This window comes from Psammomys obesus, unplaced genomic scaffold, assembly GCF_907164565.1.
Source record: "Psammomys obesus unplaced genomic scaffold, mPsaObe1.curated_primary_1811, whole genome shotgun sequence".
NCBI lineage: Eukaryota > Metazoa > Chordata > Mammalia > Rodentia > Muridae > Psammomys > Psammomys obesus.
The window spans coordinates 5,234,884-5,375,104 of record NW_026590699.1 but is presented as its reverse complement, the minus strand read 5'-3'; the positions used below and the strand labels follow the sequence as shown (position 1 = coordinate 5,375,104).

The 140,221-nt window shown below is 50.2% G+C and overlaps 5 protein-coding genes across 9 annotated transcripts in view; 3 read left to right on the top strand and 2 right to left on the bottom strand.

Annotated features, from left to right (window-relative positions):
• The window catches only part of Tfdp1 (transcription factor Dp-1), a 39,231-nt gene extending 24,761 nt beyond the window's left edge, over positions 1-14,470 (top strand). For all 5 annotated transcript variants that reach the window (XM_055608452.1, XM_055608454.1, XM_055608451.1 and 2 more), the window contains 8 exons: positions 881-987; positions 6,624-6,745; positions 7,765-8,074; positions 8,276-8,344; positions 9,394-9,545; positions 9,960-10,126; positions 11,108-11,186; positions 13,166-14,470. In XM_055608452.1, coding sequence (XP_055464427.1) covers positions 881-987; positions 6,624-6,745; positions 7,765-8,074; positions 8,276-8,344; positions 9,394-9,545; positions 9,960-10,126; positions 11,108-11,186; positions 13,166-13,313 — 1,154 coding nt within the window. In that variant the 3' untranslated portion in view covers positions 13,314-14,470. The remainder of the gene's footprint in view (positions 1-880; positions 988-6,623; positions 6,746-7,764; positions 8,075-8,275; positions 8,345-9,393; positions 9,546-9,959; positions 10,127-11,107; positions 11,187-13,165) is intronic.
• Positions 14,471-22,739: 8,269 nt separating this feature from the next.
• Atp4b (ATPase H+/K+ transporting subunit beta) lies at positions 22,740-30,269 on the bottom strand. The gene is made up of 7 exons (XM_055608505.1): positions 30,158-30,269; positions 26,944-27,072; positions 26,324-26,437; positions 26,010-26,209; positions 25,212-25,268; positions 23,943-24,038; positions 22,740-23,336 (listed from the first exon to the last, which is right to left on the bottom strand). Exons 1-7 carry the CDS (start codon positions 30,267-30,269, stop codon positions 23,175-23,177), a joined length of 870 nt encoding a protein of 289 aa, XP_055464480.1. The 3' UTR covers positions 22,740-23,174.
• Positions 30,270-34,523: 4,254 nt separating this feature from the next.
• Grk1 (G protein-coupled receptor kinase 1) lies at positions 34,524-45,513 on the top strand. The gene is made up of 7 exons (XM_055608391.1): positions 34,524-35,222; positions 36,646-36,773; positions 38,285-38,442; positions 38,841-38,924; positions 42,033-42,157; positions 43,451-43,652; positions 45,070-45,513. Exons 1-7 carry the CDS (start codon positions 34,524-34,526, stop codon positions 45,366-45,368), a joined length of 1,695 nt encoding a protein of 564 aa, XP_055464366.1. The 3' UTR covers positions 45,369-45,513.
• Positions 45,514-62,382: 16,869 nt separating this feature from the next.
• On the top strand, positions 62,383-93,136 carry Tmem255b (transmembrane protein 255B). The gene is made up of 9 exons (XM_055608409.1): positions 62,383-62,567; positions 67,706-67,848; positions 70,525-70,587; positions 76,875-76,964; positions 79,953-80,033; positions 80,914-80,999; positions 84,176-84,335; positions 85,001-85,144; positions 89,214-93,136. Exons 1-9 carry the CDS (start codon positions 62,513-62,515, stop codon positions 89,379-89,381), a joined length of 990 nt encoding a protein of 329 aa, XP_055464384.1. The 5' UTR covers positions 62,383-62,512; the 3' UTR covers positions 89,382-93,136.
• A 77-nt stretch (positions 93,137-93,213) lies between these two features.
• Positions 93,214-123,236, bottom strand: Gas6 (growth arrest specific 6). The gene is made up of 15 exons (XM_055608408.1): positions 122,967-123,236; positions 122,555-122,721; positions 112,960-112,984; positions 110,998-111,060; positions 106,435-106,557; positions 105,639-105,761; positions 104,387-104,509; positions 103,453-103,574; positions 102,332-102,450; positions 101,945-102,134; positions 99,040-99,204; positions 97,854-98,022; positions 95,905-96,077; positions 94,419-94,647; positions 93,214-93,715 (listed from the first exon to the last, which is right to left on the bottom strand). The coding sequence occupies exons 1-15, from the start codon at positions 123,043-123,045 to the stop codon at positions 93,561-93,563; spliced, it is 2,025 nt and encodes a 674-aa protein (XP_055464383.1). The 5' UTR covers positions 123,046-123,236; the 3' UTR covers positions 93,214-93,560.
• Between the last annotated feature and the right edge of the window lie 16,985 nt (positions 123,237-140,221).

Below are 140,221 nucleotides of genomic sequence, written 5' to 3'. Positions count from 1 at the left end.
TGTAAAGAATGTTGTTAGTATTTTGATGGGAACTGCATTGAACCCATACACCTCTTTGGTGATGGGGCCACTTGCTTCAAACCGTTCATTCTCCTGTTGGGCTTTAGATAGAATGCCTACTTGGCATGTGTGAGGCTCTGGATGGTCCCTAGCACACACACCAAAAAGAAATCAAGCAAAAAAACCGTGGAAATGTCACACTTGTAGTTCCTTTGGCTAAGGTCAGGAAGGAGAAACAACAGGTCTTACACGTTCATAATTTGCTGCCTTAAATCTGCAAATAGTAAGGGTGTGATTTCCAATACAAAAATGTGAATGTAATGTTTTAGGATCTTTTTCTGTATTGTAGCAATTGATACTGTCCATACAGTTACATTTAAAAGCATTTGGTTCCTTTGAAAAGTCTTTATAATATATTTTACATTTAGACAGTTTCTTTTAATGACAGTTAGCTCTAAGTCATGTTCTGATTATTAATATTATTTTTTTTTTTACATATGTAGCTAAAAATTTAGCCTTCTCGGCATTCTGTGTGTCAGTCTTCATGTTAGAAAAACATGTTAGGTATTCTACTTTATTTTGCCACAGTAAACAAAGAAGTGGCCATGGGGGCAGGGTGAGGGCTTTTAATGACTGGAGCAGCCACTGGGAGGGGAGGGTGCTACGGCAAATCCGATGTCTGCTGTAGGGTGAACCCTGGTAGTCTCGCGGGCTCAGGACCAAGTTTTAGGGTAGGACATTTATGACTGAGCCTTAGGTCTGCAATATCAAAACTAGGAAAGTTGAGTTCTTGCTAGTCACACCATCTTCCTGGAATTGCCCCTCTCAACCTCAGCCTGGAGAAGCACTCTGACTCTTAACCTATGTCCGTGTATTGCAGGTGTGGTGTCTCTTGTGGCTGTACACCCATCCCCAGTGAACACACTTGGAAAGCAGCTTCTGCCAAAAACCTTCGGACAGTCCAATGTCAATATCACACAGCAAGTGGTAAGTGGTAAACCGTCCTGTGGAATGGGCTAGATGTGGCTGTTGTTGGCCACAGTGTTCCTGAATGGTGGAAGTTGCTTGTAGGAGTGACTCTTCTCTTGGGGGGGCGCATTCTGATTCCTATGCATTGTTTTCTGTTGTGTACAGTGCTCGATCTTACTGTCTTCAGTGTGCCCTGTGTCAGGGCGTGTTTGAGGCCCCTGTGCCCATGGTAGTAACCTAGTGGATGTAGGTGGGCATACCAAGGCCTGAGCAACAACCTTCCTGTTCCTTGTGGCCAGAGCTCTGAGCCTAGAGGGTTTCCTCTGTGCTATAGCAAGTTCAGTGGCCTTCCTCTATAGCCACTGTGTCTCCTGGCTATGAAGAGCTGGAGGAAGGGTGTGGCCCTGTGGCTGTGACCACAGGAAGGGGCCAGCACCTTGCTCTTTCTTCATTGAGTAATACATTGAAGATGAGGTGTGCCCCCCCTCCCCGCCTTGCAGCCTCCCTCAGTGTGGTTTGGCCTCAGGGTCAGTGGAGTAGCTGAAGCTCCAGTGGCTGATGTTTTAGCCACAGCTACCCAATAGTAGACAGATTATTGCCTTTCTCCCCGATCTGGGGTTCCGCCTAGCCTCTAGGTGCCTTGGCCTCCCCTGGGAATCCTGGGGCTTACTGACACGCATGCCTCTGCCCTTGCGCATATGCTGCCATTTCCACGGTATCTACACCACCGCCGCCCTGTCATCTGAGGATGGCCTAACGCCCTCCATGTTGGGAGTAGGTGGCTTAGTGCTATCCCTCAAGTAATCATGGGGCCTTAGGACTCTGTAGCTTAACATTTTAAAACATAAATTTATTTTTTTGTTATTCTTTTTATGTGTATTGTGTGAGTGCTTGTGTGGAGGTCAGAGGATAACTTGCAGGAGTTGGTTCTTGTTCTTTACTGTGTGGGTTCTGGAGATTGGTCTTGGGTGGTTAGGCTTGGTGACAGGTTCCTTTATCAAATGAGCTATTCATCCAACCCCTCCAGCATTTCACAGGTGTCCCTAGTTGTCCCTCAAGTCTTCCTGGGATTCACAGGCACCACCAAGTGTTCCCAGATGTATCTTATCCCCAAAGAGAGTTCTGGGCTTTTTACATCTCTTGTTGAGGCAACTCTGCATACAGCGCAGTCAGGTTTTCTACAGAGAAAGCAGCCGAGTCACCGGTGTTCTGATCATCCTGTGCTTCAGCTCTGCTTGCAACTGTGCAGTGTTGACATTCACTGGTGTTCTCTAAGTCTCATCAGTGGATCAGAGCATTGAGTGTTTTGTTTGCTTGTTTTTACTTTTTTTAACATTGAAATTTTTTACTGTGAGTTTTTTTGCCTGCCTGAGTGTACCACAGGTATGCCTGGTGCCCGTGAGTTCAGAGAGGGCATCATATCTCCATGAACTGGAATTGTAGATGCTTGTGAGCCACCACAGTTGCTGAAAATCAACCCTGGGTCCTCAGCAAGCATAACAAGTGCTCTTAACCACTGCACCATCTTTCAAGCCCTTCATTGATGTTTGTGTTATTGTTTGAGATAAGGTCTCATGTTCACTGGCTGGTTTGGAAATCATTTTGTATAACAGGCTGGTCTTGAGTTCCTAGAGTCACGATGCCTTGTCCACCTGGTTTTAAGTATCATGGCTGTAGAGAGCTCTGGGCTCCTAAGGACCCTGCCACCCTGCACCGTGGAGCTGGGCTCTCCTGGACCACTGATAAAATATTGGTGCCATGAGCCCTGTATCAAGAGTTTGAACAAATTGCCTTTGCAAAATTTGTGTCCCAGTTGAGTGGGAAGAAAATTGACATGAAATGATTTAAACTTTATTGACCTGAAAGTCAACATTTGATTTGTTAGTGTCACTTTTAAAAATGTGCAAGTTTTGCAGTTTTTCTTTTAACCTGGCTAGCACCCAAATAATTGAGACTGGACTATCGTACTTGTTTAATAAGCTTTATGCCACAAGAACTAAGCAGTATTGATCTATTCTTAACCCTCTACGTCTGGCTTCCTCCCAGTGTAAATCCCTGAGATACTTGCATTTTATAGCTTCTCAGTTCAGTTGCTCTGTCCTGATGTCTCCTGGACCTCTGCCCATGTCTGAATCCCCTACTTCCTCCCTTTTCTTTCTCCTCCCCTGGCTGACAGGAAGTCCAGCCCTATTCTTTCCTCTGCTCAGTGATTGGCTGTTAACTGTTTTATTGGCATATCAGGGGACAGTTGGAGCAAAGTTTAGACATCATTGAGACAGGAGGTTCTCAGAACAATGATTGCAACTAGACATGGGAGCCCAGAAATCCTCATTTGACTCTTTACACAGTGCACAATAACATTATGCCTACACTGATTTGAATTGAACTTTGTTGGAGGAGTGTAGTGATTGCTGTGTTATGCTTTGCAGTATAGTATAGTCAGGGCTTACATGCTGCAAGAATTTATTTTGATTCCTTTGGTTTGTTTTTGGTGGTGCTGGGATTGAGCATAGGACCTCCTGCGTTTTAGTCAAGGAGCTTATTGCTAAGCTGTATCCTCAGCCTGGCACATCCCGAGTGACCCTTGTCAAGTTTAGGGAGATGTTGGGGTTGACTCTAACATAGGAGATGTGCATGTGAAGTGTGACCAGGGCAGGTGCTGTCTCTCTGGTGCTTGTTCACCAGGGGCTAGAAGCTCTGGGACCAGGATATTAGGAGGGGCTAGGTGTGCTGTTGGAAGGTTTGACACAGAGATAAGCAGAGGTGTCTGGCTTGCTGGTTTGCAGTGTGTGGTAAATCCTACCTAACATTTCTTTTAGTGTTTTCTCTTTCATGAACCTTTCTAAATTTGTAGTTTGCTTTTTGTCTTTTAAATTTTTGTTTTGTATGTACACTACAGTCATGCAGTGCACAGGATTGAACAGCTTTTATCATATTTGAAATTAAGGTGCAAAATGAGTCCTTAGGGTGTCTTGGGAGACCTGTTGGTCTTGGTATTGTGTGTTGCTTGGTGGTAGAATGCTTGCCTAGCATGTGGGAGGCCTTGTGTTCTATCCTTAGCAAGGCAGAGTGTTTGCTTGAAAGCTAGGGAGCGCTGTGGGTGCGGTGGGTCCCAGTCCTCTGAGATCCAGTGCCCGTTTTTTACTTGCCTTTCCCAGTTGTGTGGTACTGAGTCCTCAGCATCTCTCATCAGCAGAGGCATGTGGCCTGCTGGAGCTTGGGTCCAGAAGCCTGGGTTTAAGTCAGTCTCCGTCCCAGTAATGGTAACCATAGAAGAGACTGCTTGTGACCTGGAGGGGTAACAACCAGAGAGGACTCCTTTGCAGAACAGTAGCTGAAGGGCCAGTGACCTTGGAGCTTGTAAAGCTCCCTCCATGCTGCATATACATGTATGTAGATGGTAGAACATGAGCGTACTAAAGGTAGTCCGCTCCTTGTTCCTAGTGTCAGGGTGCAGATGGAATGGGGCCCGCATCCTGCCCCCACGCTTGTGCTCTCAAGGGCTTTGTCTGCTTTGTCTTTCTATCTGGCCACACCAGCAAGGAGTTGCTGCTTTGTGACCCAGTTTTCCTCTGTCTCCTGGGCATCTGGCTCTCCTGCCTTTTCCTCTTGGCCCTACCTCACTTGCTAACATTCCCTTGGTCTGCTTTCCATTCTCTTTTCTTGCCTCATGGCCTCCCACGGCTGCAGCTGAGCGTTGTTTCTGCGGTCCTGTTCCCAGCAGCGTGTGCACAGAGAACCGGAGCCTGTTCCCAGCAGCGTGTGCACATGGAGGGGGAGCATGTGCAGAGAGCCAGGGGTACGCAGGGCTGAGCATTTGCCAAGCAGCCTGTACATGAAAGTGGAACATAAACGTATGTCGGCTGTAACGTGGGCATGCCAGAGGAGACAGTTCCTCTGTATGTACAGCCTTCCTTGTCAGATCCACAGGGAAGGTGGCATGTCCCTGAGGGTTGCAGCTCCCTGCGTTGTACCTGGATGTGCACAGGGTGTCCCCAGAGGGCAAGCTTGTGTCTGTGTGTCCTGATGGACAGTGGTCTTAGTGGGAAGTGAGGCTGCCTATAGGGGCCACCCATCCTTGGCACAGCAGTTCAAGAAGTGCTGTGCGAAGGAGTTGAAGCTGGGAGTAAGTTCGTTTTCTTCAGACCCAGTCATTTGGCAGCTTCCTTGTGGTCAGTGGGTAAGCCAGCCACAAGTGCCCTTCTGCACACACACGGATGCCAGATGCAGGCAGGTGACTCCAGGCTACTCTTGAGTCTTGCTTTGTATCTTCCCAAGGGTGGTGGTTCTTCATGCTACAGAATAGACTGAGGTCTCCCATGAGTTCCAGAACCTTCTGCACAGCTCTCATGCTGTGGTGGGCTGTGTGGATATGCTGGCAAGCACTTCTGGAGACAGAGCGTGAAGGTCCTGTTGGAACTGCTCTTGTCCTTTGTGAGGGTGCGCCTGAGAGAGCGAGCACAGGTGCACACACCTTCACTGGGCAAAGGAGGGGAACTGGGGAGCCAGGTATCTTGGTTCAGTCCCTGTAAGGATAGCCCCATAAGAATTTGTTCACTGAGACATGTTATAATATGGAATTTACTAGAGGTCTTTTTGACTTAAGAGTTATGTATGTAGCAAGATTTTTGTCGTTGTCTGTTTAGAACAATGTCTGTCTCCAAAAGGACAGGTTTGGTGTTAACTGAGGGAACCAAAACAGCAGCTCTCTCACAAAAGGATATCAGAGACATTGCTGTTAAGACTGGTCTCCACATCAGCCCTGTGTTAGAACTGGTTATCTTGACTCCCAAGAAGGCAACCTTTCCCTTTATTGTTTTGATGTTCTTTGTATCTTGGGTGTCTTAGTCAGAGTTTCTTTTTGCTGTGATTAAACACCATGACCAAAAAGCAATTTGGGGAGGAAAGGGTTTACTTGGCTTACACTTCTACATTGCTGTGCATCACCAAAGACAAGCAGGCTGGAACCTGGAGCTTATACAGAGGCCATGACTCCATGCTGCTTACTGGCTTGCTCCCCTTGGCTTGCTCAGCTTGCTTTCTTATCAACCCCACAACCACTGAGGCTGTAGAGAAGTTCCCAGGCAAGACAGCCAAGCACCAGTTCCACCTGGACAGAAGCAGGTGCCTCTTTGGAGCTAGAGGAGGTACCCGCTGCCTGCTCCAGGTCTACACTTGTTCTTGCAGTTGTTTTGTTTACTTTCAGACTTTAGAAGGGCGGTTTTATCTTTGTCTGTCTCCATAAGAGGAAATAAACCAGAAATGTGGTGATATCCTGTTACTAAACCAAGCTATCAGACAGTTGCCTGCTTGCTGTAGGCACTTCTCGGTCTTCTTGCCATGGGAGACCTGCCTCGTCCCTAGCACCGTGGCCTGCTCTGTCTTCTCAAGCTTGCTCACCTGGCTGAGCCTTCCTGATGCTGTTGTTAGGTATGAAGGCGTCCGAGCTGAGTGGGGCCTGGTGCCGTGTGCAGAGCAGCTGCAGTGACAGCGGCCACTGCTTTGCTGTTGCTCCACGCGGCGTGTGCTTCTCTGCTGTCTTCTCACTGTGGCTTATGAGGTGCTGCAGCGGCTGCAGAAGTAAGCAGATGACACAAATGCCACTACCGTCATCTAGAGATGTCTGATCATTCTGAATTCTTTTTTGACTATAGGTGATTGGCACGCCTCAGAGACCTGCAGCATCAAACACTATTGTGGTAGGAAGCCCACACACTCCTAACACTCACTTTGTGTCCCAGAACCAGCCGTCTGACTGCTCACCTTGGTCTGCTGGGTGAGCACCCCCACCCGAGGGTGGCAACTGTGGAGAATGTCTCCTCTTTTCTTTTGCCATGTGTCACATGGTCTGTAATGGGGGTACCTGAGCACACAGAGTTCAAAGCCCCATCTTACCCCTGTCTGGGTCAGACAGCAAGTGCAAGCCTAGCTCATGTCAGTGACTCTTTGGGGGGGGGGGGATTTGGAGCCCTGAGCCACAAAGAGGAGAACACTGGCCTCCAATATGACATAGCCACTTAGAAACTTTCGCTGCTCAAGCTGAGCATAGTGTGCAGATTTTACCTGCTGTCAGAATTTGACCTCTTCAGTGAACCACTTCCGGACTCCATCCTGTGGATGGTCCCTCCAGGGCTGTACTGCCACTGAGATCGTAGCTGAAGTGATTTTCTTTAAAGGTTACCAGTATGTCTTTTCTTAAAAACACACCGTTGTGGAACCATTTCTGTTGCTTCAATTTAAAATCGTCTGTGCCCAAAATTCTGAGAAGAACTTAATAACTGTTCCTGGTGTGATTTAGTGAGGGCGACACAGTTGGCGTGCTCCCTGACCTGAGGTTCACACCATACTTTCCACTTGTCACATGCCCATCGGTCTAAGCATTTGCCTTATGTCATGGTAGCCTGCTGAAATTAGCCCTGACAATCCCTAAATTTACACTAAAATATGCCGTGATCTGATGCCAGCAGACGTCTTTAGAACAGTGGTGCCTAGTGTGTGGTCCGGATCAGACCCATGCTGATTTCTGCCCTTCGGATGTCTGTCCGTCTTCCCTGACATTTAAAGGCACAGGTGTGTGAACTGGCCTCGTACATGTTCTTTTCTGACCTGAGAAACACTGATCCTTGCCAATGTCCTTGATATATTAGGGCGGAGTCCCTGCTGCCTGTGGTGGGGCTGTGGGGAAAAAATGGGCCTCTGGGGACTCTGCAGCCTTAGGCCTTTTCTCTGAAAGTGTCTTGGTCACATCTGCCTCCCATGACTGCTGACAGTTTCTGTTTTTCTGGTATTTGAAAGGAAACGGAACAGGAAAGGTGAGAAGAATGGCAAGGGCCTGCGGCACTTCTCCATGAAGGTGTGTGAGAAGGTGCAGAGGAAGGGGACCACCTCCTACAACGAGGTGGCTGATGAGCTGGTGGCAGAGTTCAGTGCCGCGGACAACCACATCCTACCAAATGAATCAGCTTACGACCAGAAGAACATCCGGCGGCGTGTGTACGACGCCTTAAACGTGCTGATGGCCATGAACATCATCTCCAAGGAGAAGAAGGAGATCAAGTGGATCGGCCTGCCCACCAACTCTGCTCAGGAGTGCCAGAACCTGGAGGTGCACTGTCTAAAGCGGGCGTCCGTTGTCCTTGGTCACTTGAGAGGGCCGTACCAGGTGGCTGAGTGGATGTGCATTTATTAGCCCCTGTTGCCAGGCAGTTTTTATGTATGGCTAGGTCTGCAGGGTCTTGGTTGTGGGACAGGGAACTTACTTTCCAATCCTTGTGTGCTAACACCCCCACCCCACCCCCGTCTGCAGGTAGAGAGGCAGCGGAGGCTGGAGAGGATCAAGCAGAAGCAGTCCCAGCTCCAGGAACTCATCCTGCAGGTACGGCCCATCTGAGCCTACTCCCAAGCAGGCTGGTGGCCTGTCTGAAAAGCCCCCAACCCCTTCCCCCAAGTAGGCTGACTGTGACAAGTGTGTGTGAGCATATGCACTTCTTGCTGTGACTGCCAAGGGAATTTTAAGTCTGCACTGGGCATGTCGTGAACTCTGTGGATGTTGGTCTTAACAGCTACTGACAGGGAAAAGCATGGTGGCTGAGGCTGTTCATGTGGAGTGGCCCTGGGAGTTGGACTTCTCTTGTAGAGACCTGGGGATTCAGTGACGAGTGCTTGCCAGTAGCCTGGGGTGATCGCAGGTACCTATGGCACCTCGTGGTCAGAGCTGGAGATCCCAGCATGATCCGAGCCCCTTACAAGGCCTTGTCAACCTCCTAAAATGCGATGTGACTGATGGAGGAGTAGTGTCAGGGCCCAGTCATTGGTGGCATGTGCTCTTCCCTGTCTGGTCAGCCTAAGATGGCATGGTAGGGCCAGGCCAGTTCAGGGTACCAAGAAGATTGGGAAAAATCAGGGATCCTGGCTGCAGAGGGAAAAGGAAGCTGACTAGGTAGTGACCCAACCCATTCCCCTTTTCCTGCCCTCACTTGCTTTGGTTGAGTGTTTGCTGTCTGCAGCCTGGTTTGCCATTTGGAGATTAGGGCCTCCTTTGTAGCTGACATGTCTTCATGGCAGCACCTCCACTGTGGGGAGGGAGACATGGGGATGGCAGGTTTAGCTGAGGGTCTTGTGTGCCTGCGGTCCCTTCAGGCACTGGACCACTAACTCTGGGTTCATCTGTGCAGAGGTCACTCCTTTATACTCTACAGGAACGCTTAGCTGAGGCTTGAGTGTCCTGTAGCAGGTCACTCCTCCCTGCAGGTAGGACCAACCTGGTTGTGTTTGTGAGACTGTTCTCCCTATGTTCCTTATCCTCTGTAGCCTGTCAGGACAGCTACAGGTAAATCGCCACCCAGCGTCCCACCATCTGCAGGAAGGACAGGTATCTTGTTACTGGTATTGACATCTTCCGGGGGTCCTGTTGGTCTTTTTCAGCAAATTGCCTTCAAAAACTTGGTGCAGAGAAACCGCCAGGCCGAGCAACAAGCCCGCAGGCCACCTCCTCCTAACTCTGTCATCCACTTGCCCTTCATAATTGTCAACACCAGCAGGAAGACCGTCATTGACTGCAGCATCTCCAATGACAAGTTCGTCCTCAGTGGGCCCTCCAAGTGTAGCCTTTTAGGGGAAGGAACCTAGATACGTTGTTATCAGGATTCTGTCTTGTGGCTGCATAGAAACAGCATTTGTGGTTTCTGCTGGTCCCTTATTAGCCAGCAGCAAGAACATGTGCCCTGTGCAGGCAGCACCGTGTCCATCCCAGTGATGTGCGGGTGGCACTGGGTCTTTGCCCAATGCTATGCCTAGAGCCAGACAGCAGTTTGCAAAATTATGCAGTGGCGTGTCTGGTTTTCTAGTTGGAACTGTTCTGAGGAATTCAGTTACAGGATCTGGGTTGGAGGGTGAGGAAGGGGATGGTGAGGGGCTGCTGCCTGGTTTCCACCCATAGTACTGCCTTTTCCCTTGGAAGCCACATAATTCTCATTACCTTTTCCCAACAGATTTGAGTATCTGTTTAACTTCGACAACACATTTGAAATCCATGATGATATTGAGGTGCTCAAGCGCATGGGCATGGCGTGCGGGCTGGAATCTGGCAACTGCTCTGCAGAAGACCTCAAGGTGGCAAGAAGTCTGGTACCAAAAGCTCTAGAACCATATGTGACAGGTCAGTTGTACCCGTGGCTGGCTATGCAATGGTCTGGTGTGTCCCTAGTGCCTAGGCATCTGCTGAGGTCCGCCTGAATGAATGTCACTGTTGGGTTTTTATGGTGATGGTGTTATGGAGTGAGGATCTGTCTCCTGAGTGGGGATGGAGCTGATGGGTCTGCATTCCTAAGGCTGTTGGTTAGTCCTTATAACCCATCAGCAGGAACGGCCTTGTGAGCCCACTGGCGTTCCATCGGTCAGGGTAGCATGGGGGAGGGTTGCCAATTTGTAGTTGAATGACTTTGCAGAGTCATCAGATCATGATACCATTGTGGTGGCCTTGTGGTGACTTATGAAAGATCTTGTTCAACAGTCATTGCATGGTGTATGCTTGTTTCTGAGGCTGTCAGGGACTTGTGTCCCAAGAACTCTGTCCCAGACAGCATGAGCATCTGTCCTGTGCTGTTTAAGGCATGGGAACATTAGCTCCCCACCCACACTTCAGCCTTCCTGCAGCAGATGCAGGCTTGACACCTGGCCTGGTCTCTGCTTTCTTGCCCTCCTCCTAAAGAGCTCTGTGGGACTCTCAGATGGATGGTGGGATACTGTGCATTCATGCAATTGGTCCCTGTTTCTGCTCTCTGGGGCTGTTGGCACACACAACAGCACTGGTAGCCTCTCCTGAAGGGACACGTGTACTGGGCTTATTCTGCCTGCCTGGAAACCAACCATCCCTGGTTTCCTACCACAGAGGGTAGGAGAGAGCAAGCAAGTCAGTGTGCCCACAGATATCCCCAAAGCTGGGGCAGGTTATGCAGACTTTTGCTTCTTTCTCACATGTTGGGTCTCTCTCTTTGTTTTGTTTGAGACGGGGTCTTACTGTCTCTGGTTGGCCTGGAACTCAGAGATTTGCCTCCAAAATGATGGTCTTAATGGAAGGTGCCACCACACCTGGCATCTTATCTTGGTCTTATTTCTATTTACTCTTATCTTTTTTCAGAAATGGCTCAGGGATCCATTGGCGGAGTATTTGTCACGACAACAGGTTCTACATCCAATGGCACAAGGCTTTCTGCCAGGTGACAACAGCTGGGGGTGGGGCAGCCTACTGTGTTTCAGATGAGCTGGGCTGGGCCTGGCCTAGGCAACTGTCCTCTCAGGCACAGTGCTTACCACCCTGTAAGTGAGCCCACCACTTGACAAATTAAGTAATTCATGATTTTTATTTCTTTAAAAGTATTACATAGTAAGGTGGGAAAAAAATCTACTCATGTCCCACTGTTTTTTGCAGGGAGAGAGACAAAGGTGGGTTTTTGTTTGGTTTGGTTTTTGTTGTTTGGTTTTTTGAGACAAGGTTTCTCTGTGTGTCCCAGGCTGTCCTAGAACTTGCTCTGTAGACCAGGCTGGCCTCAAACTCAGAGATCCACCTGTGAAGCAGACCTACCTATGCTTTCTTGTTTTTAAATAGCTTCTTGCTCTTTTTTTTTTTTTTTTTGAGACAGGATTGCTCTGTGTAACCTTGGCTGTCTTGGGCTTCACTTTGTAGACCAGGCTGGCCTCGAACTCACAGAGATCCAACTGCTACTACATCCAGCATTCTTACTCATTTTCTTAAAATGTATCTAGTGGTATAGTGTATATACAATTTTATTTTCTGCTTCTAAACACTTAGAAAACAAACAGATTTATTTGTTGTTACTATGAGTGTGTTTGTGTAATGTATGTGGGCACCTGTAGAAGTCAGAGGTGTATGTATGTAGTTCCCACCTTTACGTGGTTCCAAGGGTCGAACTTTGTTCTCCAGGCTTGTGTGGCAGGTACTTTGGGTTCCAGTTTTTAACATCTATTGTTACGTGTCTGTGAGTGGGTAGAGGTCGGGGAACAGTGTCAGTCCTTTCATTGTGGGATCCTGGAATCAAACTCGGGTCATCAGATTAGCATAGCAAGTGCTGTTCCATTCCTTTTCTTCCTTCCTTCCTTCCTTCCTTCCTTCCTTCCTTCCTTCCTTCCTTCCTTCCTTCCTTCCTTCCTTTCTTTCTTTCTTTCTTTCTTTCTTTCTTTCTTTCTTTCCTTTCTCTCTCTCTCTCGCTCTCTCTTTCTTTTGTTTTTTTTTTTTTGTTGTTGTTTTTTAAGACAAATTGACTATACACACAGGCTTGGCAGTGACTTCAGTCTCCCCGGTGCTAGAATTACAAGTCTCCATATCTGGGTCAAAACTTACTGTTTTTCCCCCTTTCTTTTTGAAAAATATTTTATTTAATACTCATGTGCTCATGTAATGCGCTCTGGTCAAATCTGCTCCTCCTTTGCTCCCTTTCACTTTTTCCTTTATTCTCCCTCTCCCTCCTCTTTCCTGACTTCATATCCTTGTGCATGCCATCGCTTTCACTTGCTCTGTCACTTGCGCTCTCTCCCTTCCTCCCTCCCGGCTGCTCTCTCACTCATACTCAACTGAGTCTGTTTAGTGTTGCCAGTGTGCATGGTATGTGCTGGAGCACAGTGGAGCTTAGGGCCCATATCCCCAAACACCAGAGCAAAACTGACTTTCCTCCTCTAGCAACTTTCAGTTGCCAGTAGCACCTCAACTGTGGGAGTGTGCCATCAGCTCTGCTGGGCCAAATATTGGGTGATGCTGCCTAGTGATTCTGGGATCTGGCCCCATGGGCTGTGTGTGTTTGGGGAGGGAGGGAGGGAGGGAGGGAGGGAGGGAGGGAGAGAAGAAAGGAGGAGAGAGAAGGGATTGAACCCTGATGCCTTACAAAGGAAATGCTTCTTGTTTTGGTGTTTGATGCTGCAATCCATTCTTTTTCCTGGTCCACTACCATTGTCCGTATCTCAGGATTCTCATGTGAGCCCTGGTGACCAGGCATTATGCAGTTACATGTTTTAAAGGGATTGACTGGGAATAGCCCAAGGAGAGTGAAGCTCTCAGGTTAGGGTTCTAATATTGCAGGCGGTAACAACTGTGTAAAATGAAAACTCCACTCCTTAGGTCATGTCCAGCCTTTCTTGGGTTGGACAGAGCAGCTCTGCCCCACTGACTGGCCTGTCTTTGCAGTGATTTGAGCAATGGTGCGGACGGGATGCTGGCCACAAGCTCCAATGGGTCTCAGTACAGTGGCTCCAGGGTAGAGACCCCTGTTTCCTGTGTTGGGGAGGATGATGACGATGATGATGACTTTAATGAGAATGACGAGGAGGACTGATCAACTGTAGACCCTCTCCCCTCACGTTCAGCTTCAGGAAAAATGCCTAAAGAGAAACTTTAAAGTGGGGCTTTCTGCTCTTTTTGGCCTACTCCAAGAAGACACCCATGAGTTTTGGAGTTAGATGTGCAGCTCCAGGAAAGGATTGTGCCCGCGGTTTGAGCCGCGCTACGGATGTGTTTTGAAGCCAGCGTGCTGATGCAGAGCCTGTATTTACTTTTTAGGATGTGTTTTCTGTCTCTCTTTCTCATGCTTTCTCTTTCTCTCTCTCTCTTTTTTTTTCTTTTAAGTTTGAAGTTGATTTTGCCCCTCAACAGTTGTTGCTGGGTTTGTTGAGGAAACTGCACTGCACCCATATCAGTGACAATAATAAAAAGCTAACTTGCCTTGGGTGTCCAGCACTTAGTTGGTGGATAGCCTGGCTTTAGGATGAATTTTTTCATTTGTTAATCATGCAGTGTCCAAAGAACCAAGCCAGTAGCAAAGCTCTACTTTTTAAATGTTAAGCGCCATACATCTTATTATGACTTTATTTTTCCTTAAATTATATTGACTGTCATAATTCCATCAAACTTGTACACTTTCTCTATTGCAGCAACAAATTGCAAAGCAGTTTTCTTGTTTGTTTGCCTTTGTTTTTGTTTGGAAGAAGTTTACTGCCACGCTGGTGCAGCTATGGAAATTATCTAGAAAGTTTGCTTATGGTAAATTTGCCTGATTTCTTACAGGCTACGTTTGGAAACTTTTTATTATATAGTTGTTTACATACTTATAAGTCTATCATTTAAAGACGTGTACTGAAACAAATGTTGTATTTGTTTCATAAGCATCTTCCTGTAATCTATTATAAAGTTGAAATTAAACATAGAGAATGTTTTAACAGTTTTTTAACTCAAAATTTGTCAATCATTTTTAATAGTTCTTTTTTTATAAAAAGAAAAAGGAATTTAAGGACAGGCAATAGTCTCTTAAAATTTATTCACAAGAACTCATTAACTGCACAGTTGCCCTTAGCTGCCTGTTCTAAAATGATGGTCTTTTTATTGAAACACAAATAAACTTTTCTGTAATATTTTATGGAATATAAAGAGACTTAAATTGTTTGACTTGTTTAACTTGGCACTGTTAGTTTTTATTAATAAAACGCGCATGGGCATTTTAAACAAGCTCTGTGTTTCTGTAACTCGGGAGTGTCCTTCAGAATTACTGTGGATTGCCGTAAGTAGAGAGTTGGGATGCCAGCCCAGGAGCAGTGTTCTCACATGTCTCACACTCCCTCTGTCAGGCATGATAGGCAGGAAGTGAGAGTGGAGTCAGGAGTGCCTTTCATGTGTGCCCCAAAACAAGTTGGCCCTTTGACTTTTCCCTCTATCCTGAAAGTTGAGGTACACTTGTAGGTTTGACTTTCAGAAAAAAAAAAAAAAAAAAACAGAAGACTAAGCATTCTGGAAAGGTGAGGAGTAGGTATACTAGTAGTGTCTTCATGCCTTGACAACTACTCAGGGACTGTTTGAAGTAGGTACAGACGAGAGGTACCTGGCCCTGGAGCTGCAGCATCCTTCAGGCTCTTCCCCTCGGCTGACTAGGTTTCCAGGGATTTAAAGGTTGCCACCTTCTTTCTCACCCTTCCACTCTGGGAATCCAGACAGCAAAGACTGACATTAAAAAGTTTTCCATTCGGCTGTCCTGCCTAGGGAAAGGCACAGAACAGGGAAAAGGCCTTCAGGTGGCATTTCAGGCTGATAAACCCCCAGTGCAGGTCCAACTATCAGAACACAAACAGAGCAACCAACCATGGGAATTAGAATTCTCTTTCTGGTCACTGGGAGCAGATTTAAATGTCCTGTCTTCAATAGAAATAGTACATGAAGCAAACAAAGTATGTTCACATACAGGAAGATGAAAGTCAGCAGACACTCCCTGAGAATGATGACATACTTCCCTCACAACATTGTAAACAGTCATCCTAGAGATGCACAACTGAGGGAAGATGAGAGCTGGGAAAGTGACTCATGAACAGTGGGAGCAGCACTAAAGAGAACACTTAAATCCCAGGGAAATCCAGGGCAGAAATGGACTGAGATTTTATTAGGTGGTATCAGAAAGCACTAGCAAACATAACAAAGCGATTCCTGAATCTGAGGAGCAGAACAAGAACAGATGTGAAAGTTCTAAGACAGCACTGACATGTACATTTGGAGAGGAGAAAGGGCGGAGAAGATGTGAAGACAGCAAAAGACTCACCAAGCTTGGTGAAAGCCCACCTGACTATGCATCCAAGAAATGAATTCTAAGTAGATGAGGATACATACTCACAGGACACATCTTCATTTGGCTTCTAAAAGGTATGTTGAAAACAGCAAGACGGAAATCTTGTGACGTGCATGCATTCCTCAGTCACATCCAAGAGTTGTCTCCTGTGGGGCCACGTGACAATTGGCCAAAACATTCAGAACACTAGAAAGCTATATCCATCAGGAATTCTGTCTGGGGGAGCTATTAAAGAGAGTCCTTAAAAACTGATAAAGATGCTGAAGTATAGGTCTTCAAGTTGCTGGCTTCGGGTGGGGGTGGGGAAAGACTGAGTTTTTACAAAATTCCCAAATAATTAACAACAGTATTGTGTCAGGGAGGCAAGACACTTTACCCGTAATGCTCTTACAGTATAAGCTTGGCAACCTAAGTTCAGCCTCTGGAATCCATGGAGAGAACTGACAACACAGAGTTGTGTGCCCCCGCAACACCTGTCCCTCATCATGAGCACATATGTAATAAACTTTAAGGACTTTAATAGTTGATTTTCAGTCATTTACTAGGCTACCGAATAAGACCCCTGCTTCAACCTGGCCTCTCTCTCCCCTAAAAAGTTTTTTGAAGGAAAGAAATGAAACCATTCCCAAATGAAAGGTGAGGGAATTCCTCCCCGCTGTTCCTGTGCTGTAGTCAGTGCTCATGAGAATCAGTCAGGTAAGTGAACGGTACTGAGCGGTGACCACACATTAGGAGTGAAGGATACAGACCTCTATAAACAGGAACAGCAAAAAGGTTGCTAGTATTGCAACTTTGCTGACTCCACATTTTGTTTCCTTCATAATTTAAGAGACTGATGCATTGAAAAGAATGGAAGAGCTCCTGTGCACACAATGTGGTGATACCAACAACCTAACCCTACAGCACCATCTCCGATAGCAAGAAAGCATAGTGCAAAATTCAGTTCCCTTTCCGACAGTCAGCAACTGAAGAAAAGAAAAACCCACTAAGTTAAAAATGAACAGCCCCTGGCCGTGATGCCTGGGGTAAGGTACTGATGAGAACAGGGTCCACTGATACTTATTCAGCATAGTACTAGTAATTCTGGCCAGTTAAGTTGGGGAATGAAAAATGAAAAGCATCCACGTTTGAAAGGAAGAACTAAAATCTCCATTTGTAGACGATATAATCTTGTGTATTAGAAATCCAAAGGAATCAACTAAGATACTTTTAGGACTAATAGGACGTTAGGTGCCGAGTGCATTACTTTTGTGTAGCTATCCGGGTTCTTGAGAGGAACAGGGCCCACAGGATGAAGATCCTTACAAAAGGATTTACTAGACTAATTTACGCCATGTGGGCTGGGTAGTCAGTTCCCACTAGTTTCTACCTGTGTCCTCGGGGGGGCGGGGGGGGCTACTTAGTTCACAAGGCTAGGCACCTCAGCAGTCCCCCTTTGGTGCTGAGGGATTTCTGGAGCCACTAGTCTTCCATGCACATTTAAAGGCTGAAGAAGTCAGTTAAGGGTGACACAGTAGCGTAGGTGCCCTCACAGCAGGGAGAACACAAACCATGCAGCACCATTTTTTGCTGCCACAGAAGGTGCTGCCTACTCTGGTCTGCCCCATTCGGTTCATCTTCCTTAGAAATAGGCTCACAGAGCTGCCCAGAATTGTCATGTAGTTGATTCCCAGATCCCTTCAAGATGATGAGAAGAACCATCAGAACCTGAGAACAACAAGGGTTGTTTGGGCTTCAGAGATTTCAACCATAGTCCTCCGTTGCATTGCTCCTGGGGTGGTAAGGTAGAGAGCATTGCGGCAGCCGCAGCGTGCAGAGGAGGAGGCTGCTTACTTCATGGAGGACAGGAAGGAGGTGGGATTGGGACCAGGGATGCGCTTCGAAGGTACACTCCCATTGACCTGCTTCCTCAGCTAGACTTTGCCTCCCAAACCTTATCACTCTCCCGAATAGTCTTAGCAGATCAAACAGTACATAACCTGAGGAGGACATTTCACATTCCAACAATAGACAAAGTTACATTATTAAAGAATAAAGTTCTTCATAACTAATTTAGCCAAGGAGATGAAAGTGAAATTTACAAAACATTGCTGAGGGAACTTTTTTTTTTTTTTAAAGACAGCAAGGAGATAATCACATTTCATGTGGTCTAGACAATACCGTTTGGACATAAGTACTCCCCAGAGGGATTTTTACCCAAACCCTAACAATGATTTTGCAGAATAAGTAGACTCATCCCAAATTCAAGTCACTCTGAATTTCCAAAACAATCTTGAAAGTGATCAGTCCTCAGACTTCCTAATTTCCAAGCCACTGCAAGACGACAGTGATCAAACCCTGGTATGGGCAGGAAGCCAATACTGGACTAGCAAATCAGGGGCAAACCACACATTCGATCAAGTGTTTCTAGACAATGATGCCAAGACTGTCCAGTGGCATAGACTTTTCAACAAATGCTTTTGGGAAAACCTCATGCAAGTGAACGAAGTTGGATTGATGGAATGTCATATAAAAAGAAAAACGGGACTAGAGAGGTGGTTCAGCAGTTAAAAGCAGTGGCTGCTCTTGCAGAGGACCCGGATTTGCCTCCCAGCACCCACATGGTAACTCAAAACTGTCTGTAACTACAGTCCCAGGGGATCTTATGCCTTCTAACTTTCACGTGGTTCACAGGCACACATGCAGGCAAAGCACACATAAAGCTAAAAATAAAATAAGGAAATAAGCTAGATGGATCTACGACCTAAATATAAGGCCTAAAAGTTTGAAACAAAACAGGCAAAACCTTATGGTGTTGGATTTAGCAATAATTTCTTTATGACATCAAGTGAAAAACAACACTGTAAACCTCAGGAAAAAATGTAAGTTGTGCATTGAAAGACACTATCAACAGAAAAATGCTAACCCACGTGTATTAGTTACCTTTCTCGTCTCTGTGATAAAATGCCTGACAAAGATTACCTGAAAGAAGTTTTGCTCACAGCTCGTGAGAGGACAGCTCATTGTGGTGGGAAGGCGTGCCGGCAGGAGCATGAGATGGCTGGCCATTGGTCATCTGTGATCAGAAAGCAGAGGCAAGGCTAGTGCCCATCTTGCTTCCTCTTGTTTGAGGTGGAGCCAGTCCGAGGGGTGGAATCACTCACTTCTGGGGTGACTCTTCTCTGCTCAGCTAAACCTTTCTGGAAACATCTTTCTAGAGACCCAAAAGTCTAATCTATCGTGGTCCTAAGTTTAGTCAAGTTGACAATGAGATTAGTCATAACACCTTGACAGAGAATTAACATGTAGAATGAAGAGAACCCTTAAAACTGAACAACAGAAAGCAAAGAGCATGGTGAAAGGAGGGCAAGGCTGTGACTAATTGGCAGTGGTTTGAGAGCAGGAGCAATAAGAATTGAAGAAATGGAAATTAGAACCACAAAGAGACGGCACATCACTGCTAGGATGAAGACTTGTGAAAGCAGAAAATACAGAAAATGTCAAGTCGCCATGGCTTGAATCTGTAATGCTGCCTAAAAGCTTATGTCTGTGTGTTGTGGTTGTGTTTTGGCTCTTTTTGTTTGCTTGCTTGTTTGTTTTTGTTTTAGTTGTTTTAAGATAGGGTCTCTGTATCCCAAGTTAGCCTTGAACTTGTGCTCTTTCTACCTTCGACTCCCAAGTGTACAAGATTCCAAGTGTGTGTCACCACACCTAGTTTATACATGCTGGGTTCTAACCCAGGCCTGGCTGTAAGCTAGGGAGATGCTACCACAGGAGCCCTGTTTCCAGCCCAAGGCCTAGACAGCTGGTTCTTAGTTTGGCGCTTTGGGAAGTTGTGGAGTTTTAAGAGGTGAGGCCTCCTGGAAAGTCTTCAAGCCATTTGGGGAACCTACCCTCAAGAAGGATACTAGATCTGATTTTTTTTTCTCCTTCCTGACCATGATGTGAGCTGAATTTGTTCATCATGCCCAGCCATGGTAAGGTGGCCCTACCAGATACTTACCAGGCCACAGGTCAACCAGCTCAACTGGAAGTCCACAACTGTGAGCCAAAGTGAACCTGTGTTCTTTACCAAATGGTTTATCCCAGACATTTGCTACGGCAACAGAAAGCTGAACAACACACACATACTTGTTAGGATGTGAGAAACTGAATTTCTGCTGGTGAATGGGAGGAAATGAAGTCCCCTCAGTGGAAAATGGGAGGGCTGCCCCTCAAAGAGTTAAGAACAACAATTTGGTACATGTGCAAAGCCTTGGAAGCAGATCTCAAAGACAGTTTCCACTCGTGGTCACAGCACCATTGGTCACCAATAACAAAAAAAGTAAAACAGCTGGAATGTCCGAGGATGAGACGTGGGGTACATACATAGTAAAACTTTGGCCCCGCCCAGCTGAAACGGGGATCCTGACGCACAAGGAAACCTGAGTCTCAACCTCAGCCAGTTGGAAAAAACAGTGTGGTTCCATTCATACGAGGCACCCAAAGTTGGATTCACAGAGACAAAAGGTGCTGGGAGGGCACAGTGTCTGTGTGGGAAGCTGAGCCACTGTAGGTAGATGGGGACATTGGATGTCCAGTTGTGTGAACAAGCAGATGTCCCTGGCTGCCCTAAAAACCTCAAGATGCAATTTTTGTGTTAGGTCAGCAGGAAATACCACCAGGCATGAAAGAGGGTGTACCAGATAGTTTTTGTCAACTTGACACAAGCTAGAGTCCTCGGAGAGGAGGGAGCCCCAATTGAGAAAATGTCTCTATAAGATCAGGCTGTAGGCAAGCCTGTAGGGCATTTTCTTAGTTAGTGACTGATGGGGGAGGGCTCTGCCCACATGTGGTCCTGGGTTCCATAAGAAAGTAGGTTAAGAAAGCCATGAGAAACAATTCCGTAAACAGCACTCCTCCATAGCCTCTGCATTAGCTCCTGCCTCCAGGTTCGTGCCCTGTTTGAGTTCCTGTCCTGACTTCCTTCCGTGATGGACTACAATATGGAAGTGTAAGCCAAATAAGCCCTTTTCTCCACGAGTTACTTTGGTCATGGTGTTTCATCACAGCGATAGTGACTCTTAAGACAAGTTGGTATCAGGAGTGGGGTATGACTGAGACAAACCTGACCATGTTGTTTTGGGAGGATTATGAAAGGACTTTGGAACTTTGGGCTAAAAAGCCATTGAATGTTGAGAGCTCAGTGACCTCTTCTATAGAAGATAGGGGTGTTGAGAGCAGTGCAGATGATAGAGACCTGGCTTATGAAGCTTTGGAGGGAAGCAAAGACCCTCCAGAGACTTTTGGGTTAAGAATCTGTGGTTCTAGTCAGCTGAGCTGAAGAATCAGCTGTGATTAACAAGAAAAACCCATACTTTACTGGGATAATAGATGCTGGTCAGCTGGAGCATCTTTGAGGTGAAATCTGGAAAGCGTTTCCTCAGAGTCCACATAGAAGCTGTGTTCTAAAGATGGCCATCATTGCCTCCCCTTGGCAGCTGAACTTGGTAGTGTAAGAATCACCCAGGTGGTACTGGTTTTGACAGGATGAAGGGGTTATGAAAAGCAGCTGAGCCTTGGCACTGTGGGAAACTAGGATTGGCCATTGGGGAAGGTGTGGTCCCTGTAGTAGGTGAGGCCTCAGAACTGAAGGGGTCAGAGAGAGATGTTGAGGCTAGGAAGCAAACCTAGGAGAAGCAATTGGTGAAAGCCCTGTTGTAGCAGAGGACCCCTGCATTTTGGAGATGCCATTACCCTGGGAGGGCCACCAAGAACAGCAGGGGTGGTGGAGTGGAGCCAGTCAGAACCTAGAAGCGGAGCTGTGTGTGCTGCAGTTGGCAGAGCTGGAGAAGTGATCCAAGCTCTTTGGAGGAGCCCAGAAGATTGTGAGTGAGTCCCAGATGTTAGACATTATATCATTTACACTGTTGGAGTTTGGTTTTGCTTTGATCTGATTGTTCTTTCCTCTTTCCTCTTGAAGTATGAAAGTATTTAACTTAATTTTGATTTTTACAAGTGCCCATAGATAAGTGATTTTGAACTTTTAAAAGAGATTTTAGGTTTTTAAAGAGACTGGATAATTTAAAGGTACTGGACTTTTAATGTGTTGGAATTTGTAAAGATACTTTTTGAATTATTTTCTTTAATGTGGGATGAATGAGAAAGGAAAGGTTGTGACTTAACAACAATGTGTTTGTGTCAAGTTGACAAGGGGTCATTTGTGTTGGCTGGTTTTATATCAACTTGATAGAAACCAGAGTCATCTGAGAGGAGGAAACCTCACTTGAGATAATGCCTCCATAAAACTGAGCTGTAGGCACGCCTGTAGGGCATTTTCTTAATTCGTGATTGATGTGGGAGGGCCCAGTTTATTATGGGGGAATCATCCTTGAATTCATTAAGATGCCAGGTTGGGGAAGCAATGAGGAGCAAGCTAGTAATCAGCACCTCTCCATGACCTCTGCATCAGCTCCTGCCTCCAGGTTCCTGCCCTGTTTGAGTTCCTGTCCTGACATCCTCCAGTGACTAACAGAGATATAGAACTGTAAATAAACCCTTTCCTACCCAATTTGGACACAGTGTTTCATCACAGCAATTAACAACCCTAAGTAAGACAGAGGGCTAGATGTTTTACTTGGCTTGGTCAAATCAGCGGATGTTTCTGAAAACAGGTGGTTTGCTAGTGGGAATGAAAATGACCCATTTCCCCCAACTCTTGCATTACTTTAAAATATTGTACAGGGTATGGAACATGACAAGGGCACACAGAGTGGTTTGTATAGAAACGTTACGGCCCAGGAAGCCCCGTACCTAGTCACACTGTGTGTACGCATGCGCCTCCTGTTCTGTCTCAGCTGGGAAAGGACAAATTCAGGCTTGTTTGCTCTTTGGCTGCATGGGAAGGAGGCAGCGTGAAGTGTGAATACCTTTAAGGAAAGGACCTGAGACAGTGGAGGCTGAGAGACAGGAGGTGGCCACAGGGTAGGTCGGTGGGCAAAGCAGCAGGCTGTGTGTGTGTGGAGGGGGGGTACTGAGCATCCCCGCACCTTACTCCATCTCTGAGATGCTGGACCTCAGTGTCTGAGTGCCAAAACCACTCGTATTGTGTTTGAAACCATAGAAAGATTTTTAAAGAAAAGCGTGTTTGGGTTTAGTAAAAATTTCCCCCTGGGTTACGAAAGACATGGCTTTTCCACACAGAAAAAGAATAACTTTAATATTGTTTGTTTTCATGGCATAGGGGTTGTGGCCTCAGAAGCACAAACTGGGGTGTGTCATGCTGGGGTGGCCAGCGTTACACTGATATGGACCCATAGTTCATACTGAAGCACAGGACAGTAATGCCGACAGATGGGTCAGTCTGGGGTGTCTCCTTAGTGGATAGCGGGACTCTGGTTTCCTGTGTGAACCTCGCAGCTGCAGTTGGATTGCAAATACATACGGATTTAGTGGAGAGCTGGTGGTGCTCAGGAGTGCTGGACGGGAGCACTCCCTGGTGTCAACAGATGGGCGGTGGCATCCGCTCCGAACCATGTTTGAAGCAGTTGTGCACGCTGGCCAGCAGAGGATGTACAGTCAGGAGGGAGCAGCCTGTTGGGCAGCTGTAGGTGTGGGCGAGCACCCCAGTTCTTACTTCTGTATTGTAAGTTTGAAGGTCACTTTCCCTTCATACGGGTCGTGGGGATTGTCGAAGGTCACATGGTCGGCCAGGATCTTGCACACGATGAGGACTTCTGTGTTCTTGGGGACGTTGAGAAGTTTTGCTGCCACCAGCGGGTTGCTGTAATGGGGCTGAGTGGAAGCACAGGGGGATGAGATGCTTGGAAAAACCCCATTGTTAAGAAAAACAAAACTAACTGAAGAAGGGGGAGGATGAAGGACTTCCCTGTGTTCTGTCTTGGGGTCAGGCCTGTTAGGCCTAAAAGAGCCCTCAGATCATAGAGAGGCGGGCTTCTGCCCACAGCAGCTAGGAGCATCTATGGACTACAGATGGCAAACAGGATATGAAGGTAGAACGGGGAGAGGCGCAAGCAGCGCAGAGGAAATGCTTCGGGGGGATTCACAGACGCTGGGAGGAGTGGGGACCCTCAGCCGAAGGGACTCAGGTTGACATCCATGTTTTTCTCGGGGAATTTCTGCATTTCTAGGTGGATGAAAGAAGTGTTCAGGACTGGCTGAGGCACTTCTTTCTTCCATTCATTTTCTTTCTTTGTTTCTTGTTTATTTTTCCAAGATAGACTCTCACACAGCCCAGACTGGCTTTGTGTTTGATATGTAGCCAAAACGACCTTGAGCTCCTGATTCCCCTGCCTCCACCTCCCAAGTGCTGGCATTACGGGTGTGAACCGCTTTGCTCTGCCTTTGTCTTGTGTGCTGGGGCAGAGTGGAGCGACCCACCTGTGCTTTCTTGCCATAGTAGGGGAAGTAGTGGAGACTGAAGGTGCCATTGGGAGGATAGTACTCCACCTGCAGGGGCTCAGTGTCCTTCCGGGGCTTTTGGGGATCATCCTGGGAAGAGAGGCCACAGCTGAGTCGAATAGGCACTAGGGCACATGTTCATTTGTGTACAAGCTCATGTCAGCTGTGTGTGTAATGTGTGGCACACGCTGGTAGCGATGCCAGTGGTCACATCAAAACTTCTTTGCACATTAGTGCAATATAATCAGCTTTGCATCTAGTCAGCTTTCATAGCCAGGGCTGATAGCCTGGCAAGGACACGGTTTCTCAAACTGTCTAACCTCAGCCACTTTCCACCCGACTTAGCCCATTTTACAGTCTTGGTTGAGCGATGGAACTGGGAAAGCTGGTGTTAGCTCGTTAGCATGTGACATGCAAGCTGACATGTCCAAAGCCACATTCAGAGTCTGTGCAGTTTTCTGGATTAAGTGCAAACAAGCTTAATCTATTTCCTTTCATTGTCGGAGTCAGACCTGCCCAATGGGTAGCTTATGATCAATGAACAGTAACCTCTCAGGTCTGCTGTGTGTGGCAAAGCAATTTAAAAAGGGAAGAAGCTGGGCAGCAGTGGCGAACACCTTTAATCCCAGCAATTGGGGAGGCAGAGGCAGGAGAATCTCTGGGAGTTCCAGGTCTACATAGTGAATTCCAGGACAGCCAGGACTACACAGAGAAACCCTGTCTCAGAAAACCAAACCAAACCAAACCAACAAAAAAGTGAAAAACATGCCTGAAGCCCTAGGGACAGAGGTCTGAGGGGACAGATGTTCCTTGGATCACTCATGGACATGCCCCCCTGATGTGTTGATTAGGTAGGGCTCGGCATGGAAAACAAGGCTTGGAAAACGTTTAGTGAAGGCACATTTAGCTTTTGATATATTTGATGTTGCAGTTAGCCATTTCATCAGGAGGTCGCCACCTCAGCTGACATACTAAACCCCATTAAACGACTATGCTGTTGGTGACCTGGGATAGTTTTGTAATTAAAATATAATAGCAGTTTGGAAGTAGAATGCTGGGTCACCCACATCGACGCCAGGCTCTGTGAAACACGAGTAACTGCACAGACCTGATGCGGGGGAGCCATAGCTACAGCATGGTTCCTGTGTTGTCACTCCTGGCAAAGGCTGATGAGGTGACAGTTGGCACGTGCCCAGGGATAACTTGGGTCCCCCCCCCCACTTCCTGCCCCGCTCCAGCTGTGCTTACCTGGAAGGTGCAGTCCACTCGGGGGGCTGTGTTGTTACTGGGGAGGAACTTGACAATCTAGAAGAAAGGTTGCGATGTGCCCAGGGGCGTGCAGGTGGGCACTCACACATGCTTCTGAGCCGTTACCCCGTGGTACCACAGGAGGGCAGCACTGAGACAGAGGGCCCTGGCCACTGGCACCGCACTCAGGCCCACCTTGGTGATGGGTAGCAGCCTCTGTCCAACCTGGCTGCAGAATGGGTCTACCTACTGCTCTCAGTGGGGGTCCCCACATCCCACATTCCCTCCCTAGACTTTGAGCCTCAGTCACGGTCCCCTGGGCTGTGTGCAGGACCTGCCCTTGTCGGGAGTAGCAGCTGCCATGTGGCCCCTTGGAGCCCTGATCACAACCCACTTGCCAGGTAGCTCTGGGGACACTTCCCAGATGCAGGGCTTCGTGGTGGGTTCAGTGGATGACTGTGAGGCTCTCTAAGGCCCTGTGAAATGGAAATAGGCAGTGAGGCCAATTGGGCTTTCGGCTGCCAATTAGTCCCTATAGGACTGACCCTGAAAGTCTTCTGTTCTCCCAGTCTGAATCCAAAACTCAAGGCCCCTGCTGGCTAAGATCTCTTCTTCTTTAGCTCTGTGTCTTATTTATGCAATATTTATAGCTATCGGTCTGGCAAAGCACCGTCTGATTAGATTCTTATTTGAGAGCTGAACATGACGAATGTGCAGGGGTGGGGAGGGGCGGGGAGTGTGTGTAGATAAAGGACTCAGCCATGGGGGCTGTGAGGAAGCGGGGCCCTCCATACTCACCCTGTTCATTTTAATAATGAAGCAGGGCTTTCCCTCCTGGAAGCCGAAGCTGGGGTCCACCAGGCCTGAGCAGTTCTGCAGCATGTCTGCAGTGAACTTGCAGGAGAACTTGGTGTGGTTTGGAGCCGCAAAGCTCTCCTGGAAGAAGTACCTTTCCGACGTGCAGTTGATGCTGTCCTGCTGGGAGGCCGGAGTGTAGCCTGCAGAACACACAGCCCCTCAGCGGACAGCCCCCCACGGGCCGTGCAGGAGGCGCTGAGTCTCCAGTGAATCTCTCAGGAGACAGGCGCACTGCTGAGTTGGTGCTCACTCACCCGCTAAGAAGCTGTGGAGGGTGTGTGTGAGGCCAGCCCAGGAGCCGTTCTCAGAGACGTTGTAGGAAATCTGCAGCCCTCTTTCCCCGTACACATCAGGTCTCAAGGTTACCCCTGCGAGGAAAGGGTGCCTCCTTGGTCAGTTTCTCCAAGTGCTCTCGGCCCTGAGAGCACCAACCATAGGTAACTGACCTGAGGTGGATCCACCCTTCTAGCTGGGAGCTGCAAGACAGGCTCCCTCTAGTCAAGGAAGTTTGGCAGGAACATTAAGAAGGGCCGAAGGCCTCTGAGGACTTGGGTCTGGGGCCCCTGCCCTCTGCAGAATGTAGCACAGTGGGCATACAGGCCTGCTTCCTGGTAGCAGTCCCTTGTGCATCGTCCCAGATGCTCCGTGTGTATGCACAAGCATATAATGTGAGTGCACAGCCTTCTTGTCTCTGTGGCCCTCCCCGCAAACCCCTCCTGTTGCTCAAAACCAAAGCCAAAGTCGGATGTTGCGATTTAGGGTCATTGTCCCTCTCAGGAAGCTGTGGGGACCCTGCCCTGGGTGTGTGTGGGGGATGGGTCTGCCTTCCTGTATGTTTCCCCAAGAGCATTGCTGATGCCTTCCTGATGCTCACCCGGGGACTTTAGCTGGTCCTGGTAGTCTGGGGTGTAGGGGTCGATGGTCTGCATCAGCACGAAGATGCACAGGGCGAAGAGGCCAGTCATGACCACGTAGAAAGCTACGTAGTACAGGCTGATCCACACTGCGGAAAGAGAGCTGAAAGTAGCCACCTCAGCTGTGGCGGTGAACATGGCACAGACCCGCAGCTTTCTCCATCTCCAGCACAGAGCACTGTTGGTGTTGTGCAATGCTCTCCTGGTGCTGTGCTAGCAGCACCTCTACTGAGTTCCAGAACTTTCTCATCCTACTGGAATCCCTGCGCTCTTTGGCACCCCTGTACCCTCACTCCCCAGCCCTGGACCTCACTGTCTCACTCCATCTCTAATCCCCCCCCCCTGAAAAAAAAAGAACTACAGGGCATGTGCATGAACTTGAGCGGGCTCCTATCACTCCCCTTGCACATTCGTGGCAACTTGTGTTTGCTTGGAGCACCGACTACTATTTCCACAGCTAGCGTTCTGGATCCCAGAGCCTGTCCTTCTGCACCCTGTAGTTCCTCACATTACAGAGGGGGAAAGGCAGAAAGAGGCAGCTGCTGGGCAAAGGGGATCCCAGTGCTTGATCTGGCTGGGTAGGGCCATGGCTGTGTATGTATCAGGTTGTGCTCTGGGGGCCTGGCAGGAGCTTGCCCTATGTCCTGCAGAGGAGAGGGACAGCGAGCATGCTGGGCCGACCTAGCTCCTGCAGCTCCCAGCACTGCTGCTTCAAACGTCAGTGAAAGGACCTGCAGAAGGGCCGTGCTTGGTGACAAGTGTTCCAACCCTGCTGGGAGCCAGGCTCTATGGGCTCCTGAAGACCTCCTCAGTGACATTCCTTCCAAGTCTGATCCCTCAATCAGACTTGAGTGTGACCACACTCCTCTGGGACACAGCCTTAGACTTGGCTACTGGGAAGTCTTCACAGCCATGTTTTGAATGCTTCCCAGCCTTCCCAGCCATGGGTGCCGTTACTAAGCAACATGCTGCTGGAAAAGGGGCTTTGGTGCTGCCCTTGAGTTTAGTCTTCCTAGGAAGGTCTTTAAGAACATGGGATGAACATGCATGATGTGGCTGTGACTTTCTCCCAGGAACTCATTCTCCAGGGACCCAAGTAGTGACCAAAAGGGCAGGACGAAGTCAGTGGGGACAAGAGACAGTGGGGAGGTCACAGGCTAGAGGCCTGCTACAGGATTGTGGCTTCGCTGGAGGGCCAGTGCGGCAATGGCTTGGATGTTGTAACGTCCGAAGGCCTGACCCTGTATTTCTAGGATTAACGAGGCTGTACACCGCTTAGCTTTATGCTCTACCAGGGTAGATGCCCAAGCACGTTCAGAAAGGGCCAGCAGAGATCTCCCATTGCAGGGCTGACATACTCAGTACAGTTCCTACCTGTGGCTTTGTCTAACTCACCTACCTTCGTGGCACCTGAGCTCCCACAGGCAGGAATCTCAGTTGGTTTGCTGCTTCTCTATCCTGTCTCATAAGCTCTCTTCCTGACTTATCTGCTCATGGCCTCCACATCTCCCAGGAGCAGACAAAGGATCCCAGCTCTGCCACCATGAGGTTTGATTTCTCATGTGAGCAACGTGTGGAATCTCACAGCCTGAGAGCCACTGTGGGGAGGACTTCCACACCACATAGAGAAAGAATGTGGCCCAGGTGACAGGGTGTGTCCAAGGACTGAGATTGCTGTTCTCAGTCTACAGCCCCAGCATCACTTCCTCTCATCACTGTGCTTGCCTTCTTTTCTGTGAGCACCTTACCACAGTCCTTTGTTTCTGCCCTTTCTGTTGAATTATGCTTTCTCCAGTTCCTGGGGCTGCCAACACCAGAGACTGAGGCCACGCCCTCAAATCAGGCTGTGAAACTATTCCAGAGAGTTCTGAGTGGCATTGCAGTTGTCAAGGAGGCTTATAGGAGGCTTGGCAGCTAAAATGGCCTGCCACATGAGCTTCCCAAGGGGATAGCTGATAGCCCCATTGCCTGCCTAAGGGCCACATCTGCTGTCCCTTCTTCAGGTGGCCTCTTCCCGGGATGGTCACAGTACCAGCTCTGCTTCTGTGTGCTTCCCACTGGTGTACCGTGCTTCCCTGTTTCTTCTCTGTCCTGGAACTGATTGTATTTTCCTGAGTCACCAGAGACTCAGGGGTGCTCTCTGCACCTAGAAGCCTCAGAGCCTTGAGAAGGGTGTACCACATCTCCTTCTACATGAACAGTGTACATTTTCCATGTCCAAGCTGAGCTGGGGCTACCTGAACTGTCCCAGAGGTGAGTCACCAGATACCACCCTCTCTCAGTCTACTGTCATCTCAGTTTTTAATGCTCTTGAGAAGGGTGGGTAGCAGATCAGCCAAAATGGCCTTTAATTGAAGGCTGTTAAAGTGCACAGACCTGGAGGGCCCTGGACTATATCCCATATGGCTGCTGAGGGAACCCAAGAGGACAGGGCCTGGGCCCTGCCTTCTGAGGAGGAAGGTGGCACGCAGCCTGTATTCTCCAGTGATGTGGTTGTGTAAAACCCTCGCCGCGCCCCTCCACACTGTAACTCCCATACCATGGGTCCTGGGGAACCTGAAAGATATTCACTTTGGGGGGTCTCAGGAGTACTTCCTGTTTGTGAAAGACTTACTGTGAGGGGATTTCCTGAGCAGGTGTGTGGCCTCACAGTCAGTAAAGACCCTTCTGCTGCTACAGTGGCCCCAGAAAGGAGTCCCCCAAACCCCCTAGAACACCATAGGGCAGCCATAAGAAAAGAACTCTGTATATTTCTGCCTAGCCCACCTGGTCTAACAGCTACACAGGGGCCTTCAGCTACAACCTGGAAATCGGGGAGGTCTCCAAATTATGCCCCGCGTGTTGGGGTCCTGTCAACTCTCACAGTAGAACAAGTTCACCGAAATAAATCTTTGCCTCCCAAGTGATCTGAACAAGAAGCTACCATCACTTGCTATGACTTAAAAAATATTAGTTTTAGAAAGATCTTTCAAATGCTGTTTCCTAATTCTGGATAAAGTTGAGGTCAGTCTTGGACCTGTGGTGGTGGGTATTCTGGAGTCCGAGCCAGACTCCCAGTTCAGGGCCGTCTGGGACCCTGGCTTCCTGCTGAGAGGTGAGGCATCAGGGCCTGGGTCCCACCAGCTGCCAGCCCTCTGCCTCACCCCACACCCCCTTCACATGGCCCACACCTACCCCACCGGGCTGGGGTGCGGCCCAGCATCTGCCCAGTGTCCGAGTTCCAACAGTAGTGCCGGAATTCGGCCATGCGCTGGCTGCATGACTTCTTCTCCTGCAGGGCTGCCATGTTCTCTCCTGCTTGCCAGGACTGGGCCCGGGAAGCGTCCTCTGGGGCTTATAGCCTCCTCTATATGAGGCCAAAGGTGTCACAGCCAGCTATCAGTTCCCCACTATCGCCTCTACAAACACAAGGGAGGGTTGGGGCTTGCCTGCTATCTGCCCTCTACTGTCCCAGAAGTCACCTGGCCCTTGGGATGCCCTTGGCTGACAATTTACCCTGATGGCAACTGAAGGGAAGCATTTCTGGTATGAACAGCCTTCTAGGTTGTGCCTCACCCCTCCTTCAGGGGAGGGAAAACAAACTGGCAGTTTCCAGGTAAAATGCCAGAGGCCTGATAACCAGCCATCTCCCCATTCAGGTCAGGGACCTTGAACTGCTTCCCTGAGACTCCCCTGCTCATTAGGACTGTGGAGAAGGACTCCCCTGCTCATTAGGACTGTGCCTGAAATGTGCCCACTGCTGCCCTGGAGTGGCCCTGCAGCCCTGTCTTCAGTGTTTTGCTTCTGCTGATGGTGGTGGGGGCAGAGTCACAGAGGGAATGGCTGGAGACAACAGTAAAGGCCCACAGTGAACAGAGACGGAAGTGCTGTCACAGAGGGATCCTGTCTTGTCTCTGCCATGAGGATAATGTTTTCTTGCCCTTTGCTGGATGGTGGGACTAGAGCACCTTTAAGGTTCCTTGTGTCTGCAGAGGGACTCCCACTCACGGGACCTGAAGGTGCCTCTGTCCCAGCTTCTTGCTGATTAGGTTCTGGTATTGGAGCTATTGGGAGGAGCCTCTGTGTGTCTTATACCCAGCTGGGCTGTGCTGACCATTGGAGGCACTGCCAGGGTCCAACTCAAGGGTAGAGTGGATAGATAACACAGGGCTACAAATGCCAGATGCCTGCCCCCACCTGGTACTTTATAAGTGTCCCTCGGCTACTGCCCTGTGCTCCAGCTGGGAAGAGCTCCATAAATTCCATAAATGTGCGACCAACTCAGGTTGAAAGCAGCATCTGCTGGCCAGGTGTCTACTTCTGGAAGGGGAGGAGACACTATGGAGGTGGGGTGTGCTCTGTACTTTTTCAAATGAGCCCAAGACAAAGCCTGGCCCATGTGAATGGTCACCCACCACCAGGAACTCGTTTATGGTCACATCCACGCAGGCTTTCCCTTAGACTTAATACCAAGAAAGTAACCCACGAAAAGAAATGTGTAAATTGGACAGAGAAACTGCAGCCCATGGCAGCCCAGAGATAAATGAAAGACACGCTGCCTCTGGAGAAGACATTTGAGAAGCACCCATTTGACAAAGGGCCAGGCACATGACAAACATGAGAACGAATCTTCAGTTTCAATGATAAAAACCAAACAGTCCCGAAGTTAGAATATGGCAGAAAGATACTCGAAATGTTACCCCAAAGTGGAGGCATGGCTGGCACACTGGCCTATTGGAAAGTGCTCTTGGGGAGAGGCAAGTTAAAACCACAAAGAACAAAGAAATAATTTCACATTCAGGAAAATGGGTGGAGCTGGATATTATGTTAAGTGAAATAAGCCAGATCCAGACAAGTGTCACAAGTTACCTAACATATACAGAAGGTAGATAAAATAGAAGCCAAAACATTCCCAGAGACATGAAAGTAGAAGGGGCAACTATCTAGGAAGGAAGTCAGTGGGAAGAGGAGGGGAGACCAGAGAATGATGGGGGAGTGAATATGTTCAGAACATTACGCATGTATGTGAAACTTGTTGTTTTGTCCAGTTAATGTGTGTTAATGAACATTACCAGCACAGAATGGCCAAGTAAGCAAGCAAGCGTCCAGTCCTGGCAAGGACGTGGTGTCTGGCTCCAAGGGCTGCTGGAGAGAAGGAAGATAGGCATGTCCCTGGAAACCAGTCTGTCAGTGTTTTAGAACAAACACAAAGCTATCCAGAATTATACTCTTGGGCGTTTATCTCAGAGAAGTAGAAATTTACACACACACACACACACACACACACACACACACACACCCCTTTGTATGTAACAACTCGAGCCTGGAAAGGAGCCACATGTCTTCCTGTGGGTGACCAGGTAGAACACGGAGGGAGCACAACATGGAGCAATGTTCAGATACGGAAGGACGGAGCTTTGGGTACTGCCATCCACTTCTAGAGAAAAAAACCTCGTCCCCTACTGGATCGGTGTTCACACAGCCCCCTTTCAGTGGTACAGCGAAACCACAGACAGCAGGCCTGCAGTCTCTGGGGGCTGAGGGTGTGGGAAAGGCTTGTCTGCAAAGGGCAGCTCAAGGGTCCTGGTGTCACTGGAATCCCGAGTCCACTGCTTCCGTGTCAGAGATCTGCTGAGATGCTGTGCTGAAATTTGGGGAGTTATTACTGTTGGGGGATCCTTCTCCCCATTTCCCCCTCGCTCCTCTCACTGTCCCCACATGTATACGCTCTGCTGTTACTCAAAAGTTTAACTGAACAAGGATACCCAAGAGAAGAGCTTGGGAGACACTGTGTACTCTGCCCCTCTGTCTGAATAGTCTGGTCTGAGAAATTAACTCCTCCTACTTTGGTGGCCAGACTCTCCTCAGCCCCTTCCACAAGGGGCCTTCCTGGTGTGAAGGCAGTCTGGATTCTTCAGCCCTAACCCTTTCACAGTCCTGACCTGAGGCTTCCATGTAAGTCACCTGGGGGCCTGTCAGAGAAGGAGGCCTGAGTCCACGAAGCCCTTTGGGGAGGTGGAATATGGATCTCAGTGCTCCGGGTGGCTCTGCTGGCAACATACCCCATGGTTAAAAACAGTGTCCCCCTGATTGGTGCAAGAGTCAGCTACAGGCACTCCAAGGTCACCAGCTGCTTAAGTGACAGGGCTGGAACTAGCACAGGTCACCTGGGGACAGTAAAAGAGTATTTACCTCAAATATTTACTCGCCAATCTTCCTGTCACAAGCCCTTGCTAGGAGGCAGGGGTGTGGGAGAGAGTGGGGGTTGTCATTCACCAGACGTTTTCTCTTTTCACTTCCTCAGTCACAAAAGAAGATCCTGTCCCTACCCGAAGCACACCGCTGCCCTTCAGAGAAGGTGGGTGGCCTGAACACTCTAGCCTCTCAACTTGGGTTTTCATTAATTCTCAACCCTTCCCTTTCTCCTCCCTGGAGGTGCTCACTCCCTGTGGCTCCTACTCAAACTGTCAGGAGTCCCTACAGACATGACAGACATCCCCAGGAGATGGTGACATGCCCACAGATTCTGCCATCCCCCAGGTGCGTCTGAGCTGGGTCCTGAGTGTGCCCCAGATGAGTCCCTGCTATTTCAAGCCTGTCTCCGGTGTGCCCAGCTGAGTCCTAGATACACCCCATGCTCTTGCCCCATGAGCCTTCTGGCTTGACTGGGAACTCAGTGTGATGGTCTGTGGGTCTCCTGCCCCCTATCTTTGTCCTCTAACCATCTTGTGGTAAATCTTCTTCAAGGAGAAGACTTGTTGGTCCCCCAGCAAGTGTCCACGGTGTCACCTACAGATGGGGAAGCTGGTCACTGTGAGCTTTCCCTCTAGATTCCTGTTATTGGGGGGCTTCTCGCCTGATACTTTGTTTTTTATTTTTTGAGACAGAGTTTCTCTGTGTATCCTTGGCTGTCCTGTACTCACTTTGTAGACCAGGCTGGCCTTGAACTCAACAGAGATTCTGCCTGCCTCTGCCTCCCAGAGTGCTGGGATTATAGGTGTGTGCCACCACTCCTGGCTTGCCTGCTACTTTCTTAAGGGTAAAATTGAAATAGTGCAGAAAACAACCATCTTTAGAAATGGAGATGTCCTGGGACTGACCACCCTCTACCCCAGACCCACATCCCAGCAGGACACAGACAGGTCCTGCCCATCGGCCAAGGCCAAGGAAGGATGTAACTACTCCCAAGGAGCCTTCGGTATGCCCTTCCCTCTGGAACATGACGGCAACCCCCGGGTGAAAGAGCTGCACTGAACTCTAATCCGATTTGAAGCAGCTTAGGGGATTGTCTTTTTCTGGCGCTGCTGGTCACCCCTAAGGCGTCCTCAGTGACCCCCGGGGCCGGGATTTAGCTAGATGCTTGTCAGCCCTGGCCTCTCTAGGCCTCTCAGTGGGTGCCCAAGCATCCTAGCCACAGCTGCATGCCTCCGTTGTCCCATAAGGGCAGGAACAGGCCACAGGCCAAGGGCATAGGGTCAGCCCTGCTTTGGCTGCAGGCGTCTTGAGCTTGATTTCAGCTTATGGATCTTAACACTTGAAGTGGATACGGGGCACCATCGGGATGGATTTCGGGTCCTTGGAGACCGTGGTGGCCAACTCTGCCTTCATCGCTGCCCGAGGCAGCTTTGATGGAAGCAGCTCTCCGTCATCCCGAGACAAGAAGTATCTGGCCAAGCTCCGCTTGCCCCCGCTGTCCAAGTGCGAGAGTCTCCGTGACAGCATCGACCTGGAGTTTGAGAGCCTGTGCTCAGAGCAACCCATTGGCAAGAGGCTCTTCCAACAGTTCCTGAAGACAGATAAGAGACATGTGCCAGCCCTGGAGCTCTGGAAGGACATTGAGGACTATGACACGGCTGATGATGACCTGAGGCCGCAGAAGGTACAGGCCATCCTGGCTGAGTACCTGGACCCAAAGGCCACACTCTTCTGCAACTTTCTAGACCAGGGCATGGTGGCAAGGGTGAAGGAAGGGTCAGCTAGCACCCAGGATGGCCTCTTCCAGCCTCTGCTGCAGGCCACCCTGGATCACTTGAGCCAGGCCCCCTTCCAGGAGTACCTGGGAAGCCTGTACTTCCTGCGGTTTCTTCAGTGGAAGTGGTTGGAAGCCCAGCCCATAGGTGAAGACTGGTTCTTGGACTTCAGGGTCCTGGGGAAAGGGGGCTTCGGGGAGGTGTCTGCCTGCCAGATGAAGGCAACTGGCAAGATGTACGCCTGCAAGAAGCTCAACAAGAAGCGGCTGAAGAAGAGGAAGGGGTACCAGGTAGGGAGCCCAGCACATACAAGGATGCTCTCGGGCTGGAGGGAGGGTAGAATGTAGGCCTCCCACCAAATCTCCCACCAGGGCTCTATGGAGGCCTTAGCCACTGTGCATGTGTGCTGCCATTTGGACACCCTTGGTTCAGGCAGCCACTGCCAGGGCCGTAGTCCATCGATGCTCAGGAGCAGCTCAGGGGGAAATCAGTTGCAGGAAGCTGCTGTCTGGAGCGTGTATCTGGCTGTCTAGAAACCTCTCCTCAAAGTGTGGCTCCTGTTGTGACCACAGGCTTTGCCAGCTGAACATCGCTTCGGCAGGTACTGTTCACAAGAGGCAGAACCCATCTGTGATGCTGGGGTGCAGGACCACTTCTCCCGAACATGGGTTTCCAGGGGACAAGAATGAGTGGAGGACATAGGCAGGCTGCCAGTATTTTATTTCCTTCTTTGTTGGCGTCAGTGTCTAGATAAGGCAGGATCAGCGAAAGCGGCTTATTGTCCAAGGGGCACAGCCCCCCACAGCCCTGATGTACAGATAATGCGGTGAAACGCTTAGGGGTCGACACCAGCCCCCAGCAGGTCCCTGAGCCTTTAGTGAAAGGTCAAACATGAGGTGCCAACAGCAAGTGGAGATGTCAGGCGCCTTTACCAGGGGCCTCGGGACGTCACCTCATGGTGGTCTAATGTTAGTCTTCAAAGAAGAGCTTTATGGAGGGGAGGAGGAGAGGAGGGAGGCTGAGAGGAGAGGAGGGAGGAAAAACCTTGTTTGGGATGTAATGTATGAAGAAAGAATAAATAAGAAAAAAAGAAAATGGAGGTCGTGATATGTGAAAGATGCATTTTCTAAAGAGCCTTGGTGATTGATTTTTTTTTTTTAATTTGGAACTGTTTATAAAATTAGAAAATGCTTTAACTTTTCATTTTTATTTAAGACATCTCAATTAAAAGACATAAAACTGCATACTTTAAAAAAAACAACAAACAAACAAGAGCTTTATGCTCACGTATGGTGGCACACACTGTTGGTCCCAGCCCTCATGAGGCCGAGGCAGGTATGGACCTCTGAGTTCATAGATCCGTGTGGAGCGTTCTAAGAGAGCCAGGGCTACATAGTGAGAACATGTACCGGCTTGAATCATTCTCACCCCTTCCACGCCTGCAGATGTTTAGATTAAAGATGAACAAGAAAACAGACGCTGATGGAAGGCTGGGCTGCGCTGCGAGTTAGCTGGACATAAGCAAGGACTGGATGGTGCAACCAGGGCAGGTGGAAGGTGGACAGGGAAGTGATGGAGATGTCCCAGTCGACTCCAAGGCTAGACCCCTGAATGAACACATGCTGTATTTCAGACAGGTCGCAAGCCTGTCCTGGGCTGTGCCCAGCATGCAACATTCCAAAGGACACTGAAAAACCGCAATTCTGCTTCCAGGGTGCCATAGTTGAGAAGAGGATTCTGACCAAAGTCCATAGCAGGTTCATTGTGTCTCTGGCCTATGCATTCGAAACCAAGACTGACCTTTGTCTGGTGATGACCATCATGAATGGAGGCGACATAAGGTAAAGGTGCCAGACCCGGGGCTGTTTTCAGCTGGGCTCCCCAGCTCATGTCTGGTGGCTCCCGGGACTTGGGCTGTGTCTGTCATTGCACATCCTCACGCATCTCCAAGAGTGTTGGGAACAGGTGACAGAGGGCATGTGCTGTGGATGGCTGCGGTAGGGTATTGTGGGTTGGGAGGACTAAAACAATGGAAATTAATGATTCCACTGGTGCCCAATCCTGTAGGGATAGAGAGCTAGCAGACTGGCCACAGCCAGCTCTCCTATTGCTTATAGCAGGAGAGTGCCAGCCCTGACGGTGCCTGAGATGGCCGAGCCTGGCGGTACTCTGAGGATGTTCCTGCATCCTCGGGGAGGTCAGGTCAATGGTTTTCGCAGGCTGGGTGACTTCACCACTCTTTCTTTTTTCTCTAAGATTTTATTCATTTATTATGTATACAATATTCTCTCTGCATGGACACCTGCACCCCAGAAGAGGGCACCGGATCTCATCATAGATGGTTGTGAGCCACCATGTGGTTGCTGGGAATTGAACTCAGGACCTTTGGAAGAACAGACAGTGCTCTTAACCTCTGAGCCATCTCTCCAGCCCCCAGTTTCACCACTCTTTACCTCAGTTTCCTATTCTGTAAAATAGAGACAAACAATAATGACCAAGTCAGTGTAAGGAGGACAGGTGGTGAGGTCCTGGGGTAACTGGCACACAGGGTAGCATGCTGAGACCTCTGGGTGCTTGGTGCACAGTGAGACCCCGGGGTGCCATTGGGAATGTAGGGTGCCACGAACTCTCTGTGCGTCTCAGTTCACCTGCTTTTATTTACATCACTTCTCAAGCAGAGCTGTCTGCCTTTTCTTCAGATGAGTAATAGGAGGTCTAGACTGTCTGTGAGAATCCTGTGGAAAGGGAAGAGGGCTGCAAAGAATGCTGGGTGATTCTGGCTTATACTGCACCCCCCCCCCCCCCCCCCCCCCCCCCCCCGCCCCGGGCCTCCCGCCCCCCCCCCCCCTTCCCCTGCAGCTTAGGTCATTCACAGCTTCTACCTGTGGGCTTTGCTTCCCAGTAAAGTGTTAGGTGGCAAGTGTAAGGGAGAATACAAAAAAAAGACAAACCTCAGACCTGTGGAGAAGGGGCTGGGAAGGAAACACTGCCATCAAATCCACCCAGGGGTCCACGGCCCAGTGGAGCAGACCACACTGTACTTGGGGATTGGAGGTTGCTTGTGTTTTAGAAAACTGGGGGTAAGCTCACCTTCCTTGGCTCTGTCCCAGCACTGCCCTGGGGGCAGAAGGAAGGAGGTGTTAGGGAACAAGCTGTATGCTCCTAACAGTTGCCTCTCTAACAGTCATGGGTGAGGTGGCATCTGAGGCCACCTCTGTATAAGTGTGCCCCAAGACCCTGGCTCTATTTCTGCATTTCACAGCCCTTAAGCCTAGTGTGTGTGTGTGTGTGTGTGCGCGTATGTTGTGCTTGCCCCCATGCATATGTGCCTCGCATGGTGTTCTGCCCCCAGGTACCACATCTACAATATAGATGAGGAGAACCCCGGCTTCCCAGAATCACGAGCAATCTACTACACAGCACAGATCATCAGCGGCCTGGAGCACCTACATCAGAGACGCATCGTCTACCGTGACCTCAAGCCGGAGAACGTGCTGCTGGACAATGATGGTGAGCCCCTGGGGTGGACGGAGGCCACAGCAGCCTTCGGGGCCCGAAGCATGAGTTCTTCAGCCTATTTGAAAGTCGCTGCAGAGGGCCCCAGTGGTGTTAGGGTATAAAAGACAGTGGTGTAAGCTATGGTGTGTGTGTACATACATACATGTATGTATGTACGGATGTACGCATGCATGCATGTGACAGCTGCTGCATATTTTCATGTAAGGTATGTATGATATACTTATGTATATGCTGTCTTTGCAGGGAGTGACTGTGTGGGTAGAGTGTGGTGTGCGCGCATAGAACATATGTGCTATGCTGCTGTGCTGGGGAACACTGCTGAGCCCCGGGCTCGCCTGGCACCTCTCTTCTGTGGAGTATGTGTGACCTCGGCTTGTATTTGCTTTCAGGCAATATCCGAATTTCTGACCTTGGGCTGGCTGTGGAGCTGAAGGAAGGGCATGATAAGACCAAGGGCTATGCAGGGACCCCAGGTAAGATCTGAGCATTGGGGGAGGGGCTAGAGGCTTTGCGCCCATGAAGAGGCCTAGCTCAACCTTTCCCAGAGCTAGAGGCAGCAGGAGCCCCAAGACCCAAAAGTGGCGACTCAGGTTTCAGCAGCTCAAGAACTGTTTGTTCCCTCAGGGGCAGCCCCTGCCCTGCCTTAACAATCTCACTGGCTTGGCAAAGCCGCCCCCTTGGTGCCTTGTTGGGCAGAGAGAGAACTTGCACACCTCTCCTGGGCTTCCTGGGTACTGACAGCAGGAGTTTGTCTGGGGTATCTGATGGAGCCCAGGGGTTACTGTGAGGGTCACGTCACAGAGCACGGGGACAGAGGCCTTCCTCAAGCAGCCCTTGCTAGGCTTCCGTAAAACCCTGGGAGGTAGCCAGCAATACGCAGGCTACACACGTGTGTCTTTCCGTGCACATGCGTACCTGTGCACACACATTGCTACATGCGTGCTTATTCTCATGTGGTGTGTAGAGTTGTGTGTCTTGCAGTTGTGACTGCATGTGCACATGGATGTCTCTGTGCAAGCGCACTGGTGGATGCCCATGAGCCTGTATAGGCATATCTGTACATGTGTGTAGGCACACAGCTCCCTCTGTGTGCATGCAGGCATGTGTAGGAAGGCATCTCTGTATGCATGCAACCGTGATAGTACCTGTGTGCATACATACAAATATGTATGTGTGCATCTTTATGAATGCATCTCTGCATGCACAGCTCTACCTACTCAGCTTTATATATGCATAGTTCATGCGTGCGTTTGTTGACACATAAGTGCGCTCATGTGTGAATGTGAACAGGAACATCGGCGTGTGAGCCTGGTACACACATGTATCTGTGCATGGATGGCATGCATCTCTGTATGTTTTGTGTAGATGCACTGTTGTGTCTATAGAGGTGACTGTAGACGCATCTGTGTCTGAGTGCACACACACGTGTACTCGTGTATTCTCATCCTCCTCAGAGGAAGGGAGAGGGGAAGAACATGGAGAAGAGAGAAGAGACTTGACTCAGGTGGAGGAGGCCCACAGCCCAGGCACATGCTTAGTGCTGTATGGCCTTAATGGCGGCGTATGAAGCTGTGACGTGACCACTACATAGCTGGCCGTAGATACACCCTCCTTTAGGTCCTTCCTTTCTCCAGATTCTGGATTGCCTTGTGTTCAGGCCGATTTCTGACAGGTGTTGTGAGCTGTTTTCCTCCTTCCCTGGCTGTGTGCCTTCTGACAGACTAAAGTTGGAATATAAACAGTGGAGATAGGACCTGCTCTGTGTTGCAGAATGACCAGGCCCCTGTGCCAGGTGCCACTGGAGACTGTCTCTGACGCCATGGTGGGTAAAGGGACAAGAGCTTTCCCCCTCCATTCAGGGTCGGGACAAATCCATACAGACCTTCAGGAGGCATGGTGCTTGTCTAGCCTGGGTCTTGGTAGCTGGCAGGTGCTGAAGGCTCTGTGTAGGCACGGGGTGAAGGAGACCTGAGAAAGGGACTCTGGAAACGGCTTGGCTTGGAGCCATTGCACAGCCTTGTAAGGAAATGGCTGCATCTTCTTGAATGAGCTCGCCCAAACTTCAGTCCACCGCAAATCCCAGGTCCCCTGAAGCAAGATTTAAAGAATTTACTTCAAGCCCAGAAACTGGTCCTGCTCTGGCCTGAGTATGAGACCAGCTGCTCACAAGAGGGCGCCATTGCCTGCCCAATCACCTCCTTGCTGAGCTTGCAATGGGCATCTATCTCTACCAGCCATGTGAATCCTTTGCCTGGAACCCCAGTATAGGCTCTGGAAATGCCGAGTTGGGTGCAAACTGGAAGCTGATATTCCAGGAGCCAATGAGCACTGTTCTAGACAGTTCCTTCCCCTCTGCAGCCTCCCAGCTCAGGCCACAACTGTAGGCTGTGAACTCCACTTGCTCCTTCATCCAGTAACTCATGGGCGCTGCCTTTGCAGCAGCAAGATTATTTGCAAAAACCCAAAACCTGAAGGCAAAGGGCAACATAATTAGGGTTTAGCTCAGCACAGCTGCGTGTGGCTCTGGGTGAACACTGGTGATGTCTTGCAGTGGAGAAGTGGCGAGCATGGCGATAGCCAACAACTCACCTTCCAGAAGAGCCAGTCACCTAGGAGTTCAGAACAGCTCCACTGCCTGTTACGTGGGGCTGAGAATCCAACAAGATGAGCGGGAGGAGACTGTCTACACACCGTGTTGGAGACACTAGGCCTTAACCTGTGGTGGGCAGCAGGAGTTGAGGGTGTCGTGCAAATGCCACGCTGTGAGCACACAACTAGGAAGAGCAGGGTGGGCATGCTGGCCTAGAAGGCCACAGTGTCTGCTGTGGCGTCTGTGCCGTTAGGTGCTGCTCTGTTGAGCTGGCCTCGGGGCACTGTTTCCTCGAGCCTGCACTGTCTTGACACGTTTCCTCTTCATTGTTAGGCTGCTTGCTCGCTCCTTCTCATCTCTGAAGGCTGAATGTAATAGGTGCTCCCTGCATGTGACATGGCCTTGAGGGAGGTCGGCTGTAGCTTCCCTGTAGGTAATGAAAGAAGGTTCATGCCTCCAGGTAACCGAGGAAGACATAGGATTGGGACCTTACCAGTGTCCCTCAGGCTTTGGCCACAGCACCTGGATCATTGGACCTGCTCTGGGTGACAGGGCACAGATCCCACTTCCGGATCCTTGTAAGAGGAGAGTCAGAAAGTCACAGCAGGCTCTGTCTGTATTTGTCTGCCCCACGAGGCACACGCAGAAAGAACACGCAGCACATGCTCCTGCTTTGCATTGTCCTGAGTCTGAGCGGAGGCTTCATTCACACAGGGGTGAGAGTCCTGAGCCTGCCAATTCTGCCCCTAGAAGTCTTTGGCTATGCTGGAAGACATATCCGGTTGTTACGACTGTGGACATCCGGTGGGATGTTTGATGTCCTGCAATGACAACAAAGAGGTTTCTGACCTCAGAGTCCCTGGTAGTGAGACAGTCTCCTTTGCTGGGGGCAGGGTGTTACCAGAGCTCCCATAGTTCTGTGGTTACTGGGTGGGGAGCAAGCGGTGGGAGAGAGCTGCGTCTCTGAACCTCTGTGTGTTCATGATGGCAGGATTCATGGCCCCTGAGCTCCTGCGCGGTGAAGAGTACGACTTCTCTGTGGACTACTTCGCCCTGGGGGTCACGTTGTATGAGATGATCGCAGCCAGAGGACCCTTCCGAGCCCGAGGAGAGAAGGTGGGTGCTGCCTGGCAGGAAGCCCTGAGAGGGTATGTTCTGGGGGTGGGGGTGGGGTGTGCTACCGACTGTATAAGAAGGGCAGGCTCTGGGGTCCTGCTCCTGGGTGAGGTTCTGTCCCAAGGCCTGCCTGTTTGTGAGACCTGTAGGTGGAGCTGCTGAGAAATTCTAAATCTGCCCTTTCACACCAGAGCCGGCAGGTGGCAGAGCATGCTAGCTGAGATTGGGTGGTTCTCCCTGTTAAGACTGAGGCTGGCTTCTATCATCAGGTCCTTCTGGGGCAGCCTTCACAAAGCAGGCCACCGGTGGGTCCCTACCTAACTGTGGGCCACCAGGTCACTGCTCTTGGGGCTTTGGACAACCACACCAGACACTTTGCCTGCTCTTCATTTCTGTTTACACACAGAGGTTGGTCTGGGTCAGAAGCCAGGTGCTATCTCCTATGTCCCATTAGGGACAGTGCCCACCTGCTTGTCACTGCCTTGTCCTCACCTGAGCTTACAACTCTATGCTGTCCCGTGATCCTGCTCCCACCTGGGGAAGAGCCTGCCTCCATAGTGACGGGCATTAGGGCAAGCTGTGTGCCCTAACAGCACTGCTCATTCAGGATCCACATGCTGCCCTTGTCCTGTGCATGCATGCCAGAGAGATGATGGAGGAGTTGGCTTTGCATTGGGGGGATCTCGGGGGGTAAGCCGCACGTGTACCTCATATGCTTGGGGGGAAGCTTTGCTTGGGAGACTCCAACAAAGCTGACCAGAAGTAAGGTAAGCTCTCCACCTCAGGTTTTCTCTCTGATGGCTGAGTAAGAGATCTCTGCCTCGCCAAGCTCCCCAGCAAAAACTTCCACTTGTGTTCATTTTCTATGCAGTGGTGGCCAGGCTGGCTGCCAAACATGTGATTAGGCCAACCAGCACCACCCTACAACTACCTTGGTGCTGGGTGTGGTGGCACACGCCCGTAGTCCCAGCATTTAAGGAGGCAGAAGAAGGTGGATCTCTTTGAGTTCAAGGCCAGCCTAGAAAGTGAGCCCAGGACAGCCAAGGCTACCCAGAGAAACCCTTTCTGGAAAAACCAACCAACCAAACCAAACCAAACCACCAAACCAAACCAAACCAAAACAAAAACAACAGCCTCGGTGGCTGGGGGCTTCACTTTGCCCTGAGATTGGAGCCTTTCAGTGCCAAGCCACCTGGGAGGGGCCCACTGAAGCATCATCAGCTACCTCCACCCCAGTGAGGCTTGAGGCTTAGCCAGGGCTGGAATGAAGTGGAACGTTTGCCCATCATGCAGATAGAAAACAAGGAACTGAAGCAACGGATCATTTCGGAGCCCGTGAAGTACCCAGACAAGTTCAGCCAGGCCAGCAAGGACTTCTGTGAGCAGTTGCTGGAGAAGGACCCGGAAAAGCGCCTGGGCTTCCGGAATGGGACCTGTGACGCACTGAGGGCAAACATCCTCTTCAAAGACATCAGCTGGAGGCAACTTGAAGCCGGTATGGTCGGTACCAGATGCCTTAGAGGGCATAGCGGGTTGGTGCTGGATGGCCCCTGATGGCCTACCTTACCCATGGGGTCAGCTGTGGACTGAGCCTCCGGCTGCTCACCTAGTCCTCTGCTCATCGCTAGCATCCCAAGACTGGGCACCGGGGTCAGGCAGGTTGAAGTCACCCTGGAAACGGCACAGACTCGAGCGAGAGTACATAGAAACATACCTGTGTGCGCATGCATGCGCATAAACCACACCACAGCACAAACAGGCATGAGATGGACATACAGACATGCAGAGGTGAGCACATATGGACACAGGTCCATGAGCATGGGTACAGACTCCTATACACAAGTGCACGCAGTACCCTGCGGCTTCCATGTCCCGACAAACACTGCGGACAAACTCTGCCTCACTTGAGTCCTTGGATCTGTGGAGTACAGGGCGTGGGTTACAGGCTGAGTCAGGAGCCATGGAGAGGAGGAGGAGAAGGTTCTCTAAGAGAGTTACTTTTGGGCAGAAGAGCTAAGCAGCTTATCTGAAGTTGGGCTAATACTTGGCAGAGCTGTCATGAGTCCCGCAGGCAAAAATGGCTCCTGGCTCAGGAGGTCCAAGGTCTATCTTCTGAGGGGCAAGGGAGTGGTGGGACACAGGGGGCTTGAGTCAGGCATGTTGGAGAAAGTGAGGTTACGCTTGGGTGCTTTGGGTACTAGCAGCCAGCTTGGACCAACCCAGGACCACTGGCAAGCTGCACCTAGTGGCTGTTGTTCAGCAGGATTGCAGGGTAGGGTCAAAATGTCCTGAGGAGGCCAGGACCAGAGACTGGAGGAGCAACACCTGAGCTCTTTAAGACCAACAATGCCCTGCATCTTGCAGCTTCTGTCAGGAAGTGAAGCTGGATGGGGAGGAGGGAAGCTGTGGAGTTGAGCTTGCTATCTGCCGCTGTGATGCCTATGTGGGGCCAGGCAAGGTCTCTGAGTTTAGGGTCTACAGAGAAGGTGTGGATGCCACCTGACGGACTGAGGAGCCCTGGTGTAAAGGGTTTCAAGATTCTTGATGCATGAAGAGACCTTAGTTAGAAGAGGGTCTGGGGAAGGCATAGGAGGCAAGCACTGGGGTTTATTTTAAAAGGCTTTCTATCTGGCATAGTGAATCAGACCAGTAACTCCAGTGACAGGGAAGCTGAGGCAGGAGGATTATGATTTCAGGCTAGCCTGGGAAACATCCCTCACTCCCCACCTTTCTAGCAAGATCTGGGTACCCTCCAGTCTGTCATCCAGTCTGTGAGTTCTGAGCATATGGGCTGGGGCCGCTTAGGGATGCTGGCCTCTTCAGCCGGCATTAGGAAGAGCGGCAGTGGGGGCCCTTTTGCTCAGCTGTTTCCTCACTGTGCTATCTCTGCTCTGTTTCCTGTTTCTTCACAGGGATGTTGATTCCTCCATTCATCCCAGACTCTAGGACTGTGTATGCCAAGAACATTCAGGATGTGGGTGCCTTTTCCACAGTCAAAGGTGTGGTTTTTGACAAAACAGACACAGAATTCTTCCAGGAATTTGCCTCTGGCAACTGTCCCATTCCCTGGCAGGAGGAGATGATTGAGACTGGTATCTTTGGGGACCTGAATGTGTGGCGCGAAGATGGTGAAATGCCAGATGACATGAAAGGAATCACCATGGGGGAGGCAGCCCCTACATCCAAGTCAGGAATGTGTCTCATCTCCTAGCCGAGCATCTGAGGAAAGCACGGAACTGGCCGCATAAAGAAAGTGTACAGAGCTTACGGGAAGAGTATGACCTGGTGTCAGCCTGTGTCTACTCCACCCAGGTCACCTTGCAACTGTGTCTCACCGTGCAACTGTGTCTCCACATGGAGCAAGCAAGACAATCTACTTCTTTCATTCTATTTTCTTCAAAAGAGGCGATTGAATAATAAGGTATAAATGCTCAAAGAACCTCTGTGTATAGATGTGTGGCCAGGCCAGGAGCCTGGACGATCAGAGAGTCACGTTCAGCATGGATTTCCTGGTACTGAGTTAATACTTCAGGGCGGACCTGCTTGTTCCCAGTCAGTTCAGGGTTGCAGGCACTTGGGTACCCCAAAGAGGGCTGTACTCAGTATGCCCAGCCCAGCCCAGTCCTTGCATGGTTCCTGCCTCCTAAGCTTGCCTTTACTGCTCACTGCATGCTCTCTCACACCCCAACTTGGGGATATTGAGTCTTCAGGGACTAGGCAGGATGGAAGGGCCTGGTCTCAGCTGAGAGTCACTGCCTCCCCTCAAGAAGCGGAGACAGCTACTCAGATAGCTATGGTCTCTGACCTCAGTCAGCACCACACGTGGTATATTATCCAGGTCGTCACCGCCACATCACATGTGGTGGGGGCCGAATTCTGACATGCTAACGCTATGTGTGGTGGATGCCTGAGCAGGGACATACCACATGTGGTGGGGGCCCGAGTCCTTGCACAGACATTCCACCTGCAGTGGGTGTCTGGGTTCTCGGGTCATCTTTGTGCCACCAACCTCTCCTCTTTGGGAGGGAAGGTGACCTACACATACCCAGTAATTTTGGAAGATTGTTGGATGAAGCCAACACTGGAACACAACATTGGACCAGTGTCCCCCAAGTTGTATGGGGTACAAGCAACTGTCAAGAGCATGTCATCAACGAACCCCAGGCCAGCTGCATTGTGGAAGAGTCCAGATGTTGCTACAGAGGTGCCTTGCACATGTGCTATCCTGGGGACAAATGTTGGATGCTAAAGAAATTCACAGTAGGTTTTTGCTCTTTGCAGAGAATCTGATGCTGTGGAACTTTGGGGTATTCTGGGAGGACCTTGGTGAGGTGATCATACCTCCTGGACCATGGTCTGGGATTCCTGGGATCCCTGTGGCTGATTAGTGCTGAGTGCTGTAGATAAGAAGAATCTTCCATCACCGCTTTCTCCTTCCCTCCATCCTCCAGTCTACAGTATCACATTGGATCAAGTCCTGGGTGCACATTCTATGTCACTATGTTCTGGAGCTCAATTTAATGTGCTCTGGGTTGAAGACCCTGGCAGTTTGGCAGTCTTATCCTGGGCCTCACTGGGGCAGAAGAGCCATCATTTCTGTTTGGCCTGCCCAGAACTCCTGGAGTTGATGGTGGAGCCAGCATGGATGCATAGGATGAGGGCCAGGCCCCATCACCCTGCGCTGAGGAGGAACGGGCAGGACTGTCCAGTTTACATTTCAGGCAAACAGTGAGCACCTTTCCAGGAAGTCTCAGCAGTAATCAGGACAATGATTCATTGTCTGAAACTCAGATTTAACTGAATGCTCTGCAGGTCTGTTAAAAATCGAAGTCTAGCCAGCCTATTACAGACCCATGAGCGAGCAGGGATGAAACTGGGAGCAATGCTGCGTTGCTCTTCCGTGTCTCTTAGAGTCCAATCAGGGGGGGGTCTTCCCTCACTCTGGCCCACTCACATACATAAGCGTGAGTGTCACTCAAAGAGACAAATTCTGGGACATCCAGCTGCCCTGTGCTTGGTCGTACAGGTACGGCACTGCTAGCTTTATCCGTTGAGTGGAGACGGATGAGTTGCTTGCTCTGTGTTCCCTGGGTGGAAATTTTAGCCAACCTCTCATCCTTGAGGTTTCTTTGACCATTTTAGGGGACCTTCACTGGAGGTGTTTTCTCAGGGACAGTCACCTTTGACCTGAAGAGATGTCATAATCCCTGCTGTTCCTCCTCACACCTAGAGCTTATAGATTCCTGGGTCTTAGTGCTCAGATCTTGCCTGGCTGGACACTGAGCCCAGGGAGCTGAACTCACCCACTTTGATCCTGACAGTGGCTGCTCACCTGGGTTATAATCTCTCAAGACAGCAGAGGACCTTCAGCAGTTGAAGGATGGCATGGATGCTGCTTTACAGGGCTGTGCTAGGGGCCCTTCCAAACAGAACCTTTTATCCTCCAGATGAGGAGCCATCCCTAGGACTGGGAGCCCTGGGGGCTACAGTGTGCTGCGGATGGCTTCACTTAAGATCAGAGACACACAGCCGTGGTGAGACCCATTTCGGCGAGGATTCTAATAACTCTTCACCCTCAGGAGGAGCCTGGCAGAGGAGGCACCTTAGGCTAAACAGAGATGACTCTGGGAGTGGGAGGTCGTGTAATGAGAGGCAGGAGCATGCTACGAGCAGCAGGACATGCCAGCTTTTGCAGCACTGTGTTCAAACAGGATGCGGATTTTATTCCTATTACCAAGGCTGATGAAGTTCTCCAGCCGGCCCTGAAACTCTTCCCAAATCCAAAGTCAAGTCATGAGTGGTTTGGGAAGCTAAGTGCCCAAGTCCCTGGCTAGGTTTCAGGAAGATTTGGTGCGAACCCAAAGTTGGTCTGTGTTTTGGAAGCTGTGCTTCTGGCGAGATAATGTGGGTAGTGGTTGGAGGTGAAGAGGTAGAGCCCAAGAGCAGAGCCTTGGTCTTTGGGGAAGTGCTTTGGAAAAGGCTTAGCTGTTTCTGTGGCATCATGTCTGGTCTGTAAGAGAGTGAGTTCCTCTACAGGCCTGAGTCTGACCTACGAGCCCCTTGGCTTTCTGTCTGTCCACATTCTCTTTCACAGCTGCATGTGGGCCCAGCTGAGTCCATTTTGCTGAGGCCATCACCAGAGGCTGAACAAATGGGGAAACTCTTCTTGGCTTTCCAGCCTCTGAACTGTGGGTTAAAGAAGCCTCTTCACAAATCGCCCTCTCTGTGGTATTTTGGTACAGCAATGAAAAACAAACCATCAACTTCAGAATTTTAAATGCATAAGACATAGACGTCTGGTCTCAGACAAGACGGTGTGTACACACTGTGGTGGTGTGACTGGGAATGGCCCCTGTAGGCTCATAGATTTGAATGCTTGGTCATTAGGGGGTGGAGTTACTTGACACAGATTAGGGGGTGTGGCCTTGTGAGAGGAAGTATATCACTAGGGGTGGGCTTTGGGGGTTTCAAATGCTCAAGCTTGGGTTAGATCTCTAAAGCTGTAAACCACCCCTAATTAAATGTTCTCCTTTATAAGAGTTGCTGTGGTCATGGTGTCTCTTCACAGCAATAGAACACTGACTAGGACAGAAGTTGGTACCAGGGAGCAGGGTTTTGCTCTGATAGGCCTAGCCATAAAACTCATTGGCAGAATGTGGACTTTGGATTTGGAAATCAGTTGAATGCTTTTGGGGTTTAGCGGGCCATGCTAGTGGAAGCATGGATGGCAGTCGTGCTGAGAGCACTGTGGATTATGGCAGCCTGGACCAAGAGGTTGCAGAGGAGAAGAACATTAGCACACAAGAGCAGGCCTAGAGACTGCTCTTGTGATATTTTGGCAGAGAATGTGGCTCTTTTTTGCCCTTGTCTGAAAAGTCTGCTAAAAGAAGCTAAATTTAAGAGTTTTGGATTAATGGAGTTGGCAAAGGAGATTTAAAATAGCCTAATATTGATTGTGTTGCATGGTTATTAGTGCCCAGTCAAATGCAGATCTATAATGAAAAGGAGCAAGCTAGGCAGGGAGAATACAAAATGTACAGCTTGAGGAGAAAACGGACACCAGGAAGTGTAATGGAGCTAAATCCTATGTTCAAGAAGATAAAAAGCTCAAATAAAAGCCTGATGCTAAATGGAGGGGTCACCTCAGGACAAGACCTCACCTAAGCTCCCAACTTGTGAAAAAGAATGTAAAGAAAAGCTTAAGTAAAGGATCAACAGAAAATCAATGCAGATGTAATTGAATGAAGGGACCATGTTCCAACCTCAGCAAGCAGCAGAACTTGGCAGCTTCAGCCACGTGGTTCTGGTTTTAGAGTCAAAGATACAAGAAAGGGGTTATGGAATCTCCCTCCACAACTAAGAAAAACTGCTGAGGCTAGGCATGTATCAGGGGTGTGTCTGCTTGGAGACCCTGAGAGGCCATGGCAGGAAGCTGTGAAGGTGAAGCCTGAATCACCTTGGAGACCCCAGGATGTTGGCCATCCCCAGGGTCATGGGGACACCTGCAGAGGAAGATTGCTAACAGGCCAGCCCAAGAGTGAGAAGTGAGTTACAGTCAACAATGACGAAAGGAGTTGGAGGTCTGAAGAGCCCTTTCACATAGACATGGAGGTGCAGAATTTGAAGTTTGCTCTGCTGGTTTTCAGTCTTGCTTTTGTCCAGTATTTCCTCGAGAGGCTCCCTTTCCTTCCTTTTGGAATGTTAATGTATATCCTGTGCCACTGTATGCTGCAAGTATGTGGTCTGCTTTTTCATTTTGATTTTACAGGGGATTACAGTTAAGATATTTCCAAGAGTCTCAGAAGAGACTTGAACTTTGGACTTTAAACAATGTTGAAACTGTGATAGACTTTGGGGACTTTTGAGGTTGGACTGAATGCATTTTTGCACTATAGTATAGCTATAGGCCTATGGGGGCCGGGGAATGGAATGTGGTCGTTTGAACAGAAATGGCCCCTATAGGCTCAAATATTTGAATGCTTGGTCACTAGGGAGTAGCTACTTGAGAAAGATTAGGAGGTATAGCTTTGTTGGAGTGAGTGTGGCCTTGCTGGAGGAAGTGTGTCACTGGGGGTGGGCTTTGGGGTTTCAAATGCTCAAGCCAGGCCCAGTGTCTCTCTTCCTGCTGCCTGTGGATCCGGATGTAGAACTCTCAGCCGCCTCTCCAGCACCGTGTCTACCTGCCCGCTGCCGCGCTTGCCGCCATGCTGACAATGGACTGAACCCCCGAACTGTGGGCCAGCCCCAATTAAATGCTCTCCTTTATAAGCGTTGTCGTGGTCGTGGTGTCCCTCAACAGCACTAGAACACTGACTAAGGCACACACTTTTCATACTTCTTCACGTGAGGTACGGCTGAACCCCTGAGTGGTGTGAATGAGAATGGTTGACAGGACTTCGGAGGTGGGAAGGGGTGGACAAATAGTGAAGTTTCCCAAGAAAGTTGGCACTGCTTCCTGTTCCGTGGCCCTAGCGTGGCCTCTCGAGCCTCGAGATGCGTGTCGGGTTTGTGGATCTGCAGATGTCAGCTATGTTCGAGTGAGTATCTGTGATTCAGCTCCCAGAGTATGGAAATACTTCACAAGGTAGAGAATAGAGAGATGGTGCCAACCCGAGATGGGTAGACCGTGAAGAAGGATGGAGGTATTTCCCTGGAGCCCATGAGGGGGCTTTCAGGGTGGGATCTCCACACAGGCAAGAGACGGGCGGAGAAAGATTTGCTGAACTCATTGCCAGGGTAATAATCCCAGGCTAATATCCGCTGTCCACCAGCAGTACTTGCCAAACAGTGTCACAGAGCCGTGCCTAGCCCAGGCCCTGGCCCTGGCCCAGGATGCATACAGACAAAATCCTGCAAATGTGGCTGATTCTGTGGGAAACGAAAGACAGCAAAGTAACTCATAGTTTCTCCAGAATGTCACTTGGTGCATGAGGAGTGCTGTCGAAGAAAGCAAGCAAGGATGTAAGCATGTGATGGGCGCAGAGGCCGAGACCAAATCTACCAGGTGCTCATGATGAAAAGCCCTCTCTCAGGAAATACCTGAGGGGCCTGTCAGTCTCCAACAACAGCTACAAGGAGGTCATGATCAGGCTCTAGAAACGTCTGTGTTTTCCACAGCTCCATGGCCTCAACACATGGAGTTTTAAAAAGCTCTGCTGTAGTACTTCGAATGAAAATGGCCCCGTAGATTCCTGTGTTTGAATGTTTGGTTTCCAGTTGGTGGAGTGGTTTGGGGAGAATTTGGAGGTGTGGCCTTGTTGGAGGAAGTGTGTCACTGGGATGAACTCCGACATTTCTGAAAGCCAGACTATTCCCAGTTGGCTCCCCCCCCAATGCTTGTGGACCAGATGTAAGTTCTCAGCTACTTCTCTAGTACCATGTATGCCTGCCTGCTGCCATGCTCTGCTCTGTGACGGTCGTGAAACTGTGAGCCCCAAATTAAATGTCTTATAAGTTGCCGTGGTCATAGCATTTTGTTATAGCAATAGAAGAGTCGCCAGGACAGCCATGAAGTGATTCTGAGGTAGATTGTGGCTTGGAAAGCACCAGAAGAGAGCCGGGTCATGTAAGCTGATTGGACACCCATTCCTTAAGGCATACAAGTAATACCGGATCTCCAAAGCCTGCAGGGGATGTTTCTCTATCAGTTTCCACTCTTTAGAAGTCATCCGAGAGGAGAGGGGCTGGCAGCGCCTCATATGGGAACCTGAAGAGATGAGGAACACACGGCGCTTTAGTGACTTTCACTTACTTCTTGGCTGCAGCCCTGCATTCAACGCACCTGTTGTCAGTTTGTTGCAATCTGCATTTGGCCCAGACCGCATACCTAAAATACAAAAGCATCACACAGCTATGGTGGCCCCTCCTCTGTGCTATCTTTTCTAATCATCCCATCTACCCACAACATGTATGTCCCATCTGTGTCACTGTAAGGCCCCCCTCACAGCACAGGCCTTGGCTCATATAACCTGTCATAGTGGAAAGGGGACTACTATACTGTCTTCTGTTTACCCTCATTAACTTTGCAGCATCTTTTATTTGGATTCTAGATGCTACCTGGCGGGAAGGTCATAAGGACAGGTGGATTGCTAAGCGACCCTCTTCAAGGGTCAAAGTGCCAGGTGCCACTGCGCTGGGCTTTGGTCACATGACCTCAGGGGTCCCTTCAGCATTTCTGGTAAGGCATGTCAGCTGGAAATGGCTCTTCCCTAACATCATCTTTGGAACTTCTGTATTTATCTCCATTTGGGCAGGATGGTTTGGTCAGATACATGGCTACTTGATTGACAGAGCTGAAAATGTTCAGCACTGTGAACATGTCATGCTTCTGGAAGTGTCTGACCATGATCTTGTTCCAAAACTGAGAGGCTGTATGACGAGGCTTCATTAGAGGACCAATGGCTGTGCTTGCGTCCACATGGCCTTGGAAACTTGGGGACTTGCCTTCTGTTACCATTATCCCTTCACCTTGAAGAAGCCATCCCCGACTGGGTTGCATCAGGTGTGGAAGGTTATTTACACATCTGCCAGCAGGGGTCTGTTGACACTAGGGTCTACAAAGCTTGCAGCCCATCTTTGTGGTTGGGCTGAGGGAGCCTGGCCTCTGCCAGGGAACGGTGGAGGAGAGCAAGAAAGGGCTCAGTGCTCAGGATGGTATCCAGCCTGGGCAAGGCCAGGTCCCCATCGAAAGGAACTGAGGGTGGGGTTAGATTCCTGTCCCACAAGCCAAATACGGGCCTATTAGCCCTTTAGTGTTCTCCATGGGACTGATACAGTGTGCTACTCTGCTGAGGGTTTCTTTTGTTGACATGTTTTCTGGCTCTGTCAGATACATACTTTCTTTAGCACCCCAGTCTGTCTTGCTTGCTCAGTCCCATGTACCATGCTCCCCCAGGAACCAGACATCACACAGCCACTGGAAGGAGGGCGGGGAGGAAGACATCTCTGAAAACATGATGTTGAAAATAAATGTGGTTATCCGGACATTCAAGATGAAGTTTGATCTGATGATGTTTTAAATCAACTGTAAAAGCCCTAGCCACATAGCGATATCTTTCTAAGGTTACCTGGTCATTGTCTAGGTGAGTGGGCTAGGGGTCCTAACCAGGATCATGGCCCTGGGTGTAAACAGAGCATGTATCCACTGTCCCTCCAATGCCCAAGTCTGTCCTCCTCGGCAGGCAGGTCAGTATCTGATATGCTCTGGGTACCCAGGGCCTGGCGAGTAGCTGGGTCTTGTTTCCCAGCTGGCCCATGGCTGTGTTCTCTCCTTTCAGCAATGGGATAGGGCTGCTGCTCACAGTGCTTCATAGACTTTTTGGCAAACACAGGAGGCGTTGTACAAACTGGTGATTGCCAGGAAAGACCCCATTCAGTGGGATGGGGTAGAAGTGGGGTGCCACTTGTCCCCTGGAAACATGAGCTGTGAGAGACTCACTCGTGACTTTCAGCCAGAGTGTATCACGGCTGCAAAATCCCTCCAGCAGAGCTCTGAAATGTTATTAATTTTAAAAATTCATGTCTCCGAGGACACCTCACTCCTGAGCTCACTTCCCACCTGTCCATGCAGGAGGCTGGCCTCTTCTGTCTCTCGGATGCTGGGTCTGCATTATTCATTTCCAGCTTCATTTCATGGGCTATTTAGTTTCAGGAGGGCTTACGTGTGTGTCGGCACACCACTCAGTTCCTCAGCAAGCTGGCAGTTCATCAAGCTGGCAGATGACATAGGGCTCTGGCTGTTGCCATCCAAACAGCTGCTGGGAGGAGCCAGACTGTGGATATAGCTGGGGGAAGGTGACCACAAGTTCTTGTGGCTGATGCTGAGAGCAGGCAAAGCCTGTATCCTTGATTCAGGGCCTAGTTGTCAGCTATTTCCTCAGATCAGTGGGGGCCTTAGTGGTCAGACCCACATGAGGCTCCAAGTGTCACGCTGGGGCCAGGCCGATGAAGGCTCACTCGGAGTGTTGGCCCCTCAATGTTCTTATCTGACATGTGGCCTGGAGTCTGGAGTCTGGGGGAAGTTTAATGGGTCATCCTCCAGCTACTGAGTATCTTCCGACCCAGATAGCATCTAAGAAGAGAAGCGGAGCAAATGTACCTTCTAGTAGATTATAGGACTGATGGCTGCCATCTTTTGTCAACACTCCACCATCCCTTTTCACTCATGAAAGATAAACCTTGAGTCTCAGCACTCTGGGCTTCCCTCCTGAGGTGGCCAGAACTCACAATAAATCAGGAGAGCCGGCTGCACAGCCAGCCAGACACAGTACAGGGAGGGCACTTCACTGCTGTGCTGCGATGGCTTGTGGCAGAGGGATGGTGGACATTTTCAAACAGTCTTTTCCTTGTTTTCTCCAAAGCCTGAACCTGGAGCAGAAATGAGCAAGAGTGAAAAGAGGGAAGACCAGGCTTCGTAGACATCGACTGCCTCCTTAAAAAGCAGGAGGGACTCTCCTGGGGCTGAGGACCGGGACCAGGGGGGGCTCAGCCACAACAGCAGGAGGGTGGAGGGAGGTCACAGGAAGCAATGTGCAGCTCGAAGCAGATGTGCCCAGCCGCCATAGCCACTGAGACGTAGCTCCGTGTGGACGTGGGGCTGAGAGCCAGCCTTGGAGACTGAGCAGTGTGAGCGTGTACCTTCTGATACACATGTGTGAGCGGTTTATGAGCATGTGTGTTCTGGTACACACGTGAGCCTGCTCATAAACCGCTCACACACATGTGAGCATGCATGCTCTGATACACATTCCAATATGCTCACGAACCTCTGTGGGAGACCCACAAGGTCAGTTGTAGGACTGAAATTTGTGTGCCTGTGTCTACCCCCAAGCTCCCCCCCCCCCCCAGCTGTCTTCACATGCTAGCTGGGTCCCGTCAGGGAGGGAGTTCTCTTTTGCCAGGAAGACCCTTCAGTGGAGAGCGATGCAAGAGGAGACCCATGCAAGAGGAGACCCTGGGGAAGTGTTGGCACAGTCCGGGCCTGAGGCCCGCATGGTACCCTGACGCAGCTCTGCCTTGTGGGCTCTAGAGAGAGTGGGGCTCAGCTCCGCCCTTCAGGCCTAAACCACGCCTGACCTTGTGGGTTTCTGCCTCTGCCCTAGCCCTGTACTCTACCTTGTACTGGGCACCAGCCCCCATGTGGCCAGCCAAAAGGCAAGCTACACGCTCAGCGATTGGTCACCCCAAAGCTGGGTGGCACTATGGAATTTCCTGCATGAGCTGCTTTGCTCACCTCTGCTCCTCTGTGATTGTAGCTAAATCCTGAAAGGGCAGGTCTGTGTGGCTTATCTTTGCCACTCTCCTCCTCCGTTGTGCATAGACAAAATATTCCGTTGGATGAAGGAGTCAATGATGAATGAAAAATCAATATTTAGGTGAGTCCATCTCCCTCTCAAGATGGAGTTAAGTTCTGAAAGCAGACCTACCTGGCTGTTATGTTATTTCTCCCACTGACTAACCTTGCCTTTGGAAAGCTTATTCAATGCCTTAGTTTCCCCATCTGTGATCCTAGGGCATCGACGGGGAGTAAAAGGGCAGTATGTGAAAAGTGTAGTCACAGTGAAAGGCGCCTGGCTTGTCTGTTCCTGACTCTGTGGTTCCTGGGGCCTTCTGAAAGCATGCATCACCCTTAATGGAAGCTGCCGGATGTGGAAGCTGTTAGGAAGCTTGTTCTCGAGGCCATGTTTGAGCCCGTGGTCACAGAAAGGAAGTCAAGGCAGGAAACCCAAGACTGCTAAATGCTTTGCTCCAACAGGAAGAAATCTGGGGCTGGCGAGAAAGTGTGTGCCTCTGCCACAACTGCCTAGTTACGTCGCAAATGTCACAGCAATTTGCAGGTCTCTCTGATTATCTCCAGACCAGCAGAAGACAGATTTCTTCAGCTCTCAGGATTGCATGTTGGGAAATTTAAATCAGATTACATTTTCAAAATACCCAGATTCCAGACTATTGCTCCCTGTGGAGTTAAGCCTGCTGCAGCCAGGACTGGGCCTTGGGCATCAGGAAGGCGTAAGGGAGGTGGACGAGGCTGCTGCCTGCAGCATGTGATGGTCCTCTGTACAGAAAACTTCTTCATGAGGTAGGAGGACATTTTACACAACAGTAAGTTGTATGGCAAACACTAAACAGTAGCACAGCCATTTACCAGCAAGTCTTGTGCACGAGACCCCATGCCCAGCGGTTGAGGTTGTTTCCCTTCTACTCCACTTCTGAGGACACCCTCCCAAGTACACTCATAAATAAGTCCTAGGGCTGTGGTAGTATCTCTCAGCCCAGTCAAACTGACACCTGAAACAACTGTCACCAACCTCCACAAAGTTATGAAAAGGTTTCTAAGATCCTCCTTCATCTGCCAGCTGTGTAGCTGTGTGAGGTTAGATTATCTCGACATATTCCAACCAACCAAGTCCACCACCAGAGATGAGGGAGCATGCCTCCAAGTGACAGGAGCCATTCCCGGAAGCTCTGTGTTGACCAGCCTGACCTTGCTGACTGCCTAAATGTTCCCTGAGTGAATGGATAAACGTCTTGCTGCAGAGTGACACAGTCCAATACGAGGCGGTACCTGTAGGTGTGAATTTCAGCTCATGGCGCTTAGTGGGAGAAACCACGGCAAAGGAGCACATTACATTCCCTTCTAAAGTTCTATGCTGTGCTGGATTACCAGGCATATCAGTGGGCACTGAGGACGGGGCTGAGAAAGAGAGACAGGGAAAACTTGGGAGTGTGGAAAACTGGAGTTTTCAGGGGACAAACCTGGGCTCTGGAAAGTCAAGAAGTGCAGTCTGGCTTCGGTCTCTAGTACAGCAGTTAAAGAAGCAAGTGGTGTGAAAGGCAGGAAGATTCATTCAGTGTGGCCATGGCAGGAAGAGGAACAGATAAATATGTCCAGTGACCTCAAGTCTGTCTTCAGGGTACTGATATGAGGCTCAGGGTTATCAAGAGAGCAGGACGTAAATTACCAAGGAGTCCTGGCCCTTCTGGTCCTCCTCATTGTTGGCCCAGCATTGTCTCATCTCTGGTCTGTCCAGAGAAATGGTCTGTTAGGTTGATAGAGTGGCATGAAGTCTCTTCATGGGAGGAAAGTTCCTTCGCTGGCTGGCATCAGAGTCCCAGCCTGTCCCTTCCCCAACACCAGATTCTCAGAGAAATTTTTAACTCTTTGATTTTAATATTCTGATTTAATATTCTGAAAGCAAGATAATTTGTTTTAAAATATCTTCTCTCCTGCCAGGTAAGTAGAATGGGTATGTGTTGGAACACAGTCTAAGAATAGAGGTGTGTAAGATTTGTGAGAGCTTGTGAGAAAACAAGACATGAGTCTTGAGACATCAGTTTCTTCAGAACACAGAATTGTTCTTGGAATGTGTTTCTGTGTTCCTCCCAGGTGTAGGGGATAGAAGTGCATTTATTTCAGCTGTTGCTATTCGTGGAAAAACACATCTTTGCCACGTGTGGCTTGTCCTTGTGATTGAACACTTTACTCTTCTTAACCCTCAGAGTGTAAATTGTCTGATGTTCTGAATAAAGTTGGCTGTTATATGAGACTTTATTTGGCCTCACTTTTAGGCCCAGTCTCCCAGGTTCACACCATCTCTAGAATAGTAAAGAGATGTGTTTTCCATCCTTACTATGCTGGTGATTTTGTGGGTGTACATGTCAAAAGCTGCGGCATGGGGCTAGGGACATGGCTCGCCAGGTGAGGTGCTTGCCACCAAACCTGATTATGTGAGTTCAAAGCCCTAGACTGTTGTTGTGGAGGTTTTGGTTTATGATATGAAGCATGTTTTTGTTTTAATCTCATGTGTGGGGTATGAGACTAATTCAGATGGTCCACAGCAGCAATCTGCCTTGTGCGGGCTCTCAGAGGAAATAAATGCCAGAGCCCAGAGAGAGACAGAAAGGGGGCTCTGAGAAAGAAGAAGGCTTCTGGTGCTCCCTGCTGCTCCTGGCTGCTGTTGATGCAGCCTGACTAGAAGTTGGAGAGATCCTGAAATGAAGATTGGACACACCCCAAGGAACCTGACGACCCTAACCAGAAGGAAGTAGCTAAGGAAAACTACTTCCCTTCTCCCCACTAACCTTCTCTCTCTCCTAGCTGGTATTAGGGTGTTGGAAGAGATTGGGATGGAGAAAGGAGAAAGAGGCAAATAAAATAGATTAAAAAGTCCAGCAACAGGTGGCAGAAGGAGAGGATGAACCCCCTCAAGGCATCCTGTCGCTAATGTGTATGCTGTCCCTTTAGATTCAGAATAGTCAGACTGTGGCCAATTTTGTAAAATGCCTGGCATGTCTCCCGTTTCCTGGAGTTTGCGCCAAGGCAACCAGGCATCTGGTGCCCACAGACCCCTGGTCAAGCTCCTGTTAGCCCCAGCTCCAACCCCAAGGCCCCTGCCTGCTTGGTTCCTGCAGCTGCGTGTACACCTGCCTGTTCCTGGCCTCTGTTCTTGGCTGAGCTGGAAGCATGCCCAGTGTCTCTTTAGAGGCCATCTGCCTCCACATCTGCACCCCGACCAGGGTCTGGGCTCCTTCAGGGCCAGGCTAGGGCACCTCTGCTTGCAGTGCTCAGTTCCTAGCCAGGTCTGAACCCTTGGCACTCAGAACAAACATACCCTCTCTCTGCCTAAACCTCTCATGGTTTAGATTCCATGGGTCCTTGGATAGTTAGCAAAGTTGTGGCAAATGCCTGGGTGCTCATGGGTAGCAGATAAAGCCAGGCTGGGCTGCTGGGGTCACGGTATGATTGGCCGGACCCATTCAGACAGTCTGAGGCCCCTTTCAACCTCCTCATATTTCCCAGAAAAGCTGCTCTCTTCCTTCACAGGCCTTGGCTGGCTTTGTGGAAATTGGCACACAGAACAGCTGCTCTGATCTGGGAGGGGACAGCACTTAGGACTCAGCTCCCCAACAGCAAAATAAGCCTCCTTCCTCCTCATCCTGTGAACAATTGGTGATCTGGGAAGGAGCTCTGTAGGAGTTCCAGAAATGTTTTTATTTTTAGTTGATGAGACTGGAAATCTCTCCACACTGCACTATGCCTCAAAAAACAAGCAAAAAAATGCCTCATGGAAACCTTCCAATGAGATGAGGGATGTGTGTTGATGCATACGTACTGCAAAGACTTCTTTGCACCCTCACACAAATACCAGGCCAGGTCCCCTGCCTGTGTAGCCCAGGCTAGCCTTAAACTCATGAAGACATTCCTTCCTTCTGAGTACTGGGGTTACAAATACGAGACACCATTTGCAGCTTAATTCATGATATTTGTATCTATAGACATACTCAATGACATTTATGTACTGGCCTCAGCAACCAGGGTGCTGATCCTTCTGGCTGCAGAACCCCTGTTACTGGTTAGGGACTAGCTTCACTGTTCTGGTAGTTACAAGCCAACCTCAGCGCTCAGGTGGTCATTTGCCAGCTTCATCACTCCGGGTGTTTATGTACCGGCCTCGAGGCCTCTGAAAGTCACATGTGGGTTGCAGCACCCCTTGAAGTCATCAACCGGCACGCTGTGTCTCTGACCTAGCCATGTCTCATATCTCACATCTCTGATATCTCTCTCCTGGTCAGGCCACTGTCTCTGTTTATTGGATTGTGATCTCATAACACAGGCCTTGGCCCCTACAATGGCTTCCCAGTGGTCTAAACAAACCCCAATGTTCCCTATCCCATTCCTTAGAAAAGGGTCAGAGACCTTTTAGTTTATCATGTGCTAGATCTGCGCTCTGTGGCATGCTGACCTTCTCCAAGCTGCCAATGTCTGAGCCCCGGAGACACACCCTATCTTGATATTACAGCATCTTTATCTGCGCTGTCCACGGATATGCCCCCAGTCCCCGAAACAGTGTCTAGAACAAGAGGCTTAGGAAGTGCTGAGGCTGGAACCTGCCCTGCACTCTCTGTGATCACATGAGATAGCACTCTCCCCATATTCTGTCTCTAATACCTATTTAGATTGAGCTGAATGGCTCCTTCACTTCCGGTGGTTTTCCTGGGAGGCTTGGCTTCTTCTCTCTTGATGGACATTTGTTCGGGATCATCTGTGCTGCTGTCGCAGCCTGTGGAGAACATTTGTGGGCACCCGTTTATGCTACTATGTAAGTTTCTGTGTCTCACCAGGTACCTATGAGGACTTCGGGGGTTCTCTGCAGAGGCTGCCTCGGCACAGCAGTAATTTTAAAAGACTGGGTGATTCTGGCAGCACCGGCAGCATAGACCCACAGTTCTTCAAGGACTTCCTAAGGCTCTGTCCCTGGACTCCTCTTACAGCCTGCTGGCTTGTGGGAATATCATCGTTGTGCCTTCATCTTGTTTGCTGAGTGCTTATACCGAGGCAATTCACACCCCCCCCACCCCCCGTACGTTCAGGTTTCCGAGTTCTCTTCATTGTCAGCAAGCTAGCAAGCAGGGTTCCTCCAACGGTCTCTGCTTTGGTTCCTTCTTCGGCTTCTGCCAATGCTGGACTGTGATTGGCGCTTAAGAGAGGAACCTGTTCCTTCTTAAGTTGCCTTTGGTCATGGCGTCTTTACCGAAACAATAGAATCTTGACTGAGACATGCGCTCTGTGCCCACTTGCTTCCTTGCAGCCCCGCCCCTTCCTCCCACAGCAGCCTTCACTTAGCCTGCCAAAAATGACCTAATTGTCAACTATGTCTTGCTAAGGAAACAGCATTCAAGTGCCTTCCCTGCTGAGGAGCGTTTGATTTCCATAACTCTCTCACCCTCCCTCCTTCCTTCCCTTCTGTGTCTGTTTGTTGCAGTTAGGGATCAAGTCTTAGCCTCATGCATACATGCCATGTCAGTACTCTGTCATTGAGCTGTGTAAGCTTTCCACCATTGAATGCTGTACTCCTGATTCTCAAAATATCTTTAATAAGTACTAATAGTAATGTAAATGTAATGCAAAGCAATACATTAATAGGCTACTGCTGCCAGGCATGTCGCCTAGTTTTTGTTTTTGTATTTTTGTCAATTTGACACAAGCTAGTCTTCGGAAGAGGAACCTCAGCTGAGAAAATGACCCCAGCCTGTCACCTGTGGGCAAGACTGCAGGGTATTTTCTTAGGTAATGATTGATGGGGGAGGCCCAACTCACTGGGGGAAGCACCGCCCCTGGGCGGGTGGTCCGAGGTGGTGTTAAAAAATCAACTGAGCAAACCATGAGGAGGAAGCCAGTAAGCAGCATTCCTCTGTGGCCTCTGCTTCAGTTCCTGCTCGGCTTCTTTCAGTGGCACTGGAATCAGACATGTAAGCCAAGGAAACTTTTGAAAATTTTCATTTTTATTTTTTAATATTAATTGCAGTTTATTCACTTTGTATTCCAGCTGTGGCCCCCTCCCTCTTCCCCTCCCAACCTCACCCTTCCTCCCTTTTCTTCTCCCATGCTCCTCTCCAAGTCCACTGATAGGGGAGGTCCTCCTCCCCTTCCACCAAGAAACTCTTTCCTTCCCAAACTGCTTGGCCATGGCATCTTTATCGAAGTGATAGAAACCTAACTGAGATATGCCCTATCTACTCACTCTTTTCCTTGCGGCCCCTCCTCCTCTTCCCACAGCAGCCTTCCCTCAGAACTTTAGTGCTGTGGGGTGAGTGGGTACCGGGAGAGCACCCCCAGAGCTCCACAGCCCTTAGTGCTAGGTGAAGACACGCCCACAACAGAACCTGAGAGTTTCCATGCTGAACCGCAGACCCACCATGAACCTCAGCTGGGAAAATGCCGCCATCTATCATGTCACCTGTGTGCAAGCTTGTAGAGCGTTTCTAAATGATTGCTGTCGGCGGGCTCAGCTCATTGGGGGTCTGAAGTAGCCAGGAGCTGGGTTCTCTCCAGCACCAGTGTAGGAGCCCTGGGCCACACCTGCTGAGTTTCTCTGCTTCCCTCCATCTGAGCCTCCCAGTTCTTGGTCTGTGGCCACCTCTGATGGAGGCTTGGGCTCGGGCTAGCAGGACAGTATTTCTTCAGGTAAGTTTCCTCCTCCCTGGGTCTGTCTTCCATCTCTGGTAGTGAAAGCTCAGGGTCTTTTCCTAGACTCTTAATTTCCAGGGACTGGAAGGGGACTAGGGGGAGGAGAAGAGGAAGAGGGAGGAGGGGAGGAGGAGGAGCAGGCAGGCACCAGGACCTAGGAGGGAGGGAGGTGTAGGAGATGGAGGGGGCAGAGGGGATGGTGGAGGGAGAAGGGGACTGACCAAAGGAGAGAGGAGGACAGAAGAGGAGATAGACGCGCCTGTGGAGCCCAGGAGAGCAGACACAGGACTGAGCTTCGGACCTGTCCCTGGGCCTCCTGAAACCCAATCACCTAAGCTGACACGAGCAGCCTCCAGGCGGCTGCCTTAGAGCACTGCCCTCCCAGTGGAATGCAGCCGCTCCCGCCGCCAGTGCCGGGCCCCCTGGCTCTGCTGGATACCACAGGTTAGCGTCCCTGGCGTCTCTCCTGCTGGCAGGCAATCTGGCCCCCCCCCCCCCCCCCCCCCCCCCCCGGAGCTGGGTAACATACAGGTCTCCAGCTGGTCTAAGAGGGGAATAGCGCGCCCGGCCCCAGGCACAGGACTCCTTTGGGACTTGGGGCTGGGGACTCAGGTCTGGCTTCTTGGGCTTTGAGTTTATGTGGCCACCTGTCCCCTGGCGGTTCATTCTTCTGCTGCTTACCCATATACCCACCGTTCTCTTCTGTTTCTGTCCCCGACGTCATGTTTTTATTAAGAGACACAACAAGTCCTTTTCAGCGGTGCGCCCCGTGCCCCACACCTTTCCAGTCCTACTGTGTTTATTTCAACTTCTCAACTTTTCTGGGAAATGTTTGTTTGAAAGAACCAGGGGGAGCTTGCTGCCTGACAGGGAGAAAGGTGTTCGGGGATTTTTAGAGTTGTTGGTGCCGGCAAGGGCTCCGCCCGCTTCATCAGCCAGCCACTCCATCTCTAATTGTTTGATTTCCCTCATCAAGCCTGAAGCAGCTGAGGCCAGGTCTGTCTGGGAAAACAGGAAACCTGTTGCAGGCTCTGGCTCCAGACGCTTAGGCTTGGGTGCTCTTCTGGGAGGTAGCCAGGCCCTGGAGGGGTGTGGGGCATTGTTCCTAGAGGGCAGAGGGTGGGAGAGATTTTCAAAAAGAAAGGACTTCCCACCTTGGGAAACCTCTGGTATGGGATTAAGGGATCAGATTGGGGTCGGGGTGAGAGAGCGCTTGATGATCCTTTCAGAACAAATCCCATAGACACCGTCTCTGGGAAGGGTCGCCACCACCCTTCACTGAGACACTTTCGGGAATTGTGATTGGTTAGTGCTGTTGAATAATAACTAAGGAATTTGGCTTCTTTCTAAGCGAGTCTACTGTGTGCTCTCCTCTTTAAGGCCAGATGCTCTGTGGTCATCCTATTCATCTTCCTTGTAAGCTGTAGCTAGCTAGTGTTGAATGACAGCTGCTATATCAGCAGCTGCCACTGTTATTACATTATGGGGACTTGGCGGTTTTCAGTTGGTCTGACTTACTCTTTTCTTCTGGTAAGGAGCGCCAGACTTTAAAATGGTCTGTGGGAGTTTTTTTTTTTTTTTTTTTTTTTAATTGAGACAGAGTCTTAAAAGTCTGTGTGGCTCCAGGCTATGACTATTTTATATCAATGCTTCTTCTTTGCTTACATCTTGGAGTGATGCTACATATAAAATCAGAACCTGGTGACTGGGCAGTGCCCAGCCCTGGGCTACTCAGGCACACTTTACACCTGCTACAGGATATGCCCTTGTGGGATCTCCTAGGCTGGTCTCAAAACCCCCAGGCTCAAACGACCTCTCTGCCTCAGCATCACTGGTGTCTGAGACTGGACACTGTAGACAGCGAGGCCTCAATGAAGAACCCTGCTGACTCTCGTCCTGCAGGTTGGGGTTCCTCTTCCTGCCTCAATGAAGTGGAGAACATGGTCCAACACGGAGGACAGTCTACTGTCCATTAGTGCCTGTACCTTTGGGGCAGACCAAGTGGAACTATGGGTACCCGGGTCAGCAGTCCTGAGCAAGACAGGCAGAGACCTGGAAAGGAGTGCAACATTTAAAAAATGAGGGGTGAGGCTGGGATAGGTGGGCAGAAAATGGCCAAGTGATATGCTGAGGTGTGAGGGGAAGGGCTACCTGCAACTGGACAGACAGGAGCACTAAACAGCTGAGGAAGTGGCCAGCAGCTGGCCTGACAGCAGGCTCAGAACATCTCTGGCTTTTATGTGAGTGGGACAGCTTTCCCAGACAGGCTCTGAGGACCTCCTAATTGCCTCAGCCAACCTGGTTGTTGCCGTTTCTCCCTCCACCCAGGTGAATGAAGTCTTTTCACTTACTCAGCCCCAGGTGCCACGGCCTCCCAGTTTGAGCTGGACACTGGCATCCTGAGAGCTAGAGGCAGGGCCCTGCTTGGCCTTCCTCTTCGTCGTGAGCCTGCTCACAGTGCTCACCACGTGTTTAGCAGCCATGTGCTTTCTACACACAGGGCGCTAGCGCCTTGTTGATGGGATGAGGGACACAGGAGATGGTACAGCAATTGTCTGGGTATCTGTCACATGTGAAATGTCTTTTTCTCCAAAACCTGATGTAGAAATGCTTGCATCTGGGGATCTCAGACACCCCTGCCTTCTTGTCTGGGATTTGTTTTTCTTTTTGTAAAACTTATTTTTATGCCATCCTGAGTACTGAGATGTATTTATAAAAGGCACTTTGGGTAGAACTCTCCTTTTGCCCTGTCTTTCTGGTGTGAGGCCATTAACATCAGTCCAAGTAGCCGGAAAGGAGTGCTCAGCTGCCCTGTTCTGCAACCACGCAACTTTCCAGACCTTGTCTTAGCCTGGGCACTGTGGACAGAGATGCTGACAGCCTGGCCTAGCTCGTGTTTCTAGGGGAGGTCAGACTAAGGTAGGGACTGGTAAAAGGGCAAAATGCCTATCAGAGACATGACTGGGAGAGAGTAAAGTTTCAAGGGCCTGACCTCTGGCCAAGTGGCTTTTTTGCAGGTCAGAAGCTGTAGCTCCTTAACAGTGCTAAGTGCCACCAGCCTAGGATGCCATGCTAATGAGCCAACCCAGAGGACATGGTCCGGTGCTGTGGGCTGGAGCCATCCTGGACGAAAGATATTTCTGTAGAAGGGTCTACGCAGACCTCAGCCATGTGGCATCATTATTAGCTGTTTGGAATGTGATTAGTGTGATGTACTTAGGGCAGTTGAGGGGGGAAGTGAAACCCTTTAGGGCAAGAAAGCATCTACTGGTTCACTCTGTGCGCCTGATGACTCCCTGTTAGTTCAGTAGCCCGTCTGCTGACATGGCGAGGTCTGGCCAGGTGGCATCTAGGCCCATCCTATGGCAGGTGGCCCCAGCCTCCTTGGCTTGCTCCTGAGGCTCAGTGTGCTTGGCCCTACCAAGGCCAGCTCTTGGTAGGGCTGTGGGCACCGTGGAGAAGCAAGGGTCTGCTCCAGAGCCTACCACATTCTGCCAAGGGTGCTCTGTGCCCTGTTCTGGTGCTTTCAAAGAAAGGTGTTGCCTTTGCCTCTTGCTGGTCTACCCTCACAGGCCCAAGCCATCCAGGGTGGGGTCCATTCAGCCTTACTTGCTTCCCCTAAATTTACTCAGAGGTTGTGGACACTGGAGAAAGTGGAACTAGAGTTTCTCCAACCCCGCTCACCCTGCTGCAGTAGCTTTCCAGGCCCCCTGTTCCTTCAGCACCCAGGCTGCCCGTTTGCCACCCACCAATGTCAGGGCTCTCTCAGGGCCAGCTGGACCACTCCCAAACACCCCAGGGCTTCCTTTCTGGGTGGTGTTTCCATACTCCTTCCTGAATTCTCCTTGTCCCCTGGCCCTATCAAATGAAGCACTTTATAAAGTTTATATGTACCACGGCTCATCTTCGATCTAGTGGCCTTCTATCCCAAGACTGAAAGCTTCCAATGGGGGTAGGGTTCACCCTGTGTTTATGGCAGCATGTCTGGGATCTGAAGGCATCTGTACATTCTGACTGCTCAGTTGAGTGAGGGATGGGGAATTTGGGGAATGAATGTGAGAATGAGGAGGAAACATGTGGGTGAGTGGGGGAATGAAGGTGACATTCAAGTGAGCCCATAGAGTGAGCTGAGGCAGATACAAGAGTCCCATGGGCCCTGGACATAAACCTTCCTCTCAGAGAGGCAGAAGAGCGAGGACTGGGAGTGGGAAGGGAGCCTGGACCCATATGTGAGGCCAGGACTTGCAGAGCCTGGTCAACAGGAGTTCCATCATCTTCCACCCCTTGGGGACCTTGGAAGCAGTTGAGGCCAGAGGTAACCCTTGTGCTCCTGAGAGCCTGTGATTTCTGTGTTGGGGGATGGTAGATATGGTCCCTCTTGGGGGCAAAAGGGTGGTTTAGAATGAGATGCTCAGGAGAAACCTCTCCTACCCTGGTCTGGAGAAGGGTGAAAAGACTGAATAGGGATGAACAGGGCCTCTGGAATGGGGTCTTGTTCCTGGAGATGTGTCTTTTCTGGGTCAGATAAAAATGGCTTTGTCCCATCAGCTGAGTCATTTGGATCATGAGCAGTCATCTGAGTCTTGTTAAAATTTATGTCTTGAGTTTGTAACAATCTCTGTCTTATGGGTCATAACCTTGGCTCGTGTTAAGCTTCACTGGTGGGATCAAAGGTGTGTGAAATCTTCAAACAAGAGCCTCTCAGGACATGAAGATTTGCCCATTCAGATCCAGTGGCCATTTGATGACAGGGTTTCAGGCTGTCCTGAAATTCACTCTGTAGACCAGGCTGGCCTTGAACTCAGAGATCCACCTGCCTTTGCCTCCTGAGCACTGAAATTAAAGACATGCGCCACCACGCCGAGATCCAGTGGCCATTTGGAAGGAGGTATGCTTGGGTAGACAGGCCGGTTCCAGACGAAGCAGGGACTGTGCTGTGTGTACACACATACAGGCACGCATGAGCACACATACTTGCATGTCTATACACACTCACAAGACATTGACTCGACGGACTCTGGACCAGGAGGAGGCCACCAGACTTTTCTTCCCCTCCACTCCTGTGTGGAGACTTCTGTTTGCCTGGCTGGATCAGAGTCAAACATGCCCTCTCTCTCGGCTTTGACCATAGCCTGTGGTTCAGGTACGGCTGTGTAGTGATTAGGGGAGGCCGATGCACCCGACAGTCAGAGGAATAGCAGGTGCAACCTTCCTGCCAGGTGGGTAGGTCCGCAACCAGAAGCCCCAGTCACTGATGGTGGGGTTGGGGGGGGTGCGGAATCTGGGGCTCAGCTGCCTCTGACACTTATGGCACGTATATGCCTCCTCCATTCTCTTCTCTCCTTGGACTTGAGATGAAGACAAGCCACTCTCCAGCTTCAGGCAGTGGCCCCTGGCTAGGCTCAGGGCTGTCAGGAAGGGAGGAGGGGCGGGCTGCTCACCTGCTGGCCTAGCTGGGACCAGGCTGCCCCTTTGTTGGTAGAGGACAGGTGTGGCGCTCACAGGATTCCAGATGACTGGGCCTGGAGCATAGTTGGTAATCAGCCCACAGCTCACTAACACCCTTCTTTTTCTCCCCACAGAGGGCTTTGCAAGGAGAAAGAAGATCTCTCTGTGGTTTGTGGGCTTCCTGCTGCTGGTATCCACCCTCATCCTGACCATCGGCCTTGCTGCCACCACCAGGACAGAGAATGTGACTGTGGGCGGCTACTACCCAGGGATCATCGTGAGTCAAAGGCCTATGGTAGACTGGGCAGAATGTTCAGTGTTCTGTGAAGAGAGACACATTCCCTGCTTGTCCACGGTGTCAGAAATTTCCGCTGGGGAGAGGGGGCCATAGTCCTAGGAAAAATGATCCCAGCCCAATGATACTCTAGTACCTGAGAGTGAGCTCTGCAAAGAGAGAGGACTGAAGGCTGCTAGTCAGAAGACCCTAAGAGAGGCCATATTGCACCACGCTCACAGGCCAGTGTCATCATAGGGCCCCTGGAAGCAAAGGAGGAGAGGGTGTGGCTTGGTGATGGTAGGCAGGGTTCAGGGCCACAGAAGGTTACATAGTAAATATGGGGAGGGGCCAGAGCCTCCAGCTGTCTGGAGAAATGGCAACACCGTCTGCAATACCCTGAAGGACCAGCCCCGCTGCTCCTGGACATTAGCCCATGCAACAGCCCCAACATAATTCTTGGAAGATGGGCTAGTGGCTTTGGGAGCCTCACAGGGAGGATGTGGATTGAAACTGTTGTTGATGCTACCATTGAAAACAAGAAGCCGTATAGCTGTGCTGACTTCCCACCAAAGGGTAAATGACTCTAGGGACAGAGCCAACAACTTGAGCAAGGCATGTCTCTTAGCCGGCAGCTTCTAAACACACTTTACTGTTCATTTTATCTTCATATGGTTTGTTTACACACCTTGTTTACATAAGTCATGTTATCTACCTGGATATAGTTCACAGGTAACCCTGTGTAAAAACATCGATGCAGGAGAAGTTTTGCTGTCACATTACATGAAGCACATACCAGAGACGCAAGCCTTACACAAGGCTCTTCTGCCACATTGCCTGGGCAAGGAGAGAATCCTGAAATTCCCAAGCAAGAGTATGTGAAGGTGCAGAACCTCAAATTCTCTGAAAAACACGAAGATCAGCCTCGATCAATAGTCAGCTGCTTGTTCCCCAGCTACAGTTGTTTGAGATTCTCACCACAGGAAGCTCTAGTTTCATTTTGATAAAGCACCCTGGCAAAAATACAGTGTAGGGGAGAAAGGTTTTATTCTTGGCTCACAATTTCTGGGTATGGTTCATTGTTGCTGGGATGTCACAGTGACAGGAACTTGAAGCAGCTGGTCACAACACATCCACAGTCAAGAGCAGAGCGGAAGGATGCATCCACAATCATTGCTTGCTGTTTGTGTCAAGCTTGATGCCTCCATTCTCATATAGTTCAAGACCTCCTTCCTAGGGAATGGTGCTGCCCACGGTAGGCTGGAACTTCCTACATCAATTAACTTAGTCTCAGTTTTCCACAGATATGCCCACAGGCCAATCAAATGTAGACAACCCTTTGTTGAGACTCTTTCCCTGGGGAGGTTTTTTTGTTTGTGGAAGGTTGATAATCAAAGCTAACCACCACAAGATTATATTCCAACCTAACAGTATTTCTGAGGGAAACGAGCAAAGGATATGGTTCCCTGGAGGGCAGGCTAACACAGTATTAGCCAGAAGTAGCTTTGTCTTAGACTTTGTGTCTTCATGGAGACAATAGCGACATTAGAGAAATGTGAGGAAAGTCAGATCAGAGAGACACTGCATTCAACTGAGCTGAAGGGTGCCAGCCACCTCAGGACGAGTGGCCTGGCCATGAAAAAAAAAATCATTTTTTGGAAAAAAAAAATTCACATTAAAAAAAAGTCTGCCATTTGTTAACCCCAGGTGAGGAGGGTGGCCTTCAGCAGCTCAGTACTTGGAGAGATACCATTCTTCACAGTCAAGACAGACAGGGCCTCCTGGACTTGACCCCTCAGACTAGCACAGGCTCGGAGCAGTGTGTCCAGAACATCGATCGCTAGAGCTCAGGTCCAGGCTTTAAGATGAGGACAGGTTCAAGCATAGGACCCTAACAGCTGACTGAGCCTCTGCCTGAGAGAGCTCCTGGACCCCAAGCCTCCACACTGCCTTTCTCCATGCCCAGGCTGCCTGCTGTCCTTGCTCCAATCTGAAGACTCCAGTGTGGGCAAGGTCTTGGTCTTGGCAGCCCTTCTGCTGAAACATCATACGTTACACCTGCCGAATTTCTGTCCATTTTTCATGGGCTGCCTGGAGAGGGCATGTCAGAAGGTCAGTGTGAGGGCTCCAGGTCCCTACAAAGGCATACTGAAACTTAACACCTCATTCCTGCGACCAAAAGGTGAGCTGATATCATAGAAGCATCGGCTTCTGCCCCACCAGTGGGCATTAGAGGGTATGCTGTCCCTCTCTAGGGACCACCATGCTGTCTCACTCTTCTCCTGACAAAGTATTTCATTTCATTTTTTTAAAATGACATGGTCTCGTTTGGTAGTCCAAGTTGGCCACCCTCCTGCCTTAACTTCCTGAGTGCTGGGATTACAGGTGTGGGCTACCACATCCATCGGGGCAAAACGTTTTAAGGGTGAATTATTAAATATTTAAAAATTACTTAGTTATCTTGATGGGAGGGTAGCACGTATGCTATGGTACATGTGTGGAGGTCAGCGGAATCTCTGCTTTTACCATGTGGAATCCTGGGGGTTAAACTCAGGTCATCAGGCTTGCCAGCAAGTTCCTTTACATATGGAGTCATCTTGCCAGCCCAAGGCATTATTAACTGTGATGGATCAGTATGATGTTAATCAATCATCTCTCTTGTTCTTCCTTTCATCTCAGCTGGGCTTTGGGTCCTTCTTGGGAATCATTGGCATTCACCTGGTGGAGAATAGAAGACAAATGGTAAGAAAACTCATTTCTCTTTCAAATTTTTGTGGTGAGTGTCAGTCCCTCAACATAGGATGCTACATTCACATCACAGTCATCTGAAACCCGTGGGCCCTCAATACTCTACAACCCAAGACTCGGGGCCCAGTTGGTGCCATTCACAACTTGGTCTACATGAACACCACTGAGGATCAGAGAGAGGTAGGGATTAAAACAGAACAGGGAATGCTAGGGTAGATGTTAGAAACATAGCTACTGTCCTATTATGGTGAAGGGACCCTGTAACCAAGGCAACTTCTGAAAGAAAACATTTAATCAGCGGCTCGCTTACAGTTCCAGAGGTTGAGTCCATGATCATCATGGTGGGGGCATGGCAGCAGGCACAGGAAGGGATGGCACTGGAGAACTAGCTGAGAGCTTATTTCTACAAGCACAAGGTCAGGGTGGACGAGAGATTGATATCAAGCGAGTTAACTGGGAGTGCTGTGGGCTTTTGAAACCTCAAACCCTCTTCCAGTGACATACTTCCCCAACAAGGCCACACCTGTAATCCTTCCCAAACAGTTTCTCCAAAGGTAGCTCAAGCATTGGAATGTATGAGTGTATGGGGACATTCTTACTCAGACCACCACAATAGTAGACAATGAGATGATGATATTTATCCAAGTTCACAGACTATCAATAGCTGTGTAGTACAGGGCACTATGGACTGTGTGTGTTGGTGCACTGTTGTGGATTATTGATGTAAGAATAAGTGGTTATCACTTGCCTGTAGGTCCTGTTGGGGTGCTCTGGAGGCTCTCTCTGTCTCCATCCCTCCATCCCCTGTACCTTCCAGGCGTAGCTTTACAGACACATAGCACATGCCTTGGTTTTACATGGGCGCTGGGGATCTGAACTTGCGTCCTCACACTTGCATGACACGTGCATTACTGCCTGCGCTGTCTCGACAGCCCCAGCTTTCAATTTTGGTGGAGTTTTAACACTTCCATTTCATTCAGGATTTTGATCCACGTTGGTGTGTATGAATAATACAAAGCAGAGTGTCTAGGCACTCCTGTGTATGTTCCTCACGGTCAAAACACCATTTGTTGGAGTCCATTTTTTAAAATAACTACAATTTTCTTATTTTTAAAAGTTAAAATTACGTAATTTCATCCATCACCTTCCAATCCATCCCGTTTATACCTACCTCTTTGCTTCCTCTTGAAATCATGGCGCCTTTTTCTTTTATACATATATGTGTGCAAAAGAGAGAAAATATATTATATATAAAATATATTTTATTTTATATTTTATATATTTATATAGCATAAATTATACATATATGTATAAAAGAAATATATAAAATATAAAAACTTACTAGGATATATAGATATACATATACCTATATATCTATCTATATCTATATCTATAGATATACGTATACATATATCTATAGATATACATATACATATATCTATAGATATACATATACATATATCTATAGATATACATATATTTATATATCCTATTAAGTCCCTTTAGTGTTACTTGTATGTGTATGATTTCGGGGCTGACCACTTGGTATTGGATAATTATTTAGGCAGCTCATCACTCACGAGGTCCCTGTTTCAGTATGCCTTAGTGTGCTGGATGGCTCTAAGTCAGCTCGATGCAACAGAGTCATCTGAGCTAAGGAACCTCAGTTAAGTAAAGGCCTCCACAAGATCTGGCGGTAGGCACACCATGCCATTTTCTTGAATAGTAACTGTTGTGGGAGGGCCAAGCCCATTGTGCCACACATGGGCTGGTGATCCTAGATTCTATAAGAAAGACTGAGCAAGCCATAAGGAGCAAGCCAAAGCCAGCACTCCTCTCTCTCTCTGCATTATGTTAGGAAGTGTAAGACAAATAAACCCCTTCTTCCTCAAACTGCTTTTTGGTCTTGATGTCTCATCACAGCAGTAAAAAGCCTAAGGCAAGTTTGTAGTTCTTTGTGTGCTGGGTACCAATGACATTTCCCTGATCCCTGTGAGCATGCTATGGTGTACTTACTTCTGCAGATCTTGCTCAAGCAGCCATATTGTTTCATCGTGGGTGCAGCTTACCTGTCCTTTCTAAGAGACACAACCTCACCGTAGATTTCCTGATCCTCTGTCTCTCGGTCTTTCTTCTCCCTCTTTAGCAGTGCCCAGATGGACATTTCACCCCTATTGACCATTGTTCATGGTTCTAGAAGATACTCCGCATGACACTGGAGGAGAACATTGATAGTGATATCACCCAGCTATAAACCCTGTGACTACAGCTGTGATCTGACTGTGAGCTGTGCTCGTACAATAGTGGCACAAATGTTGTGGGAATAACCCATAACATTATTTAAACATTGGATTTAAGGCACATTCCATGAGATGGAATCCATACCTTACACTTCTAAACAGGCCAAGAACCTGAGCCTAAATGGATGATGCCTACTAAGGAAATTTAAAAATGCATCTGGAATTGGCACTTTAAACCTGAGCTGATTATAAGTGCTGTAGTACTGAGGAACTGAACCACTTTAGACTTCAGTGCTGACTTGGGAAGAGCTGGTACCTGAAGGCGTTATCTAGTACAGAGCTGGCTACAGTGAGCATTCAGAAATGGGAGCCACTATTTTGTGTCTTCAGGGGGATGGTCTCAGGTTGGGCCACTTCAGCCAAAGAAGTGGAAGTGCTGTGGGCTTTCGAAACCTCAGACCCTCTTCCAGTGACATACTTCCCCAACAAGGCCACACCTCTAATCCTTCCTAAACAGTTTCAACAGTGTAGAGTGCTTTTCTTCTGCTTTCTCTTTATTTTAAAGTTCACTGTAGAGAAATATATGTATACGTATATGTATAAGCATATGTAAAAGTAGACCACATAGCTTGATACCGCCATGTGTACCCTCACCTAGCCGTCAGTTCAGAGTGATCTTTTGTCTCTTCTGTACTTCCCTTCCCATGGGAGGCTGAAGCAAATCCAGACACTTATTGGATTTGTGCTTGCTCCAATCTGTCCACTCTGAGAGTGAAATCTAATTAGAAATGATCTCACTGTTATCTCTGCCTATTATTATGACAATCTCCAGTGGAAACAAAAATAAATAAATAAAAATAAATAAAGACTGAGGGAGGACTCCTCTATACCAAGGAGAAGTCACATTCCCTGGAGAGGACTCCTGCTACCTGCCAAGGCTCTAAGCACTACCTCCTCCCTTCCCATGTCCCTTCACTCGGTGGTTCTCAGCATCCCACTCACTCAAAGACGATACTTCTGTGTCTGCAAGGAACAGCACTATCAATCTGAAAGAAAATTCGTGTGGCAACTTGTCACAGCAACTGCGTCTGTCCCCTGTGAGTAGAGCCTACCTTCAGGCAGGTATGGCCTGTGTGTTCCTTTGGAATCCCAGGAGGATGAGTCTGTCTGTCTCTCTTAACTTCTCTCTCCAGTCTTTGCCTTTCTCTGTGTGTGTTTCTGTTTATCGCTATCTCTCTGTCTCTCTCTTAGACTGGTACACTGAGGGGTTTCTCTCTGCTTCTTCACACATGTCCATGGGATCAGGGGAGGGGAATGGGAACCCTGGCTGTGTTTTTCTCTAGTGTCCTTTGACCCAGACCCAGCTCAGTCATTCCATAACTGTGTGGTCTACTCTGACTCAGCTGGCTTGGGCACTGCCAGGCACCATGATGGCCACAGCAGAGATGCTGGTTTCCTGAATGTGGGACACATGGGGTGCCCAGCTCTGGCTCTGTTTTTTGGAAGGACCAGGCTCTCCAGATCTTGCTTCAGAAAGCCAGCATCTGTGCATTTTATTTCAGCACCTGGAACAGCTCCCACCATAGCACCCCTGCTGCAGGGTGACAGCGCCTGTGCCCGGGACATGGGTGTTAGGGACCTGACACCTGCTAACTCACGTGATGGTCCTTATTCCTAAACAGATGATGTTTTCTTCCCAAGTGCGTGGGTGACCCAGTTGCCCGCCGCCTCTGTGGCATGGCTCTTTGGCCACTGTTCCTTCCTCCTGCTATCATGGCACAGCCCTCAGGTTCTGGGATGAATGGCAGTCTGGAGGGTGAAGAGGGCAGAGGGCTGGTCATGGTAGCTCTACCCTGTTTGGCTGGCAGAAACTATGGAAGAGAGCATCCAGCATTGTCCAAGGGTAGCATAGTAGCCCCAGAGGCTATGGGATGAGATTTTCCTATTAGGAAAGATTCCAAGTTGTCCCTGGGAGGTATGATTTGTGTCCCCGGCTGGCAGGACTGGCTGTGACGGGTGGGGGGCAGTTTGGGGGATGGAGAGGGCTCTTCATCATTGTGTGATTTGAATGGACTGAGGATGTGGAAGTGACAGACTGGCCGTGTGAAGTTTTGCTGGGGTCACACACTAGGCACACATGTGGCACAGGTTGACAGTTCCTTGTGGGAGGAGCTAAGTTTCCGCTCAGCAGCTGTCATGGTTTTCACCATGCTGTGCATTCTGATGTTGGGCAGAAGGCTAAGGACCCTGGGGCTGAGATCCATTTCCAAGACTCATGGCCTGCCCATGACTGCTTAGTAATTGCTCTGCCCCTCTGGAGGCAGAGGAGAGAGTGGCCGACTCCAGCTGCTGCCTTGGCTCAGGGTGGTTGGAAATCTGTGTGACTAGATTCAGGATGTGGGTCTCACACACCAGGGAGACGTGGATGGCACACTGGGAGGGAGCTTCTGATTTTGCCTTCCTTCCAGCAGAGTTCTGACTTTTAGGTTCATGGCAAACAAAAAACTGAGCTGAGTAAGGAGGGAGTGGCAGAGGGCAGTGGAGAAGAGTGGCAGTGTCACCAGAGTGTGACATCATCAGTGCATGGACCAACCAGTGCCTGAGAGTTCTTGCTCTACTGGGGCTAAAGAGAGACTGCTTGCTGTATTTGCTATTTCTTCCTTCTTTTCTGTTCCTTTCTCCTTTCCTTTTCTCGTTCTTTCCCTTTTTTCCTTCCTTTCCCTTTGTTCTTTCTTTTTCCCTTCTTCCTTCTTTTTTCTCCTCCTTCCTCTCTCCCCCTCCTTTTCTCCCTCCTTCCCTTTTTGAGGCAGGGTCTTACTGTTTAACTCAGTTTACCCTCAAACTCACTCCGTAGACCAGTCTGGTCTTGAACTCAGAGCTCCACCACCTTCTGCCTCCCAAGTGCTAGGATCTTGGATGTGTACCACCATGCCTGGCGTTTGCTTGCTAGTTCTCGATGACTATCCATCTCCTTTCTTCCCTGTGGCTGGCAATCCCAATGGCTTTATGCATAGCTCAAGACTGAGCACCAAACCCGTACACTTCGACAGATTTCCTTGCTGGGGGAGAAATTGTAAATAAGGAGGGGCTCCCACATGGATTTTAGGAGGTAGAAACACCCGGGAAACTCTCAGGAAGAAAATGCAGATTTGTTTGAGCTAGGATCTCACAGTGTAGCTGAGGCTGCCTTGAACTCACAATCCTTTTTCCTTATCCTCCTGAGCTCTGAGAGTGAGTTCATTATCACACTCAGGTCCAGGAATCCCTTGAGTTAATTCTCCCATTTGCTTGGTCAATCTGGAACTGTGCCACAAGAAAAATGGAAAAAAAATGTGGCCAACAATACTAAGGTTTTTAGCCTTACTAATAGTTAGAGAAATAGAAATTGAAATACTAAGAATCCGAAATGTAAATTGAGGCAAACATTTTTAAGCACCAATCTCCTGTCATTCTGCATGCAAGGAAGTAAACACTATTGTCAGTGGCTAAGTGTGTTTATAGGACAGTGTAGCAGCCCTTCTAAAAATTTTAAATTGCAAAGAATCTAAGTATGTCAAAGTACTGGGTTATAATATATGTTCAAGGATTCATCCTACAGAAACACCCATTTGTGAACGTATGAATCTTTGTAACAAACATAGCATTTGGAATGTCTACAGCAGACAATTTAACCATCCTGGGCAGGTACTGGGTTGTTTGTGGCCAGATGTGACGCTGGCCCCTGCAGGCAGGCGCTGTGCAGAATTAATCTGGTTATGTTAGAGGCCTAGGGCAAGTGCTCACGTGTGCATGAAAATGGGAACACATGTGTGCAGAGGTGAAGGCATCAAGTGATCTCCATGCAGAAGTTGCCCTTGTGTCTCATGGTACAGAACCATACAGGGTGCCATGTGGGCGAGTATGTGGCTGAACCCCTGGGGCCCATCGCTGGGGGGTGGAAGTCAAGCGGTGATGGTCTGAGAAGGGCACCATACCCTTCCACTAGGGCTCTGATTGGTGTTTTAGGCTGACACCCCACACTCTTCCATCTTCTTCCTCTAGTTGGTGGCGGCCATCGTGTTCATCAGCTTCGGTGTGGTGGCGGCGTTCTGCTGTGCCATAGTCGACGGCGTGTTTGCAGCACGGCACATCGTGAGTACTGCCTTTGACCAGCACACAGTCAATTGCTAGGGCTCCACGTCCACGTGGAAAGCAAAATTTCAGTTGCGGAGCTGGGCTCTGACATTGTCACACGGGCTTCAGGTGGGCTGCCATGGCTGTCCTTTTCTTGCTGAGTCTGGCTCCCGCAACCTGAATCCTCTGCTTCCCACAGGTCACATGTGCACAGCAAACGCCAACACAGAACACACAAGGAGCACACAAATACAACCACGCACAGCAGGCGTAAACACACACACCACACACAGTACAAACATACAACACCCACCCAGCACAATCACACACACCATACATAGCAGACACAAACATGCAGCGGATACAGACATACAAACATACATACCACACAATACATCCTTCATTACTTTAGTTACTCCCCAACCCCAGTCCTCCCTAAGCACTAGGGAACCCTTGTCCCCGCTCCTCCGTTCTGGAGCTCTGTGTCCAGAGTTCCAGCTGACCGTCCTCAGCACTCTCATCACGCTTAAGGCAAAATGCACCACGAAATCTCAGACTTTGCTCACGCATGAGTGTATAGTTTCATAGTCTCTCATCAAAGATTGTTGCTTAATGTGGGGCTAGATATAGAAAAAAAATCCTTTTATCTATAAAGAGGTCTTTAAGGGAATGTGGAGGTCCCACTAGTGGCACGGTTATGGCTGGAGCGGATGACGGCACTGCTTGTGTCTGCAGAGCTGAACTTTGCCCCCACAGTGCACAGGCACCCTTATTCACCTGTTTAGCAGCTGCAGGCAGGCTCCTAGGTGCCATAGGCAAATGATGAGCCAGCCAGGTTGATGGCCTAATGGAGGAGACCAAAACCGTTAAGAAACAAGTACACATAGACTGTCATGCGACATACTATGCTGTGATGTGTGTTGTAACACGGATGACATGGTACAATATAGAAGCACAGTAGGACATGGTATGTACAGGGAGATATGGTCTAGAATGTGGCGGGAGAGAATGAGGCTACGGTGGTGTCGGAGGGCACGAGAGAGAATGAGGTGGTGTGATGTGGAGTGGGACAATACGGACAATGTGGTAGGATGCGATCTGAGTGATATGTGGTTTGGCATGATGTGGTATGGTGCAACGTGCCATGACACAGGCGACGGCACGTAGCATGATGTGCTGCGACGTGCTCATATGATGTAAATGTGTGATATGAGGTCTGAGTGACGCCGTCATGGCATAGCGGTATGACTTGTACCATTTCAACCCGGTGGGGATTCTGTGCATGTGGATTTGCATGTGTGCACACCCGTGTCCGGCTGTACACGCGTGTGTCGCGCTCTCAGCACCTGCAGTTGGGTGTCCAGACATCTGGCCTTCCCTGGACAGGCCTGTAGACTACAGTGCTCCCAAAAGAATGTGCCGACCTGGCCCCTGGATTCCGCCCCTTGCTCCTTTGGGGATGGTTTTCCCAGGGCTGTGCCCTCTCAGCTCCTCAGTGTTTGGGAGAAATCGCTTTCCAAAGACTTCTGTCTCCAGGTAAGCAAAGTCTCACCTCTGCAGCCACAGATGGGGAAGGACTTCGCTCGCCCTTTCTGGCTTCATTGGTGAGCAGAGTCTGGAAGGCAGCCCCTCGGGGCCTGTTTGCCTGTGTACTTGCCTGCGTGAATCCACTTGAGCATGCCTATCTGTTTATGCCCGCCTGTATGTACGCATCCCTGTGTGAGCTGGTACATCGGTCTTGGATCTCTGAAGAGTGGCCAGGACAGCAGTCCAGCAGAGGGTTCAGATGAGCAGCACCAGCCCGACCCACAGCATTCCAGTCACTCATAGGCCTTAGAGGCCCGGTGTCCTGTGATCAGTTACGTCCTGTGGCGGGGGGGGGGGGTCAGTGTTAGTGACTCACTGAGGTCCACCCTTCTGAGGCCACTGGTATCATGCAGGTACACTCCAAGCTTCCACCATAAGGGAAGATGGTGTGAAGACTCCATCCCCATTTCACACTGTCATGTGTCCTGGGAAAGTCCAAAGGGGAAGGATCTGAGCCTTGTCATATTGTGATGAAGGCCAAGTAAGCCTGACTTCCCCGAAGTATTGTCAGAGCTTGAGAGGCAGCTGTCAGGTCCCAGCTGTGGCCTCCTGTCTCACTGCCTTCCTGTATCTCTATCCCATCTGCTCCTGTCATGTAACAGCTGGAGCCGATGGCTCTGCCTCTGGTCTGTCAGCATCCTCACCCAGCTGGCACACAGGTGCTGTGCCCCACCATAGCTGCTGTCCAGAACTTACTCATGACTTGTCTTGGTTTCTAGACTCCTCCTGGGTCAGAGAAATTCCACTGATACATAGTAATGAATCAAAGGCGCACTAACAGATGACATGCCTTTATGACACTTTACAAGTTTCAGGCCCCAGCTATCTTTCTTCTGCCTACCCATTAGTCTGCTCCGCCCCTCCCCCACCTCCCCACAGCTCTGGCTTACCTCGACCTCCATGGTTCAGCATGATATTGGTTCCATGAATGTTGGAGACACAGGGGTGAGATTGTGGTGATCCAGGACGTTGATGAGCTTATGTGTAGTGGTGGGGCATGACATCCGGAAGGAGGGATGGACGACTGGATGTATAGACGATTAAGTGACTGGGTGAGTATGTGGGTAGTTTGGATGGATGAATGAATCAGTCCCAAATCTCTCTTGTCCCCTTCCTAGTAGAATACCCTTGTTTACCTTTTAGAAAGATAGAAAAGCCTAGTGCTCCTGGTGAGGTGTAGAACATCCCTCGGCCCATTTGGCAGCAAGCCCCTCATCCCTGTGATGTCTGCCCAGCAGGTAGATGGAAGGTGTCTGTAATCCTCTCTCCTGCAGCCTTCTGGATGCCACACAATTGCTAGGGCGGGCAGTGACTTGTGTGGCCTCGGTTCTATTCCAGCCCGTGGAGGGCAAGTCTGAAATGGCCATTCCTGGTTGAGGATGACCAGTCCATCCCATCTACTTGTATTTATTTCTCTAGGAACCGAGGCCTCTCAGCGCAGGAAGGTGCCAGTTCTATTCCAGTGGGGCTGGGTACTTGTACGACGTCTATCAGACAGAGGTGAGTCCCTTTGCCACCTCTCCCCCAGATCTTCTGCATCTGGTTAAAATGGCTGTCTTAATTCTCACAGATCTTCTGCTGTGTGGCTATCAAGGCACTGAAAGCTAGGGGCCTTGACAGCTCAATGCCCGGCACTCTCTTTGGAATCACAGCTGCGTACTTTCCTCTCTGACACAGTGTTAGGATTCATCTGTCCAGCTCTGCGTGGTCAATTAGCATTCCAATTAGTGTTTTCACTGACTTAATCACTGCCATGAAACACTGGGATAACACATGTACAGTGTTCAAGGCACTCTCTGGCTCGCCCTGGGCTGGGGCAGCTGTGGTGTGACCTCATTCTTTAGCTGTAAGATGCCAGGAAGAACAAGTGCACACAGCAGCTGACCCGTGAGACCAGCCCAGGTGGGCAGGACATTTGTTAGCTCAGCTAAATAAGGCTACTCACATCTAGAGCCAAAGCTGGGAGGGTAGGGGGCGGGGGGGCAGGAATCAGGAAGGCAAATGGGTAGTAGATTCTCTTACCAATATGCTCTGGAATCTTCAGAGCTGTAGAAGGTTGAAAATTCGTGCACTGGGCGTTCCAGAGGAGAGAGGTGTCTGTGTGGCATGTGCATAGGGCATGGAGGGTTTTGACAGCCTTGCCCAGCCCTGCCCAACCCTGCTGTGCGCTGCCCAATGCTGTCCTGTCCAGTCCCATCTTGCCCTACTCTGTTCAGTTCCTCCCTGTCCAATCCTGCCCCCCCCCCCCCACATCCCAACCTGCCCTGAGCCAGGGAGGGTCCTGGCAATCAGCCCTGCTCCTGGACAGGAGAAGGTCTTGTATGTGGGCTGCTGGCTCTCTGGGTAGGATAAGCTATGAGCCTGCCTGTCTCTACCCCAGGTCACGTGCTACTCTTTGAACGGAAGGTGCCAGCTTAGGGTGAGGAGCAACACGTGCTACTGCTGTGACCTCTACCCCTGTGGGAGGTAAGGCCGCATCGGGAATCTGTGCAGACACACACAGGCATGTGCGAGCACACAGCGAGACCCTGCACAGGACATCTGTGCACGAGAGAGGCCCCATTTCTCCCTTCCCGTGTCTACTTGCATTTTCCATTTCTCCCCTCTGGGTCTCCTTTCAGCATTGAAAAGGGGGAATTCTTGGAGTGACTGAGTTTCCGCCCAGGAGCACACACAGAATTCGGAAGCATTTACACCTGGGCTGGCCCCTGTTTGTCACAAACCTTGAGTCAGCTGGTCAGCAGGTGGTATCCCAGCGCATCCCATTTCTGCTCTGCCCCCTCTCAGGGCTGAGGCCCACCTACAGCTCTATTATGCTACACATGGAGAATGAGAACACAGAATGCTTGCTGATTGTTTTGGCATGGGGGAGGCAGTGGCTCAGCCTCCACCCTAGCTGGCCATTCCAGCGGCCTTGGGACCCGGGAGCCCCAGGGTTTCTGGTGCTGCCTGCTTCTCATGGTCGGTTTGTAGGGCTCCATGGCCTTTCCTAGTCCTCCCGGGCATTTACTTCCCACTGGAAACATGCCCCAGGTCTCTGGAGGTTCCTCAGTGCTCTGTGCCAGGCGGTTACCATCTGCTGCTCCTTCGGTGGTGGCCACGACCACCCTTGTGTGAGCTTGGCAGAGTGCCCTTGGGCTCCAGTCTGACTGATGTCTTAGTGATTAGGAAGAAGTGTCACTGTTGAGATGGCTTTCTAGGTCTGCGAGGGTTAAAGTGGTGGAGCTGGGAATTGCAGAGTTCGGGCTGGTATTGGAGCTGGGTGCAGCATAGGGGTAGGGCTGGGGCTAAGGCCAATGTCGGGGTGTGGCTAGAGTCAGGCTCATTCTGGAGTTAGCCCTAGTGCTGCCATCATGGTCACATTTTATGTTTAGGGTTGTCACTATCCTTTTGGTTGTGTATTAGAGTCAGGGTTGGGCTAGTCATTTCTAGGGTTTATCTTAGGATGCTTAATTTGGGGCTTGGAGTTATGACTATTGCTGGAGTTTATTTAGGGTTAGAGTCAGCTCTAGGTTAGGGTTTGGCTTACACTAGTGTAAAGGTTTGAGTGAGGGCCAGGGTTTGTGTTAGGGTTAGGGCTGACATTGATGTTAATTTATATTTAGGGTTAAAGTTAATGATATGGCTAGTTCTATGGCTCAGGTTAGGATCTGTGTTGGTCATGGTTAAAATTGAATTTATTTAGGTTTTTTCTGGTTAGAGCTTAGGCCATTATAAGGTTTAGGATTAGTGTTAGGTCCAGGGCTATGGTTAGGTAAAGTGTTGGCACTGGGTTTGTGATACAGCTTATGGTTGCTGTTCTATTTTTATGTTTAGAAATAAGGTTAGGGTTAAGTTCATGCATGGGTTATGGTCTATAGTTAAGGATTTGGATAGGTTTGTGGTTAGAGTTAGAGCTAGTATTTAGATTAGGATTCCGGTTAGCACTAGGCCTGGCCCGAGATCTAGTGTTGGTGTTGGTATTTGAGTTAGGATTAGGGTTTTGGTTATGGTTAAAGTTAGGTTAAAGCCAAGTGTGGTGGTGCATGCCTTTAATCTCTGCACTTAAGACACAGAGGCAGATGGGTCTCTGAGTTTGAGGCTAGCCTGGTCTACAGAGTAAGCTCTAGGACAGACAGGGCTACACAGAGAAACCCTGTCTTAAAAAATGATATATATTATATATATATATACATACATATATACATATATACATATATACATATATATAGTGTATATATATATATATATATAGTGTTAAGGTTAAGTTAGGTCTAGGGTTAGAGTTAAGGCTAAGACCAAGGACTATGGCTTGGTTTGGGTTTAAGTTGTCATTGGTATTACAGTTAGGGTTAGCATTGGAATTGGGTTCAGTGTTGGAAATAGGATTGGTATTAGGTTCAGGGTTATTGGAAGGTTAGCATTGTGGTTGAGCATCTAGAATATTGTTAGTTTGGTAAGGTTATGGCTAGGATTGGTGTTTGGTAATGTTTGGCATTGAGGTTATGGTTAAGATTAAGTGGTTAATTTAGTTAGTCTCAGGTCTAAGGTTAGGGTTAGGATTGGGGTTAGGTTCAAAGTTCTATCTAGAGTTGGGGCTGGCTTTAGTGTTGGATTTGGCTGGTAGTTATGCTTTTAATTACAGTTAAGACCATAGTCTTAACTGTCTTGCAGCTGTGCTTGGTTTGGAGATTTAGGGTCATGGAAGGTTAGGGTTGACACTGGAGTTGGGTTTGAGGACTGTGTTAAGGTTTGGTTTGGTTAAAGTGGTTCAGGGTTAGGGTTAATATTAAGTTAGGGTCTGGGGTTAGTGTTTTTATGTATGTTTTATTTTATGTATGGTTAGGGCCAGGGTTGTGGTTAGAGTTAGGAATGTGTTAGTGTTGTAGTTAGGATTAGGGATAGGCGCAGGGCTAGGGTTAAGTTTTGGTTTGGTGTAGGGATGTTAGGGTTAGGCTATGGTTAGTGATATATTTAGGCTTGGGGGTTAGGTTATGTTTAGAGTTGTAGTTAAAGGCTCTGCATATCACTTGGCTGGACATTTTGATCAGGTAAGTTATGGGTCTGTGTTATTTCTATAGCCATGGTTGTCTCTGGAGCTGTCTTAGCCTTGTGAGGTGTAAGCTTTTCTGCAGGGAAACTGTGTTTGGTTATAGATGTTTTCATGTTTAGGGTTATGTATGTTTTTGGGGGTCAGTACTACTTCTAGCTTTAAGTTTACAGTTGAAGAGTATGATTAGGTCAGTGGTAAGGCTACCTAAAGCCCCACTCTACCCTCTCCCTTCTGGAGTCTAGTGGCCCAAATAATCCTGGATTTCTCTGGGCTGGCAGCTAAGAGCTTATGTGGCCCCTTTACTAAATTCCCATCAGCCTTTTCTGCCCCAGTGGTCATGTTCACGACTGTGGCTCTAACTATGAGGCTTGTTAGCAAGACGTGGCTCTAACTCCAAGTGTTCTCCTGACCACAGCATGATGTCCTGGGCTGTTGCCTGGCAACAGTTTCTACACATAGGTTGGTCTACTGACCATGGATCTGTCTCTCAATGATGGTCATGTCATTATAGATATAATACTTGGGGGTAATCATCTGACTATGGTCTAGCATGCTGCCCCCTGGCCATGCTCTAGCAACAGGGTCACTGACTTTGTTCTCGCTCTTGTAGCACAGAGCCCTCACCTGCCTACTATGAATTTGTGGGTGTGCGTAGCTGCCAGGACGTGACCCACCTGTACCGGCTGCTCTGGGCGTCCACAGTGCTGAATGTATTGGGCCTGTGCCTCGGCATTGTCACAGCTGCAGTCTTGGGGGCTTTCAAGGACATGGTGAGTAGTGTCTTGCTATGTGTTTCCAGCCCAGAGCTCAGGGCCTTCTCCTTCAAGGGAGTTATCTGCATGTCAGATGGCAACTAGGACTACCAATCACTTGCCCTGACAGCCCCTGACAACCTGCCAGGTGAATCTTTCCCACCCTCTTAGGCAGGCAGAACTTGTTATCATCTAAGAGCCAAACTCGCCTGCAAAGCTACTCTGTCACCGTGTGGTCCACGGTTGCCTGGGTGTGGTGAGTCTGGGTGGATCCTGGACCCCCTTTAAAGAAGCTGGATGAGAGAGGTGAAATTCACCCATACTTACTTCTCCCTGAGCGAGCCCTGCTGACCCTGCTCCTGAGCTCTAGCCTGCTGCCCTTTCATCACTGGGTAGAACCTCCCTTTTGTCCTCTCAGGGTACATGGCAAACCCTTTAGGGGTTCTTCCAAGTCCACAGGGCTGCAAAACACTCTGAGAGGTTCTTGCTCGTCCTGTGGCCCCAGAGGCTTTGGCCTTTGGTTGCTCTCATCAGCAGGGAAGCCATGAATAGAGACTGGTCTACTCTTCATGGTTTGCGTTAGGGCTTCCCATAGGGCCAGGCTGCAGGTCTGAATGCTGCCTTGAGTGAGTGTGAGGGTGCATCGAGTTGGGTGGTCACCCCACCCCCACCTTTCTTCACAGGTCCCTCTGTCTCAGCTGGCCTATGGCCCATCTCCACCACCTCAGATCCTCTACAACCCTGCGCAGCAGATCCTAGCCTACACCGGCTTGTGCCCTCCATCTATGACCGTGCCAACATGTTCCTCCTACCCTCTGCCACTTCAGGTAGGCAAGTGTTGCCTGCCGAGGTCAGGCAGTGGTTATTTCTGTGGGCTTCTGAGTAGACAAGGTAGCTCTGTAAGAAGGATGTGCTTTGATCTAGATGATGGAGACTGGGATCATTATGGCCTGGGTCATGTCATTTTCAAGGCTCGTTGCTGTTCATGGCCCATGAGCGTTCTTTCAGTAGCTGTTTTTTTTAGCCATGAGCTAGGCTGGGGTGGGGATGAACATTCCACCAGCTGGCTGGAGTCTGAGCACGTGATGCCAATAAGTGCTCTAAGCGGAGCCCTAGTGCTTGCCAACATCTGAAGTTTATCTACAAAGATGCCAACTCTATAGGGCTCATGTGCCCAGTGCTGCAGACCCTGAGGCCAGCAGGGGAGGAGGTCTGGAATGAGATCTTGTTTGAACAGGGCTTTGCCTCACCTACTTCCACTCTTGGATTTGGCTTGTTCACGTTCTATGAAGCTCTGGAGGCCAAGGGCAAAAGGCCCCTGTTGTCTAGTGGTTCTGTACTGACCTGGGCTTGGCAGTGTGGACTTGTGAGCTGGAATCCTCTTGTTTGCATCTCAGCACTGTGGTGTGTCAGGCAGGTCGTGACCTCCACCTCCCTATACAGAGACCCTTAGTCATGACAACCAAAAACCATCTGTAAATCAGCCCCGTGTCTTCTGTGAGGAGACTGAGAGCCCAGGTCTAGACAAACCTTTCTAGATGGGATGATGCCTGCTCCTGCATCCTGGATGTAGGTGACTTGTCTTACGGCACCAATGGAAGCAGTTATGAGACTCAGAAAGCTGTGCTCAGCAAAGCTCTGTGCCATCGCACTATGCTGATGAGTTTCTTTGACCTGTGCACTCTGGTGAATGGGGTGACATAATTTTTTTTGAAGTCACATGTCCTCAGGTATTTCCCCAGAAGACCTCCACTATGAAGCGAAGCCTTGCCAGGCAAAATGACTGTTTGGGAGGGCATGGGTGTCCAGCTCAACTATCTTGGATGGAGAGAGCTGTTCAAACCTTAGGACTAAGCCAACACAGTGACCAGGTGTGAGCAGCCCTTGGGAGGTTTCTGACCATCCGGGCTCCACATGTGGATGGGGACTGACAGTAACATGTAGAGCTGAGGTATGAGGACCCTCAGTGTCTGGGATCCTCACACACAGCTTCATTCTGCTCCCCGGGGCTCACTGGTGCTTAGACTCAGAGGGGTGAGGTTGCTGTGCCGCTGCTCTGCCCCCTACAAGGGGCAGGACCTTTTCTCTGTACCTAAGCTTCCTCTGCTTATGTAGAAATGAGGCTGGGGCTGTAACCCTGGACTACTTGCGTCCTTTGGTCTCTGGAGGAGGGACACAGTGGCTGTCTGCTGCAGTTTTGGCGAGTGGGTCTGGTCTCTCTCAGTGTGATGCCCTCGGGCTGTGCTAGTGGGGCTTTCCGAAAGAGCCCTCATGCACAGGGACCTGAAGTCAGGGAACATAAGGCCCCTTGGGTGTAAAGTCTGGCTCAAGACTGACTCTCTCTTCGCTGGAACATCGGAAGCAGCTGTGTCTAGGGTCAGGAACCGAGATGGCCCTGGTGATAACTCTAAAGGCATCTAAATTGGTGGCACCAGCAGAAGCAGCTGCAGCTCCAAGACCTCTGCCTTTTGCTCCAACTTCCTGCATTGACTTCGAGAGGGATCTCCCTGGTTTCCATCCCAGGAAGGATGCTATCACCTCAGGCTGCAGCTCATCCCGGGACCCTGCTCTCTTTTACCAAATCTACTTGTGAGACTCTTAGGATGATCTCTGGGTAGACCTGATGGGGCTCTCTCAGCTGGTCTGGCTGCCTTTGGACACAGAGAGCCACCAAGTCCCATGCCAAGAGCATGACTCCAGAGCACAGCCTGTACAGAGAACGTCTTCTCTCAGGACACCTGATGTTCCACAGGGGATGATGGTGAGCAAGGAATCTGTGGTTTCCTCCCGCCTGTGTCTAGGATGGTTGGGCCAGTCCTGGTGCCTTCCTGTCTCTCAGAGGAAGAACGGACAGCTGTGAAGGGGCTGCTGGGCTGCTAGCCTGCTCTCACGGAATGTGAGATTCCCCATGAGGAGCTCTTCCCTGTTGCATGTACTTGGAAAAGGATAAATGCCCTTTGTGCTGGTACATAAGGGACAGTCCTTCACCACAGATATACTTCCGGGAACCTGGAAGATCGCCTGTCAAGTCCCAAGGGTGCTCTTCCTCCTCCTCTGGCCTTCTGGGACCTTTGTGATTTCCAGAGTGGAGGCGTCCCTTCCTCCCAGAGGAGGCCCGGGAGCCCCACCCTCTGGGCCGAGCGGCTTTGTCAGCAGCCTGTGTGGGAGTATCATTGCACATATGCTTAGTCATGAGATTTCTCGGGAACAGGCACATTGGATGAGCTGTGTGCTCCCTAAGAACGACGGAACGAATTCTGTCTCCACTGGCCATCAGAGGCGGAAGGAGATATTTTCAGTGTCCTGTTGAAGTCATTAGCAGCCAGCAGACATTCCTGCATAGTGGGAGTGAGTGAGATGGCTCTGCGGGGCTGTTTCGTGAAGTTAGTCAAAAGAAGAACTTTAAAGGGGTTGGAGCCTACCCCCAGCAGCTTGCCCAGTTGGCAGCTGAGGCTAGCCTGAATGGTGTTGCTGGGGCAGCAGTCCTGTCCTCCATGAGGGCAGGGTCTGCCTTCACGGGGCCTTAGTTAGTGAGGTGCTTTCTCTCGTTTCCCAGTGGTTTGCTCTGTGGCTCCCAGGAGTTGCTCCGTGTGTCTGCGCGGTTTATCCTGAGGTTTCTGGGGGTCTATCCTGTGGTTCTTGGGAGCTTGCTCCACAGTTTGTGTATCCACTTATCTTCAGAAAAGAGCAGAAGGGACAGGGTGGGAAGCCCATCCTAGCAGACCGAAGAAGGTGATCTGCAGGCCTGCACTGGCCCTGCACTCGGCTGCACACACAGATCTGAGGGAGAAACAAGAGAAGACTCGAGAGCAACAGTTGAACTGTTTGTGACAATCATCTCTAGCAAGGGAGACTTTCTCAGCTTCTGTTCTTCCTTGGGAGGAAGTGATTTTAGGATAGAATGCTGCCAGATCCCCCTCCAGCATCAGGAAGATACGGCTAGTTGGTTCCTCAGGAGGCCCAAATGCTGCCGGAAGGAGCGTGATGTAGCACACAGGCTTCACTTTAAAAACTCACTTCAGGATTCACGTTAGTTGCTTAAATACTGATGTTAAGTTTTAAACTTCTGGTTCTTACAAGGGGAAAAAAAAAAGAAAAAAGGAAATGCTAGAAAAGATTGACTTCAGATCTGTGCTGTTCCCCACATTTCTTTTCTCACACTAACTCATCCTTGCTCTTGAGGCACTTCAGAGATGCAATCCCAGCAGATGTATACATACACGGGAGAGATTTGTCTTAATTATTGACTTGTGAGTAGAGTGGAGGCTGGTCCACCGTCTTCAGGACCAAAGAAGTGCTGTGGGGACTGTAACCCACAGTCACAGACTGGCAGTTTCTTTCTCCTTGAGGGTCTCTGCCATTTTTTCTTAAGGTCTGCAACTCATTGGACCAGGCTCCCCAATAGTAGGGAGGGCACCAGCTTCCTCAAAGTCACTTTTAAATGCTAATTACATCTAAAAAAAATACCTTCCATGAACTTCTAGACTGTGGCTGAGCACATTCGGTCGCTGCCATATTAACCACCATGCTGTGCTGGAAATGTTAACGGTCTTGCTCTCTTTAGTGAGTGCTAAGGACCTGGCTCTAGGCTGTCCCTGGCTCTTGTGGTGCTCGCGAAAACAGGCTGGGTTAAATGGGCCAGTGAGGTCTGGAGTTTGGAGACTTGTTCTGGTGTTCCCATCAGCATCAGAAGCCAGGTTTGGGCTAGCCAGGCACCATGCAGGCTGACACTTGACCAGTCTTGGCTGTTCTAGGCTTGGGAGGCATTTTTTTTTGGGGGGGGGGGCTGGTGAACTGGTGGCTCCTGAGCCGGTCAAGATGGTGCTGGCATATATTCTTGACAGGGTAGCTGAGTCCCCCACTGCTGATGGAGGACGCCTCTGTGTTTGATTGCAGCCCTCCAGCGCCCTGCCGGCCTCGTCCTCTGCTGACCTCTCCCTGCCTGAGGACCCGGAGTCTCCCTCCCAGCGCAACTCCAGCCACGGGCACTCTCCTAACGCTCCTCCACTCTGCACACCGGCCTACTTCCTCCCAGGGGAGAAGCCTCCCCCCTACGCACCCTGACACGGAGGAGGTAGCAGATTAAAGAGTAACTTGGTTTGGGGTTTTCAGGAATAGAACAAGACTAATAAGCCACATATAGAAAGCCTGCTTCTGCAGCCAGCCTTGCAGAGAACCCAGGAAGCTTGGCAAAGCTGTATGCTTCTCCTGGCCACGCCCTCTGCCAGCACAGGCCAGGACCAGAGCCTGCAGGGCCAGCTGACTCAGCACCATGGCACCTCTGCTCACCTCTCCCCACATGCAAACCAGTAGCAAACCGTACTAGACCCCAGCTTCACCACCCACTGCTCCACTTCATCCCTACCAAGTCTTGGCGTGTTACCGGTTGCTATTATCTTGCAAAGGAAAGGTAGCCAGGCATTTCTATTGGTGATGATTGTGCCTTCAGGAAATGCATTACAAGTTGACAGATTTCTGTGAGCATGTCCCCAAGAAGGGACCGACTGAACCCCTGAGCTCCACTTGTCTGATTTGAAGGAAACAAGCTTTGAACAGACATCCAGAGCAACTTCTAAGAAGCCTTTGAGCTCTGCCTCTCTGCAAGCTCCACCTTTTGGTAGACTCCAAATCTCATGCTCAGCTCTCCCTGTGGTGCTCTGTTGATTTGTGGCCACTGGTTTGTTCATTAATTAGCTGTTGTGTGGCCACCGGGGCCTGCCTTCCCTCTCCAAGGTCCGTTACTAGCAGGTTGTGGTGGAGGACCAGCCTGTGAAGATGTGGCTCCTGCGCCCCCTGCTGGCCATGGCCAGTTTGTCCAACAGCCATCTCACCAGAGCAAGCTATAGAGAGCCCCCAGCACAGGCCTACGTGGGAAGGTGACAGGTCTGTCTGTGCAGAAGATGTGCTGCAAACCCAAGAGCTGCTTACTGGTCCCCGAAGTGCTGAGACACCACTGGTCTGAAGGCTGCTCGCTACGCGCTGTCTTCATTTTATGACAGGATCTTCGTTCTAGTTGATGCTGACTGACCTTGGATCCAGTACAGTCTTGCTCCCCTCCATCCTCCAGGAGCCTGGCCTCAGCCTCCCTGTGACCCTGGATCAATAGAAAATGATACTCTGCCAACATATTTACGCCACTGTTTATACTAGGGTATTGGATCCCTCCTTGGACCACAGTTTCAGAGGCAGTTGTGAAAGTCTCCTTAGAGTTTCACTTGGAGGCAACAGGCCAAAAACCCCTCTGGACTTTGGAGGGACATTGGGCACTGCTCCTTGACAGGGTGAGTGGCCAGTTGGCTGTCCCCTGCCTTGTATTTATCCAGAGTGCACAGTTAAGCAGCTCTCACAAGGGACATGCCACGGTGCTGGCAATGGAGGAAGCTGTCCGACATGCCAACGGAAAGATTCCTGCTCCTTGTTGGGGTGAGGGTCAGGAAGACGGGGGTGGCCAGAGGCACAGAGAAGTATCCTTGATGAGGATGCACACACAGCAGGCTGCTTTTCCCCAGGACTGAGACAAAGGATACCTCATCTACATGGTGATTGTTCAGAGCAGAGCCAAATTCTGGAGGCTGCTGGGAGCAAGGGTTTCCAAGGCATCAGAGCCTCCTGGTGCAAAGCCCACACTCCCCCCCCCCCCCATCTGCATTTATATTGTGGCACTCTAGTTTTGTACTCAGTAGTCTTGTCTCCTGGGCCCAAGCTCTGCCTCTGAACCTCATAAAGCTGCCCCTAGCGCCTTTGCAGAGCAACAAAACAGCATGTCTGGGTGTAGAGCCCATGCCCACTGGAGCCGAGAACTATTAAGAAACATTGAATTCTCAAGGTCAACAGTTTTGTTCATCGCCACAAAAATGCCTCTGTTCCTCATCCTAGCCAGAGAATGTAAGGTCCTGCACCCTAGTCTCCAGAGCAGCCCCCCACAACCCACACTAATATATAGTGTGGGCAGATACCCACACCCACAAAGACCATATCCTTGCCTTTGTGTGGGCAAGACTAGGAAGCCAGCTGGAGCCTGAATGCTCAGTGTCTCGTCCCTTGATGGCTTTGCCTCTTTGAATGTGGCCCGAGGGTCTGCTATGTGCTTGGCTTCTGCTCTGCTTGGTGAGATTTGCTTGTGGCCGTTTGTCTTGTCGCTGAACCTATCAGCTGCCTCTGCTTTTGGATTGATGGGAGGTGGGGTTGACAGTCCGTGCTATGGTAGCAGCTCACAAGAGCGTATGGAGCGTGTATGTCAGACAGAGCTCTTCTGCCCTAGCAGATCAGCCTGCTTGAGTTAGAGCTCTACTTGTACCATCTCTCCGGTGGGCCACGGAGCCATCAGCGCTCTGCTTCTCAAGATCCAGTAGCAATAGCTTGGTGATGGATGGCACCTGTCCACAGGCCAATGGCCAGCAGAGGGTGTTCTACAGGGCCTGCCTGGGTCTCCTACTTCTCTCTTGGGTGGTCACTCTACTTGTCAAGTTTGTAGGAAGTCATTGCCTATTCTAGACAGGGACCCTGTGATCCTGGGTGTCTCCAAGTAGCTTCCAGTTAGAGCATTTAGCCTCCCGTTATGTTTAAATGCATGATCTGCAGGCTTTGTGTGTTTTGGAAAATACAGTGAAATGGTCTGCCCTGAAGCAGTGGTTTCTAAAAGGTGACTTTGCCCTAGGTACATTAGAAAAAACCCAGAGACAAAGTTAGCAGAGTGGAGTATGATAGAACCTGCGGGAGGATGGGGTGCTGACAAAGGTCCTGTGTGCACAGGAGGACCCCAGGCCCAAGAGAACAACCTCATCAAGGATACAATGAAAACAATACAAAAGAAATGGTAAAGGTCCTTCCCTAGAAAAAGGGACAAGTCTGCAGCCAATTCAGACCATAGGTACCATCCAATCCATTCCACCCTGTTCTTTCAAAGTTTGCACCACCCCTCAAAGGTTCCTGGTGCTTCCCTGGGGGCTCTGCAGCTTGGCCACCTGGATTTAGGATAGGCAGCTGACAGATGCATTATGACTTTGTTCGGTTATAAGGCTTGGTGCCAGCCAGGGCTGGTGCTGCAACATCAGAGAAAAGAGGTGTCTGTGCCCTTCCTGCACAGCGCAGTCTCCCCAAGGCAGATAAGGAATGCCAACTCTCTGGCCCCCCTGCATGTCTGTGTGCTCTCCTTCCAACCAGCGTTTGTCCTACTCTGTTCTTGGGCTCATGACCTGGAGAGAATTGGGGCTGGTTGGAGGACACTCGTGAGAACATTCCACGAGAACATTCCAGAGCTGCCTCCAATGCAAGGAAAAACCACTGAAGGTCCAGGGGACACGGTCTCACCAGTTGAAGATGGAACTGAGCCCTAGAAGGCTGTAGGCTTTCGACAGTGTCATTCCTGTCCTTCACCAGAGCTTACAGCATGCTAGGGCTCAAGAACATCAGAGGCTCCCCAACTTCTTCCCTTGTGAAGAAACAGCAGCTCAGAGACACCTAGCAAGCTGCTGTGTTCTTAAAACAAAAACAAAAAAAAAAAAAAACAAAAACAACAACAACAAAAAAAAAAAACAGGCGCAGCCAAGAGGCAAATGGCTGGTATGAAGGAGAGATGGAGAATTACAGGTGCCACCTCACACACTGGCTGCCAGGGCAGTTTTAAGAAGGGTTCTGTGTGTGGGAGTTACAACAGAGCTAGGCAGGACTCTATTTGCAGAGTAGAGTGAGGCTCTGCAGTTTGCTGTGAACCCAGGCTTCAGCCCTTGCCAGCATCCATAAGAGGAGGCTCCTTGGGCAGGTCAAAGCTGCCTGGCCTGGGACACAGGTCCTAGGAAAGGCCCCTCGAGCTGTGGGCCTGAGGCACAATGCTCTTGTTACCCGAAAGCAGCTCAGAACTGAGAAACCTCCAGAACGGACTGTGACCAACGCAGGGTTAAAAAGGTTTCTGTAAATATTTTATTTTTTCCTTTTTTTTTTTTTTAAGAGTCAGAAGCATGTGGTAATAAAAATAATAGAGAATTATTTTCTTCACATCCACTTTGCTGCAAGCTGCCAGCCCCCAGCAGGCCTCGCGGCTCTGACCAGCCACTGACCTGATACCAGTCCCATTATGTACAGATATGTTACAAGGCAAAGAAAGATCTCAAAAAGCCACAAGGGCGGTAGGCCACTGCTCCAGTGTTGCAGGACCTGTGCAAGAGGAGCCACTGCTGTGTCCTGTTTCCCTTTTGCCTTTAGGGTGGAGATCTCTCCAGCACGAGAGTCCTAGAGCAGCTTGGGTTAGGGTGTGGCTTGCTCCACAGGTGGGCAAGAATGGGAGGTGATGTCACTGTGCTTGTATGAGGCCTCGTCCAGGTCCAGGACCTTCTGGTTTACCTCCAGGGTCATGCATCCACGGTAGAATGCGGTGACGGGTGCAGAAGTCACTGGTACATCTGAGCAGCGGGAGAATAAACATGAGCCGACACAGCCCAATCCAGGGCACACCCCACCACCCTCTCCACCACTTAGGGCCAGCCCTGCCTGCGTTCTCGGTTGTCACTCCATGAGGATGCAGACCTGTACAGGCATGAAAGGTCTTCACCCCTCAACCCCCAGGCATGCGCGCACATGGTCAAGAGGAGTATCTTGTCTTGAGTTGCTATGCTCATCTCCCTTGATTCTTACTGGCTAAAACTAAACTGTCAAGGCAGAGAGCCTGCTCTTTCCTTAAGGTACAGACCGTGCATACCTCCTACTCCTGTTCCAATCCCGCCTGGGGAGCAGGATGCTGTGGGTTACTCTTGCCAGCTCCCCCCTGGTAGAAGGGCCGGCAGCCACGGTCCCCTACTAAGGAGGCAGATGCCTGGTAGTATTCACTCCTGCGTCACCTGCTAATCCTCCCCCCTGTGTCTGATCTCCTGGGCTCCCAGACAACGCCTCTCAATGGCTGACTCAGCAATGCTGGCCCAGAGGAACTGAACTGATGAGGCCCTTCATTCCAACCCTAGCACAAGCCAGTGGATAAGTCTCCCTGCATGTATGGTTACTATAACCAGAACCCTGTCTCGTAGCACTGGCATAGCTCGTGTGTGAAGTTAGTCAGCCAGACTGGCTCCAGGGATGCCCACTACAGAGACTAGACCAGAGAGCTCTTGCCTGGCAGGCCTCCAACAAAGGTGAGCACAGAGCCTTGAAGGTGTGTCTCAAGTATGTCCAGTCTCTCCTGCAGCTGGGCAGCGCTCACTTCGCTCTGGCCTTTGGTACCATCCACTTCCAGGACGGCCTCACCATGCCGCAGGGAGACCGTGACTATGTGTTCCTGGCTGTCGCACACCTTGATTTCCATCAGTGCCAGGGCAACATCCTCGACTGCCAGGACCACCAACTGCAGGGGATCCAGAAGCACAGGGGGCACACAGGTCAGAGCATCCCCGTCAAGGCTGGCCCCATAGGCCAGCTGTCAACGCTACCCTTTCTGAGTGGGTAGGGCCACCATAGCTCTGAGGATGGCTAGGAACACTGTGCGTTCTCCTACCCTGGGGCTCCGTTTCAGTGCATGAAAGCTGGAAGGTGACAGGAGATGACTCTTACAGAGGACTTGGGTTTTCTTCCAGCATCCACATTGCTCTCAACCATCTCTAACTCCAGGTCCACAGGATCTGCTGCTTTTGCCTGCTCTTCATAGGCACACCCCCCCCCCCCCCCCCCAAACCGTTTAAAGTCTCTGGGAAACTGTGAGGGCTTGGGTCATCCCTACCCAGCCAGAGCCGAAAGGAGGTGACAGGATACACCTGTAGCCCTGTGGTACCAGCACTGGGAGAGGACACACTGCCTGCCGCCCTCGGGATGTTCATCACGCACGCTATGGGAGGGGCAAGATGCCCGGGAGCATGAAGCCTGGGCCTCTTGGTGGGATGTATCGTGGGAATCAACCCTGTTATGGCTAGTAAGTAGGCAGTAGGGCTCTACAGCCTGGCCAGGGGGAGAGAGAAACCCTCTTGTCTGATTCACATTCCTCTTTGAAACATGGAAGGTTTTCCTCGCTTTCAAAGTCTCATGTTCCATAAGAAAATAGTGGGGGTCAGTGGCTTTGCATGGTTGCCTGGCTGGGGAAGCCATGGACACAGATCTGGAGTGGAGGCTCTGCCTGAGGGGCAGGTGAAGTCAGGACCTTACCCAGCATCCCCCACCAGTCTTGTGTGACACACTGTCAGAGCATATGGCTAGGCTAGTGGGTCTGACTCTAAAAGAAAGCTCAACGCTGCTAGTGACGCTACCTGACTCTTTCACTGCTCCTTGTGGACCCCCGGCACTTACAGTCCAGCAGTGGCTCGCTGCCACACCAGCCACCTTGGCCAGTGGCACACGTTGTGCCTGGGTGGCTGCCTTGTCCCCAAAGCCAGAGAGGACTAGCTGTGTGTACTCAGGCCTACGTAGAGACTCTGGGTCTGGGAAGGGGTCTCCAGTGCAGGGAGAGGGTCAACGAGTCTATATCCCAGAGAGGGGGTGAGGCCTTGGGACCTCTCCTGGCTGGTTGGGGCTTAGCACAATCAGCTCTAGAAAACAATGGGCTTCCCCAGGGGCCAGGTTATAATAGTTAAAGCTGGGCCCACGGTCTAGCTGGGGCTCCAGTCAAGCCTACCTGTTTCTTGAGCTTCTTTGTAGAGTGGTAGTCGACCAGGGCCACAGAGAGGGGGACGACATCGTTGTCACCCACCAGTGCTAGCAGCACCCCTGTGTCGGTGGCAGGGCGGATCCGAGCCACCACCTCTACTTCCCAGGTGGTCTCCGTGCCAACATCCAGCGATGTTCGGGCTGCGATGAAAGCGGCACATTACAAGGCAGTGCAAGGGGCAGAGAGGTGGGAGTGAGGAGCAGCTCCGACCGACCGGAGAGCCACGACCAGCTCTGCATGCTCTAGGAGGGGCTTCCCGGTGAGAAGGCGACTGTGGAGTGTGCAGCCGGGCTGGCCCTTAAGACCAGCCAGTGTCTCAACATGCGAATGGAGGGGAGAAGATCAACAGTGCCGAGTGGAGGCTGTCGACATGTGGGCATGGTGGATGCCCGGGTATGACTGTCCCCCACTTCCAAGTGCCCTGTGGGTGCCCTCCAGGTAACAAAGACCTATCCATGGAGCCACAAGTGCAGCACCAAGGGCCATCACCACCTTGTTTCCACTGCTCCCCTGCCGAATTCACAAGGCACTTTGCACAGCTACAGCCAATGTGCTAACCTCCCCCAGCTAGCTCCAAGAGACTTGACAGCATGCAGATTGGCTGGAGAACTCACGAGGCCACACCGTGTGTGGATGGGAAGGGATGCTATGAGCTGCATGGCTCCAGCAGGCCCTACATGCGTCTGTGGCCTGGGCTTAGCCTTCCAGAGCCTCGTGGGGTGAACTTATACAGCACACAGGTGCCTCATGTCTAAGATGCAGCTGGGTGACCTTGATGTCATCTGTCTTTAAGGCCATGCACTAAAGTGGACAGGGGGATTCTGGTTTTCTCCAGGTAAACAGCTCGTCTCCCTCAGCACTCGGAGGAGGCAGGAAGAAACCCTCAGCCTTAGATGTAAGCCTATATACCTCCATTAGAGGGCTGCTGTGAGTGAATCAGGGCTGGCACAGATGTGACCAGACTCAGCGCTCCCTGTGGTGCGTGAGGGGGCTCTGAGGCTGGCCTGGTCTCCCCTCCCCACGCACAGTCCATCAAATCAAGCACTAGATGATATCCACTCAATAGCTTGCCGAGTCCATGAATACAGAGTACAAAAAGTAGGAATAAAAACTCATTGTGTGGACAGAAGAGGCCAAGTGCACCCTGCCTGGCAGGAGCTTAACAAAGACACCAGACCTTGCTTACTCTTCCTCAGAACTTTAGGGGCCCAAAAGGACCCCCAGTGACTGTCATATTTTAAGAAAATTTGGGCTCTTGTTTAAAGGAGTCCAAGACCTGAGTGCCTGGCCTTCTGCCTCATTGGCCACTCCCATGGGCCGGGTAGGTAACAGGTTCCAGGACTGACCTGTTGACTCACAGAAGGGGTGCAAACCCTGTGTATCCTCCCTCTGCTACCATGTCCTTGAGACACACAGTAGGATACACTTTGTCAGCCCCCTGCCTGCTTCCTCTCCGTATGGGCCCAAGTACCTGAGAGGGCCCTTTCCAAGGGTGGTAAAAACTTGACCCTCCTGTCTTCATGCTAATAATCCTCTTCCCACCTCTAAACCTTCTCTGATTGCTGAGCCTCATGAAGTCAGTGGCCAGCGAAGGCCTGACCACTTCTGAGCATTTTCACACTCGTTCAGACATGTCCAAGGTTGATCTTCAGATTTTCTTCCACATACCCACCAGGCCTGCCCATCCTACCTCTCCTAGCTCTTGGGCCATGTCTCCATCACTTCCTCTACCATGGCTTACTCTATGTGAAGGCCAGAGAGTAGGCCTGGCTGCCCTGCTGAGCTCTGCTCCAGCCTGTGGGTAGCCGGCTTGTCCCTGGCACTCAGTGAGGCAGGAACTATTCAGGCGGACGCTTCTGCTTCAGGCTATAGCTGACTGGACGTGTCCCCCCTCCCCCACGGCTAGCTCAGCTTACTGTAGTTGAGGCTGTAGAAGGCAAATGCGTTCCCGGGGAAGAAGGATCCCCTCTCGGTCACGGAGAAGCACTGCATTTTTGTATTTGCCTTTACTGTTTCCTGGATGGCACTGTCTTCCCCATTCAGCCAGTTCCAGCTCCTCATGCACCCGTCCAGGCGAGGGTTAATCTGGAAAGACAGGGAACTCCTGGTGGCTTTTTGACTAGGACACCGAAATGACAGACTAGAGCAAGAGAGGTCACCAGCCTAGCACTACAGGACCTGCTGGCTTAGGAGCGTAAATCTGTGGTATAAGTATGATATAGGGCGGCCTTTCGCAGAAGAGCGCCTCACTTTTGAAGACATCTCAGGACACCCATATCCACGCAGGAGGAGAACAGGCGGCAGGAGGCAGCCACCTGCCCTGCCTGCCCGTCTCCCCACTGTGCTGCAGGGACACGGTACCTGCCACCTGACTGCACATTTTATTGTGGCTGTGCCTGTCCTTTACTCAGGCCCACACAGCATAGCTAGAAAAGTCAGCCGGGGCCAGAGGATGCAGTCCCAGGCTGACCACACACTCAGTGTGTGCGAGCTGTTACATAATCAAATCACACCACCCTCATCTTATGGCTCGTGGAAGATCTGCAACGGTGTGTGTGACGTCATACCCCTGGGACTGTCCTGAAGGATGCGTGAGTCACTATCAACTATGAAGCAGGTTTTCTATCTTCAGTGGGTGTTGCCACCCCCAAAACAAGGGTTCTGACCACTGAGCTCAGAGACAGACGAGAAGCCAAGGCCCGGTGTGGCGTAGGACAGAAAGAAACAGGACTTTGAAAGATGACGTGCGCCCCCCCCCCCAACAAAAAGACCCTAATTAGAGCTTCCCCCACAGGAAATCTAGGTATGGCTAACAACCCAAAATGTTCTTGAGATGCACCCAAAATTTTATTACTTTTTGTCAAAAATGATGTGTTTGATCTTTACTGCAAAATTGTTTGTTTTTTTTTTTTAATCAAGTCAGATGGAAACTTAAATGGGCATCATGAGCAGAGTGGCTGGTTATTGGGGTATAATGATGGGTGGCCAGCGTGGGGGTCCTTACCACTGTTAAGGCGTGAACTCAGCTAGATGGTAAACCCTCGTAGGCACAGGCAAGCCTGAGCTTGCCGCATTCTCCTCCGTGGCCTGGGATGGACTTACGGGCTGGACGAGGTCACTCTCCTTGAAGGGAATGCCTCCCACGGTGAGATTCAGGTGATACAGGCCCCTCTCCAGCTGGAACAGCTCCCCGGCTACCGCAATCTTCATCACAGCATCTTTGTTGACTTTGATCACAAGGTTCCGTTCCAGCTCCTCTACGGAGATCTGAAGGGGTCAGGCAGTGAGGTCAAGTGGATGGCCATTTCTAAAGGCTCCTATAACGTATCGCCTGGGCCAAGTGCACCAGACCGCAGGGTGGGCAAGCCATGGCACCTGTATTTAGGAGCCTGACCCATGAGACCATGCCCATGCCACCTGGGCCAAGGGCACCTGACCTCAGGGCAAACAGTGTCCAAGTTCTCTGGTCTAGGAAGACCACATCACCTGTGTCCAGGAGGAGCCAAACCTTGTAAGAGACCATGCTCACTGTCACCCAAGTGGGTTCTACCCAAAGCCTTCCTCGGGTCACTACTGTGGCTCCCCTGCTCCGTGAGCTCACAGGTCAGGGATCTAAAAGTGGAGACGAGATCCATCCAGTGAAGAAGGTGAGCTTCCCCTGACACATTTGGAATTAAAATCAACACAACACACAACTTATTCTAGAAGACAGTCCTATAAAGGTCCCATTGGTGCTTATTCTGGTTTAAAAGAGCCCCAGAGCCGTTGTCTGATATGGTGTCTGCTCTAAGACAGCACAGCATATTAACTCCAGTCTAACTTGTCTTGGGTGAGGTGGGGTGGGACCTGCTTGCTCATTCTGTCTTCTAAGTAAGATGTTCTTCACGCCTGAGACCCTGGGCATTGCGGGCTGGCCCGGAGCGCTGCCTTCAGTGGCTTGTGTGGCTGTGTGAGGGACTTCGAGGCTACAAAGTGGAACCTGAATCCAGCCAAGTGCTGGGTCGGAGCCAGACTGAAGCCTAACATGAGCGCCACGTTTGAACTCATCTCTCTACATGTGACACAAACACAGTGTCAGATAACCGCCCAGGGAGGCTTTACAGAGCCAACAGCTGCACCCCAGGCCCCGTGTCCTACACCACAGAGAACACTGTGCCGTGACCCCAGCTTCTGTAGAGATTTGTCACCAAGCTAAAATTCCCCGATTAAACAAGTTCAGACCTCTTAGTCTAGTATGATTGCACGTATGATTGCTGTGGACAGGAGGGCATCAACGTGACCCGGATTTGAGTCCTGTCAGGGCCGTAAGCCCTGGGAGGATCTCATTTGATACAGCAATGGGCCTTCTGCTGTCTACATCATCTGCGTGACACAGGCACAGCTGACTCTAGGACCCATAAAATAGCTGTCACAGCACAGAATCCCATTCTGGAAGACTTTTATCCCTCAGGTGGGTAGTCTGCTGGTGGCTTGTGCCCAAAGTGACCACAGTGTGCTGCCCACCTGGCCTAGCAGCCCACCTGGCCAGCACAGCCGACTGTGGATGGTGCCTATCACAGTCCAAGGGGAATGGGATCGTTACTGTGAGACAAGAGCCAGTGCTCCCTGCTCCTGCCCACAGCCTTCACTGCCTTCTGGGTTTCTACAAAGGAACCCTGACTATTTCCTCAGTACAGCCTAGGCCTGAACTCCAGTTCACTTTGCATCTCCCCTGGGTGTGTCTGCACAACCTCTCTGCTACTCCACAACCTCTTACCTATATAACACACACATACACACACACACACACTGCAACCTCTTGCCTAGACAACCCCTCTGCTACTCACAAGGTGCTCTGCGTCCTAATGTCCTTGAAGCATAGTTTCCTCTATTCATCCTCAGCTCTGAGGTATCCAATTTTAAACACCTCTGGGCCTCAGTTCAGCCAGTGAGCTGTCTATATCATGGCCCTCCCTGGGCTAAGTGCCATACTTGGAAGAACACACACATTTTTAACCCTCTAACAACTCAGTGTCTTGAATGGAGTAATGTTGAATGAGCGAGCACATTCCTCAGAAACTTTGCACACAGGAAAGCCTTGAAGTGTGTGTCGGAACGTATGCTAGACATGGTGTGGCTCCTGTCTTCTAGAACATCAGTATCCTATTAGCTGAGGTAGAGGCGTACTTAGTGTCTGCCTGCCCCTGTCAGGGAAGACTGCATTGTGAATGGCTGGACAGGAATCACTGGAGGGTCAGAACTTGGCCTCCTAGGCCACTCTGCCACCGAGCCATGAGTTCAGGGTGTGCTAGTTGCCACCTAGACAGTACTGTGGCACAGTGACTGCTCCCAGCCAGCTGTCCTGCCTGGGTCCTAGTCCAGGCTTGTCCCCATGGCTGTGCAGAGGGCACCCTCTCTCCAGGCTCCTGCCATAGCGATTCTGACCCCTGTGTCAGGAAGAAGGACAGACAGCTCTTGGTGGCTGGGGAAATGGCAGCCTACAAATGTCTACAAAGGGGAACATGAATTTTTTTTTTCATTTTGTCTTCATTGCTAAGGGAAAAATCATGTCTGTTTTTCTTCTACACATTAGTTCCCAAGCCTATTTTTATTGCTTGAGGTACAGGGTGTGGTTCCTGAGTAGGGGGTCACTGTACATCAGCCCAGCTCCAGCGGGAGCAGCAGCCTCAGAGCTGAGGGCAGAGCTCCCCTGTGGTCAGATGAGCAGAGGCGCCTGGTCCCAGCAGCTCAGGTTCATGGGTGTTCTGAGCTGGTTCCCTATCCCCTCAGGTGTCCTACAATGTCTTGGCATCCTCCTGCAGTTACTCTAGAATCTCTGGGCCAGAGCCACATGGCTCTCTCATGAGGCCGTTTCTGAAGCAGCAGCTCTGGGCTAGGCAGAGCAGGTGTCTCACCCACAGGCCACATCCAGAGCAGGTGTCCTACTCATGGGCATATCCAGAGCAGGTGTCCCACCACGGGCACACCCAGTGCCAAATTCTAGGGACAGCCTTGGCCTCCCACTTACCGTCTGCCACATGCCGTGGTTGATGATTGGCCCACTGCTAGTGATGCGCCCAACACCGTTATACCGCAGTTGCAACTCCAGCCGTCCAGCCCTCAGGCCCAGGACAATCCAGGTGCTATCTGACCGGCCCCCAGCAAAGAAGAGGACTCCTTCAGGGTCGAAAGTCCGGAAGTCGAACTCAGCCAGCAGCCTGTAAACAGCCAAGAAACAAAGTGGGGCACATAGCAGATGGTGCGGGGCTGCCCAGTCCCAGGGCTCAGGGGGCTTTGGCCCCCGTGACGCTTTCCAGAACCCAGGGAACTGGTTCCCCCAGACACCTTGGGTGTCCTTGGGCCCCTGGATCAGCCCTCTCCTCTGGGTTCTGCTGTCCTGTGCCTGGCTTCTCACCTGGTGGGCTGAAGCCTCTTGAAGCGCAGTCTGATTACGGGAGTCCCGCTGAACATGCGGCCCAGGTACAAGGACTTCACACTCTTGGCCAAGCTGAAGGGCACACATGGTAAGATGTCCTGCATGAGATAGGAAGGTGTTGGGGGCATGCCCTGTGGCCGCCTTTCAAATAACTTTGAGGTCCTGGTCACACTGGGGAGGTCCTCTGACCTTCCAGAAACCCAAGACTAGCCCATCCCTGGAAGCCCCAGAGTCCGTGGGACCATCTCATGTTGGTGCCTCCAGGCAGAGGGCCAGGGTTCTGAATTCTTCCCCAGCACCTTCTTTCCCATCAGTTCCTATTTGCTATTGGAGCTTCAGACTCACAGGAGAGCACAGGGAATAACAGGAATTCATTTCTAGTGTACGCTTACAAAATAAACACAGCAAGAAGGCCTTGAAGACTAAGCTTCACCAAACTTCTCGGCTTTATGCTGTAGGTTTTCCCACTGACCAAAGACAGCATGGAAGTAAAGCAGGCTGGGCTGGCTTCCAGGGGCATGAGGGACACAAAGGTCCATACCCCTTCGGCCTAGGACAGGAAGATACTGTCTTGTGCAAGGGGAGCTCAACAAAGAGAGTTCCTAGATGATTTGGACTTTAGGCTCATGATAGAAAAAGGCTTCTCCTGCTTCCTAGGTCTATGGCTTGCAAAACTGTCATGGTACCTGCTCACCTGGTGTCCTTGCCACTGTTTTTCAGGAAATGCCATCAATAAACAACTTTCCTGCAGTTTACTTAGTTTATACAGAGCCCGAGTGCATGGAGTGTGTGTATGTGCGTGTGTGTGCGTGTGTGTGTGGGGGTGTGTGTGTCTACTGCATATCCTGGAATGAACACATCACACCTTGGGTCTGCACCAGCAGGCCACATGGCTTAGAGTGGGAAGTTGCTATGGAGATTTTGTCAACACAACCAAACAGAGGTTTGGCTAGCTGTGTGGTCCTGGGAGCTAGTAGGCGTTTTCAGTCAACCAAGTCTCTAGAAACTTTCCTCCCTTAACCTATTAACAGCAAAGGGTTAATACAGAGCACAGGGCTAGGGCTCCACAAGGCCATCCAGGGGGCACTGCAGTGACCTACCTCACAGGTATCCATGTCTGGGGACAGCTTTAGACCCCCACGCCCATCACAGTGGCAGGTATAGCTGCCTGGCGAGTTGACACAGGTCTGCTCACAGCGTCCCTGCTGGCACTCGTCCACATCTGTGGACAAAGGGACTCACGGTAAGCATGGGGAAAGCTCTGAACTGTGCAACCCCTTGTATTCTTCCCAGAGACACCGTAGACATCATTCATTGCTCAGTGTGTCATCTCAGGGGCCCTTCTCTGAGGTCCCTGCTTCCTAAAGAAAAACGAGGAGCTGAGGGGGTCGGAGGACTGAGTGCAGACTGACCGGCCCAGAGACGGAGGGGCCGAGAGTATCTCCTTGTGGGTTGTGGAGAATGGTGCTGAGCCAGGATCCTCCTGTGCTCTTAGCTCTGTGCTCCCTTCCCTGGGGCGGGGGGGGGGGTTGTCAGTGCTTCTCCAGGGCTATCGCTCAGTCTCTTGCAGCTCCCCAAAAGGAGTGACTATAGAAGGATGCAGTCTCTGGTCTCAGGACGTGGTGAGCCCCCAAAGTGACAGGAGAGTACAGGCCTTCCGCCATCCCCCATCTACTGCAAGTCTACCAAGGACCACAGGCTTCTCATGTTGCCCACTGCAGGCTGGAGAAGGGGAAAGGTGGGTGTGTGCTCATTGGAGTACACACTGGAACACAAGTACGTGTGTGAGCCTACCTGTATGCACACGGTGGGAGCAGGATAAAGGGACGGGAATGAGGGCTCACTTTAGGGGTCCTCTCCAATGAAGGGACACAGACACTCCCAGGTCCTGACATTTTCCCAGCCCTCATGTGTGTACCTTCCTGGAATGCTGGGCGGATGATTGCCCAGGGGCAATGCAGCCTACACTCAGGCAGTGACCTGCACGTGTCCTAGGCTAAGGGTCGAGCAGGGTGGCGGCTGTGGCGTGGGTACCTTGGCAGGCCTTCTTCTGGGAGCTGTATGTATATCCCTTCTCGCAGAGGCAGGAGTAGGAGCCAGGCAGGTTCTTGCAGCGCGCTTCCCCGCAGGTGTCTGAGTCTGCGCACTCATTAACATCTGCAAGCAAAGCCAGCCAGGCCAAGGCTGTACAGGTCGGTCTGCGACAACTGCAGCGGCCACTGGGAACGGCCCCGAGGCAGGAGGGGGGAGAACAGGAGGAGGAAGGCACGGCGCCTTCACCATGGGTGTCGAGTGATGGTGGGCCCCGGGGACCACAAGCTGCTCACCCCACACTGGGTACACTGTAGACTTCACTGCTCAGGATCCACAAAGCAAGGCAGGTGTCCTCAACCTGCCACTAAAGTGTGGGGCTATGTCTCACAGGGCCAGGGACAAGAGCCACAAGGAGAGGGCCTCTGTTCCTGGAATAAGGAGGACATAGGAGCGGAGGCCTATACATTCCCGTATGCATTTCCTATACATTTCACACAGGCACCATGTGTTCCCACAGAAGCACGCCTCCTAAGAATATTCTTTGGGATCATCAGAAATGAACTCCATGGTAGATAGAGATTTTAAAAATCCTTTTCCCCCAAACCGGGTGAGAGAAATAGTCATTTGTCTGATGAGATTTGTGTCCCCACACCCTGCATCCATCTGGACCATCCACAGAGGTCGTTGTGGCCAGTCCTAGCGAGTCTCAGTTCCTCAGGGACATTATGAGTACATCTGTGTTCGGTAGAGGGCAGGTGTCACCCCTGTGTGACTGAGCGCCACTCTCCTATAGCCTGTCAGCACAGGGATAAAACATGCACTCTGGAGATGATTTTTCTGGGTGCCCTCAGCCTTCCGGCTCTGGACTGAATGGAAATGGGACCACACGGGGGGGATGGGGTAATCTGCTTCTGTGTTCTTAGGGACAGGGTAGAGGGAATCTGTGCTGGGGGCGGGGGTTGGAAGGGACGGCAGGTGCACAGGGGTACCTGGGCCTGCCATCTTACTGAGCTCCCTGTAGTCACTTGCAGAGGCCTAGACCTTGTGGCTACACAGGCTGTCTACAGGCTCCATGGGCTGGAAGGTTATCTGGAAGCACAAGTGTGGATGGGCATTTCCCCAGTCCCCTCCCTTGCTCTCAGACCCGGGGAATCATGGCTGTGATGCTGGACTAGACCATCTCCTAAGGATGCTCATCCCCTCCCCAGGAAAGGGAGAAAAGGGAAATCTAAGTGTACAGCCAGGGCCTTACCTAGGCAGGTCTTGCCATCTGGGGCAATCGAGAAACCGCTATGGCAGGCACATTGGAAGCTTCCGGGCTTGTTGTGGCAGACTTGGCTGCAGTCCCCATTCTTCTGGCTACACTCATTGACATCTGAAGATGAAGACAGAGTGAGGGGCTCCTACTTGGACCCTTCCCTGCTGGCCTCATGGCGGATAAGGTAGACCATGTGAGGGGCAGAAAGAAATAAGTTGCAGCTGCTAGGAAAGCCATAGACTCAGTTCCAAGGGTCCCTTGGTGCACAAGTGACAGGGTGAAGGACAAAATGGACCCACCAATGAGTGCCCAGCAGCCATGAGAGCTACATACAGCCTAGTCTGGCGCCCTGAACAGATCTGTCCAGATGACCTGTGAACGCAGCAGGGCTGTGGAAGTTCTGGGCTTGGGAGGTTCTGCTATCTTGTTTGCAGCTCTACCCAACACCTCACGCCTGCACCTAAGTCAAGGTGTGGTCCATCAGCTGGGATACTGAGATCCTTGTGGCATTGCCTTCACTTCAATCCTGGTCCCCAAACAGCTAGGAGCATGCAGTTCCGCGTGAACCCCAGGGCTGCTGCATTCACTCTGCTTTCCTTGCAGAGCAGCACCCCACCCTGGACCCGCAAAGGGTTCCCAAGAGGGGTGCTGAGGTTGGCCACCAGGGCCCTATGCTGGAACAGACTATAGGTATGGCTGAGTTCCCAGTTGTGGGGAGGGATGAGGAGCAGGTAGGTCAGAGTGTGATCAGAGTGTGGGACAGAGTGAGCCTGAGGCTATGGACTCTCACCTTTGTCGCAGAGACGGCCTCCCCAGCCAGCTTTGCACAGGCAGAAGAAGTTGCCCATGAGGTCTTGGCAGAGTTGAGTACCCTTCTTGTCACATGGGTTTGGGGTGCACTGGTCAGGTAGGTCTGAGTTGGAGGATACAGAAAAAAAACCACTCAGGATTTATCTGAAAGCCATACCACCTCCTGTAGTTGGGGATGGGCTTTGGTAGGGCCCCAGGGAAGCTCCCAGAAGCTCCGAAGCAGGCCAAGCTGTGATGGAAGGCCCCTGCCTTGGGACAGGAACAAATGTGAGACGCTTTTAGGGCACTGGGACCAGTTTCTGCAACACCACCAAATTCTACTGGGATGGGGTGACTGACACCGGGCCAAGCGGAGCTGCTGGCTCATGACTCCCAGAAATGGGTCTTCTAGATCCTCTAGGACACAACATTGTTGGAGTCCACTACCTAGGCAGGCAGGCTCTTTCAGACCCCAGCACCGCTGCCAAACACACAGGATCTCAGCACTGAGGTATCAAGTCAGGTGTGCAGCGGCCAACGGAACAGTGTGGCCACTGTGTGGCCAAGCCACACAGGTTCAGCCTTCAGCTTTTAGCCTGCAGTTAAAAGATCTTTCGTGTCACTGCCCCCACGGAGTACCTCAGGAACAGAGCTGAGACCTCCGGACACAGCCGGGACCATGCCGGGAAAGCTCGCGTGCGCTTCAATCCCAAGGTTGGGAAGTCACAGAAAGCCATTATTATATCCCGTTCTCAAAGAATCCTTTCAGAGGTTGAGCAGATGTGGGCACGACGGAGAGCACAGGAGCCCCAGGCCCTTGGCTCTGCTCCATCTGAAGGACCTACAGTCTGCTGGCCCGGGGGGGTTGGGGCGGCTCCTATCCAACAGCTGTAGTTCTACAGCCGGGCTCTCAGCCCCCTAACGCTGCGGCCCTTTTACAGCTCAAGCTGTGCTGTCTCCCAACAGCACAATTATTTCCGTTGCAGCTTCATAACTGCACTTTTGCTTCTGGAATGAATTATAACGTAAAAACCTAGGTTTTCTGCTGGTCTCAGGCGACCCCCGTGAAAGGGTGGTTTTACCTCAAAGGGTCGTAGAACTGCTGTGCTAGAGGGTCTAGGGACACATGGGGGTGTCAGCTTCTGTGACTCTTTCAGGCGCCAGTTCCTAGCTCTGATCAGTCCCCGCTCTTCTCAGACAGTGTCCCCGACTGGCCTCCTTCTTGGACTGGCATTCCATTGCCCAGAGGTATTCTGCCACCTGTTAAACATCTTGATGTTCCCTGCTTCCTTCTCCAGGATGCATGTCTGTCCCATCCACCGCCTCTAGATTCTGTTAGAAGATACGAAATGGGCCAGCTGCAGACAGCACACCCAGAGCTATGACTGGATGAGGGTAACAAACTCCACTTCCCTCCTGTCCTCATCGGTGCCTTCTGGCCGCCCAGGTCTGCACTGGAGGGCAGGAGTCAGCTGTGGGCCAGCAACCCTAGAGCATAGCCATGCTGGTGCTCTTCAGCATCAGCCCATGATTCACACCGGCAAGTGACACTCTACTCCACCTGGCATCCAACAGGAGGTCTGGGGCAGGGTGGGCCCTCTGCAGTACTTGAAGAGCTGAGGACCAGCAGGAATCCCTGAGGAAGCCACTGACAGGTTTTTAAATTTTACTTTGCTTTCAGTTGGTCACTAGCCATTTCGAATATGATGACAATTCACATCTCTGACTTTGATTCTCCATGTCAGCTCTTGAGCATCCCAGTCCTACTTGCTGCCAATGTAAGACCTGATGCCAGCATTTGCTCCTTCTTGATTTACAGGGAGTGGTTTCAGGCTGAGCCAGAAGGGCGTTAGGAGCCAATGTCTCCTGGAGGTCATCCTGGCAGGACTGCCAAAAGTCTTCCAGGTCACCCACATCAGCGTTTGCTCCATTCCTGAGGCCCTTCCCACACAGGTGGTTCTCATGCTTCCCACACCCAAACTCTTGCTGCCTGGCAGGAAGAGGGGGAGCACCGGCATGAGACAAAGCAGGAGCCAAGCTCTGGATTTCCCAGATGCATTCTTTTGCTCATCCAGGGTTTTCAGGTCAGCCTCATCGCTGGCAGCCTCCACTTGTACTGGGCCAGGCCGGGCTGGGTGCCGAGCCTATAGCAGGCCTGGGAAGCAAGTCTAGGCTTCCCTGGGAAGCTCTGCAATCCCCCCCCCCCCCCGTGGCCTTTCCACGTTTACATCCAAAGTCTGCTGGGTTTGCACAAATTGCACACATGTCTGTGTGTCTTCAAGTACTTCTGAGATTGTGGCAGAGTGCTTTCAGCAGATCGTTATAAAACGTCATTTTTCCTTAAGCATGTAGGGGCTTGGTAAAGCCAGAGAGGCCTGTGAGGAGTCAGGACTGGAGGTCCTCATGGTTCTACAATGGCTATGGACTCGTGGGAGCCCACCTGAAGCCAGGATATGGTGTTCTGTTCACGTCTGTGTCTGCTTGGAGGGTTAAATTTATTTCTAAAGTTTACACTGGCAAATCTGGCATGAGGGCCGGTTAACTCAGCCAAGAATGCCACAGCCACCCATTGCAAAATCTGTCCTCAGGCCGAGGAATGACACAGTGCCAACTTTCAATGGGGCAATATTATTTTTAAGAGAGTCCCCCAACACAGAGACAGCACCACAACTCTTGTCCCTCTGTCCCTGGAGGAATACCATCCATTACGTGTCATTTCTTTTCCTGATGGAAACTTACCAAGTCCAATGTTTGACCCTTGGCAGGTGCCCAGACAACTTTTCCACAGTGAGAGTGACACATTCCAGAAAGGTGAGGGCATGGACAGTGTTTTGCAAGAATGGAGGGGCCTGCTTAGCCATTCCCCATGCAAGTTGCTATTCTTAGTTAACAGTTTGTCCTGGTTCTTTTGTGTGGCTGTAGGTGGAGTGTGAACTGGCTCTCCAGGGGGGAAGTCAGGACCTGGGTAGCAGGCCTGTCCCATCCAGGCCCAGAAAGGAGCCCAGACCCCTGGGAAATCCTGAAGCCTGGCTCTTCCACTACTGCCTGAGGTGGTCTGTGGGGAGCAACCTTCTTGGCAACATGTCTGTCTGAGGATCGCACTGGACATGCCAGGGAACCAGGAATGATTTATGAGAAAGGCAAGGAATGGAAGCCAACGTTCTTCCTGGCACCAAGAGGGCAGAGTCCATGCTTAGGCTATGGCTTCTCCCTGTCTCTCTATTCACTGTTGGCATGGTGACCAGCCCGAGGGAGGTGAGGTGTTGGGCTCCCAGAAGGCCTGCTAGGGCCAACGCCTGTCTAGGGCTAGGTCTAGGCTCTCTAGAAAATGCCAGAATGGAGCCTGCAAGACTTGCTTTAATTTTTTAACAAAAACAGGTACCCAAAGAACTCAAGCTATGACATGCCATGGACATCAAGGTAAGGAACCAGGTACAAAGGCCAGCAGGTGGGGCTCAGCCTGTGACCCTATCTTCCCATGGCTTAGCAGAAGGATATGTGGGTCATCAGGGCTCTTTTGTATAGCCACCATAAGGGGATAGACACTGACAGCTCAGGTGAGTGCTCATAGGACCTGTGAGAGCAGAGCCAGGCAGGCGGTAGCTTCGTGTGAGAGACTTCGGCAAAGCCTCTAATCTGAGTAGGCAAGGCATCTGGCAAATGAATTTAATGTATTTGGCACCAGCAGACACAGGTTTGTTCTCTTATCAGCTCAGAGACAGGCTCATCCTCCTCTTCCGGCCACCTGCCACCATAGGAGCAGAATATCAAGCCCCACCTAGAGGTGCCATTGCAGTTCAAAACACCTCCAGAGGCTCTGAAGCCACAATTCTAGCAACCAACCAGCGCAGTAGAATAATGCCACACTGGGGCAAAAGTTAATGTCCGGGACCAATAATTTCACATGTACCCACACATTAGAAAGTGTAAGGAAAGAAATTACCATCCTTGACATACCAAGTATCAAGAAAAGTGCAAAACTAGCCTCAAAACAAAACAGCAAAGGCTTTTCCAACTAGAAACACCCGAGCCACAGGCTTTCTGAGTGAAAACTGAATGCCAGTTTGCCGCTGACCCTTTCTTAGGACCCAGAACTGTGGGCGGATGCATAAGACATCGTTCTAGCTTTGTCACAACAGAAGCAAAATAACCCCAGAGCTGGTCAATCTACTTGGGTTTAGTGGAGCCAAGGCTCCTGACCTCTGATGGGAGATGTGAGTGTGCTTGCCCGGGGAAGGGACTCCAAACGGGGCTGACTGAGGATGGGGTGACACAGAGTTCAAAAGCCATTTCTGTACTTCTAGGTGCAACCAGAGAGCTAAAGACGGCCTTGCCTGCCTGATATGAGGTAGAGGTACACTTCACACCCTATGAAGTATTTAAACCCCTCTAACAAGTACATTTATTGTTCATTAAAAACAAGATGTATTTTCTCAAAAAGAAAGCTAAGCGGGCAAGAAGCAGACCTGGACTGGCCTGACAGCTTCTCGTTCGACAGCTTTATCCCAACCACAGCGGAGCCACGGCCGCCCAGTATGTGCGGGTAGACAGGAGGGGCACTTACTCTGAACGCACGTGGCAAAATCCGGGTTTTTGTTTTCAGGCCTGCCATATTTCCTCATGCACTCTGAAAGACAGAAGCAGACAACACAGTTGCTCCTCTTCCTCGGGTGTGGAGCAGGTGTCCAAATCGGAGCCCCCTGAACACTGTGGATCTTCCATGACAGGGACAGCAGGAAAGTACACCCAGTTTGACAGAACCCTAACTCCAGAACCTGTGAGTGCTGGAGCCACCCATCCCACAGAGTGCGAAGGGCTGCCATGCAGTGTGACTATGGCCGAAGCTGGACTTGGAGATCACAGCGGTCCAGGCAGGAAGCATTGTTCTTAGTCTGCAAGCAGAAGTGCCCTTAAGGTATCTTCTCAAGCCTGCAGCACACTGGACCTGGCAGACATGTGGTCCCCAAGGGGAACCCAGAACACGGCTTTGGAACATATCCAGTGCCCTGCGCTGTGTATGCTGGCGTTCAGCCACTCTGTCCAGTCCTTCAGTAGATCACAGTTGATTGTGGGAAGACAGTGAGGATGTGTGTGTGTGTGTGGACTGTGCCCCTCTGCTTTGGCACTAGAGATGGCCCAAGGCTTTGTGGGCTAGTGCAGGGATCAGAGGAAGCCCCGAGAAATGGAAGTCCTGAGTGCATGTGCACTATGACATGGGCACAGCTTGCTGAGGCCAATTGACCCATGGGAAATTGGTAAAGCCGTTATCCATATGGACCTGGATCGCTTGCCTTGGGATTCTGAAAATGAGCCTTTATGAATGACTGATCCGTGTGGGCAGAGACTAACAGCTGAGGCTTCTTCCTCCCCTATCTCCACAACCTGATCTTGCCCACCCACAGAGACCTCCGCCTGGGACCAGCTAACCCCTCCCCGTGTCAAACCTAATAAATACACTGAGGTTCTGGGTGGTTCTTTGCCTTGCAGAACTCCGTGGGTCCCAGCTTGACGGTATGCGCGTCTGTCTATTCTGCTGCTTAAACCTGGAGAGCCACAGCAGGCTAGTCACCCCTCCCGTGTGCTGTGGCCAGATACAGATTACAAGCAGGGGGTCCTAGAACAGAAGGCCAGCATCTGACCCAAAGAAGAGTTAACAAGCCCAAAGACCAAGAATATGCCCTTCTTACAAGCAGTATACACCCAAATACAAACAGCACTCAGGGAAATTTAGGGCTTCTTACAGAAGCAAAGTGACTGTCCTCTAGACTAGAATACTATTTTTTTTTTCCCTGTAAGGGTGTATGGGAGCAGGGTGGTGGTGGTGGTGGTGGCAGTGCAAGCCTTTAATCCCAGCACCCAGGAGGCAGATGCAGGTGGGTCTCTGAGTTTGAGGCCAGCCTGGTCTACAGAGTGAGTTCCAGGACAGCCAGGGCTACACAGAGAAACTACATAGAGAGACAGGCAAACAAGCAAACAAACAAACACAAAAGAGCCTATTGATATTTTCCATGCCACTACGTGCCCTCTCCAGTGGCTGAGGGTATGTATGTATTCCTGTCCATCAAATGATATAAAAACCTTCTACAAGGTTCTAAGTTTTAACTGAGAGTAGAGCAAATATCAATAAAAACACCACATACAAGCAAAATAAAAATTTATTGGGGGGGTGGATAGTGGTGGTGAGATCCTCAATAATCTCAGAAGTACAGAGTCCTGAGACCAGGAAGCTTGAGGACACTCAGTTAACCCTACTTCCAGACGTGGGCAGGGCCTGGAACCAACCAAAGAAATCTGCAGGCAGCAGTATTAGTCTGAGACTCAAGCAACTTGGAATACAATGATGGTATAAAAAAACTAAACAAACCAAAAACAAAACAAAACACACTCATTTTGACCCGAGTGCTCTTGAGAGCTCTAGCCTCACAGCTTCCTGCCCCCAGAAGTAACACGGTAATGGGATTTTCCCAACACAAAACAGACACTATGCCTGTATGAGAATGAAACTATGGTAGCAACTTTAACTTACCTAGGTATCTTGGGTAGAAATAGTCCTGTGGAAAGAAAAGAAAGGCAACGGTTAACTGGCACAGCATGGGACCTCTTGGAAAGGACTCAGTGGACTGGGGGAGGGGGCATGAAGGGGAAGAGTAAGGGAGGGCGGGACAGGAAGGAGATGAGGAAGGGGGCTACAGCCGGGATACAGAATGAATAAATTGTAATTTTTAAAAAAAGGAGTCTGTGTAATCAAGCCTGGAGACAGGAACACTGAAGCAAGAATCTTGCAAAGGTAGGGCTGGCTGCTTGACAGCTCCATTCAAAGAGGGTGACTTTGAGAGAAGCAGGGACAGGAGGCCTCTGCTGATTCAGCTACTGCAGGGTGACTGCAGAGCATGACTGTGTAGTCACCTTTGACAGCTCAGCAGAGGGTAAGGACTCAGCTTTAGTTCAAGGACATGGAGTTGTTTCAGTCAGGTTTGGAGAGGAAAGGGTTTATTTATGTATGTATGCATGTATTAGTGATACAGCATTCTGCCTGTATGTGTGCCTGTGCACCAGAAGAGGGCACCAGATCTTGCTTTAGATGATTGTGAGCCACCATGTGGTTGCTGGGAATTGAACTCAGGACCTTCAGAAGAACATCGAATGTTCTTAACCTCTGAGCCATCTCCCCAGCCCAGAGGGAAGGGGCTTTTTTGGCTTACACTTCCACGTCACTGTTCACCACTGAAGTCAGAATAGGAACTCAAAAACAGGGCAGGAACCTGGAGGGGTGCTGCTTACAGGCTTGCTACCTGTGGCTTGCTCAGCTGCTCTCTTATAAAACCTAAGCCCAGGGATGGCACCACCCACAATGGCTGGGCCCTTTCTCATCAATCAGGCAATTTAAAAAATGCCATGCATCCTGATCTTATGCATGCATTTTTTTTTAATTGAGGCTCCTTTCTCTCAGATAAATTTAGCTCAAAATGGCAAAGTTATTCAGTACAACTGACCCCTTATCAACCTGACACACAGAAACATCAACATTAAGTCACAACATTTTCTTTCTCATTCATTTAAAGACATTAAAAGTTTAGTCCCTTAAACATATCCAGACTCTTAAAAAAAAAAGTTTGAAATATATCAACTGTGGGCTCCTCTGAGGGTCTTAGATCACTTCTCCAGCCCTGCCCTGTGCAGCACACACAGCTTCTCTTCCAGGCTCAGGCTGGCTCCACTCCGCTGCTGTTGATGTTCTTGGTGGTCATCCCATGGTGCTGGCATCTCCAAAATTCTGGGGTCTACTGCAACTGGGCTGCATTTTCACCAACAGCCTCTCCTGTGGTCACTTCAGGAACACCGACTCTGCCACACATTGTCAAGCCTAGGCTGTTCCCCACGACCCCCTCACACCATCAAAACCAGCACCACCTGGGTGACTCCTACACTACCAAGTTCAGCTGCCAGTGCAAGGTACAACGCTGGCCATGTCTGAAACACAGCTCGTGTGTGCTTACTCTCAGGAAACAGATTCCAGAAGATTTCAGCTCAGTGATGCTGGTTTCTTGTCAATCACCGCTAATTTCTCAGCTCCAGCTGACCAGCATGGAGTACCCCAGCAAAGCAAAGGTCTCACTTCAGTCATTTTAGTATCTTGTTAATCACAGCTGATTCTTCAGTCCCGGCTAACCAGAACCACAGACTCTTAGTTGAAAATAACAAATGGCCCCAATAGAGCCCTTCATCTCCCCTCTGTAACCTCACAAGCCAGGCCTCTGTAGTCTGCATTGTACTTAACGTTCTTATCTTCCAAGCTCCTACAGAACAGTCTACTGGAATCTCAACACCCAGAGTATCTTCTAGTCCAAAATTCCAAAGTTCTTCCACAGTCCTCCCCAGAGCACACAGTAGGTCTGTTACAGCAACACCCCACTATCCTGGTACCAACCTCTGTCTTAGTCAGGATTTCTACTGCTACAATGAAATGCCATGACTAAAAGCAAGTTGGGGAGGAAAAGGTTTATTTGGCTTGTACTTCCAGATCATAGTCCATCACTGAGGGAAGTCAGGACAGGAACTCAAACACGGCAGGAAACTGGAAGCAGGAGCAGAGGCCATAGAGGGTGCTGCTTACTGGCTTGTTCCTCGTGGCTTGCTTTGCCTGCTTTCTTATAGAACCTAGGACCACCAGCCCAGCCCAGGACCACCTACACTGGGCTGGGCCCTCCCACATCAGACACTAATTAAGAAAATGGCCTACAGGCTTGCCTTCGGCCTGATCTTATGAGGGCATTTTCTCAACTGAGGGTCCCTGCCTTCAGATGGCTCTAGCACGAGTCAAGCTGACAAAGAACCACCCAGCACAGATGAGGTGTCCCCTGCCACTGGTTTGCATACATTACCCTGGTAAACAAGTTTTCTGGCTGAGGTATAGGGCTTGTGTCTGTCTCTGCATCCCCACACCAAACACAAGTGTATACTAGCCTCTGGCTGTTCCAGCCCAGTGACAGGATGACTAGACGCCTGTTCAGGAATGTTGGGAACCACAGGCAGCCAGACAGGCCCAGTGCCACCAACGACGCCATAAAGAACCAACTCCATCCACAATGCTTGTCTTCACTCACCTTTCTCTGGCTGGTGAGGGGCTATGTGGGCGAGACTGGAACTAACACAGGTGCAGCAGGCTGGAGTAAGGTCCCCATGGCTAGGGAGTGATGGGGTGCTTTTCTACAGTTTTAGAAAGACTATCAGGAAGGAACTTAGATGACAAAATACCTTCCATGTCACAGAGCCAAGGGTGTGGACACAGCCAGGAGGTGTGAGGAGAAGTTCATGTGCTGTTTACATGGCCAGGAAGGGCCTCTCACAGCTCTCCACACAGAGGGACCAAAGGTAAGAGAGCACTGCCCATAGTCCCTAACAGCGCTGCTGGAGGTCTGGCTCCAGGCCAGTACCAGGGCAGCTTTCCTCCTGGAAGGCTGCAGCAACTGTGACACCCAGCTCAGAAGGACCCAGTGGCCTCTGAAGCGTCCCAAGAGTGACGTAGCTCAGAACTGGTCTCCCTGTGCCCCTGCATAGGACCAGGCAGGATCCAGCCCATGGCTTCTAGCTGTCAACCATCCTCCCTGACCTCCTTGGAGGGCCTCATCAGCCAGGCTGCAGTTGGATAGCTTCGGGGGCTGCCTGATTAGACTAAGTCCCAAGGCAGTTCATGCTCCAGGGGCAGACAACACCCACATGGGAGGACAGTGCTGGATGCATGCATTATCAAAATGGAGAACCATCTGGGCCCAAATCGGGCTGAACTAACATCACTTTTTATACTTGCAAAAAGGACACCCCAACTGCCACCCCATGCCACACAGCTGAGAGGGCTCCAGCTTATACAGCAGCTGCTACCTGTCGAACAGCATTCTCACCTGTATTTACAAGTCCTCTCGGACTCTGCGAGGCCAAGACATCTCTGCCTAGCAGAAACAAGGCAGTGAACTAAAATCTGGGCCTTCAGGCCTACTTCTGGCTTTTTCATGGGAAGGGAGCATGTTATACAGCATCCTTGTTTTTGACTTCTAGTCATACATGGACCTCACAGACAGACAGGCCCCCACAAAACTCGCTTCCTCAGCATCAGGCCCTCAGAATGCTCATTCCCATACATGGGCCCCATAAATGTTCATTCCCATAGACCATCAGTAGGCCTCTGGAGTGCTGCTCCCATAGACAGGCTTCAAGGCTTCAAGGAATGCGAGTTCCCAGTGAACTCTGAGCATTGGATGCTAAGTGTGGAATGAACACAGGTTCTACATCACCAGCTCTGCACACGGAGCATTAAGGTGTGAAGGTGTAAGCAGTATTGTTCATCTGAGTTTGGAGAACATTCTAAGGAGGGACAGGAAGGCACAGTTGTAGGGGAGAGCTTCCAAATTCTGAGGGAGACCCCCTAAGCTTCTGAGGGTAGAACAACTAAGCAATTCTACAAATGGCGGTGTTGGCCCTATAAGCCTTTCAGACAGTCTGTGACCATCCTTGAAGAGCAAAGGGCTCAGGTAGGGGTTTTTGGGCCCACTGAGGCAGGAGCTGCAAGCTAATCCCTCTCTGAGGACAGAACCTGGGTCCAGAGGTATGCTTTGTGAGATCCTCTCAAAGCTAGGTCCACAGAAGGTTTGAGGGATCATGTGGCAATGTGGATTTCATTACCACAAGCATGAACATTGAAGCAGACTCTGGTGCCCGTTGCTCTGCATGTACCTCATGTCCATGCAGCTCAGAGGAAAACAACTGATGTTTTCAGCTCCCTACAAACCAGCTCCTATAAAAACCCTTTGCAAACACAAAAACACAGTTTATATTCTGTCAAGGTCAAAGCCAAAACATGTGCAGGGAAGGTGCTGGCATAATGTGGCTAACAAGATAGAGGCTTCCAACTCTGGTCTCTAAGCCTCAGACAGGAGGTTAAAGCCACTGCAGCTTTCGTCTGAGCACATCTAGTCCCTGTGCACGGAGGAAGTATGGGACATGGCCAAGGGCCACTGGCTGAGTAACACAAGAGGGCTTGGTTTGCTGTGGTCCCAGCTCTGACTGTGGAACTCTTCCGTTAGCCTGTTTCCTGAAGGATATTTTCCAAACACCTTTGCCCCTGTAGGCGCCTGCTGTGTCATCCAGAGCACCACAGCATCCATAGCCAATGCCACTGCTTGTGTCCTCCAGGACTCTAGGTCCTGACTCCTGACCCATTTGCCAGACTCAAGCCTATGCCAGCTCTGAAGAGTGATAGGCAGTTTGTGTATTGCTTGGTGTCCCTAGACAGCAACACCCCATACTCAAGGCCTGTAGAAGCAAAAGTTAGGAAGAAATTGATAAGAGGGGAGGGAGGAGAGGGAGAATTCGGAGAGGAGCCAAGAGAGTGCATGAGTGTGCACTCACGTGTGTATGCATATCCTGTGGGTACAGTGTGTCCATGTGGGCATATGAATGTGTGCTTATGTGTGTATGTACACAAGTGTTGGGGGCATGTGTTAAGGCTGCGTATTTCTTCTGGATAGCCCTTCTCTGCAAAAAGCCCGAATTCCAAGTCTCAGAAGGTCTCTTTTCCTGTTAAAACACCCCTTCCTTGTTGGGGGTGGGTGCTCTGTGTATTCAGATGCTAAAATCTGGGCCCCAAGATCTGGACTAAACAATGTTGTGTAAACTTTGTTCCACAGTTATCTCTGATTGGTTGATAAAGAAAAACTGGACAGCCTGTCACTGGGCAGAAAAAAAGGTAGGCAGGGCTTCAGTTTCCAGGCACCATGAGAGGGAATGAAGAAAAAAGGGATAAGATGGAGGGGAGGGGGCATGGCCTGATGGGCAGATCCAGCCCAGACAGGACGAATATTGTAGAGTAACTTGGGGAAGGTGGCTGGGAGGTAGCCAGACTAGCTTAGAATATCAGTATAAATCATCCCTGCTTAGTTATTGTACTTAAGCTTGTTAATAAACTACGGCACTTCCTTTTATACTCCCTTCCCCAAACAGCCTCTGGTCCTGTTGTATAACGGTCTAAGAGGAAACAGGAGTGGCAGGACACCTGCCCTGGACCTGGCCTTCCCCAAGCTGTCCTTGGAAAGCCCATCATCTCAGAAAAAAAAAAAAAAAAAGTCCATAGTGGGCAGACAGGGTTTAAACATGGTCATGTAGGTCTCAGACCCTTAGAACTATCAGTACCCCAAAGTCCTATGAGAGCCCACCAGCAGCAGCAGCGAAGGGCCACTATACCTGGGACAGACAGAATAAGGCAGAGCTACTGAGAGAGAAGAGATAGTTGGGGAAGGAGACTCTCCTGTTCAGTTCCTGCAGTATTCCTGCAACCAGCCAGCCCACTATGAATCTTGCGGTCCTGAGCTTTGAATCTTAAATAAAAACAAGGTGCCAATTAGCAGCTAGGCCTGACTCTTTCCTGCCTGTAGGTAAGGTTCAAAGTATGGGGCACAGGCCCCAGCTGGTATTAACTTCTTGATTAGGAACCTCTAGAGGCCTAAACTGGAGACACAGCCTTAAAGGATTAGGTAAATTCCTGATGAGACTGCAGAAGGACCTCACCTGGGGCACAGCCACAACCCCAGGGCCTCTCCGAGTTAGCTACTGGGACAGGGAACCCAGCCAATGAGGACAAAGTGCCCGGAAGGGAGAGTAACAAGAAAAAGGGATACAATAAAAAGGGGAGCCAGATAACAGAGATGCTGTGGGGGAGAGAAGGGACAGAGTGATTGCAAGTGGCCAGAGCTGCAGCCACTGAGGAATGTGGGTGGAGGCACAGAGGAAATGTGTGCGCTCCCTCCCAGGAGAAAGAAGTTACCAGTGTTGATGAAGCGGCCTCTGCTCACTGGAGTGCCCAGATGGAGCGCTTTCCCTCCCAGGGTCAGAAGAAATCCTAACTGAACAGAAAGAACCAGGCTCTTTCCACACAGTGAGAAAACAAAACAACCCCCCCCCCCCATGGTTCCAGCTGGCTAGGCCCACCCAGTAGGAAGGGCAGGACCACATTCTCATTCTCTCCTCCCAAGGGGCGCTGGGAAAGAACAGCAAGGAGAAGGAGCCACAGGTGTGAGGTGTGTTAGCTCCAATTGGCCAGGACACCACTCAGAGCCACAAGAGGCCCTCCACCCCAACACTCTAAGTCTACACAGCAGGGAGCACACAACAGGATTTTAACCAGCACCGAGCACTTTTACTAGAACACACTGACTTCTCATTCAAGCCTGCGGGAGGCTTGGAGGGTGGCCTGGTACCTTCACTCTGCTTTATTTTAGGTCACTCGCTCATTTCTGCATGCAGGCATGCTAATCGCTCAAGCACCGTCTACATAAAACTGGAGACACAGGCCCATCTCAAGGTTGACTGCACAAAGATAAGGGAATATGAAGGTCAACATTGTCCCAGATCCCCAACAATCTCAGAAGTCACCGAGAACAATTATGAAGGAGGCTGCACTCCCGAGGACCACCTTGCCCCCATCACAAGGAATAAAGACTTCTTCCAAACACTTTGCAGAACCAGAAGAGATAGCGTCAACTAGACCTCACTTGCTGGACCTTGCTTAACTATGCACCCCATGCCCCAGTTCCTCTGTTTACACCTAAAGCTCATGTCAGCACCCCAAAGTCAACCCTGAAGCCTCCGGACCCCTTGAGCTGTCCACTCTTTTCACCATCTCTGGTCTCTGTGGGTACAGTCGCACAGGTGGCCAAACCTAGGTCTTTGGGATTCCCCCACCTGGTCCCTTTGCCCTAAAATTTCACTGACAAGATCAGCCCCTTTGTGAGGGTCCTGCCTGGCCTGTGAGGCTTCCCTAGGACCATTGTGAAAATCTGGTCTGCAGGGTGATCTGCAGACCAGCTTCTCTCTCTCATATACAATGCTGCAGGGAACCCCAAGCTGCGCCCCTTCTGGACCATCTCACGAGCCAGGAAAACTGAGTTAGCCTTTTCTTAGCTTTTCTTCCTTCTGAGGCCATGATGGTGATTGGCACTCTCAGGACCACTGGTCCAGGCCTTAGGTCTCCACAAGGGAATGGACTGGGGGAGGCTCCAGCCAAAAATCCCTGCAGGCGAATACCAGGTCTCCAGAGCACCACAGCCCCGTTTCCCGAGGTTCCCCCCCTCGTCCCACAGGGTCACGGCAACAGGAGAGACGTGACTAGCAGCCCGATCAAGTTGGTAGCAGCCAAGAAAGAGCTTTGATTTGGAACTCTGTGCAAGGATGTGAGGTGCAGGTCCACACCAGGGCTAACAGTTCCCGTTCTGCCCACAAGAGGCACAGACCAGACATCCGAGCTGACTCATGAGAGGAAAATACACCTGTTGAGGTGTAAGGGTTTCAGAGAGGACAGTTCTAGGGGGCTCTAATGGGAACAGCTGTCTGCCCAGTTCTGATGGAGGCAGGTTGTGACAGGACCAGAGGGGATTGCCCTTCCCTGCACCGTAACCTGGAGTCTCACCCGAATGCAGATAGAAATGGAAAACCCTCCCACGGCCTGAAGAGAAGTTGTTCTGAGGAGACAGGGTACTAGTACATTACTCTTTTTCATGTCTTCACCTCACACCTTTGCAAATAAAATTATAATTAAAACATACAAGCAATTAAGAGCGAGGGATCCGACTCAAGGAAGAACAGCTCCATGTCCAGGCAGCCAGGAGGGGCCAGCTTGGGCCTGTCTGCCCTGGCAGGCAGGCTGCAGAGGGGCGGGAATCCAGGGCTGGGCGGTGGCCTCCTTGCTCTCCACTCCTGTCACCACAAGCCCTGTCCACACTCTGAATGGGAGAAAGCTCCATGGGAGGGTGGAGTTGTAACACGAAGAACCAGCTACCTGAGTCCACAGCTCAGGTGGCCAAGGACAGGGAGCCCTGCCCTAGACTTGTCAGTAGCTGGACTCATAGGTCGAGAGGGATTATCATCAAAACAGGAAACCAGCAAGGGTATAAAAAAAATCAGCCATCTGCCCTATACTGCTGTTTATGCCTCGGGCAGTATCATGGGTGGGGGTGGGGGGCACAGCTTGTCACCTGATCTTGGCTTCCACTGAGTAACAGTGCCAAAACAGCTATGGTGACACTCAACAGCTGTGTCACCGGTATCAGAAAAGCAGCTTTGACAGGGATTGTCCAGTCAGCCGATTAGACGCAAGTCAAAGCAAAGGCCCGGGCAGGTCACGCAGATCCATCCTTTCATCGCATGACCCTTATTTCATCCCAGAAGAATTCTTTGAAAGGGACATGCCGGGGGAACCCCAAGCTGTGAAATCGTACCAATTTGGCAGGTGACGGGGGAGGCCCTCCGCAGCGCTCGGGAGGCCCGTGTGCTTAGAGTCCAGATCTTAACCACAGGCACTCCCTGCTCCGGGGTGTTCCTCCACAGCGCCACAGTCACCTTCTGTGGAGACTCGTGGGCACACATGGGCTGCCGGCTGCAGCTGGCTGTATGCCTGCCCCACTCCCCTAGGACATTATTAATAGAAGGTTGTCCTGGGCCAGCACAGCCCTTGCAGAGGCAGGTGCCGGCCCTTCCCCACGCTCCTCCCCACCCTCCCATAAGGGTGTTCTTTGCACAATTCCAGCCATCGTATTTTTGGACCTGCTGCTGCAAGCAATTCCAGCCTTACGATCTTTCAATTCCTCTTTCAGGAGAACCCTGGGTCTCCCTGGAGGAAGACCAAAGAGGAGCTCCACCCCTCACCTCCAATCCGATTTTAGGGGACCGGGCAACCTGAGGACGCCTGAGTTTCAAATCACTGCTGTTTCTTTCCCATGGGTGCCTTTCATTTCGGGGGTGGGGGGAGGTTCAGTTTGAACCTGCCTTCGAAGGGCTCCCCTCGGCTTACTGAAGGGGCCTCGGCGGACCTCCCTCAAGGACACGCCTCCTGCCCCCGAAAAGAAGCGGACCTGGGGTCACCTGGGGAGCTGGGGCTCAAGAATGGAGAACTGCACAGGGGTGGGCACAAAGCTCAGCGTCTGAGAGTTGTGGCGTGCGCGCTGCAGCAAGGGTGTCTGGGGTGCCGTGGTCCCCGGGTCCCCCGGACCGCAGGGTGGGAGTCAGGAGTCGGGGCACTCCGAACTCCGGGTTCTGGGACGCGCAGGCCCCGCCCCGAGAGCTCGGCGCCCACTCACCGTCTCGGGGTCGTTCTCGAACACCTCTCTGGCCTCCTCCTTGCTGCACACCTCCTCCACGCACTCCCGTTCCAGGTGGCCCTGCTTGGCCTCCTCGAAGACTTGGTAGGCGCGGCGCTGCCTGGGCCGCAGGAACTGCGCCGCCTCGCGCGCCCGCAGCAGCACGGCTGCGGAAAGAAGGGTCCGCAGTCAACCTGCACCCGCTCGCGGTGGACCGTCTGGGGTCGGGGCTTCCCGGGACCACGACGCCCGCGTGTCTGGGATGCTCCGGTCCATAAAGCCTAGAGCCCAGAGGTCCGGGGCCAGGATGCCAAGGTGTCGGGATACCCGGCACCGGGATGCTGAGGTGGGGTGCAGGCCCGGCGCCCCCCTCCAGGGGGTGGCGGGGCTTGGGGGCCCGCGCGGTACTCACTGTGCGAAGACTCGGAGGCCAGCAGGAGCAGCAGAAACGCAGTGCCCAGGGCGGCGGCGGGCCCGGGCGGCGGCGGCATGGCGAGGCCCGGGCCGGGTAGCCGGGCAGCCGTGAGCGTGCGGTCAGAGCACCCGGGAGGCTGAGGCGAGCCGCGGACGCCGCGGGACGGGGGCTCCGGTCATCCTGGCCAGGCGGCGGTGAAGGTCACATCCCGGCGGCTGCAGCGACGCACCCGGCGCTCGCTGCGGTTCTGGGCCGAGAAGGAGGCAGCGGGTGAGGGCGGGTGGGGCGGGGCGGGGCGGGGCCTTAGGGGCGGGGCCTTAGGGGCGGGGCCTTAGGGGGCGGGGCCGAACTGGGTGAGGCCGAGCCGGCTGACTGGTTTGACTCCAGTATCTTCAAAATTTCTCTGCCATCGTGACCCAGAATGCGGTAAAATGAAAGGAGAACAAGATCTGGCTTCCTGGCCAATCTTCCTGGCAATTTGACTGTTTCCTACCCTCCTCTGCAGACATGGTTTCTGGAAAGTTCATTCTTGGGTACATTAAAAAAAAAAAAAGGTTTAAAATCCACCCAAGAAATAACAACTGAGGCCACACCCAGTGGCATGGGGGTCCACAGTGCAAGATAATGTTATTCCCTCTGTAATCTCATTTCCGCACCACAGGATGAAAGCGGCTTTGTGTGTTTTCCAGGACCAAAGCTTCCTGGCTCTTGTCTCAGAACACTTTGCAAGGTCAAAGCGCGCGTGCACACACACACACACACACACACACACACACACACACACGCCGGGGTAGGGGATAGCGAGAGAGAGAGAGAGAGAGAGAGAGAGAGAGAGAGAGAGAGAGCCCTTGATGCTGATATGCAGTAGCCAGCCAAAACCCAAGAGGAGAGCTGCCCCCAGACACCCTTACCTCAACATGCTGATAGAAAAGGATAGGGAAGTCACCCCTTTCTGCCTGAGTGCAACACAGGTCATTCCTGGCAGATCTTCTTTAAGGTCGTTCATTTTAAGGTGGAGTTGACAGATATGGTAATTCCAGGGAAATTAATGTCATGGGAATAATCTTGAAAGGCAATTAAAAATTAAGGAGATAAGCCATCCGTGCCTGGTTCCAAGCCAGGATCACAGCACTCCCAGGAAACTGAACCAAATGCTTCAGAAGCCAGAGAGCACCCCAAATTTCCCAGTGCTTCGTCAGCCCTGCAAACACCAGGCACTTGGGAAGCATATTTGCCGTATTAACTTTCTGGTCTTTCTTAAGAAGAAACACTGGGGTGGGGGAGACTGGAGAGATGGCTCAGAGGTTAAGAGCACTGTTCTTCCAAAGGTCCTGAGTTCAATTCCCAGCAACCACATGGTGGCTCATAACCATCCATAACGAGATATGGTGCCCTCTTCTGGTCAACTAGATCTTTATTCAAGGCAGAACACTGTATACATAATAAAGAAATACTTCTTTTTTTTCCTTTCTTTCTTTCGAAGAAGAAACACTGGTTTCAAAACTGTAGTTGGATCCCATGAATCCCTGCACAGAAATACCCACTGCAAGCCCAATGGAGCTCTGCCGGCCATTTGCCAGGGTTCTAAGTCAGGGCCATGGCTGCAAGTCAAGAAGTTCACAGGCTCCTGCACAGCAGCTGCAGCTGCCGCCAGCCGAAGTTTGGAGGTCCAGTTTCCAGGTATTCCCGCCACCCCTGACAGGAGGCTTCTTCAGCCTCTAGCATGTGGCCAGATGACCAGAAGCCAGCACTAGATGGAGTCATCCAGGTCCTCTGGCTCCTTTTAGCCTGGATCTCAGTCTCCCCCTCATCCCCAGGGCATTCTATCTACTAAGCATCCCGGTAAAGATGCCTCCCGTTGTAGACGTCTGGTTTAATAAAATGCGCTCACCTCCTGGAAGCGAATGTGGGGGTCAGTGGAAGATTGATGACCGGAGGGCACTTCAGTGGAGCACACAAACAACAAACAAACAAACAAAAACACCCCCCCCAACCCCCTCTAAGGCAGAAATGGAAAATGAGCGAGAAGCAACGTGGGTAAGTATTCAGATTTGATGTTCCCTGAGCTGGGAGTGAACGGTGGCCAGGAGGCCGGGGCTGTCTGGGGTGCTATGAACAATCTGGCTGTGATAAGGAAAAAGCTGGTCGCTTCTCTTGTTGGAATAAGCTGGGTTGGGTCTTGGAGTTTGGGTGGAAGCAAGGTGCCTGGACAGAACAGCTCTGCACTGTCCCCACCGGCCTTTGTCTCTTTAATGCGCCCACACTGAGAACCCCTTGTTTTTCTTTAAAAGGATTTGTCCTGGGTGTAAAACAAAGCAGCCTTCAGCTCGGTTTCTGCTCGTGGCTTTGACGGCCTTATCAATGTATGGGAATACTAGAGAGCCGCGCCTGCCTGTAAAACACAGTTTACATACTTGAGCCGGACGCGTTCGCCTGTACAGCGGACACAGGTTCCCGTTTGCTAATTCTTCCTTCCCCAACTTTCTTTCCTCCCCTGACTTCTCATACTCTAGAAAACAATTCTGCCATTACAGATCACCTGGAAGTTTCTAGATTACATATGAAACCAAATCTATATTAAAAACATTTTTGCTTGGCCTTTTTTTTTTTTTTTTTTTTTTTTTTTGAGACAGGGTTTCTCTGTGTAGCCCTAGTTGTCTTGGACTCACTTTGTAAACCAGGTTGGCCTTGAACTTGCTGACCTTGAACTCACAGAGATCCACCTGCCTCTGCTTCCCTGAGTGCTGGGATTGAAAGCATGCACCACCATGCCTGGCTTGCTTGGCCTTTTCAATGAGCGTATTTTCATTTCTGTTCAGTATATTTTGTTGTATGGATATGTATTTTGTTGATGAACATTAAAATAGTTTTTAAATCAGAAAATAGGGCTGTGAACACTATGGAGCGTGTATGAACAAATTATGTGCAGATATGCTTTATTTCTCTTCAACTTTTTTTTTTCATTTTAAACAAGAAGTTCATGTAAACAACAAGACACTTGACTCAAAGGGAAAAACTATCTGGATCATTTTGTTCAGGAGTAATTTACCCCTACTTAGAGGCAGATTTTCATGTAACAGCTACATATAAAAATGTTATAAAATTGTCCTTGGTTTTACAATATTAGGCAAAAAACATTAAATTCTCCAATCAAAGAAGGTATGCAAATATTTTATGTTGTTGGGTTCTTTTGTTAAAATGATGAGAACAAAATAATTTACTGAAAATAAAGATAAGAGCTGAATAAGCATGTCACCAATGGAGAAAGGGGATATTTTTACAGAACCAGTACTTTCCCCCAGACCATCTTCATCTGATGTCAACCAAAACAGAACATTGGCTATTTAGTTTAAAAAAGAAAAGAAAAAAATTCAATATGCTTGCACACGCACACCAGTTCCTTTATGTACAATAAGGAAAAGGGGACAGGGGAATGAAAGAAGAGAGAAAGCTGTACTGCAGTCGTCAGGATGTGGCAGAACCAAATTGCGGCTTTCTAGTTGAGAATGCATTCTTGGTCTATAACAGAATTCTGGAGTAAAGCATCTTTGTCCTCCACTTCCAGCCGTGCAGGTCTGATTGATTGGCTGGCTGCAGATCAAACTGGCAATCTGATCTGCCTCATTGACAAACTCTGTTACTCCCAATAGGCTTTCATTAGTTTATAAGTGCTGTCTGCGTCTTACTCTTTTTTTTTTTTTTTTTTTGCCTCTTACTCTTAACCCGAACCATGGAACCATCCTGCCCCACCACCTTCAAATGAATATGGCCGTTGTTCTCAGTCTCCACTCCTTTCTTAAGTTTCTTGTCAGCCATGGTGAGTATCGGAGTCTCCTCAGCTGCCATGTCACAAAGGAGGCGTCAGGTCCACAGTGATGGAGCATGTGAGCAGCACCAGGAGTGGCACAAGCAGGAGGAGGCTTGAGCTTTTCTTAGAGCATTTATGTATGAATATGTATGTATTCACTTACTGTGTGTGTGTGTGTGTGTGTGTGTCCTTTTCCACTATGTGGCTTTCAGGTGCTGAATTCAGATCATCAGGCTTGGCTGCAAATGCCATTACGTTTTAACAACCATGCTTTCACGTTTCCTTGGAAAATACTTAAGAGCAGAATAGCTGGTTCATGTAGCATATATTTCTTTAACTTTCAAAGAACACGGAAAACATTTCCCAAAGTGACCTTATTGTTTCACACCCACCGGCAGTATATGAAGGTTCCAGTTCTAGACTTCAGCAATATTTAGCACAGTTTTAAAATGTTAGGCATTTTAGTAGGCACACAGGGATATCTCGTTGTTTAAGTTTGCATTTCCCTAATAAGTAATGATTTTTGAGTAAAGTTTAGTGTGCTTTTTGCCATCCAAATAACTTCTCTGCTGAAGTGTGTGCTTAAATTTCCTTCCTTCCTCCTTCTTTCCTTCCTGTCTGAGATGTTTGCTTTACCAATTGTTGTTTCGAGAATTCCTTAAATAGTCCAGATAAAAGTCCTTATCAGATGCGTGGTTTGTAAATATTTATTTTCAGCCTGTGCCTGTGTTTTCATTCTGTCAAAATTCTTTCAAAGAGCAAGCTTCTTAAGTGTGAGGTGCTACCCCCACTTTTTATGCTTTTGGTGTTATGTTTGTCCAATCAAATACCATAAAGGTTTTATCCTAGAAATTACTGCAAGGTTAAGTTTTATGTTTAAGAACAAGATCTGTTTTAAATTAATGATACTTTATTCTGGTGAATAATCATTTGATTTTCTAGAGTGTTGACCCATTACTCGCCATTCTGGAAAATGGTTGAGGTGTAGATCTCTGCATGTGTGTACATGTATGTGTGTGTATATGTGCGGATGTGTATGTGTGTGTATGTGTGAATGTGCGTGTGTGGTAATGGTGCAGTTGTCCCAGCACTGTTACTAAAGATTATTCTACCTCTAATGACTTGCTTTATGTCACTAGTAACCTATTGATTGCATATGTATGGGTCTGTTTAACTGTTTTAGGCAATTTCTCTTTAAAGTTAGTGTCCTTCCTCTACCTCCCCCTTCCCCTTCCTCCTCTCCCCTCCTTCTTCTCCTCCTTTCCTTCTCCTCCTTCCCCCTCTTCCTCTTCTCCTCCTTTCCCCTTCTCCTCCACTCCTCCTGTTCTTCTTCTTCTTTCTTTTCCTTCTTCTTCTTTCTCCTCCTCTTCTTCTCCTTTCTTCTTCCTCTTCCTTTTCCTCCTCCTCCTCTTCTTCTTTGAGACAGGGCTCCTCTCTGTAGCCCTAGCTATCCTGGAACTCACTCTGTGGACCTGCCTGGACTCGTCTAACTCAGAGATCCACCTGTGTTTGCCTCCTCAGAGCTGAGATTAAAGGGTTGTACCGCACCACAACTGACTAATACCACATATTTTTTATGGTAGTAGACTTACAATAACTGAAGTCAGGTCGTATGAATATTCAAGTGTTCCCTTTTTCCTCAAAATTGTTGGTTTATTCTGTTTTCTCATTTACATATGAATTTTAGAACATCCCTCCTGGAAGAGATATGCTGAATTTTAATTTAATTTTAATTGTTTGGAGAGAAAACATTTTTACACTCTCCCATCTCCTGATCTGTGGATATGGTCAGCATCTTTTAGTTACTAGACAGGTCGTAGGTTATCTCAGTAATATTTCACAGTGTTCACTGTCAGAAGTGGGGCATGTATAGCAAGGCTTGTCCCTCAGTGTTTCATTCTGTCTCAGTGGATTTTAGTGGATTTTATTATGTAGTTCAGGCTGTCTTCGAACACCTCTGCCCTGACATATGTGTGTGTGTGTGTGTGTGTGTGTGTGTGTGTGTGTGTGCCAGCCAGAAGCTAACCTCCTCAGGAGCTATCTAACTTGCTGGGACTGAGCACTTACTAGCCTTTTATTAGCATGTAGCTAGATGGTCTGAAAGCCCCAGAGATTCTCCTATCTCCACCTCCCTAGAGCTGGAATTAAAAGCATTTGACACCATGCCTGGATTAAGAAACAAAACAAAACAAACAAAAAGAACCCACTTTTTTTTTTTTTTATAGGTTCTGGGATCAAACTCAGATTTTTCATGTTTACACGGCAAACACAGTACCAACTGAGCTGTTTCTCCAGACCTAAACTCAAACTCCTGATCCTCCTTTATTGCTCTAGTTCCAGCATTACAGGTGTGTGCCACTAAGCCTAGCATGGAATTTTTAAAAATTAATTGATTGATTTTTATGTATATGAATGTTTCGCCTGCATGCATGACTATTTACTATTTACTACTTGTGCGGTTGATGCCCACAGAGGCCAGAACTGCAGCTAAAGATGCTTCTGAGCTGCCACAAGGATGCTGGGAACTGAACCCGGTTTCTCTGCAGGAGCAGCAAGTATTCTTAACCTTCCAGCTGTCTTTCCACCTCACCAAGGATTTTTTCCCCCTATTTCAATCTCTGATTGCTTAGACATTTAATCTTTGTGTGTTTACCTTGTGTCATACAACTTGGTTTAACTCTATTAATAGCTTTGATGCTATTTTTCAGTAGTCTCACTAGGAAGTTTTGCAGAGGTAACCACAATATCTGCAGAGATAAAGCCTTCTGGGTCCTCCTTTGCAACACACGTTTTAATTTCTTTTCTTGGCTCATCATAGTACCTAGCAATGCAGAAACAACAGAGGGCATCCCTACTCTCCCCGGTCCTACCATGCAGTACCCCAATCTTTCATCCTTCAGCGTGATACTGGTTGTTTTTCCTCACACACACCCTTCAGCAAGGTGAGAAAGTTCCTGTTTGTTCTGAGTTTTCTGTGAACCTTTCTTTCTGAGTTAGGGATGTGGCTGGAGAAATGGCTCAGCCATTAAATGTTAGGCTCACAATCAAAAGCATAAATTAGAATGCATTAAATGCTTCTCCTTTATCTATTCTTTATCCATGCTGGTTTTCTTTTTCTCTTCTTTTGAATGTGGATGACCTTGGCTGATCAAATGTTGACTGGCGCCCGCTTTTCTGGGATGACCCCGCCTGGTAAATTATTATTGCTTTGTTGATAAGAATCCTTATTGTGAGGGCCTTGCCTTGTTGGGTTTCATTTATTTTGCTTATCTGGTTGGGTGACAGACAAATTCTTATAGAACCAGTGTTTACTCCTTCACAAATTCTTATAGAACCAGTGTTTACTCCTTCAGTTTTATGAAGAATTGGTGTTATTTAGTTAAGTGATTGACAGAGATTGCCAGTGATGCCATGAAGAATTAAATTTTTCACTGCAGAGATGGTTTCACAGGTACATTTGGCTTCTGCAACAGGCTCAGGACTCCCCTCTCTCTGTGCTGTCGCTGGGGAGTTTGCCCCTTACCTGTCAGTTTGTTTTTCTCAGGCCACACTCTCCTCTGTCACCCAGTGCCCAGTTCCTCAAAAATTGTCCTTCCTATGACTGTCTGCTCTTAATTACTTCATGCAGCTCTGCCCCTGATGTTCTGTCTTGTCCAGAGGCAAAAATCCCCAGTCATATTTTAATGAAGAACATTTCCAGCCAGGTTCCTCAGCCTGCTATAGAAATTAATTTAGTGTTTTACTAAACAGAAGATTTTTAAAAAATAATTTTAATTTTATTTTTATGTGTATCCATGTTTTGTTTACATGTGTAATCTGTACCACATCCATGTCTGGTGCCCAGGGAGGCGAGAAGAGAACATCAGATCTTTTGCAACTGGAGTTACAGTTTTGAAACATGTGGGTGCTGGGAATTGGACCTGGGTCCTCTGGGAGAGCAGACAGTGCTCTTCACTGCTGAACCATCTCTGCAGCGCTCTAACAGAACAGGGCCTCAGGGCTTGTCTTCAGTGGGTAGGAACCTCCCATTTTCACCTATCTGCTTGTGTGCATACAATGACTGGGCTGTAAGATGATATGGTCTGTCACGTGAAGTCCTTGTGAAGAATGTGCCGCTGTGATCTGCTTTCTCTCAGCATTAGAAGCCAGAATTCTGGCCCCAGAACCAAGATACTCTGCATTCACTCCTGGAGCCTCCTTTACAGCCTCTCATTCAATAATGAGATTTTCAGTCAAATGTCCACACAGAACTGTCTTTATGGAGTGTTGTGCTGATTTTCCAGTAGGAAACAGTATTTATCTTCCAGCGAACCCACTTGCTGCCGCCTGTTGGTTGTGGTTTACTGTACAGGGTCTCAGCTCTGGTCTAGGTCCCAGATCCTGGGTAACGTGTACTTGATAACAAAGGACGAGAGCGAGGTGGGTGTCCCGGCTCTAGTGGGAGCTACTACCTCTTCCACAGTTACCTGTTTAGACACATCTTCATTTAGGGTGTATCGAAAACTAAAGACGATGATAAATATAAGCTCCTTGGTGTACAGAAATGGGAGAGCATGGCCCCTCCCCTGTCCTGATGGAGCCAGGGCTCTTCACCACCAGCACAGTCATGTCCCAACTCCAGACTGCCTCCAGACTAGAAGAGGGCTAGCAGCTCTTTGTTGGAGGAGGGTCTATGATTACCAGGTACCGGTCTGCCCAGGAAAATGCCCATATCCTGGTCTAACACAAAACTAGTGCTATGCAACAAACTATCTGTGCCCTTCAAATGCTTATATTCAATCCTTACACAAACTGATGGTGGCAATTGGTGGGGCCACCAGGGCCGGGTGGGGCTAAGTGTAGGTCACGAGGGTGGCGTCCCTGATGGCATCAAAGCCTTATATGAAGAGACAGAAGACCTGAGTCATCCTTCTCCTGCAACACATGAGGACATACCAAGAAGTACTTGCTCTGAGCCAGGCTCCCTCCAAATCCAGGAGCTTCCAGACCTGATTTCCTGATTTCTTGCTCCTGGACCTCCATCCCCAAACACAGTGAGAATTGATGCTCAAGCCACATGGTCCAGGATAGTTTGCCTCAGTGGTCCAAGCATGATGAGAAAGTAGAAACCTCAGGAGCTTTGTGTCTCAGGAAGGGCAGGCACAGCTGGTTGGAGGAGAGTGGACTATGAGTCCAGCTAGTTTCAGGGACTAGCAGGCCTGGGGACCTGGGACAGGATGAAGCAAATATGTGAGGAACAAATGCCAAGTTCAGAAGAGTGCCATCAAAGGAAGTGGGAGCAGTAAATGCCATCGGCTTGCATTGCTCACTTCATCAGAATATTGTAAATAGAGGTCAAAGGTGATGTGGTGACGGGATTCATGAGAATGATTGTACCTTAGGTGGCCTCAGCAGAGGAACATAATGTAAACACAGACCGGCTGAGGCCAGGTCAGAGCAGCAGGCAGAGCCCGCAGATGGTGCTGGGTGGACAGCAGCAGGTGGGAGCTTAGTTGTAGGCAGGAGTTCAGTGCAGGTGAGAGGCAGAGCACATTTGGTAGCTCAGGATGTGTGGCCCGCCCGGTTGAGGCTCCTCAGAGTCAGGTGTGCCTGCCCAGAGCCGCCAGAGAGACTTCCCCCAAGGCTTCACTGCTAACACAGAGACGTTGATTACAGCTTTCTGAGCACAAGGAAGAGGTTAGACTAACGTTGTTGCTCTCCAGACAAGGATCCAGTACAGCAAAAGTAGCCCCTAAGGATGTGGAAGGAGCTTTGTGTGTGGCCCTAAGAGCAAAAGGCAAGAGGAAGCAAGTTGTTCCAGCTGGTCCTTTGGGTAGTAGAGCTCTGACTCCCAGACTCTATGTCGCAGGCCTAATCTCTTGCACCCATGTTACCATGGGAGAGGAAGCTGGCCTTTTATGGCATTTTCAGTGCTTACATGTAGAGGAATTTTAATTCAGAATATGACAGCTCTGACAAGAGATCACATCCGAAGACCTTCTAGGTCTGTGTGATCTGGCTGGAATACAAACACGCCTTTAATCCAGGAGACAGAGGCAAGCAGATCTGAGTTCAAGGCCAGCCTGGATAGAGCAAGTTTCAGGTAAAGAAAAGCTTAGGTCCAAGTATGGTAGCCATGCCTTTAATCCCAAACAATGAAGGTAAAGTTAGTTTGTAGAAGGAAGCCCCCATGTTTGAAAATGGTGTTTAATTGAGTGACAGAAAAAAAAGTGAATTAGAGAAAGACTTGGCAGACTAGGATATGAGTAACTTTGATAAGAGGCAAGAAGAAAGGGAAGCTACTTAAGGGGCAATGCAGAGAGAGGAGGCAGTTTTACCAGGATAGTAATAGAGAGACAGGTTGCAGGGAGAGAGAGAACTCAGGTGATGACTGAATGAGCCACAGAGTGAGGAGCCAGGAAATTAGAAAAGATTGCTGGAATCAGTTTGAGGACAAGCAGAGCAATTCAGGGGCCAAGAGAGAAGCCAAATTGAATAGTCAGATGGAAGAGGAGTTTGAGCCAGAACAGCTGAGTTGAACCAGCCAGCCAGATCTCAGAAAGAACAAGAAAGGGTGATCTTATTCAGCTGTAAGTCTCAGAGGCTGAAAACACTCTAGGCCTAGGTTAGACTGTATGGATTCTAAAAGCTTCCAGGACTAGGCTTAGGTTAGCTAAAGCAGGCTGTACGCCTCTGTGATAACTGAAACAGGCAAATAGAAGTTCCTTTTACCCTTACAGCTGATTTTTTTTTTTTATAGTGACCCTGTCTTTCCTTCTAGCAAGGATGATTTTAAAGGACCTGGGCAGCTCTGCGAACACGCTTTGTCTCCTGCAGAAAGAGACTTTTATAGAAACGAGGGCATGTTAGTCACAGGGCTGTGACCCCAGTATTCCACAGGGACTCAAAGGAGAGGCTCTCTGGGGCTCAGGTATCTGGTGTGACTGTGGTCTTGGGCTGAGAGGCCTGGTGAGGATGTAGAGTGACAGCTTAGCTCCCCTGCTGCAGTGGCCCTCAGAGGTCTCTGAAGCCTCATTACCTAGGAAAGAAAAGCATCCATGGAGAAGACCAGGCTTCCTGTTGCAGCTCCCATGGTGAGATTTGGAGCCTGTTTTGGCTTCCCCGGTGAAAGCAATGCAGAGTGGGAATTCTGAGCTCCAATGTGGTGGTGAAGGTTGCTTGTGGGTCTCTGGGACAGGTGCTCAGGTGTCCTTGCATAGCCCAATGGCCTGAAAGCAGCTTTTCATCTTCAGTTTGGACGGCAGGAATACATGACAGAATTGCAAAGAATATATGCAGGCCCTGGCCCAGAGATCTGCCTCTGACCAGGAAGGGAAGGCTGGCAGCTGTACTCAGCTGTGCCCTTGTACAGGCCCTGAGGTCAGGCCTCGGTCATCTCTGTCCATGTCCATGTGATTGTCATGCCATCTGTCCTCTGGGGAAGGACTCAGGTTGGCCAGCACAGGCATCGAGTGGAGCCAGGCTGAGTCTGAAATGCCCTTCATGGCCGGCTGGATGTCACCCTGGTTTGAACTGAGCCTGCAGTGACTAAGCCACACTGCCCAGTAAAGCCAGAGCCCACAGCGATAGGCCCTGGGTTGCCAATGCTGAGGAGAATGTATGCAGAACAGCCAAAGGGAAAGCAGTTGGTCTGAGGTGGGCGTCTCCTGCCAGAGGCTCTGCTTTGCTGATGTCTCATGTTAAACAAACTGATGAGCTTTGCATTCATTGATTTAGAAAAAGGAACCTGGCTCCCCACAGAGCCAGAAGAGGTCTACACAGATTATTTGGAGTCATTTACAGCAAGTGTGTACATCTTTGGAACGGACACAGCTACTTTGGTGTAACAGGGTTTTTGTTTTTTATTTTTTTATTTTTTTATTTTCTAGAATGGGCAGTTGGCTCTAGGCTGCTCAAGGACAGCCCAGCTCCCCCAGCTAGACCTACGCCCATGAGGACACAAGCTTCTGGGTATGCCAACGCCCTGGAGCAGCCAAGCGATCCATTTATTGCGTCTGTTAAAACAGTAGAAATTTAGTCTGTCCGTTCTGTAGCCTGAAAGCCCACACCTCCTGAGAGGTCCTTTCTGTCTCTCCAGCTTCCGCCATCCATGTGCCCCTCTCTGTGTTCCTAAATGGACACTTGGTCTCTGCCTCCTTCCGTATGAGTTCTCTAGGTGCATCTGCACCTGTCTCTCGTCTTCCTAAAGAAACAGTCCTACTGGATTAGTGCCCATTTCACCCGAGTGTGAGTTCACCTGAACCAATTACATCTTCAAGGACCCTACCTTGAGGTCTCAGGCTGAAGGGCTGAGGGTTAGGGTCAGCCATAAACAGGCAGAGCTAGGAGAGACTCTTGGGTATCGGCCTTCACCTTGCTAGCCCCAAAGATGAAATCCATGACTGTGTTTCCTGGGGTGGCTGGAATGGATCCGGTTGATCCTCTGGGTACTATTGCCCTGGAATTGCCATGCCCTCGTCTGCCTTTCCTTCTCAGGGACAAAAGTGCAGGTTTATGATCCTCAGTCTTGGCTCTCGCACACAAAGAAGAGGCATGGAAGCATTACGGGCCTGCTAGACCATGAAGGCGGTAGAGAGCAGACAGAACTAGTCCCAGAGGTGATTTAAGGAACAAATGGCCACTCTACAGATCCAGAGGTGGATATGAGAGCCTGCTCACTGGGTCAGGCACAAAAGGGACGCCATCCTTCCACGACACTGAATGTATAGAGACGTGGCCTGTTTGCTTAGTTACTCTTAAGAGCAAACACTAAGTGCCTCTTTACTGGAAAAGATCTGTGGATTAATGTGTAACTTTGAGTTAGCCAGTGTTCACAGCAAGCAGCAAGGTGAACAAGGGCACCCGGGCTGGGCCTGCATTCCCACTCAGGGACATTCTCCAGACATCGTCTCCATCACACAGTATTCTGGGGACCTTTACACAATGTTGGGTGTTCTCTGCGTCCTTTGTGAAAGAACTGTTAACTCCCAGCATGGAGACACTATTTCATGAGAAATTCCTTAACCACAAATTCTGTTTTTAAATTTTATTTTTTGTGTGTGGGTGTTGATCTCTGCACATACATCTGTGCACCGCGTGTGTGTGCCTGGGGCCCATGGAGGCCAGAAGAGGGCATCAGACCCCCAGCAATTTGGTCATAAGAGACCACGTGGGGACTGAGACTCAGAACAGGGACCCCTGGAAGAGCTGTTCACCACTGAACCATCTCTCCAAACCCAACCTCAAATCCTTGGTAGACAAATTTCAAAATATGCTGGTGTGCTTGGTAAATTTAATACAGGTGCACATGGAAATGCCCCTGGCGACCATCACGTCCCCGGATGGTCCCTGTGGAGAATCAGGGATTCCTGTTATAATTGTTACTGAAAGCTGAGGGCAGGCATGGAGAATTCTGCATGCAAAATCTGGCGTGACAAGGTAATCTGGTCACATTCTTAGGGTTCACCAGCTGACCCTGCCCTGTCATTATATCTGCAAAGTACACAGGGAACTCCCATTTCCAGGCAGGCACAGAAGGAAGGCTCGCTTTGCCTCCACCTGGCATGGCTGGAGCATGTTGCCTAGCTCTAGTTCCCTTTATAGAATTTGTTCTCTGGGGTTTTTCCCTAAGAGAAAGGTGGCCTTGTACTACAGTATCCTTGTGTCCTTAGGCAGAATGTCCCTTGTCACCTGCTGACCCCTACAATTTATAAATTGAAGGACACAGGTATGAATGTCATAGGGCTCAGAAGACACAGATCTGACCAATAATGGAATCTGCCCATCAATTTTTTTGGTCCTTGAACAGCCAGCACTGGTCACCAGGGAGAGTGACAGGCAACTTGGAGACAGCAGTGGTTGGTTCCAGACCTGCCATGTGTGTCCCTCCTTCCTGCTGCAGGGAGTTATGGCCAGTTCTAAGTTCCCACAAAGTGGAAGGGACAGGAGCGAAGGGTTGAAGGCTTAGCAGTGAGCTCCGGAACTCCTCAGAGACGATCATAGCCTCCAGCGCTACTGAGCAGTGGGAGAGCAACAAGACATAGGTGACTATGTCAGGGTGGCCATGTGGGACTGGCAGCCTTGAAGGGGTGCTGAGAAGTGAATTCCGTATTTCCAGAAGTCACTGTGTTTGGCTCTTCTTTGTTGCCAACCACGGTTTTGACATGACCCTGCTCAGTTTGGTGGCAGGGCTAGGACATAAGTCACAGTAGCTTTGCTAGCAGGCACATACTGGAGATGGTGCAGGCTGGATCGTGGCGACCTTGACCTCCCCAGGACTCCCCACTCATGCAGTGCCTCTGCCAGCCAGTGGCCCCCGTCCTGCCTCACTTGCTGGCTGGCTCCAGAGGGCACCTCAGCTTGCTCTTGGCCATCTGCCAGCCCTACCACGTGATGTCCTGACTCAGCAAGGCTGGCATTAGGCCATGCTGGATTGTGTGTGTGTGTGTGTGTGTGTGTGTGTGTGTGTGTGTGTGTGTGGTTATATTTGGCTGCGAGGGCTGCAAAACTCAAGAGCTGAATCCTGACTGAGGTCTCAGACTTGGCTTCTTGCTTCTGTCTCTGAGACTTGGATAAAGTAACAGAGAGGCTGTAAAGTCAAGCGCGTCGACACCTGTGATACTGTGGCTTATTATAGAGGGAAGTAGGGTGGTATGAACAAAGGAGAAAGGAAATAGTGAAGATTTCCTTTTGTTAGACACTGTGGGCTCGGCCTATCTGTCTCTAGAGGGCCTGGTCTCTGGGTTCAGATGTGCTTGTGCTGAAAGCCGTGGGAGCTGCTGCACTGCTGTAGAACGCTGCAAGGCAAGAACACTGCCGGAGGCTTCCTCTTACTCCCTCCACTGGGAATAGGTTCCCAGACAGGCTGAACAGAATGTTGGCAGAAGGTGCTCTTGTGCAGCTTTGATCTGCTTTTCCCTGCGTGCAATGTGAAGTCTAAGAAGCTAAACATGACAGTGGACCAGTGGTGTGTGTGTGTGTGTGTGTGTCCCAGATGTCTGATCAGGGGTCCCCTGCCTCAGGACAGCCATGTCCTAGTTTGTGATTAGGCATGGCCTATGCGGTATGGGTCTGAGTAGTTAAAGCCCTGAGGAGAGACCGATGAGCAGGAGCCCCAAGACAGACATTTGAAGTATATCATGTGCTCCATAGTCCTGAGAGCCTCCTAAAATCACCAGTCATGAAGAGCTGATGACCTCTGTTTCACAGAAGAAGACAATGATGGCAGGATAGGAGACAGCTGTAGCTTGTGCTCCTGAAATGTGAAACAATGCATATCAGAAATCCCAGCAGGCTATGCCCTCAAAGTGGGAGCCACACACTGGCCTCCTGACCCCAAGGCAGACACCTTGTCCATGGAGCCTGGGGACCAGACTCTGGACTCACAGCCCAAGCAGCTTGTTGGAGCATGACCAGAGCACCATGATCGTACATGAGTGTGTATTCTGAAGCTCTCAGACAGAAAAGAGCACGAAGGCTTCATGGTGGCCCACATACCTCACTTCCGCTCCCAGGCCACCGCTCTCCACATACACACCCCTTCCTTGGGGTCACTTCAAACCAGTCCTGGACGTCACAACATGGCACAGTAACACTGTCTTCAGGAACTTTTCAGAATATAGCTGTAAAGATAAGCATGGGACTCCTCCACCATCCTGATTCTGCATCTGCACCTGAAACGAGAGAGGACTCAGAAGCCCAGGGGCCTGGCCTGCTGTTCTTCCTCACTGCTCTTCCTCACTGCTCTCGCTCAGGGGCTACTGGACTCTGAGCCTTCTTCCTTTGTTCTTATGACTCCTGCCCTTCACTCGCCAGGCCTGGAGTTTGCTAGCGGTACCAGGCACCCCTCAACTCTTTCTGGGCCTGGCACAGGTCCCACGTCTTACCTGTAGTCTGGTCCATTTGGCAGAAGCCCTGCGTTAGCACATCCTCTACTGTTCCTATGGGGTACAGGATCTAGAGCAGACCTTTGGGCAACTGTTTCATTGTACAGTTGCAAAGCAAAGCTGGTTTCCCCTCTTCCTCTTCCCTGGGCTGTAATGCTTCTCTCTCTATTTACCAGTTTCCATAAAAGTAAGTTTTTAGCATCCCCAACCGTGACTCGTATTGTTGCTGTTTTCAGAATTGTCATGAGCTCATGAAGTGTGCTGGCAGGGTTCTCTTTCACTGCCTATGGTCACACAGTCTCCTTACTGACCGGGAGGAGGCCCCTGTCAAGTGTCATCACTCACTTTGGCCAGGGAGACTGTTCAGTGCCCCTTGTGGGCGAAGTGTGTAATAGGGGATTCTTTATTTATGGCGATTTTTGTGGCTGGGGTTTGGAAAAGCGGTAGTGGGGGCCACACTTTCTGCAGCAGTAACACATCTCAAAAATTTCCCCAGCATAGAAGCCAGAAGCTTGCTCTGGGCCCTGCCATCTCCACACCACATCACTTCCTGGACTTCTGGGCTGTGTCTGCACTCATCTCAGGTGACATCATGGTCCCCAGGCTTGGGTCTGTCTTGTGCAGACCTGGGGGACGGGTGTCCCTGCCATTTCTCCTTGTACATGTTTGGACAGAAGCGAAGATATCCTTCATATAAGCACTGTCTCCCCTCCCTTCGGCTATCAGATTATTGAAACAATGATCCCCGTGAAATTAGAATTTCTCCAGGAATCTCATACTGGGAGAAGGAAAAGGATGAGGCCAGAGTTTAGCTAGAGGAGGAGTTTGGCTCTCAGAGGAGATTTCAAACAATTCTGATTTTTTAGAGCACCTTGCAGGAGTGTCTAGACACCAATCCATCAATGATGGGCCAAAACTTACCCTCACCAGGATAGCTCAGTGTAGAGCCCTCTTGCCCTCTACTTAAACCTAAACTTCATGTGTGAACACTCAAGATGGGCTTGGGAATGGACGTTGAGGGCAGTGGGATACTGAACTCTATTTGCTCCTCTTCTCAAAGTAGCCGAATCAAATAACCCCTCTCTCTCTGCATTTCACTAGTACTTGTCTGTTTAATTGGCGTATGGAGGATGTGCAGCTGAGCATAGCTTTTCAGGGCTTCCAGGGTCCAGTTTCTGAGGCTAACAACAGCAATAAAATTTTTGGTGAGTTAGCCCGGCCAGCAGACACACTCTGGGCACCAGTCACTTGTAGAAGGTTGACCCCAAGTCGAGGGGAAGGGTGGTAAAGTTCCTGCAGCTGCTGCAACTCCTGTACTTCAGCCAACACCAGCTGCGTTACACCTCCACTTAGTGATACCCACGACAAATGAGAGCCTAGGCTTTGTCTTGGGCCCCGAGAGAGTCTGACCCTGGTGAATTTCTCTGTGATTGGGGCACTTTGAGCTTTGCCTTCCTTTTAGTTCGGGGCTCATTTGAGCCAGTGTTCACTTCGAATCGTCCTGATGACTGTCCTGGTGACTGTTTTTGTCTTTGGTTTACCCTGAGCCGCCGGGATCTATGGAACCTTTTGGGCATTGC

Excerpts from the sequence above, each read along its gene's own strand:
- Gas6 (XM_055608408.1), bottom strand. The coding sequence starts at position 123,045 with ATGCCGCCGCCGCCCGGGCCCGCCGCCGCCCTGGGCACTGCGTTTCTG. Across the intron at positions 111,061-112,959 it reads TTTCTACCCAAGATACCTAG|AGTGCATGAGGAAATATGGC; the intron begins GTAAGTTAAAGT and ends TCTGTCTTTCAG. Across the intron at positions 99,205-101,944 it reads ACCACGGCATGTGGCAGACG|ATCTCCGTAGAGGAGCTGGA; the intron begins GTAAGTGGGAGG and ends TGACCCCTTCAG.
- Grk1 (XM_055608391.1), top strand. The coding sequence starts at position 34,524 with ATGGATTTCGGGTCCTTGGAGACCGTGGTGGCCAACTCTGCCTTCATC. Across the intron at positions 36,774-38,284 it reads ATGAATGGAGGCGACATAAG|GTACCACATCTACAATATAG; the intron begins GTAAAGGTGCCA and ends TTCTGCCCCCAG. Across the intron at positions 38,925-42,032 it reads GGGCTATGCAGGGACCCCAG|GATTCATGGCCCCTGAGCTC; the intron begins GTAAGATCTGAG and ends TCATGATGGCAG.
- Atp4b (XM_055608505.1), bottom strand. The coding sequence starts at position 30,269 with ATGGCAGCCCTGCAGGAGAAGAAGTCATGCAGCCAGCGCATGGCCGAA. Across the intron at positions 25,269-26,009 it reads TCATTATTAAAATGAACAGG|ATTGTCAAGTTCCTCCCCAG; the intron begins GTGAGTATGGAG and ends CCTTTCTTCTAG. Across the intron at positions 23,337-23,942 it reads ACTATGGCAAGAAAGCACAG|CCCCATTACAGCAACCCGCT; the intron begins GTGGGTCGCTCC and ends GCTTCCACTCAG.
- Tmem255b (XM_055608409.1), top strand. The coding sequence starts at position 62,513 with ATGCAGCCGCTCCCGCCGCCAGTGCCGGGCCCCCTGGCTCTGCTGGAT. Across the intron at positions 84,336-85,000 it reads TGGGGGCTTTCAAGGACATG|GTCCCTCTGTCTCAGCTGGC; the intron begins GTGAGTAGTGTC and ends CTTTCTTCACAG. Across the intron at positions 85,145-89,213 it reads CCTACCCTCTGCCACTTCAG|CCCTCCAGCGCCCTGCCGGC; the intron begins GTAGGCAAGTGT and ends GTTTGATTGCAG.